The 144,179-nt window shown below is 39.1% G+C and overlaps 1 protein-coding gene across 1 annotated transcript; it reads left to right on the top strand.

Annotated features, from left to right (window-relative positions):
- The first annotated feature begins 60,631 nt into the window (after window positions 1-60,631).
- SYT11 (synaptotagmin 11) lies at window positions 60,632-136,597 on the top strand. The gene is made up of 4 exons (XM_053695404.1): window positions 60,632-60,838; window positions 81,113-81,936; window positions 123,740-123,863; window positions 134,164-136,597. Exons 1-4 carry the CDS (start codon window positions 60,805-60,807, stop codon window positions 134,472-134,474), a joined length of 1,293 nt encoding a protein of 430 aa, XP_053551379.1. The 5' UTR covers window positions 60,632-60,804; the 3' UTR covers window positions 134,475-136,597.
- Window positions 136,598-144,179: the final 7,582 nt, after the last annotated feature.

Genomic DNA, 144,179 nt, shown 5'->3' with positions numbered 1-144,179 from the left:
CAGAGCCGCCATTTTCTTCAGTGTGTTTGGATGGTTCGTTGAGCTACAGCACACTACCGTGGAGTGGAGCATTAGTCAGAGTAGAGAGAGAGGCGCAAACAGAGAAGTTAGTTAGGTCGCATTGTTGTTTGATTAAGCTTGTACACTTACACATATTTTTACATATTGCACACATTTTGCATACATACATATACAAATACACCACACTTTTTTTTCTAACACCTCACACATTTTATTTCAATTTTACAGTGTGATAGGCTGAGTGTTTGGTTGTGATTGTGTGTGATTGAACTGGGAGTGAGTGTGAGTGTGTGAGTGTGTGTAGTGTGAGCATGGCAGGGAGAGGTAGGGCGGAGGGGAGAGGAGTGGCAGGGAGTATTGTAGAGGACAGGAGGAGCAGTGGGGTCCCCTTCAGGGAGTAAGTGGAGTGGGGAGAGGGAGAGCTAGAAGGGATGATGGGAGGGGAGATGCCCGAGAGCCCCAGAGACCGGGCACATCTAGGAGAGGGACAGAGGGTGCACATGGGGACAGAAGGGGGGAGGAGGGAGAGGATAGGGAGGAACCCACACCAGGGACATCACAGGGAGCAAGCCAGGTGTCCATGGAGGATGAGAGGCTGAGATGTCCCAACTTCTCCTTTGTTGAAAATGTTGCCCTAGTCCAGGCCATCATGGACAATTACAGTGCCCTCTTTGGGCAGGAGAAGGGCAAAGGCAGTGCCAAAAGGCAAAAAAACAGCATGGTTGGCGGTAGAGGATGCCGTCAACAGTGTGGCCCCGCAGAGGAGGACTGTTGAGGGCCTTAAAAAGCGGTGGAATGACTGCAAGAGGCGGGTGAAAGAAAAGATGGGGCAGGAAGCTATGCACCAGAGGGGAACAGGCGGTGGTCCATCCCTGGACATAGAATATAACACCTGGCAGGAGATGATACGCAGGTCCCTGAGTATCACAGCAGTCCGTGGACTTCCAGGGGCTCGTGACTCAGGGGCTGCAACCACAGCACATCATGCTGGTGAGTAACATCCCACACACCAGTATTATATGTATTTGAGATATAACATCCTTTAATATCACACATTCATGTACACAATGAGGAGCATGGTATTTGGCCTACTAACAAAAACATCTACAATTATATTTGACATTAATGCTACTTAAGAAATGGATAATGTATAAAGTGCCTAAAAGGCTGGGTAAAAAATAAGTCACTGATCAGGCCAAATATAGCAAATTCTGCAAAATTTAAAAATATATATAGAATACAGTAGTTTAAAAACAATGATATAATGAAAACAGTGGTACAATATAGATGGGAATTCCCAGGCCAAAAAATGAAAATGAAAATGAAATTCAAAGATCCAATAAATATCCAAATGATGTCCAACAAAGTGAAAGTGTCCAAAAACCAAGTGTCCAAATTCTGTATCAAAAGTCACTAGTTGTAATCTTTAAATCCAAAAGTGTTGATGATAAAGCTGATATGGTGAGGTGAAAAAATTTGAAAAAAATGTGAAAAAAATTAAAAATGAAAAAATAAAAGATGAAAAAACTTGGATAAACTTATAAAAATTCAGCAGCACTGATGGTAAATACAAAATATTAGTGAAAACAAAAAATCTTCCAAGTGTGATCCTAGTCACATTTTCAATAATTCCATTTTAATTTGTATGGTTTACACTATGTTGTTTTAATTTTTTATAGGACGCTTCAACACTAAATTTCAAAAAGACACAGAATACTACTAGGATCACACTTGGAAGATTTTTTGTTTTCACTAATATTTTGTATTTACCATCAGTGCTGCTGAATTTTTATAAGTTTATCCAAGTTTTTTCATCTTTTATTTTTTCATTTTTAATTTTTTTCACATTTTTTTCACATTTTTTCACCTCACCATATCAGCTTTATCATCACCACTTTTGGATTTAAAGATTACAACTAGTGACTTTTGATACAGAATTTGGACACTTGGTTTTTGGACACTTTCACTTTGTTGGACATCATTTGGAAATTTATTGGATCTTTGAATTTCATTTTAATTTTAATTTTCATTTTGTGGCCTGGGAATTCCCATCTATATTGTACCACTGTTTTCATTATATCATTGTTTTTAAACGACTGTATTCTATATATGTTTTTAAATGTTGCTGAATTTGCTAAATTTGCTGTATTAAACTTAAATTTATACTTAATTTATGCATTTGAGTGTCTTAAGGACCAAAAATTATATATTTGGCCTGATCAGTGACTTATTTTTTACCCAGCCTTTTAGGCGCTTTATACATTATCCATTTCTTATCAGTCTATTTTTGAGGCTAGCTAGGAGGCCTCGCGTATAAAGCTAGAGGGTATACTCCCGTTGGCGCTTAGTCTAACTTTTGTTATTATTAATGCTACTTAACACAATGCAATTCATGATATGAGGTGGAATAGTGCAATACTAACATGTCTCAGAGTAACACAGGCCACAAGCCACATGTAGAGTTTTCAGTAAATGGACACTATAGCCATCACAATTTAGCTCAAGAAAGCAGGTTCTGTGCCTACATCAGGCTAAAGTAAATTGTGTGACCATAGTGTCAATTAAAGAACACATTTTTTCCATTATTGACATGTACACATAACTATTGTATGAAACACATACCTGTATACTGCGCATATTAAAATCCCTCATATCACAAATCACAATGTGCACATGCATGTTATAGAGTTTCACATGAGAATCAGTATAGGCCCAAGCATTTGGTATGAGACTAAGTACCACAGCTTATGGTTCCACCAAGACCATATAGAGTAAAGCATTTTCAAAATCCATAAGTACAGCTGACAGATGGGAAGATTTGTACACCATATTTAAAGTGGTGCTCTTGGTTGGGGAAAATGGGGAAAAACAAACAAACATATGTCAACCTTTCAAAAGTACTTTTCTTCATCTAGCCATCTACCCAGATCATTAATGTACAATTTTGTATTCACAGAATTATTTTTGTTTGCACATTTACAAATATGATTCTTTAAAAAGTGATCTCTTAATTTCTGCAATTTTTTTTATCATGCATGTCACACACTGTGGGTGTCTGTGTTTATGTCTTTGTGCTTTTGTTTTTGTCTCTATGAGTATGTATGTATTTTTTTTCTGTGGGTCTCTCTGTGAGGGTGAGTGTTTATGTCTTTGTGCCTTTTTTGTGGATGTCTGTGAGGGTGTGTGCGTATGTCTTTGTGTATTTTCTCTGGATGCCTCTGTGAGGGTGGGTGTGTATGTCTTTGTGTGTTTTCTGTGGATGTCTCTGTGAGGGTGGGTGTGTGTGTATGTATGGCTGTGTTTTCTGTGAATGTCTCTGTGAGAGTGTGTGCGTATGTCTGTGTGTTTTCTGTGGGTGTCTCTGTGAGGTTGTGTGTATGTCTGTGCATTTTCTGTGGGTGTCTCTGTGAGAGTGTGTGTGTATGTATGTCTATGTGAGTTTTATGTGAACTGCGACTTCATATAAAAATGCGACACGTAATTACGCTATTCAAAATTCATATATAAACCCATGCGGAGCCGCCATTTTCTTCAGCGTGTTTGGATGGTTCGTTGAGCTACAGCACACTACCGTGGAGTGGAGCATTAGTCAGAGTAGAGAGAGAGGCGCAAACAGAGAAGTTAGTTAGGTCGCATTGTTGTTTGATTAAGCTTGTACACTTACACATATTTTTACATATTGCACACATTTTGCATACATACATATACAAATACACCACACTTTTTTTTCTAACACCTCACACATTTTATTTCAATTTTACAGTGTGATAGGCTGAGTGTTTGGTTGTGATTGTGTGTGATTGAACTGGGAGTGAGTGTGAGTGTGTGAGTGTGTGTAGTGTGAGCATGGCAGGGAGAGGTAGGGCGGAGGGGAGAGGAGTGGCAGGGAGAGGAGTATTGTAGAGGACAGGAGGAGCAGTGGGGTCCCCTTCAGGGAGTAAGTGGAGTGGGGAGAGGGAGAGCTAGAAGGGATGATGGGAGGGGAGATGCCCGAGAGCCCCAGAGACCGGGCACATCTAGGAGAGGGACAGAGGGTGCACATGGGGACAGAAGGGGGGAGGAGGGAGAGGATAGGGAGGAACCCACACCAGGGACATCACAGGGAGCAAGCCAGGTGTCCATGGAGGATGAGAGGCTGAGATGTCCCAACTTCTCCTTTGTTGAAAATGTTGCCCTAGTCCAGGCCATCATGGACAATTACAGTGCCCTCTTTGGGCAGGAGAAGGGCAAAGGCAGTGCCAAAAGGCAAAAAAACAGCATGGTTGGCGGTAGAGGATGCCGTCAACAGTGTGGCCCCGCAGAGGAGGACTGTTGAGGGCCTTAAAAAGCGGTGGAATGACTGCAAGAGGCGGGTGAAAGAAAAGATGGGGCAGGAAGCTATGCACCAGAGGGGAACAGGCGGTGGTCCATCCCTGGACATAGAATATAACACCTGGCAGGAGATGATACGCAGGTCCCTGAGTATCACAGCAGTCCGTGGACTTCCAGGGGCTTGTGACTCAGGGGCTGCAACCACAGCACATCATGCTGGTGAGTAACATCCCACACACCAGTATTATATGTATTTGAGATATAACATCCTTTAATATCACACATTCATGTACACAATAAGGAGCATGGTATTTGGCCTACTAACAAAAACATCTACAATTATATTTGACATTAATGCTACTTAAGAAATGGATAATGTATAAAGTGCCTAAAAGGCTGGGTAAAAAATAAGTCACTGATCAGGCCAAATATAGCAAATTCTGCAAAATTTAAAAATATATATAGAATACAGTAGTTTAAAAACAATGATATAATGAAAACAGTGGTACAATATAGATGGGAATTCCCAGGCCAAAAAATGAAAATGAAAATGAAATTCAAAGATCCAATAAATATCCAAATGATGTCCAACAAAGTGAAAGTGTCCAAAAACCAAGTGTCCAAATTCTGTATCAAAAGTCACTAGTTGTAATCTTTAAATCCAAAAATGGTGATGATAAAGCTGATATGGTGAGGTGAAAAAATTTGAAAAAAATGTGAAAAAAATTAAAAATGAAAAAATAAAAGATGAAAAAACTTGGATAAACTTATAAAAATTCAGCAGCACTGATGGTAAATACAAAATATTAGTGAAAAAAAAAAAATCTTCCAAGTGTGATCCTAGTCACATTTTCAATAATTCCATTTTAATTTGTATGGTCTACACTATGTTGTTTTAATTTTTTATAGGACGCTTCAACACTAAATTTCAAAAAGACACAGAATACTACTAGGATCACACTTGGAAGATTTTTTGTTTTCACTAATATTTTGTATTTACCATCAGTGCTGCTGAATTTTTATAAGTTTATCCAAGTTTTTTCATCTTTTATTTTTTCATTTTTAATTTTTTTCACATTTTTTTCACATTTTTTCACCTCACCATATCAGCTTTATCATCACCACTTTTGGATTTAAAGATTACAACTAGTGACTTTTGATACAGAATTTGGACACTTGGTTTTTGGACACTTTCACTTTGTTGGACATCATTTGGAAATTTATTGGATCTTTGAATTTCATTTTCATTTTAATTTTCATTTTTTGGCCTGGGAATTCCCATCTATATTGTACCACTGTTTTCATTATATCATTGTTTTTAAACGACTGTATTCTATATATATTTTTAAATGTTGCTGAATTTGCTAAATTTGCTGTATTAAACTTAAATTTATACTTAATTTATGCATTTGAGTGTCTTAAGGACCAAAAATTATATATTTGGCCTGATCAGTGACTTATTTTTTACCCAGCCTTTTAGGCGCTTTATACATTATCCATTTCTTATCAGTCTATTTTTGAGGCTAGCTAGGAGGCCTCGCGTATAAAGCTAGAGGGTATACTCCCGTTGGTGCTTAGTCTAACTTTTGTTATTATTAATGCTACTTAACACAATGCAATTCATGATAAGAGGTGGAATAGTGCAATACTAACATGTCTCAGAGTAGCACAGGCCACAAGCCACATGTAGAGTTTTCAGTAAATGGACACTATAGCCATCACAATTTAGCTCAAGAAAGCAGGTTCTGTGCCTACATCAGGCTAAAGTAAATTGTGTGACCATAGTGCCAATTAAAGAAAACATTTTTTCCATTATTGACATGTACACATAACTATTGTATGAAACACATACCTGTATACTGCGCATATTAAAATCCCTCATATCACAAATCACAATGTGCACATGCATGTTATAGAGTTTCACATGAGAATCAGTATAGGCCCAAGCATTTATCAATGTACATTGTATGCCCAAATGGACATATATATGACTGTACTAATCCCTCTCATCATTTGACTCCTCCACAGAACCTCCTGTCACGAGGATACAAACAGGCATGCCACCACCACCAGTCACAGGCATGCAGCCACCACCACCACCACCAGTCACAGGCATGCAGCCATCACCACCACCACCAGTCTTCAGGCAACCATATGAACAGTTTGCTCCCAGGCATGAGCAGGGTTGGATGGCTTCAGTTGAGGACCCGGGAGTGATGCCACCACCATTGCCATATGACCCCTGGCAAGATTCCTGGCCAGAGGAATATTCTTCTTTTGGCTTTGAGGGGAAGCCAAGACAGCCACAAAGGGTCCATGTATTTACCCCCCCCCCCAACACAATCTCAGGGTAGTCATGGCTTTTACCCACAGACTCACAAGAAGTGCCAACTGGACAGGCTGAGTGGTTACACACTGGTCATCAGTGGGACTATCAATCCACCCTGAGAGCTCATCACTTGGGAGAGCTCCACCATCCTCATCACTTGGGAGAGCTCTACCATCCTCATCACTTGGGAGAGCTCCACCATCCTCATCACTTGGGAGAGCTCCACCATCTTCAGATGAAAATATAGCTGAAAGTACTTGAGCACCAGCAGATGCAGCTGAACCTGTCCCACCAGAACCAGCAGATGCAGCTGAACCTGTCCAATCAGAACCAGCAGATGCAGCTGAACCTGTCCAACCAGAACCAGCAGATGTAGCTTAACCTGTCCAACCAGAACCAGCAGATGCAGCTGAACCTGCACCTCAAACAACTAGAAGCCCTGCTGCTCAAGAGCCTGTGGATGCATTGTATTCTCCCCTGGGTGAGGAATACATTGCACTCCAGAGGAGGCTCATAACAAGCTCCGAGAGCAGACAAAGAAGCCAAGAGAGGTTCCACAGGAGCCAAGAGAGGTTCTTCAGGAGCCAAGAGAGGTTCTTCAGGAGCCAAGAGAGGTTACACAAACATAGCATAGAGCTGCAGAGGGACATGGCAGCATCATTAAGTGGAAGTGTTCAAAACCAATCACAGATTATGCGAATTCTGTCTGATATGCAGATGCAGATGGACAATAGATGGCGAGAACAAAATCAACTCTTGGGTGTGTTGGTTGAGCACTTTACACACCAGCAGGACACTGCCTCCAGCATATCATCTGTGGCCAGCACACCAGCAGAAACAGAAGAATCTTCTCAAACCAGGAGAACAAGAAAATCCACTACAGTCACCTCAGCTCCCTCATCCAAGAAGCCTAAAAAGAAATAAATATTCTTATAGTTCACCATAAATCTTGTCCTCTGTTATTTACCATATAATTGTCATCCACATCCATGTGAGGTGTGTTTTAGTACAGTAATATTGTTAAAACATATAATAAGACCTGTGTGGAAATGGCCCAAAAAAGGTAATATGATCATATTTTTATGACATATTCATGTTCTATAAACCACATCACATAGTTGTGTATGAAGGGTACATATAGTAATATTCACTTATAAGATGTAAATCAAGGTTTCTCACATCCAATATAAATTGAAACATGGGTATATATATATATAAATAATAATGTATTTACAGAAGGTGTGAACATAAGGTATAAACATCCATTTTCATTCTTCTTAATGCTAGTCAATAAATCATAGTGACTTAAACATGAATTAAACTAATGAGATATTTTCAGTAATTAGGGTGGTTAAGGGAAGGGGGGTGGGATGTAGTAGTTTCACTTACATGCAGTGGAAATACGCAGTATGTAATTCTATGACCAGCTGCAGCAACAACAGCAGCAGGGGCAGCACCAGGAACAGGGAGAGCAGCGTGAGGAGCAGGGATTGCAGCATCAGGAGCAGGGACGGCTACAGCACCATGACCAGGGACCTCAGCAGCAACTAGAGCATCAGCGGGTATATCATGAACAACAGGGGCTTGTAGGGCTTCCAGCACCCCTTGTGCCCCACGATGCTGTCTCTCTATGTAAAGCAGGGGAAACATGGTGGCTAATGAGGGTGTGCATTGGCAGGTGTTTTAAGGCTTCCAGTTGAGAGGTTGTGCTGTTTGTGACTGGTTTGACACACTTGCAGGGGCAGGAATAATAAATGCTTAGAAGAGGTTTAACTGCTTGAGATTTGCGGCTGATATGTATGTGATTACGCATGCGTTTGTTAGGCCTTCAGGGAGTTACGTTGCTTTTCTAGTCAGTGCAAGGGTTGCTGCGCCTGCAATATGTGGCGAGATGAGAATGGAGTAGATTTTCTGAATTCTGCGTGCGTAAGTCCTTACGCTGTATATTGGATACCAAATTGTGCTTCTGTTCTATGTTAGTCTATGGGTAAAAAAAATACGTTCGAAGGGTGAAATATACGCGCGTAACTTGTATACTACGCCGTATATGTAAAACCAAAATCACGTAAAAACTGGCGGCGGAGGATTTTGCGGGCGACGCTGCATATGTAATGGAGGCCCATATTTTGTTTTGTAAATCTCCTTTTTTGAGAAAACTGTAGTCTACCTCATTACTTGTCAGGTGAATGTAAACAAGTGCTCAGTGTCTGTTTGGGTGTCTGTGTCTGAGTGTGTTTGTGTGTTTCTTTGCGTGTCTGCTAGAGTGTCTATATGTGAATCCTTATGTGTGAGTGTGTGTTTCATTGTATGAGTGTGTCTGTGTGTTTCTGTGATTGTGTGTTACTACCTTTACAACATTTCCAAGTTAAATATAGAAACATAGAAACATACGGCTAGATTACGAGTTTTGCGTTAGGGTTAAAAAGCAGCGTTGAGAGGTCCCAACGCTGCTTTTTTCCTAACGCGGGTATTACAAGTCTTGCAGGTACAGGCTCACCGCTCACTTTTTTTCCGCGACTCGAACATACCGCAAATCCACTTACGTAAATTGCGTATCCCATATTTTCAATGGGACTTGCATAACGCCAGTATTACGAGTCTTGGAAAAAGTGAGCGGTAGACCCTCTCCTCTCAAGACTCGTACCGCATTTAAAAGTCAGTAGTTAAGAGTTTTATGGGCTAACGCCGTAACATAAAACTCTTAACTAAAGTGATAAAAAGTACACTAACACCCATAAACTTCCTATTAACCCCTAAACCGAGCCCCCCCCACATCGCAAACACTTAAATAAAATTTTTAACCCCTAATCTGCAGACCAGACATCGCCGCCACTTTAATAAATATATTAACCCCTAAACCGCCGCACTCCCGCCTCGCAAACATTAGTTACATTTTATTAACCCCTAATCTGCCGTCCCTAACATCGCCGACACCTACCTACATTTATTAACCCCTAATCTGCCGCCCCCAACGTCGCCGCCACTATATTAAATGCATTAACCCCTAAACCTAACCCTAACCCTAACACCCCCCTAACTTAAATCTAATTTAAAATAATCTAAATAAAATAACTTTAATTAACTAAATTATTCCTATTTAAAACTAAATACTAATAGTTACATTGTAGCTAGTTTAGAGTTTATTTTTAATTCACAGGCAACTTTGTATTTATTTTAACTAGGTACAATAGTTATTAAATAGTTATTAACTATTTAACAGCTACCTAGCTAAAATAAAATGTAACTTAGGTTAATTTTTATTTTACAGGTCAATTTGTATTTATTTTAGCTAGGTAGCTATTAAATAGTTAATAACTATTTAATAACTATTGTACCTAGTTAAAATAAATACAAAATAAAAATAAACCCTAAGCTAGCTACAATGTAACTATTAGTTATATTGTAGCTAGCTTAGGATTTATTTTATAGGTAAGTATTTAGTTTTAAATAGGAATAATTTAGTTAATTAAAGTTTTTTATTTAGATTATTTTAAATTATATTTAAGTTAGGGGGTGTTAGGGTTAGACTTAGGTTTAGGGGTTAATATATTTATTATAGTAGCAGCGACATTGGCGGTGGCAGATTAGGGGTTAATAAGTGTAGTTAGGTGGCGGCAACATTGGGGGCGCAAGAGTAGGGGTTAATAAATAAAATGTAGGGTTCGGCGATGTTGGGGACAGCAGATTAGGGGTTCATACGTATAATGTAGGTGGCGGCGGTGTCTGGACTGGCAGATTAGGAGTTAATAATATAAAGTAGGTGTCGGTGATGTTGGGGACGGCAGATTAGGGGTTAATAAGTGTAAGATTAGGGGTGTTTAGGCTCGGGTTCATGTTAGGGTGTTAGGTGTAGACATAAAAAGTGTTTCCCCATAAGAATCAATGGGGCTGCGTTAGGAGCTGAACGCTGCTTTTTTGCAGGTGTTTTTTTTTTTAGCCGAATCTGCCACATTGATTCCTATGGGGAAACCATGCACGAGAACGTTTAGCCAGCTCACCGCTACCGTAAGCAGCGCTGGTATTGAGGTGAGATGTGGAGCTAAATTTTTCTCTTCGCTCACTATTCTGCGGCTAACGCCGGGTTTGTAAAAAAACGTAATACCAGCGCTGTTTGTAAGTGAGTGGTGAGCTGAAACTGCTCGTTAGCCCCGCAAGCCTTACCGACAAAAATTCGTAATCTAGCCGATAGAATTTGACAATAGATAAGAACCAAAAAGGCCCATCAAGTCTACCCATATTACATGTTACTTTTTTCCTTAGGATAGCCTTATGCATGTACCAGGCATTTTTAAATTCCTTTACAGTCTTTGTGTTTACCACCTAAAATGGAAGTTTATTCCATGAATCCACCACCCTTTCTGTAAAAAAATGCTTTCTCAAATTTCTCCTGAATCTGCTACCCTCTAACTTTAGATTGTGACCCCTTGTTTTGGCATTTATTTTTTTGTGAAAAATCCTTTCAGCTTCTATTTTATTAACTCCCTTCATATATTTGAAGGTTTCTATCATGTCACCTCTTTCCCTTCTATCCTCTAAGCTATACATATTTAGATCATAGAGTCTTTCTTTGTACGTTTTATATTTTAGACCATGTACCATTTTAGTAGCCCTCCTTTGGACAGCTTCTAGTTTATTTATATCTTTCTGAAGATATGGTCTCCAGAACTGTACACAGTATTCCATATTTGGTCTAAATAATGATCTGTAAAGTGGCATAAGAACCTTGCTATTTCTGCTACTGAAACCTCTTCCAATGCAACCAAGCATTTGACTGGCCTTGCTGGCTGCACTGCTGCATTGTGTACCAAATTTTAAGTAATCTGAAATAATAATTCCCAAGTCCCTTTTTTTTTAAATTACAGTCAGTAATGTACCATTGAGACTATAATTGGCCTTTGGGTTTTTGGATTCTATATGCATAATTTTGCTCTTGGTAATATTACATTTCAGATCCCATTTATTTGACCAGCCCTCTAGTTTATTAATATCACAGTTCATTTGATCAACTCCTCCTGGAACATCTACCCTGTTACAAATTTTTGTATCATCAGCAAACAAGCAAACCTTCCCCTTAAGCCCACTGCCAATATCACTTATGAACATGTTAAACAAAACAGGCCCAAGAACTGACCCTTGGGGAACACCACTAGTAACTGATGCCTCATTTGAATGTACTCCGTTAATTGAAACCCTCTGTCGTCTATTTTTAAGCCAGCATTCTACCTACTTAACAATCTTAGCATCTATTCCAAGGCAATACATTTTGTGAATAAGTTTGTTGTGTGGGACGGTGTCAAATGCTTTGCTAAAGTCTAGATATGCAATATCTACGGCTCCTCCCTGGTCTATTATTTTAGTTACATGGTCAAAGAAATCAATTAGGTTAGTCTGGCATGATCTTCAGCAGTGAACCCATGCTGTCCTTTGTCTTCTAAGTTGTTTGAATGAAAGATACAAGTCTTTCCTTTAAAAGAGTTTCCATTAATTTCCCTGCAATTGAGGTCAAACTGACTGGCCTATAGTTAGCAGAATCTTCCCTACTACCCTTTGTATGAAGAGGGACTACATTGGCAATTTTACAGTCTTTTGGAACAACTACTGTTAGAAGTGACTGATTAAATAAATCAGCTAATGAAGTAGCTATTACGGATCTAAGTTCTCTTAGAACCCTTGGATGAATATTATCTGGACCCACAGACTTATTTACTTTTATTTTTGATAAAGCCCTTGAAACCTCTTCCTCTGTAAAAAGAAAAGTACTACTCACATTATTATTTACAGTAACATCCCTTAATAGAATCTCACTATCTTTACCGTCTGTTGTAAAGACTGAACAAAAGTAATCATTTAAACAGTTTGCTATTTGTTTATCTTCTTCCACTACTCTATCATCATTCTTGAGTCTAACTATACCTCTGTTAGTTTTTCTCTTTTCACTGATATATCTAAAGAAGGTTTTGTCACCGTTTTTTTACAGATTGTGCTATTTTCTCTTCTGCATCAGCTTTAGCCTTTCTGATTAACTGCTTTGTCATCTTTTGATGGGTTTTCCATTTTTCTTTAATTTTTTATAGACTGTCTTTTTTGTCTTAACTGCATGTGCTACTTCTCTTGAAAACCATATTGGTTTTCTTTTTCTTTTACTTTTACAAACAAGCCTAATACAGTGTTTAGTTGCATCTATAATAACATTTTTAAAATATTCCCACTGTTCTTGTACTCCTGTAATCTGTGCCATCTCTTTTAGTTTGACTACAGAATAAAGTGCATATATGTTTTAGTCACTTGGTCAAAAATTGCACATGTCAAAGGGGGGGGGGGCTGATCAATGGTTAAGTTAGGTTCCCCAAAATTTCTAGTGGTGGCCCTGAAGGGGAGGTCATACTAAATACTTGCCACTTTAGCCTATATAAGCAGTTTTTTTTAATACAGCATACAAATATCCTGTATTTCTCCAACATTGGTGTGTCCGGTCCACGGCGTCATCCTTACTTGTGGGAATGTCTCTTCCCCAACATGAAATGGCAAAGAGTCCCAGCAAAGCTGGCCATATAGTCCCTCCTAGGCTCCGCCCACCCCAGTCATTCTCTTTGCCGTTGCACAGGCAACATCTCCACGGAGATGGTTAAGAGTTTTTGGTGTTTAAATGAAGTTTTTTATTCTTCTATCAAGTGTTTGTTATTTTAAAATAGTGCTGGTATGTACTATTTACTCTGAAACAGAAAAGGATGAAGATTTCTGTTTGTGAGAGGAAGATGATTTTAGCAGACAGTAACTAAAATCGATTGCTGTTTCCACATAGGACTGTTGAGATGAAGTAACTTCAGTTGGGGGAAACAGTTAGCAGACTTTTCTGCTTAAGGTATGACTAGCCATATTTCTAACAAGACTGTGTAATGCTGGAAGGCTGTCATTTCCCCTCATGGGGACCGGTAAGCCATTTTCTTAGTCTCAAGCAGAATAAAAGGCTTAATATGGGCTATAAAACTGGTAGACATTTTTATGGGCTAAATCGATTGCTTTATTTGGACATTTTATACATGTTTATGCTGATAATTCACATTTATAAACTTGGGGAACGTTTTTTAACGGCAGGCACTATGTTAGACACCTTTTCCAGTCAGGGAGGGCCTTCCCATTTGTAGGCTGAGCCTCATTTTCGCGCCATTACTGCGCAGTTGTTTTTGAGAGCAAGACATGCAGATGCATGTGTGAGGATCTGAAAGTAGCTGGAAAAGTTTCTAGAAGGCGTCATTTGGTATCGTATTCCCCTCTGGGCTTGGTTAGGTCTCAGCAAAGGCTGTAGCTGGGACTGTATAGGGGTTAAATTTGTAAACGGCTCCGGTTCCGTTATTTTAAGGGTTAAAGCTCTGAAAATTGGTGTGCAATACTCTTAATGCTTTAAGACACTGTGGTGAAATTTTGGTAATTTTTGAACAATTCCTTCATACTTTTTCACATATTCAGTAATAAAGTGTTTCTGTTTAAAATTTAAAGAGACAGTAACGGTTTTGTTTTAAAACGTTTAAAGTTTACGCCTGTTTAACATGTCTGTGCCTTCGGATAAGCTATGTTCTATATGTATGAAAGCCAATGTGTCTCCCCATTTAAATTTGTGTGATAATTGTGCCATAGCGTCCAAACAAAGTAAGGACAGTACTGCCACAGATAATGAAATTGCCCAAGATGATTCCTCAGATGAGGGGAGTAGACATGATACTACATCATCTCCTACTGTGTCTACACCAGTTTTGCCCACGCAGGAGGCCCCTAGTACATCTAGCGCGCCAATGCTTATTACCATGCAACAATTGACGGCTGTAATGGATAACTCCATAGCAAATATTTTATCCAAAATACCTGCATATCAGAGAAAGCGCGATTGCTCTGTTTTAAACACTGAAGAGCAGGAGTGCGCTGATGATAATTGTTCTGTCATTCCCTCACACCAATCTGAAGTGGCCATGAGGGAGGTTTTGTCAGATGGGGAAATTTCAGATTCAGGAAAAATTTCTCAACAAGCTGAACCTGATGTTGTGACATTTAAATTTAAATTAGAGCATCTCTGCGCACTGGTTAAGGAGGTGTTATCTACTCTGGATGATTGTGACAACTTGGTCATTCCAGAGAAATTATGCAAGATGGACAAGTTTCTAGAGGTTCAGGTGCACCCCGACGCTTTTCCTATACCCAAGCGGGTGGCGGACATAGTGAATAAGGAGTGGGAGAAGCCCGGCATACCTTTTGTCCCCCCCCCCCCTATATTTAAGAAATTATTTCCTATGGTCGACCCCAGAAAGGACTTATGGCAGACAGTCCCTAAGGTCGAGGGGGCAGTTTCTACTCTAAACAAGCGCACTACTATTCCTATCAAGGATAGTTGTGCTTTCAAAGATCCTATGGATAAAAAATTGGAAGGTTTGCTTAAAAAGATTTTTGTACAGCAAGGTTACCTTCTACAACCCATTTCGTGCATTGTTCCTGTCACTACAGCAGCGTGGTTCTGGTTCGAGGAACTAGAAAAGTCGCTCAGTAGAGAGACTCCATATGAGGAGGTTATGGACAGAGTTCACGCACTTAAGTTGGCTAACTCTTTTATTTTAGATGCCGCTTTGCAATTAGCTAGATTAGCGGCAAAAAATTCAGGGTTTGCAATTGTGGCGCGCAGAGCGCTTTGGCTAAAGTCTTGGTCAGCGGATGTATCATCCAAGACAAAATTGCTTAACATCCCTTTCAAAGGTAAAACTCTATTTGGACCAGAATTGAAAGAGATTATCTCAGACATCACTGGGGGAAAGGGCCACGCCCTTCCTCAAGATAGGCCTTTCAAGGCCAAGAATAAGTCTAATTTTCGTTCCTTTCGCAATTTCAGGAACGGACCGGCCTCTAATTCTGCATCCTCTAAGCAAGAGGGTAATGCCTCACAGCCCAAACCAGCCTGGAAGCCTATGCAAGGCTGGAACAAGGGTAAGCAGGCCAAGAAGCCTGCTTCTGCTAACAAAACAGCATGAAGGAGTAGCCCCCGATCCGGGACCGGATCTAGTGGGGGGCAGACTCTCTCTCTTTGCTCAAGCTTGGGCAAGAGATGTTCAGGATCCCTGGGCACTAGAAATAGTTTCTCAGGGTTATCTTCTGGAATTCAGGGAACTACCCCCAAGGGGAAGGTTCCACATGTCTCACTTATCCTTAAACCAAATAAAGAGACAGGCGTTCTTACATTGTGTAGAAGACCTGTTAAAGATGGGAGTGATACACCCAGTTCCAATAAAGGAACAAGGAATGGGATTTTATTCAAATCTGTTCGTAGTTCCCAAAAAAGAGGGAACTTTCAGACCAATTTTGGATTTGAAGATCCTAAACAAATTTCTCAGGGTACCATCGTTCAAGATGGAAACCATTCGAACGATTCTACCCACTATCCAGGAAGGTCAATTTATGACTACCGTGGATCTAAAGGATGCGTACCTACATATTCCTATCCACAAAGAACATCATCAGTTCCTAAGGTTCGCCTTTCTGGACAAACATTACCAGTTTGTGGCCCTCCCATTCGGGTTAGCCACTGCTCCAAGGATTTTCACAAAGGCACTAGGGTCCCTTCTAGCGGTTCTAAGACCGAGGGGCATTGCAGTAGTACCATACTTGGACGACATTCTAATACAAGCGTCGTCCCTGTCAAAAGCAAAGGCTCATACAGACATCGTTCTGGCCTTTCTCAGATCACACGGATGGAAGGTGAACATAGAAAAAAGTTCTCTGTCTCCGTCAACAAGAGTTCCCTTCTTCGGAACAATAATAGATTCCTTAGAAATGAGGATTTTTCTGACAGAGGTCAGAAAGTCAAAACTTCTAAGCACTTGTCAAGTTCTTCATTCTGTTCCACGTCCTTCCATAGCGCAGTGCATGGAAGTAGTAGGGTTGATGGTTGCAGCAATGGACATAGTTCCTTTTGCACAAATTCATCTAAGACCATTACAACTGTGCATGCTCAAACAGTGGAATGGGGACTATACAGACTTGTCTCCAATGATTCAAGTAGATCAGAAGACCAGAGATTCACTCCGTTGGTGGCTGACCCTGGACCATCTATCCCAGGGAATGAGCTTCCGCAGACCGGAGTGGGTCATTGTCACGACCAACGCCAGTCTAGTGGGCTGGGGCGCGGTCTGGGAATCCCTGAAAGCTCAGGGACTATGGTCTCGGGAAGAGTCTCTTCTCCCGATAAATATTCTGGAACTGAGAGCGATCTTCAATGCTCTCAGGGCTTGGCCTCAGCTAGCAAAGGCCAGATTCATAAGATTCCAATCAGACAACATGACGACCGTTGCGTATATCAATCATCAGGGGGGAACAAGGAGTTCTCTGGCGATGAAAGAAGTGACCAAAATAATTCAATGGGCGGAGGATCACTCCTGCCACCTATCTGCGATCCACATCCCAGGTGTGGAAAACTGGGAAGCGGATTATCTGAGTCGTCAGACATTCCATCCGGGGGAGTGGGAACTCCTCCCGGAGATCTTTGCCCAACTAACTCAATTATGGGGCATTCCAGACATGGATCTGATGGCGTCTCGTCAGAACTTCAAGCTTCCTTGCTACGGGTCCAGATCCAGGGATCCCAAGGCGACTCTAGTAGATGCACTAGTAGCACCTTGGACCTTCAACCTAGCTTATGTATTTCCACCGTTTCCTCTCATTCCCAGGCTGGTAGCCAGGATCAAACAGGAGAGGGCCTTGGTGATCTTGATAGCTCCTGCGTGGCCACGCAGGACTTGGTATGCAGACCTGGTGAATATGTCATCGGTTCCACCATGGAAGCTACCTTTGAGACAGGACCTTCTTGTTCAGGGTCCATTCGAACATCCAAATCTGGTCTCCCTCCAGCTGACGGCTTGGAGATTGAACACTTGATTCTATCAAAGCGTGGGTTTTCAGATTCTGTGATAGATACTCTGGTTCAGGCCAGAAAACCGGTAACTAGAAAAATTTACCATAAAATATGGAAAAGATATATCTGTTGGTGTGAATCCAAAGGATTCCCATGGAATAAGATAAAAATTCCTAAGATTCTTTCCTTTCTACAAGAAGGTTTGGAGAAAGGATTATCTGCAAGTTCTCTTAAGGGACAGATCTCTGCTTTATCTGTCTTACTACACAAAAGACTGGCAGCTGTGCCAGATGTTCAAGCATTTGTTCAGGCTCTGGTTAGGATCAAGCCTGTTTACAGACCTTTGACTCCTCCCTGGAGTCTAAATCTAGTTCTTTCAGTTCTTCAAGGGGTTCCGTTTGAACCTTTACATTCCATAGATATTAAGTTACTATCTTGGAAAGTTTTGTTTTTGGTTGCTATTTCTTCTGCTAGAAGAGTTTCAGAGTTATCTGCTCTGCAGTGTTCTCCGCCCTATCTGGTGTTCCATGCAGATAAGGTGGTTTTGCGTACTAAGCCTGGTTTTCTTCCAAAGGTTGTTTCTAACAAGATTATTAACCAGGAGATAGTTGTACCTTCTTTATGTCCGAATCTAGTTTCAAAGAAGGAACGTTTGTTACACAATTTGGACGTAGTCCGTGCTCTAAAATTCTATTTAGAGGCTACAAAAGATTTCAGACAAACATCTTCTTTGTTTGTTGTCTATTCTGGTAAAAGGAGAGGTCAAAAAGCGACTTCTACCTCTCTTTCTTTTTGGCTTAAAAGCATCATCCGATTGGCTTATGAGACTGCCGGACGGCAGCCTCCTGAAAGAATCACAGCTCACTCCACTAGGGCTGTGGCTTCCACATGGGCCTTCAAGAACGAGGCTTCTGTTGACCAGATATGTAAGGCAGCGACTTGGTCTTCACTGCACACTTTTGCCAAATTTTACAAATTTGATACTTTTGCTTCTTCGGAGGCTATTTTTGGGAGAAAGGTTTTGCAAGCAGTGGTGCCTTCCGTTTAGGTAACCTGATTTGCTTCCTCCCTTCATCCGTGTCCTAAAGCTTTGGTATTGGTTCCCACAAGTAAGGATGACGCCGTGGACCGGACACACCAATGTTGGAGAAAACAGAATTTATGCTTACCTGATAAATTACTTTCTCCAACGGTGTGTCCGGTCCACGGCCCGCCCTGTTTTTTTAATCAGGTCTGATGAATTATTTTCTCTAACTACAGTCACCACGGTACCATATGGTTTCTCCTATATTTTTCCTCCTGTCCGTCGGTCGAATGACTGGGGTGCGCGGAGCCTAGGAGGGACTATATGGCCAGCTTTGCTGGGACTCTTTGCCATTTCCTGTTGGGGAAGAGATATTCCCACAAGTAAGGATGACGCCGTGGACCGGACACACCGTTGGAGAAAGTAATTTATCAGGTAAGCATAAATTCTGTTTTTCTGGTTGTAAGACTGATAAACAAGTATATATGGTCATTACCATTACTAAAACATCAAATCTAATGGTGGCCTAAGACTTTTGCACAGTACAGTATATAATATATATATATAATCCACAAAAGCCGTTGTCCTACAGGACTATAAGGATTATCGACAAGAGATTATGTCTCAAATTTCTGATATAGTCACCTATCGTAAGCTTCCATCTGACCCAACCAAAGAATTCAAGAAACTTTTGGCTGCTATGGAATTAGACTTTCTGTCTAGATCCTTGGGTGAATATATAATGGTGGGATTCCCCATCATTTCAGTAATCTACACACTCCCCAAGGTGCATAAGGATCCAAAATGCCCTCCTGGGTTACCTATTGTGTCCTCGAGAGGATCTTTATTACAGCCCATAGCTACCTATTTGGATGCACTTCTTCAACCGTTGGTACGGAATGTACCCTCATTCCTGTTGGATTCCTTGGAGGTTATTAAGCTGACCAAAGATATGCTGGATATGGAGGAGGGTGACATACTATTTACACTAGATGTCACCAGCCTATATACAGTAATCCCTCATGGAGAAGGTTTGACTGCTATTCGAAGACAGCTAAGAAAATATCCGTACATTGGTCCCCCCCCACTGAAGTAATATTGGAGCTGATGGAATTCTGTTTAAAATATAATTATTTCAAATTTGAGAACTGTTAATACCTCCAAACGTCAGGAACAGCGAAGGGGTCAAATGTGGCCCCATCGTATGCCAAACTATACATGGTATGTTTTGAGGAGGATGATACGATTCTGTTCCCTCATCCAAGGATAAGATTATTTAAAAGGTACATAGATGATCTGTTGATGATCTGGAGGGGATCCATTGAAGATCTTGAAGAGTGGTTCCTAGAGTTAAACCAACTAAATACAAATCTGAAATGTAAGATGACCTTTGATAAATTACAGATTGATTTCCTGGATCTAAGGATACAGAAACAGGGTAACCAACTGCAAACAACTCGATACCATAAACCTATTGATCGTAACTCCTTACTGGAGGCAACTAGCTGTCACCATCCCAGTTTAAAGAAAGCATTGCCGCGCTCTAAATTTAAGAGAGTGGTGAGGAATAACTCTGATCCAGGAGCCAAGGAATGTCAGCTGAGGGAGATGCATATGAAATTCCAACAAAAAGGATACGGCAGGGGACAACATTCATTGGATGAGACGATGATGATGACACAGGACCAGGAGTTTACTCCAGATAAGATGGCTCTACGCAACATCTTGAGACAGAACTGGAACATACTAAAAACTGATAAGAGTCTACCTTTCGTTAAATTTGATAGTCCTATGGTAGGGTACAGGAAGGGGAGGTCCCTAAAAGATCAGTTGTTACGTACTTACAACAAACTGAGCTATACTAATAGAACATGGCTGGGTACAGAAAGGAATGGCTGCTATAGGTGTAGTGCATGCGTAACCTGCAGGGGTTTAACGCAGAACAAATTTTTGTTCACCCCTGGAGAAACAAGCGTTATACTATTAATTACAGAGTAACATGCACCACTACACACTAAGTATACATGTTACATTATTCCTGTGGGAAATTTTAAATAGGAAAAACACAGGATGACCTGCGGGCAAGAATGGCCAACTACCGGTCGGCCATACGCACAGCTCTTGGGACTGGTCTGGTGCTGCCAATCAGCTGGTGGCTCGCCATTTTTTGGCCTCAGGTCATGCTGTGTCTGATCTTAGATATATCATTATTGATCATGTCCCTGCCCCCATGAGAGGGGGTGATAGGGGCAAGTTGCTCCTTCAAAGGGAGTCTAAGTGGATATGCATTTTATATACTCTAGTACCAAAAGGGCTTAACACGAATTTTGATCTGCCTTGTTTCCTATGAATTTACCTTCTGATTCCTAAGTGATTATCATGTAGTCTATAGTGAGGATAAGATTTTTTGATCTAGATATACATATTTGGTAGGTGTTAAGCTTTAAAATAATATTGTTGAAAATTTTAATTTATTGACAACTATAATTATAGTTGTGTATACTAGTCATGTTATATCATTACTAGTTAACTCCTGCCATATAATTTATATGTCTATATATATTTTTGATAATTAGACTATAATCCGTTTGCAAGTTTTGAGTATGTATTTTTAAATAGCTTTTTCTGTTGGCCCAGATTGCGCTCCGTAGACCTGCATGCGCATGCGCAGTGGCGCTAGTAGGACGCTGCAGAGTTTCCGGATGTGGCAGAGCAGCACACATGTGGGTTCAGAAGTGGGAAGCACTTATAAGGTGCTAAGTTGTTTTTCATGTTATGTCTGAAAACGGGTGTTTACCCGAAAACGTTTACATATTTGCAGTAAAAATGTGTTATAATTACCAGAGAGTGCATTCTGTGGTGAATTTACTATATATATATATATATATATATATATATATATACTCTCCAAAAAGCAGGCAGCTCACTGGTCTTTGCAGTAAAACTAGAATTTATTACATCAGTTTAAAAAATAAACGTTTCGGCACTGCATTGTGCCTTTGTCAATGTTATACAACAAAAAGTACAAGGACAGAGTGCACCCAAGCACCCCGGATCAGTTAACATACATTTAAAACAAACCCCCTTAAATAGAGAATAGAGAATATCCCCACTTAGCCTTTACCGCCATTCCTATTGCATGCTCGTCCAATCACCTAATCCCTGCGTCACGCTGACACGCTAGCCGTGCCTAGCTTGATGACGCATAGCACGGTGTTGTCATGACAACGTCCAAGGCATTACGTCGACGAATGAGCCAGATACCAGGAGAACACCAGGGACCAATCTGCGCATATTCAGAACAACAAAGTTTCTTGAAGCGCAGCGGTTGCTATGGGCAACCAACGTAAACCAGCCACCTAATCAGGCAAGAGCCGCTCTGGGTGTCCCATAGTATGTGGCTACGGCGGAGGCAATAAGGATGTGTAATCTTATCAGATTTTCATACCACACAACAAACATTATAAAAATACAAAGTCACTTCACTTAAGTCTGTTATGTAATAGGAATATAAATCTGAAAGATATATCACAGCCGCAGATGCGATGTTAAAATGGACCAAAAAACTGTGACAAAGGTATATACAGAGGAAATTCATGGTCATATGATCATTAAATCGAAACTGCCTCAAATAATTGGTGAACATCTTAGAATATGCACCAATAAATCAATGCTGCTACTCTATCTATCCATCAAACCCATAGGAGTATGGTAGTAACCAGACAGTGAAACTTCCACAGACCCAAGCTCTTATGTGGTCATTAGTGTAAGCATTAATAAAAAGGGCTAAAATCCAAAGTAGTATTGAGTCCCTTTGGGGGTCATAGTTCCCAATTTATGTATCCACCTGCTCTCACATTGGAGTAATTTTTTTCCCCTATCTCCACCTCTTGGATTTGGTGGGATATGATCAATCAGCATTGATCTGATGCTTGACACCGGGTGTTTAAACTTTGCACAGTGGCGTGCCACCGGTTGATCCGAGTCACCATCTTTCAGGGCTTCACGAATAGCGTGGCGATGATTTGCCATCCTGTCACGGAAGGAGGTTATTGTTTTTCCTATATAAATAAGTGAACATGGGCAAGACAACATGTAGATCACAAAGGTGCTGGTACAACTAAGACGATGGTTTATTTTAAACCGTTGGTTTTTGAAGGGGTGTTGAAAGTGTCCCCTTTGCACATGCTGTTACATGTTGTACAACTCCCACAGGGGAAGCAACCTTTCTTGGATGACTTGAGCCATGTTTCCTTTTTGTAGTGGTTCACAGGATCTGCTTTAACCAAGATGTCCCTCAGGTTCCTTGCTCTGCGGTAGACCACCCTTGGAGCGGTCATCTTCTGAAAGGGTAACATGGGATCTGTGCCCACCACTGGCCAGTGGCGACATGCTGCATTGGATAAACGTTCACAACCAGGTGTGTACGTGGTAATTAAATTCAGTTGTTCAGACTTATCCTTTTTAGGAACCCTGGTGTCTCGTAAAGTGTCCGTGCATAACAATTTCTCCTGTATTTCGCAGATGTCTGTCATGGGATAACCCCTTTTGTTCAATTTAATGCCCATTTCTTTTACTTGGGTAACTTGTGAATGTGTCTCACTGTTATTTCTCAGCGCCCTAGTGAGTTGGGAGGTGAGAATACCATTTTTCTGGTGTCCAGGGTGAAAACTACTGGCGTGCAACAAAGAGTTGCGATCCGTGGGCTTAGAGTACAATTTAGTACCAAAACGCCAACCACCAGAGTCATTCACCTTGAAGAAATTGAGGTCCAGAAAATTAACGTTGTCTGTACTGAATTCAAGCTTAAAACGAATAGGGCTGGCCATGAGGTTCAAATGAGACACCCACTCACGCAAAGACACTTCATCACCTCTCCATATCAGGAGAACATCATCGATGTAGCGGGTGTAAAAAGTTACCTGTGGATGTTCAAAAGGCTTCATGAGCTCCTGCTCATACCATGACATGTAAATATTTGCATAAGTGGGTGCCACATTAGACCCCATGGCTGTGCCAGCTACCTGAAGGTAGTAGCAGTCCTCAAATTTAAAATAATTCTTCTCCAGACAAATAGTCAATAATTCACACAGGAACTCAATAGGAGGACCACTATAGTAGATGTTATTTGTCACCATGGACCTGACCGCCTCCACCCCCCCAACGTGGGGGATCACCGTGTAGAGGCTATCCACGTCCATGGTGACCAGGATATCATCCTGTCTAAGATCCACAAAGTCTGCGAGTCTCCTCAACAGGCAAAGTGAATCTTGTAAGTAAGCCCTGGTGTTCTTGACAATATCCTGTAGGAAAGAGTCAACAAAGATGGCAATATTGGTTAACACCGAACCCCGGGCAGACACAATTGGTCTGCCTGGGGGATTCACTAAAGTTTTATGAACTTTGGGCAGTAAGTATAGTACAGGGACTATAGGGTGTTCAGTGGTTAGGAACAATAGTTCTTTTTCAGTGATGAAACCAGCCTCCAGGCTACATTGTAGGAAGGTATCAATTGCCTTTTTGTACATGTGTGTTGGATTCCCTCTCAATTTTACATAGGTCTCAGAGTCGGCCAATTGTCTCAAGGCTTCACTGCGAGAGTCAGTGTAATCCAGAACAACGATAGATCCACCCTTATCCGCAGGACGGACAATGACAGTTCTATCGTTGCTCAGCTCAGTAAGTGCTTTTCTTTCAGCAGTACTAAGATTAGGGTAAGAGGCGGTGTGGGACTCATCATTGATATTATGAGTGAGTAACCTGGTGTAATTCCTAATGGAAGGGTTAGTGTTTGGTGGCTCAAAAGAAGACTTTTTTTTGTGTAATTCAGGTGTATATGCCTGCTCTCTGAAATGATCCCTAAGCTTCAGTTGTCGCTGAAACCTATGGATGTCAACCAATCTCTCAAAGGGATCAGTATGGGGAGTTGGAACAAAAGATAGGCCATGATTAAGTAGAGATATCTCAGCCTCACTAAGTGGTCTGCTGCTGAGATTAAATACAATATCTATTTCTTTTTCACTTGCTTTTGCTTTACATTTGTGACCTCCCCTGCGGGTCTTAAATTTCCTTGGCCTTTTTTCGCCATATGTTGTATTGGAGGTTTCAAAGTGGACCTTGTGGCTACCCCTAAAAAAGGTTGTGATAGTTGGCTATTCTCAGTGGGCCCTTCATTGTCTTTAGTTGTTTCACTTTCAGAGGAATCCCCTCCGCTACTATCCACAATACTTAAGGTATGCTTGGATCTTGGATTTCTGCGGCGTCTAAACGGCACCTCATCTTTGCCATATAGCCACTTGTACACCCGCCTTTCCCTGTAGTCATTTTCCACACTGTTAACCTTTTTATTTTTGAAAGCAATTAAATCATTGCGGTATTTATTAACCAAGCCATCTAATTTGTTGACCCAGTCCTGACTGGTGTCATTATTCAAAATGTGGAGACTCTGCGTTTTGATGGTGTCCAATTCAGATTTAATCCTGACTTCTAGTCTAGTAACCTCCTCAATGACTAAGAGGATAAGGTCATATGAACATTTGTTCAAAATTGAACACCATCTTTTGCAGAACTCCACATTTTGTCGCCTCAGGGTTGGTATGTTTTTAACCCGGAACCCCCTGGGTATAAATTTTTTCCTAAAATAACCAGATAAGAACACTGCATGTAGGTGATAATCAACCTCCTTCCTGCGCAAATTAAGTAATTTGTGGTATATATTAATGGGTGTCTCACCTCCCAACTCACAAGTTTCATCTGAGGCCAGAATCTTGTCTGCATCGTCATCGGTAAATGCAAGGGGATCTGTGTTGAAGTCCTCCTCATTGTATACTGTGTCCATATTTGCTGCAGCCTCAGCCATCATGTAGAAAAGACAAAAGTGGGGTTCAGTATAAAAGCTTAAAAACAATGTAGAAAAAATGTAGAAAAAATTGATCCCAAGTAGATGCACAACTGTACAATACCAAGTCCACAGTTCCTGTGTAGTATCACAAAGGAGTGCTAATCCCAAATGCCAGAAGGCCAATTCACAAAGTCATAGATAGGATTGCACAATCATACTTGAATAATGCCACGGTGCTCTGCTAATATCGTAACAATACTCTCCAAAAAGCAGGCAGCTCACTGGTCTTTGCAGTAAAACTAGAATTTATTACATCAGTTTAAAAAACAAACGTTTCGGCACTGCATTGTGCCTTTGTCAATGTTATACAACAAAAAGTACAAGGACAGAGTGCACCCAAGCACCCCGGATCAGTTAACATACATTTAAAACAAACCCCCTTAAATAGAGAATAGAGAATATCCCCACTTAGCCTTTACCGCCATTCCTATTGCATGCTCGTCCAATCACCTAATCCCTGCGTCACACTGACACGCTAGCCGTGCCTAGCGTGATGACGCATAGCACGGCGTTGTCATGACAACGTCCAAGGCATTACGTTGACGAATGAGCCAGATACCAGGAGAACACCAGGGACCAATCTGCGCATATTCAGAACAACAAAGTTTCTTGAAGCGCAGCGGTTGCTATGGGCAACCAATGTAAACCAGCCACCTAATCAGGCAAGAGCCGCTCTGGGTGTCCCATAGTATGTGGCTACGGCGGAGGCAATAAGGATGTGTAATCTTATCAGATTTTCATACCACACAACAAACATAATAAAAATACAAAGTCACTTCACTAAAGTCTGTTATGTAATAGGAATATAAATCTGAAAGATATATCACAGCCGCAGATGCGATGTTAAAATGGACCAAAAAACTGTGACAAAGGTATATACAGAGGAAATTCATGGTCATATGATCATTAAATCGAAACTGCCTCAAATAATTAGTGAACATATTAGAATATGCACCAATAAATCAATGCTGCTACTCTATCTATCCATCAAACCCATAGGAGTATGGTAGTAACCAGACAGTGAAACTTCCACAGACCCAAGCTCTTATGTGGTCATTAGTGTAAGCATTAATAAAAAGGGCTAAAATCCAAAGTAGTATTGAGTCCCTTTGGGGTCATAGTTCCCAATTTATGTATCCACCTGCTCTCACATTGGAGTAATTTTTTTCCCCTATCACCACCTCTTGGATTTGGTGGGATATGATCAATCAGCATTGATCTGATGCTTGACACCGGGTGTTTAAAGTTTGCACAGTGGCGTGCCACCGGTTGATCCGAGTCACCATCTTTCAGGGCTTCACAAATAGCGTGGCGATGATTTGCCATCCTGTCAAGGAAGGAGGTTATTGTTTTTCCTATATAAATAAGTGAACATGGGCAAGACAACATGTAGATCAGAAAGGTGCTGGTACAACTAAGACAATGGTTTATTTTAAACCGTTGGTTTTTGTGGGGGTGTTGAAAAGTGTCCCCTTTGCACATGCTGTTACATGTTGTACAACTCCCACAGGGGAAGCAACCTTTCTTGGATGACTTGAGCCATGTTTCCTTTTTGTAGTGGTTCACAGGATCTGCTTTAACCAAGATGTCCCTCAGGTTCCTTGCTCTGCGGTAGACCACCCTTGGAGCGGTCATCTTCTGAAAGGGTAACATGGGATCTGTGCCCACCACTGGCCAGTGGCGACGTGCTGCATTGGATAAACATTCACAACCAGGTGTGTACGTGGTAATTAAATTCAGTTGTTCAGACTTATCCTTTTTAGGAACCCTGGTGTCTCGTAAAGTGTCCGTGCATAACAATTTCTCCTGTATTTCGCAGATGTCTGTCATGGGATAACCCCTTTTGTTCAATTTAATGCCCATTTCTTTTACTTGGGTAACTTGTGAATGTGTCTCACTGTTATTTCTCAGCGCCCTAGTGAGTTGGGAGGTGAGAATACCCTTTTTCTGGTGTCCAGGGTGAAAACTACTGGCGTGCAACAAAGAGTTGCGATCCGTGGGCTTAGAGTACAATTTAGTACCAAAACGCCAACCACCAGAGTCATTCACCTTGAAGAAATTGAGGTCCAGAAAATTAATGTTGTCTGTACTGAATTCAAGCTTAAAATGAATAGGGCTGGCCATGGGGTTCAAATGAGACACCCACTCACGCAAAGACACTTCATCACCTCTCCATATCAGGAGAACATCATCGATGTAGCGGGTGTAAAAAGTCACCTGTGGATGTTCAAAAGGCTTCATGAGCTCCTGCTTATACCATGACATGTAAATATTTGCGTAAGTGGGTGCCACATTAGACCCCATGGCTGTGCCAGCTACCTGAAGGTAGTAGCAGTCCTCAAATTTAAAATAATTCTTCTCCAGACAGTCAATAATTCACACAGGAACTCAATAGGAGGACCACTATAGTAGATGTTATTTGTCACCATGGACCTGACCGCCTCCACCCCCCCAACGTGGGGGATCACCGTGTAGAGGCTATCCACGTCCATGGTGACCAGGATATCATCCTGTCTAAGATCCACAACGTCTGCGAGTCTCCTCAACAGGCAAGGTGAATCTTGTAAGTAAGCCCTGGTGTTCTTGACAATATCCTGTAGGAAAGAGTCAACAAAGATGGCAATATTGGTTAACACCGAACCCCGGGCAGACACAATTGGTCTGCCTGGGGGATTCACTAAAGTTTTATGAACTTTGGGCAGTAAGTATAGTACAGGGACTATAGGGTGTTCAGTGGTTAGGAACAATAGTTCTTTTTCAGTGATGAAACCAGCCTCCAGGCTACATTGTAGGAAGGTATCAATTGCCTTTTTGTACATGTGTGTTGGATTCCCTCTCAATTTTACATAGGTCTCAGAGTCGGCCAATTGTCTCAAGGCTTCACTGTGAGAGTCAGTGTAATCCAGAACAACGATAGATCCACCCTTATCCGCAGGACGGACAATGACAGTTCTATCGTTGCTCAGCTCAGTAAGTGCTTTTCTTTCAGCAGTACTAAGATTAGGGTAAGAGGCGGTGTAAGACTCATCATTGATATTATGAGTGAGTAACCTGGTGTAATTCCTAATGGAAGGGTTAGTGTTTGGTGGTTCAAAAGAAGACTTTTTTTTGTGTAATTCAGGTGTATATGCCTGCTCTCTGAAATGATCCCTAAGCTTCAGTTGTCGCTGAAACCTATGGATGTCAACCAATCTCTCAAAGGGATCAGTATGGGGAGTTGGAACAAAAGATAGGCCATGATTAAGTAGAGATATCTCAGCCTCACTAAGTGGTCTGCTGCTGAGATTAAATACAATATCTATTTCTTTTTCACTTGCTTTTGCTTTACATTTGTGACCTCCCCTGCGGGTCTTAAATTTCCTTGGCCTTTTTTCGCCATATGTTGTATTGGAGGTTTCAAAGTGGACCTTGTGGCTACCCCTAAAAAAGGTTGTGATAGTTGGCTATTCTCAGTGGGCCCTTCATTGTCTTTAGTTGTTTCACTTTCAGAGGAATCCCCTCCGCTACTATCCACAATACTTAAGGTATGCTTGGATCTTGGATTTCTGCGGCGTCTAAACGGCACCTCATCTTTGCCATATAGCCACTTGTACACCCGCCTTTCCCTGTAGTCATTTTCCACACTGTTAACCTTTTTATTTTTGAAAGCAATTAAATCATTGCAGTATTTATTAACCAAGCCATCTAATTTGTTGACCCAGTCCTGACTGGTGTCATTATTCAAAATGTGGAGACTCTGCGTTTTGATGGTGTCCAATTCAGATTTAATCCTGACTTCTAGTCTAGTAACCTCCTCAATGACTAAGAGGATAAGGTCATATGAACATTTGTTCAAAATTGAACACCATCTTTTGCAGAACTCCACATTTTGTCGCCTCAGGGTTGGTATGTTTTTAACCCGGAACCCCCTGGGTATAAATTTTTTCCTAAAATAACCAGATAAGAACACTGCATGTAGGTGATAATCAACCTCCTTCCTGCGCAAATTAAGTAATTTGTGGTATATATTAATGGGTGTCTCACCTCCCAACTCACAAGTTTCATCTGAGACCAGAATCCTGTCTGCATCGTCATCGGTAAATGCAAGGGGATCTGTGTTGAAGTCCTCCTCATTGTATACTGTGTCCATATTTGCTGCAGCCTCAGCCATCAGGTAGAAAAGACAAAAGTGGGGTTCAGTATCAAAGCTTAAAAACAATGTAGAAAAAATGTAGAAAAAATTGATCCCAAGTAGATGCACAACTGTACAATACCAAGTCCACAGTTCCTGTGTAGTATCACAAAGGAGTGCTAATCCCAAATGCCAGAAGGCCAATTCACAAAGTCATAGATAGGATTGCACAATCATACTTGAATAATGCCACGGTGCTCTGCTAATATCGTAACAATACTCTCCAAAAAGCAGGCAGCTCACTGGTCTTTGCAGTAAAACTAGAATTTATTACATCAGTTTAAAAAACAAACGTTTCGGCACTGCATTGTGCCTTTGTCAATGTTATACAACAAAAAGTACAAGGACAGAGTGCACCCAAGCACCCCGGATCAGTTAACATACATTTAAAACAAACCCCCTTAAATAGAGAATAGAGAATATCCCCACTTAGCCTTTACCGCCATTCCTATTGCATGCTCGTCCAATCACCTAATCCCTGCGTCACACTGACACGCTAGCCGTGCCTAGCGTGATGACGCATAGCACGGCGTTGTCATGACAACGTCCAAGGCATTACGTCGACGAATGAGCCAGATACCAGGAGAACACCAGGGACCAATCTGCGCATATTCAGAACAACAAAGTTTCTTGAAGCGCAGCGGTTGCTATGGGCAACCAACGTAAACCAGCCACCTAATCAGGCAAGAGCCGCTCTGGGTGTCCCATAGTATGTGGCTACGGCGGAGGCAATAAGGATGTGTAATCTTATCAGATTTTCATACCACACAACAAACATAATAAAAATACAAAGTCACTTCACTAAAGTCTGTTATGTAATAGGAATATAAATCTGAAAGATATATCACAGCCGCAGATGCGATGTTAAAATGGACCAAAAAACTGTGACAAAGGTATATACAGAGGAAATTCATGGTCATATGATCATTAAATCGAAACTGCCTCAAATAATTAGTGAATATATTAGAATATGCACCAATAAATCAATGCTGCTACTCTATCTATCCATCAAACCCATAGGAGTATGGTAGTAACCAGACAGTGAAACTTCCACAGACCCAAGCTCTTATGTGGTCATTAGTGTAAGCATTAATAAAAAGGGCTAAAATCCAAAGTAGTATTGAGTCCCTTTGGGGTCATAGTTCCCAATTTATGTATCCACCTGCTCTCACATTGGAGTAATTTTTTTCCCCTATCACCACCTCTTGGATTTGGTGGGATATGATCAATCAGCATTGATCTGATGCTTGACACCGGGTGTTTAAAGTTTGCACAGTGGCGTGCCACCGGTTGATCCGAGTCACCATCTTTCAGGGCTTCACAAATAGCGTGGCGATGATTTGCCATCCTGTCAAGGAAGGAGGTTATTGTTTTTCCTATATAAATAAGTGAACATGGGCAAGACAACATGTAGATCAGAAAGGTGCTGGTACAACTAAGACGATGGTTTATTTTAAACCGTTGGTTTTTGTGGGGGTGTTGAAAAGTGTCCCCTTTGCACATGCTGTTACATGTTGTACAACTCCCACAGGGGAAGCAACCTTTCTTGGATGACTTGAGCCATGTTTCCTTTTTGTAGTGGTTCACAGGATCTGCTTTAACCAAGATGTCCCTCAGGTTCCTTGCTCTGCGGTAGACCACCCTTGGAGCGGTCATCTTCTGAAAGGGTAACATGGGATCTGTGCCCACCACTGGCCAGTGGCGACGTGCTGCATTGGATAAAGATTCACAACCAGGTGTGTACGTGGTAATTAAATTCAGTTGTTCAGACTTATCCTTTTTAGGAACCCTGGTGTCTCGTAAAGTGTCCGTGCATAACAATTTCTCCTGTATTTCGCAGATGTCTGTCATGGGATAACCCCTTTTGTTCAATTTAATGCCCATTTCTTTTACTTGGGTAACTTGTGAATGTGTCTCACTGTTATTTCTCAGCGCCCTAGTGAGTTGGGAGGTGAGAATACCCTTTTTCTGGTGTCCAGGGTGAAAACTACTGGCGTGCAACAAAGAGTTGCGATCCGTGGGCTTAGAGTACAATTTAGTACCAAAACGCCAACCACCAGAGTCATTCACCTTGAAGAAATTGAGGTCCAGAAAATTAATGTTGTCTGTACTGAATTCAAGCTTAAAATGAATAGGGCTGGCCATGGGGTTCAAATGAGACACCCACTCACGCAAAGACACTTCATCACCTCTCCATATCAGGAGAACATCATCGATGTAGCGGGTGTAAAAAGTCACCTTAGGATGTTCAAAAGGCTTCATGAGCTCCTGCTTATACCATGACATGTAAATATTTGCGTAAGTGGGTGCCACATTAGACCCCATGGCTGTGCCAGCTACCTGAAGGTAGTAGCAGTCCTCAAATTTAAAATAATTCTTCTCCAGACAGTCAATAATTCACACAGGAACTCAATAGGAGGACCACTATAGTAGATGTTATTTGTCACCATGGACCTGACCGCCTCCACCCCCCCAACGTGGGGGATCACCGTGTAGAGGCTATCCACGTCCATGGTGACCAGGATATCATCCTGTCTAAGATCCACAACATCTGCGAGTCTCCTCAACAGGCAAGGTGAATCTTGTAAGTAAGCCCTGGTGTTCTTGACAATATCCTGTAGGAAAGAGTCAACAAAGATGGCAATATTGGTTAACACCGAACCCCGGGCAGACACAATTGGTCTGCCTGGGGGATTCACTAAAGTTTTATGAACTTTGGGCAGTAAGTATAGTACAGGGACTATAGGGTGTTCAGTGGTTAGGAACAATAGTTCTTTTTCAGTGATGAAACCAGCCTCCAGGCTACATTGTAGGAAGGTATCAATTGCCTTTTTGTACATGTGTGTTGGATTCCCTCTCAATTTTACATAGGTCTCAGAGTCGGCCAATTGTCTCAAGGCTTCACTGCGATAGTCAGTGTAATCCAGAACAACGATAGATCCACCCTTATCCGCAGGACGGACAATGACAGTTCTATCGTTGCTCAGCTCAGTAAGTGCTTTTCTTTCAGCAGTACTAAGATTAGGGTAAGAGGCGGTGTGGGACTCATCATTGATATTATGAGTGAGTAACCTGGTGTAATTCCTAATGGAAGGATTAGTGTTTGGTGGTTCAAAAGAAGACTTTTTTTTGTGTAATTCAGGTGTATATGCCTGCTCTCTGAAATGATCCCTAAGCTTCAGTTGTGAGGCAGTTTCGATTTAATGATCATATGACCATGAATTTCCTCTGTATATACCTTTGTCACAGTTTTTTGGTCCATTTTAACATCGCATCTGCGGCTGTGATATATCTTTCAGATTTATATTCCTATTACATAACAGACTTAAGTGAAGTGACTTTGTATTTTTATTATGTTTGTTGTGTGGTATGAAAATCGGATAAGATTACACATCCTTATTGCCTCCGCCGTAGCCACATACTATGGGACACCCAGAGCGGCTCTTGCCTGATTAGGTGGCTGGTTTACGTTGGTTGCCCATAGCAACCGCTGCGCTTCAAGAAACTTTGTTGTTCTGAATATGCGCAGATTGGTCCCTGATGTTCTCCTGGTATCTGGCTCATTCGTCGACGTAATGCCTTGGACGTTGTCATGACAACGCCGTGCTATGCATCATCACGCTAGGCACGGCTAGCGTGTCAGCGTGACGCAGGGATTAGGTGATTGGACGAGCATGCAATAGGAATGGCGGTAAAGGCTAAGTGGGGATATTCTCTATTCTCTATTTAATGGGGTTTGTTTTAAATGTATGTTAACTGATCCGGGGTGCTTGGGTGCACTCTGTCCTTGTACTTTTTGTTGTATAACATTGACAAAGGCACAATGCAGTGCCGAAACGTTTGTTTTTTAAACTGATGTAATAAATTCTAGTTTTACTGCAAAGACCAGTGAGCTGCCTGCTTTTTGGAGAGTATTGTTATGATATTAGCAGAGCACCGTGGCATTATTCAAGTATGATTGTGCAATCCTATCTATGACTTTGTATATATATATATATATATATATATATATATATCCTTCTACTGTTTCTACTGAAGGACATTAGTTAAAAACCCATTTGTAAAGGAGTTTAATGAAGCAATTCGAAGATGAGAGTGCAGTGCTGAAAATAGCAGTTAAGCTGAAAATTTCAAAAGGGCAGTACAACACACACTGTATTTTTTATCCAATGCAAACCAATATATCAAGCTTATAATATTACCAAATATAACAGCATCTGCATACATAATCCAAGCACAGATGATTCAAGAACAACCTACCCTACGGCTAGAAAAAAACAGCCATCCAAGATGGCGTCCCTCGAATTCCGATTGGCTGATAGGATTCTATCAGCCAATCGGAATTAAGGTAGGAAAATTCTGATTGGCTGATGGAATCAGCCAATCAGAATCAAGTTCAATCCGATTGGCTGATCCGATCAGCCAATCAGATTGAGCTCGCATTCTATTGGCTGATCGGAACAGCCAATAGAATGCGAGCTCAATCTGATTGGCTGATTGAATCAGCCAATCGGATTGAACTTGATTCTGATTGGCTGATTCCATCAGCCAATCAGAATATTCCTACCTTAATTCCGATTGGCTGATAGAATCCTATCAGCCAATCGGAATTCGAGGGACGCCATCTTGGATGACGTCATTTAAAGGAACCGTCATTCGGCTAGTAGGTGTCGGGAGAAGAGGATGTTCCGCGTCGGATGGAAGATGATGGCTCCCGAAGAAAGAAGATTGAAGATGCCATTGATAGAAGACTTCATCCGGATCATGGACCTCTTCAGCTCCCGCTTGGATGAAGACTTCAGCCGGATCATGGACCTCTTCAGCTCCCGCTTGGATGATGACTTCAGCCGGATCATGGACCTCTTCAGCCCCCCGCTTGGGCTTGGATCAGGACATCAGAGGAGCTCTTCTGGATCGATCGGTGAACCTGGTATGGTGAAGATAAGGTAGGAAGATCTTCAGGGGCTTAGTGTTAGGTTTATTTAAGGGGGGTTTGGGTTAGATTAGGGGTATGTGGGTGGTGGGTTGTAATGTTGGGGGGGGTATTGTATGTTTTTTTTTACAGGCAAAAGAGCTGAACTTCTTGGGGCATGCCCCGCAAAGGGCCCTGTTCAGGGCTGGTAAGGTAAAAGAGCTTTGAACTTTAGTAATTTAGAATAGGGTAGGGCATTTTTTTATTTTGGGGGGCTTTGTTATTTTATTAGGGGGCTTAGAGTAGGTGTAATTAGTTTAAAATTGTTGTAATATTTTTCTTATGTTTGTAAATATTTTTTTATTTTTTGTAACTTAGTTCTTTTTTATTTTTTGTACTTTAGTTAGTTTATTTCATTGTAGTTATTTGTAGGAATTGTATTTAATTTATTTATTGATAGTGTAGTGTTAGGTTTAATTGTAACTTAGGTTAGGATTTATTTTACAGGTTAATTTGTAATTATTTTAACTATTTTAGCTATTAAATAGTTCTTAACTATTTAATAGCTATTGTACCTGGTTAAAATAAATACAAAGTTACCTGTAAAATAAATATAAATCCTAAAATAGCTACAATATAATTATAATTTATATTGTAGCTATATTAGGATTTATTTTACAGGTAAGTATTTAGCTTTAAATAGGAATAATTTATTTAAGAAGAGTTAATTAATTTCGTTAGATTTAAATTATATTTAACTTAGGGGGGTGTTAGTGTTAGGGTTAGACTTAGCTTTAGGGGTTAATACATTTATTAGAATAGCGGTGAGCTCCGGTCGGCAGATTAGGGGTTAATAATTGAAGTTAGGTGTCGGCGATGTTAGGGAGGGCAGATTAGGGGTTAATACTATTTATTATAGGGTTAGTGAGGCGGATTAGGGGTTAATAACTTTATAATAATAGCGGTGCGGTCCGCTTGGCAGATTAGGGGTTAATAAGTGTAGGCAGGTGGAGGCGACGTTGTGGGGGGCAGATTAGGGGTTAATAAATATAATATAGGGGTCGGCGGTGTTAGGGGCAGCAGATTAGGGGTACATAGGGATAATGTAAGTAGCGGTGGTTTACAGAGCGGCAGATTAGGGGTTAAAAATAATATACAGGGGTCAGCGATAGCGGGGGCGGCAGAATAGGGGTTAATAAGTGTAAGGTATGGGGTGTTTAGACTCGGGGTACATGTTAGGGTGTTAGGTGCAGACGTAGGAAGTGTTTCCCCATAGCAAACAATGGGGCTGCGTTAGGAGCTGAACGCGGCTTTTTTGCAGGTGTTAGGTTTTTTTTCAGCTCAAACAGCCCCATTGTTTCCTATGGGGGAATCGTGCACGAGCACGTTTTTGAGGCTGGCCGCATCCGTAAGCAACTCTGGTATCGAGAGTTGAAGTTGCGTTAAATATGCTCTACGCTCCTTTTTTGGAGCCTAACACAGCCATTCTGTGGACTCTCAATACCAGAGTTATTTTAAAGGTGCGGCCAGAAAAAAGCCAGCGTTAGCTTTTCGGGTCGTTACCGACAAAACTCCAAATCTAGCCGCTAGTAAGCAAAGACACAGTCAAAAGATGACTTGCAAAGTGTGGTCTTTATGTGAGAGTAGCAGTCTTTAAAACAGTGCAATGTGATTTGTAAAAAGTGATCAGTGTCATGTGCTCCCTGTTACATTTGCTCTCCGCATTCAGCATTCCAGGGAGCTTCTGGGCCTAGATTCATAGACACTTGTGAGGTTGCAAAGGGGACTCATTGTGAAGGTGAGATCATGTCTGAAATTCACTGCCCGTTGCTTCACCTATATTTTCTAGCATTTTGTTAGTGGCTGTTTTTGTCATTTGCTTCTATAGTTGTATGAGATACCCAACAAATGATGTCACCCATCAAACATGCCACTAGCAATAAGCTATTTATTTTTCTTTAACTGTTTTATTTTTTTCTTCTGTGTGTTTTTTGGAGAGGATTGTTTTATAGAGGATGTTTGTTTTTCATATTCATTTCTTTGTTTTGTAAGGTTATGAAGATGTTTTTCGGGTGCCTGTATCATTCACGGTAGAACGATTTAACGGTTACAAGATAGATGTGGCTATATTGGTTATAATGGAGAGTGACTCACAACTTGTGTATGTGACAAGAAGCCGCTACACATTTTTATGAATGGCACAATTTAAGAGCTGCAATATTGCAGTGTTTTTTTTCACAAGATATTAGTTTTATTGAATCTTGGAGTTTTTATATGAAGAGCTTGACTGTACAGCCTCTACTCAGCCTACAATCTGCTCCTTGCAACAAGGAAGAATTTGCTATAGAATGTAGACAATTAGCATGTGCTTTACCTCTCTATCAAAGAATGTAAAAGATCATTTGGAATAAGTAGGATTTTTGTCTTCTTTTAAAGAACTGGTCAGATTGGTTATTCAGTCTAACCCAGTTTTTCTATTCATATTACTGCTTCCACTATAGATCCATAAGAGACAATGAAACTAGCTTAAAGGGCCATTATAGTTGGAAAATTACATTCTGCAATTTTCTGACTATCAATCCTGCTCTGTGGTGACATAGCTCATAGATTTTCTCCCTGGAGGGTTCACATAGCTGGTTTTAGAGTTGAGTGTTCAAGGGGTTTGTTCTTGGACTATACTGTGATCATGCAGACGTATGTAAAGCTATAGACTAGGCTTTGGCCTAGTCTCTGTCTATGAAGGACACTCCCAATAGCCTTTGAATGGCATTTGATAAAACACCCCCTAACACTATATAAACCCCCACCCCCCAAACTACAAAGGGTCCTTAAAAGGGCCTTTTGGGGGGCCCTTAAAAGGGCCTTTTGTAGGGCATTGCCCTAAGTTAAACAGCTCTTTTGCTAAAAAAAAAAGAAAAAAACCCTAAAAATTTACATTACACAAAATAACAAACAAATTAACAAAAATAAAAAAATATTCCTATTCTAATACCCATAAAAAACCACCCCAAAATAAAAAACCTAATCTAGAATAAACTACCAATGGCAATTAAAAGGGCCTTTTGTAGGGCATTGCCCTAAAGATAACATCTCTTTTAGTGAAAAAAAATTACAAAGACCCACTAACATTACAAACCCCCCCCCCCAACCCAGAAAATAAAAAAAAATATATCTAAAAAACCTTAGCTACCCATTGCCCTGAAAAGGGCATTTGTATGGGCATTGCCCTTAAAAGGGCATTTAGCTCTTTTACTGCCCAGACCCTAAACTAAAAAATAAAACCCACCCAATAAACCCTTAAAAAAGCCTAACACTAACCCCCGACGATCCACTTACAGTTTTTGAAGTCCCGCTTGAACGATCTTCATTCCGGTGTTGAAGTCCTCATCCAGGCGACGAGATGTTTTCATCCAGGCGGACTCTTCAATCTTCATCCCGGCGGCGAAGTCTTCATCCAAACAGCAAGAAGTCTTCATCCAGGTGGCCTCTTCTATCTTGATCCCGGAGGCACAGAGCGGGTCCATCCTGAAGACATCCGGCATGGAGCATCCTCTTCATACAGTCGCCGCAATACACTGAATCTTCAATCCAAGGGACGCGATTCAAGATGGCGTCCTTTGCATACCTATTGGCTGAAAAATTTGAATCAGCCAATAGGAATTAGGGCTGCTAAAATCCTATTGGCTATTCAAATCAGCCAATAGGATTTAAGCAGCTCTGATTCTATTGGCTAATTCGAATTAGCCAATAGAATCAGTTTAAAATGATTGACTTCTGCTCCTTTATAAATATAACAGTGTAACATATGCCTGTCTGCTATCACTGTCCCTTCAAGACTGCCTTCCCTGCTTCTGACAATCAGGGTAGCCTATAGTTTAATTTGAATTGTATACAAGGGAGTGATATATCTTATGTGGCTGTGTTAAACTCTTGCTTCCTTCAGTTTGTTTTTAATCTAGGCCCTTTGGGACACATTTAAAAAAGGCAACATAGGGTTAAAATTGTTGAAGCAGCTCTTCATGTGAGATTGTTTATAACCCCGCCCATCATGTGTGTTCCCATTGGTCCTTATTTTAAGCAGTATTGCTATATATTGTCTGTATGTGCATTACATTTTTAGCTTCACAAAGGGGCAGGTGCCCCGAAACATTGCTGTTCACCTAATAAAGTTTTTTCACATCCACACCTGAGAGTGCAACATTTTCTTTTGGATAATCATGCTGTTTGTGGAGTGTCTGCATTCATTCTACTGCTGCAACTTACCTGCCTAATTAATCATTCATGCACCTGATTCTCTCTGCCTCTTTTTAAGTCTCGTCAGGCCTATTGTGCATTGCATTAGCTTTGAAGTTTGTTCCAGAGTCCTGGGGCCCCATCCGATATGTAGCTATTTTAGGATTTATTTTTATTTTACAGGCAACTTTTTATTTATTTTAACTAGGTACAATAGTTATTAAATAGTTAATAACTATTTAATAGCTACCTAGTTAAAATAATTACAAAATTACCTGTAAAATAAATCCTAACCTAAGTTACAAATACACCACACTATCAATAAATAAATTAAATTAATTAACTACAATTAGCTAAAATAAAATACAATTAAATTAAATTAAATAAACTATATTACAAAAAACAAACAAAAAACAAACAAACACTAAATTACAGAAAATAAAAAAAAATTACAAGAATTTTAAACTAATTACACCTAATCTAAGCCCCCTAATAAAATAAAAAAGCCCCCCAAAATAATAAAATGCCCTACCCTATACTATATTACAAATAGCCCTTAAAAAGGCTTTTTGCAGGGCATTGCCCCAAAGTAATCAGCTCTTTTACCTGTAAAAAAAAGAACAATCCCCCCCAACATTACAACCCACCACCCACACACCCCTACTCTAAAACCCACCCGATCCCCCCTTAAAAAAACCTAACACTACCCCATTGAAGATCACCCTACCTTGAGCCGTCTTCACCCAGCCGGGCCGAAGTCTTCATACGATGGGGCAAAAGAGGACATCCGGACCGGCAGACATCTTCATCCAAGCGGCATTTTCTATCTTCATCCATCCGACGAGGAGCGGCATTCTATTGGCTGATCCAATCAGCCAATCGGATTGAACTTCAATCCGATTGGCTGATTAAATCAACCAATCGGATTTTTCCTACCTTAATTCCGATTGGCTGATAGAATCCTATCAGACAATCGGAATTCGAGGGACGCCATCTTGGATGACGTCATTTAAAGGAACCGTCATTCGTCGTTAGTCCATCGGCCAGGAAGGATGCTCCGCGCCGGAGGTCTTGAAGATGGAGCCGCTCCTCGTCAGATGGATGAAGATAGAAGATGCCGCTTGGATGAAGATGTCTGCCGGTCCAGATGTCCTCTTCTGCCCGGATAGGATGAAGACTTCTGCCGGTCTGGATGTCCTCTTCTGCCCCATCGGATGAAGACTTCGGCTCGGCTGGGTGAAGACGGCTCAAGGTAGGGTGATCTTCAATGGGGTAGTGTTAGTTTTTTTTTAAGGGGGGATCGGGTGGGTTTTAGAGTAGGGGTGTGTGGGTGGTGGGTTGTAATGTTGGGGGGGATTGTTCTTTTTTTTACAGGTAAAAGAGCTGATTACTTTGGGGCAATGCCCCGCAAAAGGCCCTTTTAAGGGCTATTTGTAATTTAGTATAGGGTAGGGCATTTTATTATTTTGGGGGGCTTTTTTATTTTATTAGGGGGCTTAGATTAGGTGTAATTAGTTTAAACTTCTTGTAATTTTTTTATTTTTTGTAATTTAGTGTTTGTTTGGTTTTGTACTATAGTTTATTTTATTTAATTGTATTTTATTTTAGCTAATTGTAGTTAATTAATTTAATTTATTTATTGATAGTTTAGTGTTAGGTGTATTTGTAACTTAGGTTAGGTTTTATTTTACAGGTAATTTTGTAATTATTTTAACTAGGTAGCTATTAAATAGTTATTAACTATTTAATAGCTATTGTACCTAGTTAAAATAAATACAAAGTTGCCTGTAAAATAAAAATAAATCCTAAAATAGCTACAATGTAATTATTAATTATATTGTAGCTATCTTAGGGTTTATTTTATAGGTAAGTATTTAGTTTTAAATAGGAATAATTTAGTTAATAATAGTTATATTATTTAGATTTATTTAAATAATAATAAAGTTGTTTTTTTTACTTTTCTTAGGCGCCGGCAGTTTCTAAAGTGCCGTAAGTTACTAGCGACTCCAGAAATTTGTAGTTACGCTTATTTATGGACATCGCTAGTTTATCCGACTTACGGCACTTTTGGAACTGCCGGCGGGGTATATGTAATACCCTGATGTGCGAGGTGAAACTACGGGCGGCGCGGGTTCCCTCGCTTGCGCTGAAAACTACGCCGTATATCGGATCGCGCCCCTGAAGTTTTGTTCCCGCATGGACTTATTTAGACATATTCAAATTACAGCCTTCTTCTAATTGCAAGTATCCATATAGTTCATGTATAGTTTCCTGGACAATTCTATTAAACTAATTCTGAACTAGATCTAAATTACAAGTTTTTATATTTGCTCTGATTGCTACAACTGAATCTTACGCTGAACCTCACATTTATTAACTTCTACAACTTGCCATTGCTCAAAAAACCTCCTGCAAATATATTTACTCAGCCAATCGGAATTAAGGTAGGAAAAATCTGATTGGCTGATCGGAACAGCCAATAGAATGCAAGCTCAATCTGATTGGCTGATTGGATCAGCCAATCGGATTGAACTTCAATCTGATTTTTCCTACCTTAATTCCGATTGGCTGAGTAAATATATTTGCAGGAGGTTATTTGAGCAATGGCAAGTTGTAGAAATCCTATCAGCCAATCGGAATTGAAGGGACGCCATCTTGGATGACGTCCCTTAAAGGAGCCTTCATTCGTCGGTAGTCCGTCGGGAAAGAAGGATGTTCTGTGTCGGCGGGATGAAGATGGATCCTGAAGAAAGAAGATTGAAGACCCCGCTTGGAAGATGACATCGCCCGGATAGAAGACTTCTTCAGCGCCGCTTGGAAGATGACATCGCCCGGATGGAAGATTTCTTCAGCGCCACCTGGAGTATCACTTCATCGGATGGAAGACTTCTTCAGCGCCCCTTGGAGGATCACTTCTGCCGCTCCGGATCTCCTCTTCAGTTCCATCGGTGGCTCGGCTGAGTGAAGACGACTCAAGTTAGGATGATCTTCAGGGGGGTAGTGTTAGGTTTATTTAAGGGGGGTTTGGGTTAGATTAGGGGTATGTGGGTGGTGGGTTTTAATGTTGGGGGGGTTGTATTTTTCTTTTACAGGCAAAAGAGCAGTTTTCTTTGGGGCATGCCCCACAAAAGGCCCTTTTAAGGGCTGGTAAGGTAAAAGAGCTTGGAACTTTTTTAATGTAGAATAGGGTAGGGAATTTTTTTTATTTTGGGGGGCTTTGTTATTTTATTAGGGGGCTTAGATTAGGTGTAATTAGCTTAAAATTGTTGTAATATTTTTTAAATGTTTGTAACCTATTTTTGTATTTTTTGTAACTTAGCTTTTTTTATTTTTGTACTTTAGTTAGTTTATGTAATCGTATTTAATTGTAGTTATTTGTATTTAATTTATTTAATTTATTTAATGATAGTGTAGTGTTAGGTTTAATTGTAACTTAGGTTAGGATTTATTTTACAGGTAATTTTGTATTTCTTTTAGCTAGGTAGTTATTAAATAGTTAATAACTATTTAATAACTATTCTAACTAGCTAAAATAAATACAAAGTTACCTGTAAAATAAATATAAATCCTAAAATAGCTACAATGTAATTATTAATTACATTGTAGCTATCTTAGGGTTTATTTTACAGGTAAGTATTTAGTTTTAAATAGGAATAATTTATTTAATGATAGTGTAGTGTTAGGTGTAATTGTAACTTAGGTTAGTTTTTATTTTACAGGTAAATTTCTCTTTATTTTAGCTAGGTAGCTATTAAATAGTTAATAACTATTTAATAGCTATTGTACCTAGTTAAAATAAATTGAAAGTTACCTATAAAATAAAAATAAATCCTAAGATAGCTACAATATAATTATTATTTATATTGTAGCTATATTAGGGTTTATTTTAAAGGTAAGTATTTAGTTTTAAATAGGATTAATTTAGTTAATAATAGAAATATTATTTAGATTTTTTTAATTAATATTTAAGTTAGGGGGGGTGTTAGGGTTAGTGTTAGACTTAGGTTTAGGGGTTAATAAATTTATTACAGTGGCGGCGGTGTAGTGGGGGGCAGGATAGGGGTTAATAAATGTATTATAGGTGGCGACGGTGTAGGGGGGGCAGATTAGGGGTTAATAAGTTTAATATAGGTTGCGGCAGGGTCCGGGAGCGGCGGTTTAGGGGTTAAACTATTTATTAAGTTGCGGCGAGGTGCGGGATCGGCAGGATAGGGGTTAATAACTTTATTATAGAGGGCGGCGGTATAGAGGGGCAGGATAGGGGTTATAATGTAGGTTGCGGTAGTGTCCGGGAGCGGCGGTTTAGGGGTTAATACATTTATTATAGTTGCGGCGGGTCAGGGAGTGGCGGTTTAGGGGTTAATATGTATAGAGTAGCTTGCGGTGGGCTCCGGGAGCGGCAGTTTAGGGGTTAATATGTACAGAGTAGCTTGCGGTGGGCTCCGGGAGCGGCGGTTTAGGGGTCAATATGTATAGAGTAGCTTGCGGTGGGCTCCGGGAGCGGCGGTTTAGGGGTTAATATGTATAGAGTAGCTTGCGGTGGGCTCCGGGAGCGGCGGTTTAGGGGTTAACATATTTATTATAGTGGCAGTGGGCTCTGGGAGCGGCGGTTTAGGGGGTAATAACTTTATTTAGTTGCGGCGGTGTAGGGGGACAGATTAGGGGTGTTTAGACTCGGGGTACATGTTAGAGTGTTAGGTGTAGACAGCTCCCATAGAAATCAATGGGATGTCTGGCAGCAGCGAACTTGTACTTTCGCTATGGTCAGACTCCCATTGATTCCTAAGGGATCCGCTGCCTCCAGAACATCTGGAGTGACGTAAGAATCGATCTGTGTTGGACTGAGTCCGGCGGATCGAAGCTTACGTCACAAAATTCTACTTTTGCCGGTGTCTAGCCTTTGATAACTAAGGCGAATCAGCCTCGCCACAAATACGCTGCGGAATTCCAGCGTATTTGAGGTTGACGGCTTGATAACTACCCCCTATTCACTCATGATTCCTACAGCTACTCCTAGAAACTATAAGTCACAATATCTATTATGTTTCCATTGAAGCCAGAATATATTGTATACATATATTTTACTCTCCATGTATTCTACAATAACTTCTTCCAACTATGAATCACAGAATATCATCTATCCACTTCCAGGATACTCTTCCCCGGGTCACAGGTCGTGTCTTCAATTCCCTACCACTGCCCAGGAGGTCTGTCTCCTGAGTAATTACCGGTATACACTGGATCATGACAGAAAGCTAATGCCTAAAAAAGCCCCCGCAGTGGTAGTGGATGCACCCGCCCGGGAAGAAGAAAAAATTACAAGCTATCTCAGACCCAAGCTATCCATAAAGGAAAAACAGAAGAATTTCAGACTTTTAAATATTTAAAGACATAGTACTCCCATTCTAGAGTTTCATCTACTCCTCGTGTTCGTGATTTCCATTTTGGTGAAACTGATTCTGAGTTTGACTATTTAAATGAAGAGAATGTATTCATATTTTCTGCAGAAGAAATTCAGACCTTTAAAGATTTGAAGAGACAGGACTACTGTTCCAGAATACCATCTACTCCTCCTATCTGTGATTCCCATCCTGGGGATAATGACTCTGAGTGTGAATATGTCAATGAGAAGGATGACTTCGTAGATCCAGACTTAACTGGCACTAGACTGGTATGAGCGCAACTTTAATTCCCCACAAATTCAGACAAAACCTCAACCTATTGGCTATATGACATCTTGGGATGCTATATTTACAATATAGATGCTGCAGACAGCTCCCATCATGAAACCTCTCCTGGAAATGCTGATCTTCCTATTTCTGATATTCCAAGGGATTCTGTAGATTGGACAGATTCAGAGCTGGAAGAAGAGACATCTGGTTTACAGACTGCTGTTTGCAGAAACAGTCCCCTTCAAGAACTATGCTGAATTTTTATCTCAGAATTATGCATCCAGTGATGAAGAGGATTTCTATTCTCAAACTGATATAAGGTACTCCAGGCTACTTTGGCACCACCCTAAGAAGCCACATATTGGGAAGAAATCTCAGTTATCTAAGCTCTCTGCTAAAAAAGAAAAAGAAAATCTTTCTGCCTACAGAAAATCGGAAGTGTAAAGAGGAAACTCAGCCTGAATCTCCTGTTTCAGTTTTTGCTGTGCCAGATCCTCTCTTGCCCCGTGATACTCTCCACACCAAGCTGTATGTTATGTCTAGTCGCCTTCAGACTGTTTTTGAAGCACTTAATGTTTTCTCTTCTCAAACTCTACAATTACAGTCACTGCTTTCAACTGCTGATTCCTTTCCTCCATCTGATACTGCCTCAATGTCTATGAACCCTGTTCTAAAAGAAAAGGATCACTTTGTTTTAGATATACATCCTTTCAGCTTTCCCATATGTAATGTTGAAGAGGTAGTCCCTGGAGAATTCAGCGCTGAAATTCAAACCCAAATGATAAGTATGCCTGCTGAACCCAAGAAAACTTCTCAGTCAGAATCTGGTGTCACAATTCCTCTTCATCTACCTGAGAGTGGCATTCTTCAGTACACTCCACCTTCACAAAGTTCTTCTGTTACTGCATCTAAGAAAATGTTTTCCTTGGGAGATACTTCACATAAACCTATATTTTCTACTACATCTGTTCCCTGTACAGGAATTTCTGATGCTGAACCCTATGAGGATATCATTGAACATAGTCACCAAGTGGACATTCTTGACCCTGAAACATGTACTAAAGTTATTGAATCTAGTCACCAAGTGGACATTCTTGACCCTGAATCATATGCTAAAGTTTTTCAACAATATTCCTCAGTGACCATTTCTCTCCCTGATTTCCATGATGATACTACTAAACCTGGCATCAAGGTGGTCTCTCCTGTTTTTGACCCTGGTATGGGTACTCCTTTTGTTTAACCTGGAAATGGGTGTAATAATACTTTGATCCTGAAGGTAGCCATGCCCTCTGCTCAGAAGCAAGTATGGTTCTTGGCTCAAAAATGGTTCTCGTAAATTCTTCATTTGTGAACCAAGAAGAAGCCTTGTCCTCTGCTCAGAAGAGAGTATGGTTCCTGGCTCTAAAGTGGGTTCTTTCTCTTTTCTATGGTTGAACCTGATCCTAGTACAAGTATCTCAGCAGCTGTCCCAAATTTGGACGTTCATGTTTCTAATCCTAATATGGACACTCTTGTCCTTAAGCCTAACCCAGATGTGGGCATACCAGCCTTCAAGCCCAGGCCCGGACTGACCATAGGGGATACCGGGCATTTGCCCAGTGGGCCGCCGGTCTTCTTAGCCCCGCCCACATACCGAGTGCCCAAATTTTTTTATTATAATGTTTTGTGTTCTTGTACTGTTAGTAAAATGGCCGGTAGGACAGAGCATGGCTGTGAGTGAGCAGGCAGGGACCAACACAGACTTGCATATACAGCGGTGGTGAGACTTAGCATCTACTTACTTGCAAACAACATGCTGCTGGCTGCTACTGTCTGATGTGGCTGAGGGTGGGAGGAGCAACTGGGGGCCTGGGCCTCCGACATCTGTGCTTGGTGGGCTGGCCTGGCTGGGAGGAACCTTAAAAGGGAGAACATGTCACTTCCCGGCTCCTGCGCCCCCATCACTTCCTCCCAGTGTAGCAGCATGCAGGAGGTAAGAGAAAGGGTGAGGGAGGTAGCCTGCAGCCAGTGACTAGCAGTAGCAGGGGCATAACTACCAGCTGCTGGAGGGGCAACAAACTTCTGACAGGCTGTGTACAGTTTTGATTTTATTTTATTTGGGGGGAGGCACCCGCGGGGGGCAGGGGGCAGCCGTAGCAGCGGCTCTGGAGTGGAGAGATGCTCACTGTTCTGCTCAATGCACATGCTGTGAGTGTGATCCCTAGCGCTAGCTGGAATACATTAGTATAAAAAATCCTAAAAATGAGGGTCTAGTGGGGGCATCATTAATTGCAGGGGAGCTTCATATTTTTGTTGGGGGGCATCATTTATTGCATGAAGGCTGGAGGCATAATTTTATTGCTGGGGGCATAATTTTATTGCAGGGGGCTGGGGTCATCATTTATTGCAGGAGGCTGGGAGGCATCATTTTATTGCAGTGGGGCTGGGGGCTTTATTTTATTTGTGGGGACATAATTTATTGCAGATGGGCTGGGAACATTATTTATTGCAGAGGGGCTCAGGGCACCATTTTATTGCAGGGAGGTTCAGGGCTTCATTTAATTGCTGGGAGCATCATTTTATTGCAGGGGTGCTGGGGGCATCATTTTATTGCAGCAGGGCTGGGGCATCATTTTATTGCAGGGGGGCTGGGGCATCATTTATGGCTGGGGGAATCATTTATTGCAGGGGGGCTGAGGGCATCATTTATGGCTGGGGGCATTATTTTATTTCAGGGGGTCTGGGGGAATCATTTATTGCTGGGGGCATCATTTATGGCTGGGGCATCATTTTATTGCAGGGGAGGCTGAGGGAATCATTTATGGCTGGGGCATAATTTATTACAGGTGGGCTGGGGGCATCATTTATGGAACGGGGCATCATTTAATTGCAGGAGGCTGGGGGCATCATTTTTTTGCAGGGGAGCTGGGGGCATCATTTTATTGCAGGGGGCTGTGGGCATCATTTTATTGCAGGGGGGCTGGGGGCATAATTTATTGCAGGGGGCTGGGGGCATCATTTATTGCAGGGGGCAGGGGCTTCATTTTATTGCTGGGGGCATCATTTATTGCAGGGGGCTGGGGGCATAATTTATTGCAGGGGGCTCAGGGCATTATTTTATTGCAGGGGGCTGGGAGCATCATTTTATTGCTGGGAGCATCATTTTATTGCAGGGGTGCTTGAGCATCATTTTATTGCAGGGGGGCTGCGGGCATAATTTATGGCTGGGGGCATCATTTTATTGTAGGGGGCTGGAGGAATCATTTATTGCTGGGGGGCTGGGGCATGATTTATTACAGGGAGGCTGGGGGCATAATTTATTGCAGGGGGGCTGGGGACATATACTTTGCATATATAAACATGTATTGTGTGTGCAGATCTTATGTAATGAGGTGCTTAAGTGGCATGCTGATATATACTGTGCATATATAAACATGTATTGCTTGTGCCCTTCTTGAATTTTCTCACCTGGGCCTTGTGGTTTCTAGTTACGCCTCTGGTTACTAGTCTTTCATATAGCGGCAGGTGAGCCTGGTTAAGTCAGAGTGGAGGGCTTTTCTGGTAGCACTGCAGGCCGGACCAATGTTACTTCTCTCTATGGGGATAACACGTTGCACAATCTCTTGGTGGGGTGGGGAGTGGCGGGAAAACTAAGTTGGGTCAGGTAGGCCGGTCGATAAAACTCACTGGATCATGAGGCTGCAGCATCAGCAGAGAAAGGGAGTCAGACGTCAGGGAGATGATGGTAAAACTGAAATTGGTGACGCAGCAGCCAGCAGGTGAGGTTGTGCACTGTTACTGTTTGTGGTTAAAAAAATATTGCAATGCAGGCTCAGTAATCCATAATCAGATTATCAGAAATGTATAATTTGAGTGAGTCAGACTCACATTTTCTGATATATTCTGAATCATTCATGTGAGTGACTCAAGTCATACATTTCTGATACTCTGATTAGGGATTACTGAGCGAGCATTGCAATATTTTTTACCAAACAGTAACAATGCACAACCTCACTATAAGTCACTCACATGATTCAGAATATATCACATATCAGTGTATGTGAGTCATTTATAGTGAGGTTGTGCACTGTTACTGTTTGGTTAAATTATTATTGCAAAGTTGCTGGGTCAGTAATACCTAATCAAATTATCAGAAATGTATGACTTGAGTCACTCACATGATTCAGAATATATCAGTGTATGTGGCTGACTTATTGTGGAGGGGGTTGGGCCTCTTTGCCCTAAAATGCCCGGGCCTCTTTTTGGTCCCAGTCCAGCCCTGTTCAAGCCTCCTGTCCATGAAAGAAGCCTTGACATTAGCAAACCTGTCCTCAGTTCTTCTGCCCTCAAACCTTGCCCTGGTGTGGGCATTCCTGAACCTTGCCCTGGTGTGGGCATTCCTGACCCTTGCCCTTGTGTTGGCATTACTGAACCTTGCCCTGGAGTGGGCATTCCTGAATCTGATCCTAGTAAGGATATTCTTGATCCTTGCCCTGATGTGGGCATACTTGAACCTATCCCTGGCATGGGCATTCCTGTACCTGATCCTAGTCAGGGCATTCCTGAACCTGGCCCCATCGCAGGCATTCCTATACCTGATCCTAGTGAGGACACTCTTAAATCCAGTAAGGACACATTTTATATTGAACCAGAAGATGGCAAGAACTGGTCAAATCTTGCACTCTACACTCCTGTCTCCTACTCTGAAGAAAGCCCTGCTGTTTGCTTAGAAGTGGCTATAGCTTTTTCTTTTGGAGTATATCTAATACTCAGCCAAGATGTTAAAGGGACACTGAACCCAAATTATTTATTTTGTGATTCAGATAGAGCATGCAATTTTAAGCAACATTCTGATTTACTCCTATTATCAAATTTTCTTCGTTCTCTTGCTATATTTATTTGAAAAAGAAAGTCCAGGACCTTGGACAGCACTTGTTTATTGGTGGATTAATTTATCCACCAATTATCAAGAACAACCCAGGTTGTTCACCAAAATGGGCCGTCATCTAAACTTACATTCTTGCTTTTCAAATAAAGATACCAAGAGAATGAAGAACATTTGCTAATAGGAGTAAATTACAAAATTGCTTAAAATTGAATTCTCTATCTGAATCACAAAAGAAAAAATTTGGGTTCAGTGTCCCTTTAATTCTGAGGATACTCAAATCTCTGATTCAAAAGTAGATAATCTGTTTAACAGTCCAGAATGCTGCATCTCTATTTCCGAAGTTAAGGAAAGTCTATTCATATGTCTAGGATTGGGCTTGACCTTTTGATTGGGTGTGTACATGGTCATCTGTCATGAAGTACAATCGCCTATCAACCCTGAAGATGATTCCGTTGTTGGAAGCTCATCGTATGTTATGCTCAAGTTTCCTCATGATTACTACAAGAAAGATGACTTCAAGTTTTGCTCTCATCATTTTCAAGCTCTTTTGATACCTAAAAATCCGTGCCTACGCATTGTCATTTTGCTTTTTTAAGAGATCTCCAACCCTCCTTTTTTGTTTTCGGATTGGATTTACCACCTCCATGAAGCTACTACCAGCTTTCCATGTCATTGTCGTTCTCTCTCTTTTTGCATTGCATCGAGCGCCCAGAGGTCACTTTAAGGGGGTGGGGCTCTGTAACATATACCTGCCTGCTATCACTGACCCTTTAAGACTGCCTTCCCTGCGTCTGACAATCATGTGGTTTGTGGAGTGTCTGCATTCATTCTACTGCTGCAACTTACCTGCCTAATTAATCATTCATGCACCTGATTCTCTCAGCCTCTTTTTAAGTCTTGTCAGGCCTAGTGTGCATTGCATTAGCTTTGAAGTTTGTTCCAGAATCCTAAAGTTTTGTTCCAGCATGGATTTATTCAGACATATTCAAATTACAGCCTTCTTCTAATCGCAAGTATCCACATATTGCATGCCTAGTTTCCTGGACACTTCTATTAAACTAATTCTGAAATCAATCTAAATTACAAGTTTATATTTGCTCTGATTGCTACAACTGAATCTTATTCGGAACCATACAATTATTCACTGCTACAACTTTCCATTGCTCAAATAACCTCCTGAAAATATATTTACTCAGAACTCTGCATTTATGTGTTTAGTTAAGCAAACTGTTTCCCTGTGATTCTCCAATTTTGCCACAACAGTATTTAATGCTTAACTTGGAAGTTGCCTTTCACCTGTGTTACTGTCCTTTACTCTGGCATACAGCTCTAACTAATATTATGTACTGTGAACCTGCAACAACGCTTGCATAATCACAATCTCCAATCTGTTTGATCTGAAGCCTGAATATCTTACATTGTTATATTTTTCACTCATGAATCCTTCAGCTACTCCTAGAATTTATAAGTCACAGTATCTATTATGTTTCCATTGAAGCCAGAATATATTGTATACATATGTTTTACTCTCCATGTGTTCTACAATAACTTCTTGCAACTATGAATCACAGAATATCATCTATCCACGTCCAGAATACTCTTCCCCGGGTCAGGGGTCGGTGTCTCCAATTCCCTACCACTGTCCCGAGGGTCTGTCTCCTGAGCGATTATACCCTGGATCATGACAAACTGACACATTTTGAATATAATGTCCATTTTATAAAGATTGTAATTTTCTTGTGCAATTTTTTTTTTAAAGTATTGTCTGATTTCTGTAGCTTGCCCTATACATATGCTAATGTGAATTCATTCCTGTTGGAGGAAGGTGCAGGAAGGTAGTTTGGCAAGGTATAGTGTGTGTGTGACACTATTTAGATCCTATTCTCCAGATTGCATTTACATGTAATACAGTTTAGAGCAATATTTTACACAAAGGCCTCTAGTTATCAAGCTGTCTACTTACCTACATTCGCTGGCCCCAATACGCTCACCTAACATCGCCGCCGCGGACCTGAATACGTTCGCCAAATTTATCAAGAAAGCTGTCAAAAAGCTGCTCACCAAGTACGGTGCGATGAGCAGCGGACTGTTGTTAACTGACAGTCATCGATCTCGCTGCTCATCGGCTTCTTCGCAGCTTTCTTGCTAGCCTGTCACTAAGCACCCACACTATACTATACTGTTTACCCCCTATACCGCCGATCCCGGAGCCCCCCGCACCTAAATAAACTTATTAACCCCTAAACCACAGCTCCTGGACCCCGCCGCAACTATAATAAATATATTAACCCCTAAACCGCCGCTCCCGGACCCCGCCGCAACTATAATAAATATATGAACCCCTAAACCGCCGCTCCTGGACCCCTCCGCAACTATAATAAATATATTAACCCCTAAACCGCCGCTCCCGGAGCCCCCCGCAACTATAATAAACTTATTAACCCCTAAACCACCGCTCCTGGACCCCGCCGCAACTATAATAAATATATGAACCCCTAAACCGCCGCTCCCGGACCCCGCCTCTACTATAATAAATATATGAACCCCTAAACCACCGCTCCCGGACCCCGCCGCCAGCTACATTATACCTATTAACCCCTAATCTTCCGCCCCCTATACCGCCGCCACCTACATAAAGTTATTAACCCCTATCCTGCCAATCCCGGACCCCGCCGCAACTAAATAAAATGTTTAACCCCTAAACTATCGCTCCCGGAGCCCACCGCCACCTACATTACATTTATTAACCCCTAATCTGCCCCCCCCCCTACACCGCCGCCACCTAAATTATATCTATTAACCCCTAAACCTAAGTCTAACCCTAACAGCCCCCTAACTTAAATATTATTTAAATTAATCTAAATAAATATTACTATAATTAAATAAATTATTCCTATTTAAAACTAAATACCTATAAAATAAACCCTAAGATAGCTACAATATAACTAATAGTTACATTGTAGCTATTTTAGGGTTTATTTTTATTTTACAGGCAAGTTTGTATTTATTTTTAACTAGGTACAATAGCTATTAAATAGTTATCTATTTAATAGCTACCTAGCTAAAATAAATACAAATATACCTGTAAAATAAAACCTAACCTAAGTTACAATTACACCTAACACTATACTACCATTAAATAAATTAAATTAATTAAATACAATTACCTACAATTAAATAAAAATAACTAAAATTAACTAAAGTACAAAAAAACCCCCAAAATAATAAAATTCCCTACCCTAAACTAAATTACAAATAGCCCTTAAAAGGGCTTTTTGCGGGGCATTGCCCCAAAGTAATCAGCTCTTTTACCTGTAAAAAAAGAAATACACTCCCCCCCAACATTAAAACCCACCACCCACACCCAACCTTACTCTAAAACCCACCCAAACCCCCCTTAAAAAAAACGAACACTACCCCATTGAAGATCACCCTACCTTGAGCCGTCTTCACCCAGCCGGGCCTAAGTCCTCAACGAATCCGGGCGAAGTGGTCCTCCAGATGGGCAGAAGTCTTCATCCAATCCGGCCAGAAGAGGTCCTCCAGATGGGCAGAAGTCTTCATCCAAGCGGCATCTTCTATCTTCTTCCATCCGGCGAGGAGCGGCACCATCTTGAAGACATCCGACGCAGAGCATCCATTGATCCCGACGACTAAACGAAGAATGATGGTTCCTTTAAATGACATCATCCAAGATGGCGTCCCTTGAATTCCGATTGGCTGATAGGATTCTATCAGCCAATCGGAATTAAGGTAGGAAAACCAATCGGATTGACCTCGCATTCTATTGGCTGATTGGAACAGCCTATAGAATGTGAGGTCAATCCTATTGGCTGATTGGATCCAACCTTAATTCCGATTGGCTGGTAGAATCCTATCAGCCAATCGGAATTCAAGGGACGCCATCTTGGATGACGTCATTTAAAGGAACCGTCATTCTTCGTTTAGTCGTCGGGATCGATGGATGCTCTGCGTCGGATGTCTTCAAGATGGTGCTGCTCCTCCCCGGATGGAAGAAGATAGAAGATGCCGCTTGGATGAAGACTTCTGCCCATCTGGAGGACCTCTTCGCCCAGATTCATTGAGGACTTAGGCCCGGCTGGGTGAAGACGGCTCAAGGTAGGGTGATCTTCAATGGGGTAGTGTTCGGTTTTTTTAAGGGGGGTTTGGGTGGGTTTTAGAGTAAGGTTGGGTGTGGGTGGTGGGTTTTAATGTTGGGGGGGTGTATTTCTTTTTTTTACAGGTAAAAGAGCTGATTACTTTGGGGCAATGCCCCGCAAAAGGCCCTTTCAAGGGTTATTTGTAATTTAGTTTAGGGTAGGGAATTTTATTATTTTGGGGGGCTTTTTTATTTTATTAGGTGTAATTAGTTTAAACTTCTTGTAACTTTTTTTATTTTCTGTAATTTAGAGGGTTTTTTTGTACTTTAGTTAATTTGAGTTATTTTAATTTAATTGTAGGTAATTGTATTTAATTAATTTATTTAATGATAGTGTAGTGTTAGGTGTAATTGTAACTTAGGTTAGGATTTATTTTACAGGTAATTTTGTATTTATTTTAGCTAGGTAGCTATTAAATAGTTAATAACTATTTAATAGCTATTGTACCTAGTTAAAATAAATACAAACTTGCCTGTAAAATAAAATTCAACCCTAAGCTAGCTACAATGTAACTATTAGTTATATTGTAGCTAGCTTAGGGTTTATTTTATAGGTAAGTATTTAGTTTTAAATAGGATTAATTTATTTAATTATGGGAATATTTATTTAGATTAATTTAAATAATATTTAAGTTAGGGGGGTGTTAGGGTTAGACTTAGGTTTAGGGGTTAATTCATTTAATATAGTGGCGGCGGTGTAGGGGGGGCAGGATAGGGGTTAATATATGTAATGTAGGTGGCGGCGGGCTCCGGGAGCGGCGGTTTAGGGGTTAAACAATTATTTTATTTGCGGCGGGGTCCGGGATCGTCAGGATAGGGGTTAATAACTTGATGTAGGTGGCGGCGGTATAGGGGACGGCAGATTAGGGGTTAATAGGTATAATGGGGGTGGCGGCGGGGTCGGGGTAGGTGGCGGTTTAGGGGTTAATACATTTATTATAGTTGCGGCGGGGTCCAGGAGCAGCAGTTTAGGGGTTAATACGTATGTATGTATGTAGGTGTCGGCGGTGTCGGGGGGGCAGATTAGGGGTGTTTAGACTCGGGGTACATGTTAGGGTGTTAGGTGCAGATCGTATGTTACGTCACTAGATTCTACTTTTGCTGGTCTGTAGGGCTTGATAACTATGGCGAATCAGCCTCGCCACAAATACGCTGCGGAATTCCAGCGTATTTGCGGTTGACGGCTTGATAAATAGAGGCCAAAGTCTAAATTGCTCTCTGTCTATGCATAAAATTACAATTTAAATGACATCCTGTAATGTGCCATTTTCTAACAAAAATGAGACTTTAATTCCCTTTTCCAGGTAAACCAAATAATTTTTATTTACCTTCCATTTTCGTCTGGTGTTTCATTGAGATATATATATATACATACATACACACACACACACACACCTTTTTTTGTAAAAGAAAAGATGCCGGTACTTATTGATTTTTAATTTTATATATTTTGCTCAGTAACTTTGATAAAAGCAAAGGGACAACATTATTTACAACTTTTGATGTATTTTGCAGCCCCTCTTGTGAAAACTAGAGTATTTACATGATAATTACAAATATTACCTCTTATGAGTTGGCAGAGGTGGGGTACCCCCACAACAAAGCCTTATACAGTATATATATATATATATATATATATATATATATATATATATATATATATATTGATTTGGCTGCACTATGAATTACACTAAAGTGGGTGGTATCGACCCCCCTTTGTTCTGAAACACAGATTTCAAGAACAAAGAAATAGACATTTGGAAATCTCAGGATGTCCTGATCTCTCTTCTATGTAATAAGTTACCAGGTAATGACCCCATGTGAAGATAACAGACATAGCCCCAGATTACGAGTTTTGCGTTAGAGGCTGTGCGGTGCTAACGAGCAGTTTTCCCTCACCGCTCACTTACCTACAGCGCTGGTGTTACGAGTTTTCAGAAACCTGTCGTTAAAAGGCAAGAAGTGCACTCCAATACCAGCACTGCTTAAGTCAGCGGTGAGCTGGTGTAACATTCTCGTGCACGATTTCCCCATAGGAATCAACGAGGAGAGCCAGCTGAAAAAAAGTCTAACACCTGCAAAAAAGCAGCGAAAAGCTCCTTAACGCAGCCCCATTGATTCCTATGGGGAAATATATTTTATGTCTACACCTAACACGAACCCTGAGTCTAAATACCCCTAATCTTACACTTATTAACCTCTAATCTGCCGCCCCCGACATCGCCGACACCTAAATTATAATTATTAACCCCTAATCTGCCGCTCCGGACACCGCCGCCACCTACATTATACTTATGAACCCCTAATCTGCTGCCCCCAACATCGCCAAACCCTACATTATATTTATTAACCCCTACTCTGCTGCCCCCAATGTCGCCGCCACCTACCTACACTTATTAACCCCTAATCTGCTGCCCCCAACGTCGCCGCCACTATGTTAAAGTTAATCATCCCTAAACCTAACGCCCCCTAACTTAAATATAATTTAAATAAATTGAAATAAATATTCCTATCATTAACTAAATTATTCCTATTTAAAACTAAATATTTACCTGTAAAATAAACCCTATAAATAAAGTTAAATTTTACAGGTAAGTATTTAGTTTTAAATAGGAATAATTTAGTTAATGATAGGAATTTGTATTTAGATTTCTTTTAATTATATTTAAGTTAGGGGGTGTTAGGGTTAGGGTTAGACTTAGATTTAGGGGTTAACAACTTTAATATAGTGGCGGCGACGTTGGGGGCAGCAGATTAGGGGTTAATAAATGTAGGTAGGTTGCGGCGATGTTAGGGACCGAGTGCAGCGGTTTAGGGTTTAATATATTTATTATAGTGGCGGCGATGTCCGGTTTGGCAGATTAGGGGTTAAAATTTTTCTTTTAGTGTTTGCAATGTGGGAGGGCCTCGGTTTAGGGGTTAATAGGTAGTTTATGGGTGTTAGTGTACTTTTTAGCAGTTTAGTTATGAGTTTTATGCTACGGCGTTGTAGTGTAAAACTACTGACTTTAAAATGCTAATACCAGTCTTGACAGGAGAGGGTGTACCGCTCACTTTTTAGCAGACTCGTAATACCGGCGCTATGCAAGTTCCATTGAAAAAAGAGGATACGCAATTTGCCTAAGTGGATTTGCGGTATTTCCAAGTCTGTGTCTAAGTGAGCGGTACACCTGTACCTGCAAGACTCGTAATTCCAGTGGTCGTTAAAAAGCAGCGTTAGGACCGGCTAACGCTGCTTTTTAAGCCTAACGCAAAACTCGTAATCTAGCCAATAGTCTCTGTAATGGCTTTTTGAAGCTAGCTGAAGCCCAGGAAGTATAGTAATTAGCAAATGTATGATATATACATACATATCCAATGCTAGACTACAATATACATAGGCGTTTGGACTCATGTTACAGCTAACATATGGGAAGTTTAATGTACATAGGAAAAAAAGTCATTTGAAATGAATGGTTATAATTTTCAAATCTATTCCAAGTGCTCAAAAATATTATATATATATATATATATATATATATATATATATATATATATACCTAGAAGATTGTCTATGCATGTGTAGTTGGTGCTGTAAATCAAATCACACAGGTTTATGAAATAAATAAACAATTGTAATAATCCCATTTAAAATATATAACATTTTTTTCTATCTTCCAGACATCTGAGTAACAGATTGGGCTCCAAATGGGGCTAATAAATGCTGTTACAGGAGTGCCTACCCTGAGTCCTATCATATAGTTATACACTAAATATTTATAATAACTGGAAAAGATGACAATTGTAAAATATTAATTAGATCAATGCTAAAAGTATGAATATCCTTTTAAAGTGCCATAATGAAGTGGAATATAATCATGTTTAGTATGAAAATACTCAGGTTAAATAGTATTATATGGTACCACACATATTGGACATATCATTTATTAATACTGGAATTTATCAGTGTTTAATGAACACTTTAAATCAAATACTAAACTGACTGTGTATGCTGCCCTCTGGTGGTTTATGCAAGAATTGCGACCAAATGAGATTGTAGGATCAAATAACCACACATTCCCGGTAAGCCAATGAAGGAACAAGCTTTGAAAAGGGCGTATCCGAATATTCACCAATGATTACAAAATAGATGCGGGCTTATCACTTGATAAAAGCTCATGCAAGAGAAAAGAATTTTGACTGACTGACAACTGCTGCCTTTGGAACACAGTCTATCTAAAACAAAACTGGGCCTACATTTTTCTTTTACTATAAGTGCAAAACCTCTTATGACGGTGAACGGATTTATCTGAAAAAGTTGAAACCTCAAATTGGTTAAGTGGTAATGTATGGCAGTGGTTATAATTTAATATTTTAAAGCAAATACATTCATTGTTGCTACAGTTTAATTGAAGCTGGTGATTTAAAGGGATATTTGGTATTTTAAATTTATATTCATAGTCCTGTGTAGTTTTAAATAATTTTATTTGCTAGAAAAGACATGGTACTTTTATAGTCTTACTTATTGTGAAATCTCTTAGATATTGCATATAAATTGGTTATTGTGTTAAATAATATACAATTTCTCTGACGGTTATAAGTTCAGCATTAGAGTTATTAGCTAATTATAGACTGTTCTGGGATTCTCATTTGTGGTATTTATTGTGAGTAAAGGTTAATTTTAGAGATATATTTTGGTTTGCTTTGTAAAGAATATTGTAATAGACATAATTGGTTCATAATCTAGTTTCTACATAAATATAATTCAAGGTGGCTATAATTAAGAAATAAATATTGATTTAAATAAATATATTGTTACATATATACAGTGTATTGGTTGGCAACTGCTACGATAAGTTCTCCAACATTTTACTGGAGATTACTGCTGATATAATAATAAATGATATTGTAAACCTAGTATATACCCACAAAATAGTTCTCACTAGAGCTGAGAAATGGTGGAATTATCACCCATACACCATTAAGCCAATTTCAGCAGTAAAACAGTCAATGGAGAACAATCTGAAAATTCACAGGCAGGAATCAGAGAGGGGCAACAGGAGAAATGTTTGGGGGTATCAGAATAGTAGAGGATCAAATACAGGAAACTGGAGAGACAGGAAGTTAAATGGTGATATAAACAGAAAAGAAAATAAGTATAACAATTAGAGGTTGAGGACAGATGAGAGAAGCAAAAAGGCCAACTTAAGTTATTGGGAATTCAAACAACAAAACAAAAGAATGAAAGAACAAATTGAGTTTCTAAGGAAACAGCTGACAGAGCTGGAGTGCTCAAAATAAAACCATTATTTTTTTGTTTATAAGCATATTTATTTGCAGTGTATTTGTATCATGAGATGTGTACTTTTAGTTTGAAGTTCAATTAATAATTTTAAGTGTTTTCATAATTAAGTTTCAAATATGCCAATATTTAGAATGCATAGTTAATTGATGCATTCTCTTTCTAAAAAGAAATAGCAGATACCTCCCATTATGATTACTTTTGGGAGGTCACATGCAAGAAAAATTTCATGTAAACTGTCTCAAGTCTTATCTTGCAGGAAGAAAACCAATAAAGACAGAAGGTTTCTCACCAGCTTTCTCAGATAACACATATTAGAGTTTGTTGTTTTTCAGGTGTCATCAGGGCTGATCTAACCAAGAATCTATGATGGTGGAGCTGGACAAATTAAATAAGTATAAAATGTATCACTATGGAGATGTAAAATGGGGCATTAGGCCAAAACAATATATGGCTAAAGGGGTACATAATCATATAGGACAAGCAACATAAGTTTAAGTAAGGGGGCGAGTGGGATGATTCAATGATAGAGGCACATCCCAACTTGAAGTTAATAACTCAGAATGTGGTTTCTATTGCAGATGGAGTGTTGTAGTGTGAAGTAAATATATGCCTGGTTTTAATCTATTTTCATTCCTTTGAGGGTCCTGAAAAAACTAAGTGGTTTAAAGAGAGGTGATTGGTAAAGCAAGGACCAGATGCCAAAAGCAAGGACCAGATGCTAAAAAGATAACAACAAAGAACTTCAGTGAACCATTATAACTTGTGTGCAATATTTTTTATGTTTTTAGACAATGTTATGGGTGTAATTTATTTTTGATGTGTCAGTGCAACTTTCCCCCCCCCCCCCCCGCAAAACAGTTAACCACAGCTCTGGGATCGCATTAATGATTCTAGCATAAATCGCGATTGCACTTAACTTGTAATATGACCGTAATTTAACCTGGGTGCAAACTATTTTGAAAACCGTTGCGCAAATGTTTGTGCGCCACTTGTAATCTAGCCCTTTATTCTGGATAACATTTTTAGTTTGCTGTCTTATATACTACATTAGCAAAAACTGATTCACTAAATGAAATGGCAAATTTTCTTCACAACTGTGAAAAATAAATATAATTTTAAAAGCAAAAATAAGTGGAGCAAATCATCATATTTGGTAGATATGGATAACTATATACTTAAAATATATACTTGCAATAAGACATATTTAATATATATATTAATACGAGTATATCTCAAGTAGGGATACAGTATGCACTCCAACAGTGATATACCCCATATTGGCAACAAGGACTCCAGCTACTAGACCCCAACTATAATGTAATATGGTACCAATAGCAAAGTAACCAGGACTTTATATTATATACCACTGTACCCTACTAACTGCAACTGAACCACCCATATTTCTCAACCACTATAATCTACCCACGCAAAATACTTATTGTCATATGCTCATTTATATTTTCAGTCTACCAATGACACATTGATAGCGAGCTACTAATTTTGATAATGAAATATCCTACAGCATCTATTAGATCATTAGCCTTTTCACAGATTGGGCGTTCTGTCTCTAAGCTAAAGTTAGCATGAGATGAGGGAGTGGCCGGATTGTCTCCACTCCCTATTGTCCCTGCATTAGAAGCACTAATTGTATGGTTTGCCATCTTGATACACCCATCACAATGACGTCTCATATGTCGCACGATAAACAGACGATTTACTTTAACAAATGAGCAGTGCATTTCAGAAATGCCCAATGCAGTGGAAACCATGTATTTAATATGGGTGTACCATAATGGCAGGAGAGAGGGTGTAGCAATATGTATGCAGCAAGGGACCGCCCTTCTGACTCGGCTGTTTCCGTAATGTGGGCTGGGACAGAGCTGCATCAGGACCAGTAACAGCATCATCACTGTCAGCATCAACAGCGGTAGTCAAACAACAGCTCCATCACCGGGGGCACCATCACTAGCTAGAATCCTTATCAATATCTGAAACATCACTATCAACACTCGTAACCATTGTAAACATCAGTATGGCGGAGATCACCAACCTAGCTCCAAGCTTTGGTGAGTAGGCTATAAATAGGTCATTATGTCATGGGCCCTTTGAGGGTGTTTTAGCGATGCACTCCGGACACATACAGGGTGTGTTTATCTGCCTGGCTACTTGGCCAGTGTTCTTGGCTTAAAGCACACGCATGATGTGTATATTGGGTTGTGTGATTGGGATTGTACAACCTCCATATATATACAAACATGCAATTCTTTTTTTTGTACACATATTACTGTATATCTGATTTTGTATACTCCCCTTGATACTATGATTCTTCTGTGTTTGAGATTGTATAACTCTAATTGCATATCATCTGTCTATCTATCTATCTATCTATCTATCTATCTATCTATCTATCTATTAACCTATCTTCTGTCTGTCTATTCTATCTATCTATCTCTATCTATATATCTAAATCTGCTCATGCACACATACAAACATACATTACAGTTCCACTATTTGTATATTATTCAGTTCCACTATATGTATATTATTCTTAGGGTGTGTCAGTCATGCTTGCGTTTGTGTATACACACACACACACACACATATATATATATATATATATAATCTCTCTCTCTTTATATATATATATATATATATATATATATATATATATATATATATATATATATATGTGTGTGTGTGTGTGTAAATATGTGGGTTGGCTCTTGGGTTTTGTGCAGCATATTGTTTGGATTTGAATCTCTTGCACTTATGTGCTTTTCTGCTGAGCTTTAATTGGAATGTTGAAGGATGCCCTATATTTAGAGTTCTTAAGCTGAGCTTCTAGGTGCTCAGCTGGTTTTGTTTTCTTCAGATCTAAACTTCACTCTCTCTGTACCCCTTCTTTGTAGTGTACAAGGCGTTGTCTGGACAAGATGTGCAGCATTTAACCTCTAGGTATTCTGCCATGTAATACTTGGCCTCATTATTTTGCCTGCTCTCTACTCCATGGCATGACATCATGTCTGTTTCTAGTTTAAAGCTTTCTGTATTCCCATGTGAATATGAGCTTTACAGGCACACTGATGAAGATCTAGCATGGTCTAGCATGGTTTGAGGGCTAAAGAGACCCCAATTTTGAGACTTTTTAAATACTTACCTTTTGAACTGCAAGATTAAATTATTCTTCCTCTGACCCAGAAGAACTGAATTCTAAATTTTGAATATTTTGAGGTACTAAACCTTTGATGTGCATGAGATATAGTGTTCCTGATTTAAGGCTATGAGATATCAACATCTTGAGAGACTGTGGTTTGAAATACCAAACCACTGATCTAAGAGACTATATATTACAGGACATCAGATCCAGGAGAGTGACAAATACAAAGCTTCTGTTCTCTGGGTTAGTGGGTAATAATTAACCTCTGATCTGTGGTAGTGCGTAATATTTAGTTTCAAACCTGAGAGAAGGATCAAGGATTGTGTATGACAGTGAACATCTGATCTATTAAATTGCTTATACTGAGCCTCTGATCAAGGATAGCATGTGTAATGCAGATTTTCTAATGTAGAACACTGTGATACTAACCCTCTGATGTAGGAAAGTGTATGATGCCGAGCCTCTCATATAGGAAAGTCTGCAATATTTAGTCTATAATTTAAGTGAGTGTGTGGACTAAGCATCCAATTTAAAGGGAAATTATATTTTAAAAAAAATCTCTCATTCATATGAAAGAGCAGTATTTACAGGTCAAAACTATTTGCTGGCCTGCAAAATGTTAATAAAGAAAAACTAATATTGCAGTATTGTTTTAGTACTTCCTAATTGTCTACTCTGGCTCATAAAGACAGTTGTCACTGTTTTACTGGTGGAGAGGGACACGCCTCTGCAAGTATGACAAGAAAATGGTTTATTCAGGACACAGTTATGTTTTTTTTTTTTAATTTAAATATATTTTGAAGTCCCTTTTTAGATGAAATAATGAAAGGATTAACTGCATTTTTCTTTAAAAACAGTGTGTGAGAAATATTTAGGTTTAGTGCTGTACTAGGCACTGAGAAATCTACTGCCCCCCCCCCCCCAACAACAAAAAACTTCCACATTCAGAAATATTAACTTATATTTTCCTCATTAATGTTTCTCACAAATATACTGAGCAGTTAATTATTTATTTATTCCTGCCAGATACACAGAAAAACATGCAAGATTGATTAGCCCATTCTGTTAACCACCTTTAGACCAGTTCTAAAACATTTATATCTCTTTGGTCCGAGTACTGGAGCTGCAGGGCATCATGAAACCAAGCCTAGACCAGATTACACCCCTGAATAGTGTGCAATACTACTTCTGTTATTGGTGAGGGTGGTAGTGAACCTTTTATCTAATATAGGGCTAGATTACAAGTGGAACTCTAATATATTGCGTGCCCGCAAACTGCAAATTTTTCGTGGTACCAATAAGCGCTCAGAAAATTAACCCAAGATTAGATCTCTGGTTAATTTTCTAAAAGTGCCCCAAATGTCCTCAAAATAGAGGGTGTTATATTTTTTAATAAAAAACAACTGTAGTAGGCAGTTTTAAGGGGCTAAAAGCAGCGTGTGTGGGATGTTAGAAAAAAATACACCATTGAAAAGTGCCTTTACATTGTTGTCTATGGGAACTGTGTGTTCCCTGTAAATATATATGTACATGCTTTTATATATATATATATATATATATATATATATATATATATGTGTGTGTGTGTTAATATGTGTATATACACATATAAACACATAAATAATCATATACATATTTATTTAACATTTGCTTTCATCGCTGTGCTACTTACTCCCTTCACTGCGCTCCAATGGGAGCCTCGTTCTCATGTGACAAACAGCATGAGAACGCGGCTCTCATTCGAGCCTATGGAAGCACGTTCTCGTGAGCGCAATGCTTCCTAGTAATGTAAACGCAAGCTGGCATTTGCATTGCTGTCAACTTGTAATACCAGCGCGCATTAGTGTGCGCTGGTATTACTCAGTAGAAAGTGCAAAAGGGATATTTTACTGCTACTCTTGTAATCTGGCCCATAGTGTGTGAGCCTGAGTCTGTGATTGTGTTATAATTAGTCTTAGGGAATGTGCTATACTGACACTCTGAGGCCCATTTATCAAGCTCCGTATGGAGATTGTGGGCCCATGTTTCTGGCGAGTCTGAAGACTCGCCAGAAACAGCAGTTATGAAGCAGCGGTCTAAAGACCACTGCCCCATAACCCTGTCCGCCTGCTCTGAGCAGGCGGACAGGAATTGCCACAATTCAACCCGATTGAGTACGATCGGGTTGATTGACACCCCCGGCTGGTGGCCGATTGGCCATGGGTTTGCAGGGGGCGGCGTTGCACCAGCAACTCTTGTGAGCTGCTGGTGCACTGCTGAATACGGAGAGCGTATTGCTCTCCGCATTCAGCAAGGTCTTGCGGACCTGATCCGCACTGTCGGATCAGGTCCGCAAGACCTTTAATAAATAGGCCTCTCTGTATTAGAAAATTGTATTACAGTGAACTTGTTATCAGAAATGCATTGGGAAAATTATATATGGGAAATATGGGACTCTGGGCTATATTCTATAAGCTTATTAAATAGAGATTTCACAAAAAGGATTGTAAATTGGATAATTGGTATTGCAAGACTATAGAGCCAAAAATTATTTGTCCCTTAAAGGAACATGAATCCCAAAATTTTTCTTTCATGATTCAGATAGAACATGCAATTTTAAAAAAAACGTTCTAATTCACTTCTATTGTCAAATATTCTTTGTTCCCTTTGTATCTTTTTTGTTGTGTATTTTAATTACTCTTTATATTTGTCTCGTCTCATTCAGTTGTTTTTTTTATTTTTGACAAATTGAATAGAAGGCAGTTAGGAACAGTGTTTTTGTGCCTTCTTTACAGCCAAGAAAGCGTAATATGTTCAGTCTGGCTTATTGAACCAAATGGCTGGAGGAGCATAGGAACAAAATAACTAAAGATAAAATGAATAAACCTGTTTCATTTAAATATTATTATGGGCTTTACTTTGCAGTGTATGCAGATCAAGTCAGTGGTTGCACAAGGTTTTAGTATTTTCCTATTAATAGTTAGCAATATGTACGTAGTACCATTCACCTACTGCAATGCCGATCGAAAATGTTGAAATTTCGAGTGTTAGGGACTATTTTGTTGCATTATCAGTGTTTGGTGATGTAGATTATTGCAGATAAAGTGATTTGGTTCACTTTTAGGCCTCTATTCAAAACGACGTGCAGCGTATTTTCAAGCAGGTTTGCTTACGTTTGTGTCATATTTTGATGCCTATTCAAAAAAAGAAATGCAGGGAAAATACAGTCAATATTGACACGAGCAAAAACTGTTTTTTTATTTTCTGGTTGTTTCTTTCACAGGTTTTTTTATTTTAACTTTTCTTTTTTAATAATTTCCAGTATTTTTTTTTATGTAAGTCACCTTAAGGGGTCCCTTGTGTGCCCAGAGATATAAAAAAAGATGATTTATTTAATTGATCCAAAAATACTGCTGTCTGGCTCTATTTCCTCTGCTTACAATGGTGCTAGCCAGCAAGTAGGTGGTGAAGATTTGCATAGAGAATACAAGCGTGTTGTATCCTTGCTTGCTTTTTAAACAGCATTCTAAGCCATGATATTATGTGACAATCTTGAGCAGTAGTAGAGAAGCTCCCTTTACTATTAAATATATACTGTCCTCTCCTTTTTACGCATCAGTAACTATGGGCCATTGGTATACTCCCATACTCCTTTATGAGGGTATTGCCTGCTATTGTTAGTTGCCCAAACCTTTGGTACCATGATGTTGATGTCCCTTGAAATAATTGTCCCTATCGTACCCACCTTTGACTGTTACTGTATAGTCACTGAGTTAGATAAAGGGGATAGGCTGATAGAGGACGAGTGAGGGAAGCACCCATCGATATACTGCCAGTAGTTTACTCATGTGAATCTTAGCTAACCCATGTCTAACGTATAGGAATATTTGTTTGACATATTTAAGTCTAAGTTAGGTCTGTCTAAATGAGTTGTATACTCTGGGTTACATATATACAGGGAGTGCAGAATTATTAGGCAAATGAGTATTTTGACCACATCATCCTCTTTATGCATGTTGTCTTACTCCAAGCTGTATAGGCTCGAAAGCCTACTACCAATTAAGCATATTAGGTGATGTGCATCTCTGTAATGAGAAGGGGTGTGGTCTAATGACATCAACACCCTATATCAGGTGTGCATAATTATTAGGCAACTTCCTTTCCTTTGGCAAAATGGGTCAAAAGAAGGACTTGACAGGCTCAGAAAAGTCAAAAATAGTGAGATATCTTGCAGAGGGATGCAGCACTCTTAAAATTGCAAAGCTTCTGAAGCGTGATCATCGAACAATCAAGCGTTTCATTCAAAATAGTCAACAGGGTCGCAAGAAGCGTGTGGAAAAACCAAGGCACAAAATAACTGCCCATGAACTGAGAAAAGTCAAGCGTGCAGCTGCCAAGATGCCACTTGCCACCAGTTTGGCCATATTTCAGAGCTGCAACATCACTGGAGTGCCCAAAAGCACAAGGTGTGCAATACTCAGAGACATGGCCAAGGTAAGAAAGGCTGAAAGACGACCACCACTGAACAAGACACACAAGCTGAAACGTCAAGACTGGGCCAAGAAATATCTCAAGACTGATTTTTCTAAGGTTTTATGGACTGATGAAATGAGAGTGAGTCTTGATGGGCCAGATGGATGGGCCCGTGGCTGGATTGGTAAAGGGCAGAGAGCTCCAGTCCGACTCAGACGCCAGCAAGGTGAAGGTGGAGTACTGGTTTGGGCTGGTATCATCAAAGATGAGCTTGTGGGGCCTTTTCGGGTTGAGGATGGATTCAAGCTCAACTCCCAGTCCTACTGCCAGTTTCTGGAAGACACCTTCTTCAAGCAGTGGTACAGGAAGAAGTCTGCATCCTTCAAGAAAAACATGATTTTCATGCAGGACAATGCTCCATCACACGCGTCCAAGTACTCCACAGCGTGGCTGGCAAGAAAGGGTATAAAAGAAGAAAATCTAATGACATGGCCTCCTTGTTCACCTGATCTGAACCCCATTGAGAACCTGTGATCCATCATCAAATGTGAGATTTACAAGGAGGGAAAACAGTACGCCTCTCTGAACAGTGTCTGGGAGGCTGTGGTTACTGCTGCACGCCATGTTGATGGTGAACAGATCAAAACACTGACAGAATCCATGGATGGCAGGCTTTTGAGTGTCCTTGCAAAGAAAGGTGGCTATATTGGTCACTGATTTGTTTTGTTTTTGAATGTCAGAAATGTATATTTGTGAATGTTAAGATGTTATATTGGTTTCACTGGTAAAAATAAATAATTGAAATGGGTATATATTTGTTTTTTGTTAAGTTGCCTAATAATTATGCACAGTAATAGTCACCTGCACACACAGATATCCCCCTAAAATAGCTATAACTAAAAACAAACTAAAAACTACTTCCAAAACTATTCAGCTTTGATATTAATGAGTTTTTTGGGTTCATTGAGAACATGGTGGTTGTTCAATAATAAAATTAATCCTCAAAAATACAACTTGCCTAATAATTCTGCACTCCCTGTACACATATCTGATTTTAACTTACTAATATATATCTATAATTATGTTTAGCAATAGGGTTAAGTACAGTGTCACTAAGTTTTTTGAACACAATGTGTGTGGTCTACCTTTCAAATTCTCTCTCGTATATTCAGTGTTCTAATATTGTGATCATATTTCTTTAAGACCGCAGCATCAAACTCATTTCACCTGGGTGAAAGGGTGTATTTAAGTCAGACAAATATCAACACTGCCGAAATGCGTAGGACTCCTTATTTCTATGCTGTGTGCATAGTAATTGTGCTGCTGCTGTTTTTATTTTGGATTTTATCTCTCCTAATAAAGCTATTTTCCACACTTTGAGAATCGTCGGTGCCTTTTGTTTAGTGCCAGTAGTAGAGAAGGGCTGAACAAATCCTGAGAGCCAGGTAGAGATGGCCCCTAAACATTTTCTTTTGGCTACTAACATTTTAGACTATTCTATATATATTTGTATATAAATTCACTTCCTAACTCTTCAAATATATCTGTGTACTCAATATTATGTGATAAAACAAAAGCAAGAGGGCGCCACAATAGTGTTTTGCCACAGATAGAACACTTGGCAAGCGATCAGTAAAACTTGCAAAGAGAGTAAACCAAGGATATGCATTTGCTGATTTTAAATGAATGGATTAATGGTGGTTTATACGGAACGGCCATTAATAACTTACATGTGCAGCTGGGGATTAGTTGCCTTGCCCAGCTGCTGCTGGAAGAGATGGGCTGTTTTTACCGGGACACTGCAAACGGTCCTGGCCTGCTCTTTTAGTGTGTGTTTGGGGTTAAAGGGACATAAAAGGGCAAAAAAAGTGTTCAAATGCATTTTACTATTACACTATAGGCAATCTCTTTGCTGATGAGCCATATTGCACACCTGTGCCCTACTATAAGTACATTTTTTAATAAACAAGTAATTTTAACACTATCGACCCTGTATTACTGTGTGTTTAACCCAGGGCTCGACAAACCCAGGAGCCAGGGAGACACTGCGTCCTAGACTGTTATCCCTGGCTTCTAAGTTTTAGGGTTATTCTCCATATATCTATATACGAATACCACTGTCTGGCTCCTAAAAGTATGTCTACAAAGAGGTTAAATGCACAGTAGAATTACTGCTTGGTCCTAAGCAGAAACTGCAGCTGATCTAATCAGCAGTGTTAGTTGCACGATACAGCTGTGTAGGATTTTACTTAGGACTAGCAGTACTCTGCAAATCCCTGTGTGTTTAACCCCTTTGCGGGAGTTAAACACAAAGTAGTGCAGGGTTGATAGTTTTAAAATTGCATGTGCTAACAAATTAGAGCATGTCATTGTTTGACTATAATGGCCCTTAAAGAAATCTTTCAAAAGTAAGCAGAGCTGGAGAATAATTCAATGTGTTTTCTATAGAAATCAAATGAAAAACAATCATATTTTCTTACATTTCAGCACAATGGATTTTTTGCATAAATGAGTAGCTATAAAAGAGATATGGGGGCCGATTTACTAATGTGCGGGCGGACATAATCTGCTGTTGCGGATCATGTCTGTCGCACATAAATAAATGCTGACAACATACGCTGTCAGCATTTATCATTGCACAAGCATTTCTAGTGAAATGCTTGTGCAATACCACCCCCTGCACATTCGCGGCCAATAGGCCTCTAGCAGGGGGTGTCAATCAACCCGATCGTATGCGATCAGGCTGATTGATGTCCGCCGTCTCAGAGGTGGCGGACGAGTTAAGGAGCAGCGGTCTTATGACCGCTGCTTCTTAACTTCCGCTTCAGGTGGACCTGAAGTGATGAGAGTCGAAAGCAGCATGCGCTGCTTCATAAATCTGCTTCATAAATCGACCCCAAAGAGGCATCCTACAGCCATCCTAATCCAGACAAGGGCTTTTGGATGCCTCTTGCACTTTTGATTTTTATGATAGAGGCTCACCCTGTACACTTGGTTAATCAGCTCTAAAAATGTGATCAGCTCTGAAAGCACCGCCCCCCTCCCCAGGAGGATGACACATAGTCATCAGCTGCACTCCAGGCAATGTGTGTCATTTAAGAGGTTAAGAGGTTAACGTCAGCTCCTGAGCAGCTGTCCACATGCTGTGAACCAATGACAAGAGAGATATATGTGGAGCCAACTATCACCAGCTAGCTCCCAGTAGTGCATTACTGCTTCTGTGCCCTACCTTTATATGCTTTTTAGCAATGGATACCAAGAGAAAATTAATAAAAGTAAATGAATAAGTCTATTAAAGAGACACTAAACGCTAAATACATTTCATGTACCTCTCTTTAAGAGCTGCCATTATAAAACCTAGGTTACACTGCAGGTATCTAGAGGAGAGTTTCTACACATGTGGAAATATGTTAGCACTGGACTAGAGAAATACTGATTTCAACTTGGGGGAACCCATAACTAAAGGAAGGCAAGGAATAACCTCAATGCTATCCTTATAAAATGTATTATGTGCTTAATGTCCCTTTAAAATGGCATTCTCTTTCTGGACCATGAAAGTTTATTTTGACTTTCATGCCCCTTTAGACACATTGACCTCAACCACAATATATCGGCTGAGGCCTTTTCAGCTTTTTCTCCGAAAAGGCTACTTTTCGATTGGACACAATCAACATAAAACCCGGGCATGAAGACGTTGCAAGGCAGAAGGTTTATGCTTTAAAGTTCGTTATGTTTATATCCAGCAATTGAAACCCATAGTTGCCATCTTGTTTTAAAGACACACCAAGATGATGGTGGTGGGGGTGAGGGAGGGAAGTGAGCTGTTTAGGAAAGATCAGGTAGGGATCCGGGGGTGGGAGATATCAGGTGGGAGGGTAATCTCTACACTACAGGTAAACTTAACATTACAAGCTACCTGATTAACCCCATCACTGCCGGGAATTTCAGAAGTGTGGTGCGCAGCTGCAATTAGCAGCCTTCTAAGTACCAAAAAGCAATGGCAAAGCCATATATGTCTGTTTTTTTCTTTACAAAGGGGATCCCAGAGAAGCTTTAACAAACATTTGTGTTATGACTGGATACGCGGTATGTAAATAATTTCAAACAAAGTTTGTGAAAAGTTAACAATTTTTTTAATATGACCGCATTTGGGAGTGAAATGGTGGCATGAAATATACCATAAGGGGCCTAGATCAATATTTTGGGTTGTCTACTAAAAATAATATATATAGTTTTGATAGGTAAATAAATAAAACAAGGCTTTATTTCTGTTTAAATGGAGTGATGGCAAAAATGCTAAAAATTCTGGTCTTTTGGGCAAGTTTTTGTCTGAAATGCCTGTTCCATAATGGGGTTTAATATATTTATGTTGCAACTTTATGGTGCAACATTTATTTTAGTCCTAACCCTTTATGCAAGGTATTCAGTCGTGCAAACCCGACATTTGTTAAATGAACTTGTGCAAACTAACATATTTGCTTTCAGCTTTTAATACGTGCGCAAATTAACACGCCCAATATATTCTTATATTGTGTGTACTCTAATGTTAGCGTGCCACTTGTAATCTAGCCCATAAATTTTTCAAGCAAAATTGTATTTTAACATTTTTAATAGGTGTACTTTCATATGCATACTAGAAAAAGCTTGAATTTAATGTTCCTTAAAGAGGCATAATTACAAAAGTGTATTGCCATGTAAATAAAATCTCAATGATCTTTATAAGCTAATAAATTTTTTAAAAACATTTTTGGCTTTTTCTTGCTTTTAAAAAAAAAAAGATTTGATATTATCAATATTGTGTCCCTTTAAGAGAAGAAATAATGCTAAGTAGGCTCTCAAAGCAGAGTAAGTCCATAAATGAAAGTCACGATTTTGTATTACTGATTCAGTAGTTTCTCCAGGCTGTGTAAAGTTAGCTCGAAGCATGCAAAACTCTTGCAGATGAGTAATGTTAGGATTGTGTATTAATGATATAACACATAATATCACAGCCAGAAGAGTGGGTTTTTAGATTTTGTATTTTAATGCAACATAAACATTTCTCAAGATAAAATTTGTGTTTCTAAATTTTTTATAAGGGCCTCGCCGTACTGTTGAGACTTCTTAGAATATCTCACCGGTGCAGGACGGTTTTGAATATCAGGTTTTAGCCTGGTGAAGCTCAGTTTGCATATTTTTTAAGGTTTTTGAGATCTTCTCCGTCTTCCATTGATACACTGTACACATTAAAAAGGCATAATAGTTATAAAATGTAATTTTTTTTTTTTTAAATACAGGTGGCCCTCGTTTTACAACGGTTTAATTTACACCGTTTCAGAATAACAACCTTTTTTCCAGTCACGTGACTGCTATTGAAAAGCATTGAGAAGCAGTGCATTTATTAAAATAGCCAGTAGGTGGAGCTGTCCACTTGTGTTGCAGCAAAGCCAAGCAAGCTGAAATTAATCAGTGTAACCAGACCTGAGCTATCGAGCAGATCTCAAAGGAACAAGATCTTCCTGTCTATAAATCAGTCCAGATTGAAATGCATAGAAAGAACAGTTTGCAGAAAAATGCAAGTGAAGTTTGTGTTGTGTGATTATTTTATTAGGTTTATAATGCTGTTTAGCAAATGTTTTTGTTCATTTATCTTAGTTTAATTATATATTCTGTGTTGTATGATTATTTTATTAGGTTTATAATGCTGTTTAGCATTTAAAGTCTTCATTTCAAAGCTTTAAAAATAATGTATTAGGTGTTACTTATGACAATTTTGAGAGGGGCCTGGAACCTATCTCCCTCACTTCCCATTGACTTACATTATAAACTTGGTTTCAATTTACAATGGTTTCGATTTACAACCATTCCTTCTGGAACCTAACCCTGGCGTAAACTGAGGGCTACCTGTATTCTTTTATTGAGGTTGTGTGCAAATAACAATAAGCAAACGAAAGTCACGTTTCAAAGGTTAAAAGTAAAATATAACAGTAGAATACGTACATTGAGTTAAAGATAATCTAACTTGTGATACAACAAGCTTCTGGAACCTCTTTTATGTAAATAACATTTTCATATGGGTGGTTACTGATCTGACCACATATGGGCCATTTGGTTTGTGTGTGACAATACTCACTTGGTAACCACTAGCTGATCCCAATGGGGCCTAGGTTTAAGAATATACCATATAGTGAATGATATAGAATCCTATCTGAAAAGCAACCAGTACCAAATAGGCAGCTTGAGAGTTATGTAGTATAATGTAAGGTCTTTCTGGGATCTAATGATATTTAATTTAGTTTTTCAGTGGGTAAATACCGCTTAAGGTAATATAAATTTAAGGAGTACTGCTAATACTTGGCTAATCAAAATTGATAAAAGTTAGTTCTCCTTCGACCCACTTAAGTATCACAGTGTAAACCTAACTATGCCTAAAAGGGTGAATCAGGGGACTATGAACGAGATGATATTACTTTTGTCAGTGAGTTGAGCCTTAAAGTGAAAGTAAATCCTAGCATTTTACAAACGCTAGGATTGACTATTGAAACAAATAAAGGGGACTTTCATTCATGAAGTATAAGATACTTCATGTATAAAGCTCCTTTATTTGTTTTAACTGATTGCTGTTCTTAGCTGCTACAGCCCATGGCTAAAAAAAATTTCCAGTGCGGTAAATCCAGCTCCCATGGGCGCCAAGCCGCATTTACCGCACGGCTATTGGCTAAGAGTTGAAAACTTCACCGCTTAGAAAAACATTTTTTTAGCCGTGGGCTGCTGTAGCAGCTAAAAACGGCGATCTTATACTTCATGAATGAAAGTCCCTTTATTTGTTTCAAAAGTCAATCCTATCGTTTTTAAAACGCTAGGATTTACTTTCACTTTAATATTCATGACATCCAATAGAACAGGGTTCTTCAAACTTTTTCCCCCAAGACCCAGTGCCATGATACCACATACCTTTGGGACCCAATTTTTATACTTGGTCTGAAAATTTCTTAAGAAATAAACGATAGCTGCAATTTTTGGCAAAGAGACTAAAATATGTGCATGCTTTATTCCTGATTGTAGTCAAATTTGAAAGCGTTGTAAAACGTAATAACACATACAACACACTCATACAACACACACGCAATCATGCAAAACAAACAAACACAATCGCAGACAACACACGTTTTCATGTAACACACATAACACACACGCACTCTCATACAACACACACACTTTCATATAACACACACTCACCTCATACACTCTCTTACAACACACACATACACACACACTTTCATATAACACACACTCTCTCATGCAACTCACACACACACACACACACACTCTCATACAACACCTCCCCCACACACTCTCATAAACAACACACACACAATCTCATACAATACATCACACACACACAAGTTGCGACCCAATACACATGGTGTTGTGACCCAGTAATGGGTCCCGACCAGTGGTTTGAAGAACCCTGCCATAGAAGGTCTAAGTGTATGTCTCTCTGAGAAGTGCCCTGTAAGTTTAACTAAATTGTGGACCATCCTGATCAAGTGTTTCTATTTTTTGAGATTCATTTACATGTTAATGTAGCTAAAGTGGTGTTTTGAATACTATATCAGAGATATATTTAGGCTTGTGTTATGTATGATCAAATTTGGGAAATAAGTCAAAGTTTGATGAGTAGGCTATAGTAGCTTGTGTCTAACTTTTCTGTTCCAAAGTGCAAACAAGAGAGAGAGAGAGCCTAATAGCGTAATAACGTCTGGGTATTAAGGTCAAAACAATAACGGCATCATAGGATGGGTACTCACAAACAAGTTGGCACTCACAGGTAGTGCATACGAGCGGGCTGACCTTTATACAGCAGTCAGTGCGCTGGGGTTTTTTATCCTGGATATCGGGCCCCTCTGACAGGTATGCGGCTGATCGTGGATATTAAGAATGCAGGCCTTCTACCCGACACACAACGTGTGTGCGCTGATTAGGTATCTGTGATGCAGCTGTTTAGCTCAGCAAATCGAGTGGCTCCCAGTGTTCACCATATATGAAGCTTCAGTAACATACAGTTCATATGCTTTTTTGAAATACTGCCAGTATGAAGGATTCCTCTACATACAACGACTGTAGTCTGGTAATACAGTTCGGCAAGAGAAACGACTCTCTAAACACACAGCGTGTGCGGGTCGTCTCCCCGTTAGTAGAAAACCAATATAACGCTTGGTCACAATAATAAAACGATGATGGTTAAAAACAATGACAGCAGGTAAAGATGTATGTGAATAAAAAAAGGGGGTTTATTATGAGCTGATACAACGCTTTTCTCGGCCGTAATGCTCACTAGCCGTTTCCTCAGGTAATAATAAAGGTATAGTCACGAACAGGACTTTAAAAATACCCAGAAGGGTCATGATTGGGTGGAACATCCACCAATAAAAACACACATTACATCTTTTACAAATATAGACACAATGTTACGCTGTCATGTATATAAATGGCAAAAAAGTTAAAACAGGTTAATACACACTTTTTAGCAAATGAAGAGCATTAAAAAAAAATAATTTTTTTTAATAATGTGTAAAGAAGAAAAATAATACTAAAAGCAAAAAATAAAAATGGGACTATTGAACTTTGCAATATATGATATGCAGTGTGCATATTGATACATTTAATATAAAATTAATTAGTTCTAGTTACGACTGAGAGCCACTACTAGTAGTAATGAGGAGGAAAAACTGGATTAAATCTACTATTAATTATTGTGTTGGGGATATAATACATGATATGTAAAAGACACTCGATGATTGTGCTAGCAGTGTAGAGATAAGACAGTTACTTCAATAGCGTCTACAATAAACTTTAATGATATGGAATTGAGAAATATAAAAGTGTATATGAAATATATAAAAAAAGATATATTTAGTAACAGAATGCATGGAACGATTGTCAATGCAACATTTCTTAAAGTTTCTATAGATGGTAAAAAATTTTTTTTTATACATGTATAAAAGGTTGAGTTTGTCATGCTCCAAAAAATGCAAATGTATATATAATTTGCGGATAATATTGGTGGAGTAAGCACTAAAAAATTCTACTGAGTGCCTAATATGAATTTGAGGAATATCTGAAACTAATTCTCTGTCCAATAGATTAGACTGGGACTAATATCTGATGTGTTAACAACATAAATTTCCTTGACATAGTGTGGAAATATAATTACATAATACATATGTGTGTTATAATCCGTAGGCCTAAATGTGTAATATAAAAACACAAAAAATAGGGTGGGGACTGAAATGTTTAGCCAATAGTCAAGCTGGTCCCGGGACTAAATAGAAAATATAGATGGTATATGTAAAAGTGTAGGAGCAGAGCTTTGATCAGAATGGTATTGGGGTTAAAAGTAAACTGTTGTTCTAGAGAAAGACTAATTGAATCTACCGATTAGTTAAAAGCTGCCAGATCCAAATTAGAATTCAGTCCAGATGGCCATAAAGTATTGAGTTTGTGAATCCAATAGGTTTCACATTGTCTCAACTTAATAATTCTATTGTAATCAGTAGATGGAGGGATGTAATCGATTGGATAGAATTGAAAAATTTCTGGATTGCCCTGATGTTTGTTAAGTAATGGGTCCCGACCAGTGGTTTGAAGAAAGCTGCCATAGAAGGTATAAGTGTATGTCTCTCTAAGAAGTGCCCTGTAAGTTTAACTAAATTGTGGACCATCCTAATCAAGTGTTTCTATTTTTTGAGATTCATTTACATGTTAATGTAGCTAAAGTGGTGCTTTGAATACTATATCAGAGATATATTTAGGCTTGTGTTATGTATGATCAAATTTGGGAAATAAGTCAGTTAAAGTTTGATGAGTAGGCTATAGTAGCTTGTGTGAAACTTTTCTGTTCCAAACCTGCATTAAAATATACATAACATATAGTACACACATTACAGTTGAGAGGTCATATGCAGCTAATAGATAGAATAAATACTTAACTTGGTAAAAAAAAAATTCACCTGATATCCGGGTAATATGCAAAGTAATCCACACTTGTGAGAGTATACTATCTTATAGGACATATGAGTCATAGGATATACAGAATAGGTGTTATTTGTTAAAGCTATATTCCACGGAACATCTCCTAACATTACACATCTTAATATATAGTAGTACTGTAACTACCTTCTGTTAGGGGGCTAGTGATTGGAGCGTAAAATGCACAAACTGCCTTAATAACATAGCTGAACAAAACAAGTTAGGAGCGTTATAACACATATGAAACACTAGACTACCTCCATGGAGCCATATTGATTAGCTATAGTAAAAAACTTACACATAGAAGGAACAAAACATTATGTGCAATGTAAATAGGATAACATTACAAATAAATCAACTAAATGTCACATGTTTGAGGTGGGACATGATCCGGTTAACCCTGTAGCATGTCTCATCGCAAAGTTCCCCAGCCAGGTAAATTGCCTGCAGTATGTCCCAAAGATCGATATTCGACCCTCTCATGGAAATATTCTAATTAAATGAGTCCACTCCTGTTCTCAAAGGGGCTCTTACCGGGCCAAGCTGAAAGAGCTTTAAGGGTTGTTTGATGTTTTGAGAAGCTGTGAGAGCCATGGTATCGTGAAGAGTGGTAGAACCTCTGTCTCTAAGAAACTGTGAATGGCCGAAGAAAAAGTAAGTCAGATATATTTCCCAACAATCGGATAGCCATGTGTGCACATCCATTATCAGGTCTCTCTGCCAAGTGTAATCTTTCTTTACACTGATTCCAGCATAGTGTTCCTCTCTGTTGTTTAAAGATAATGTTATCGCTTGTTGTTGTTGGGTGCCTGTGTCCCGCATTGAAGGATCGGCTGCCTCCCTCTCAGCCGGGACAGATAGTAAGAGTCGGTGTTTCTTTGCCATCTGATGAAAGGCTCCATTGCTAGGGTGGATTACCTCAGAGTGGTTGCGTCTCTTAGTTAGATGTGGGGGAGAGCTATGCATTTGATTGCTCCTTTCTCCTACTGCCGCATATCCGCTGTAAGTATTCTCTTTATGCAAGGCTCTCAGCAGTGCGTGTAGGCCTTCATATCCTCTGGTCATCTTCTGAACCAGCTCAGCTAATAAGCATCGTATCTGCTGGTACTGCAGTATAGTTAGGACTATTTTATCCGGCAAGCCGGGGGGTGGTGGTGGTGACAAAGTTCAAAGAAGACCACGGTCTGGTCTTCCTTATGTCCGACTCTAAAGTAAGTATTTTTGCCAGAAGAGAGTCACCATCTAGTCAGGTACAGTGTATTAAACATCCCCCATAGTTTGGTGGCTAGAGTAATTAGTCTGCTTGGTTAAAAACTGGCATATTACTTTTCTCGAACGGAGAGCCTCTAGGATGTGCGACCTTCCATGGACGCAGCTTGTACACGCCCCCAAATGTATTTTTTTGGGGGGAGGGGTGTTTATAATCTTAATAAAGCTACTTCTTCCTTTCATACTTTTGAAAGCTTGTCTGTCAATCAATGTAGCTGTGTTCATTGCCCCAATAATTGAATATGTTAGGATTAGCTGTGCACAAACATGAATTGTAACCCAATTTTTTCTTACTTGATTTAAAATGTACTTCTATTATCTAATTTGTTTTGTTTCCTTAGTATTCTTTGTTAAAAAAATATACCTAGGTAGGCTCAGGAGCTGCTGATTGGTAGCTGCACATATATGCCTTATGTTATTGGCTCTCGCAGTGTGTTCAGCTAGCTCCAAGTAGTGGATTGTTGCTGCTTCAACAAAGGATACCAAAAGAAATAAGCAAATTAGATAATAGAAGTAAAATACAAAGTTGTTTAAAATTGTATTCTCTATCTAAATCATGAGAGAAACAATTGGAGTTTTATGTCCCTTTAAAGGGATATCCAGAATAGACAAATTCAGGCCAGCACTCTTCAGTGTAGCCAGGAACCACCATGAGCTACTGCCCAGCTCACAACCAATATAAAAAACGGCAAAAGGTAGTTCCTTAGCTCATAAAAGACTACATTTTCTGTTCATTAAAGGGATATAAAAACCCCCAAAAATTGTGTGATTCAGACAGAGCATAACATTTAAAAATAGTTTTCAATTTACTTTTATTATCAGAATTTGGTTAGTTTCCATGATATTCTGCATTGAAGAGATACCTAGGTAGGTGTCTGGAGCACTACATGGCAGGAAATAGTGCTGCCATCTAGTGCTCCTGCAAATGGATACAATTCTTGCAAAATGGCTGCCATATAGTGCTCCAGAAATGGGCACTATACATCTCTGCTTTTCAACAAAACATACCAGGAGAACAAAGAAAAATTAATAATAAACGTAAAGTAGAAAGTTGTTTACTATCACATGCTCTATCTGAATCATGAAAGATAAATTTTGGGTTTCATATCCCTTTAACCTTTTTCTTTTGTAACTGTTTGTATCAGATTTAATAGCTGTTTTTTTTTTCTTTCAAATTGTTGCTAGAAAATATTTGCATACAATAGTTGCTTAGAATAATTTAAGCCTTTGGATGCCAGAGAGGGATAAAGCTGATCACCAATGCACCAGGTTGACTTTCTTCTTTCTGTTTATATTGGGTGTGTCCAAATTATGGTCTAGGTTGTCTCCAATGCTGCCTTCTAGTTTTCAAAATGAAATACTTATTGTGTGTGACCCATTAAGGGCCAGATTATAAGTGGATCACTAATATTAACGCTCGAGCATTAACTGCCCTAGAAGTAAGCTTTTTGCGCGTGTCAGGTTGTGCTCGTAATAAGAGTTTAAAGTAAACTGCTTTCACTCTCACGCTAGCCCGATGAGTGCAAAAAGCCAAACTTAGAATGTCATGTGCACGTTCACGTATCCCCCCCCCATAGAAGTCAATAGAGAAAAAAAGTCTACTTGCGCACAAACATAGAAACATAGAAACATAGATATTGACGGCAGATAAGAGCCATAGGCCCAGCAAGTCTGCCCGACCTTACCTAACAGTATAAACTTATCTAGTTCGTAGGATAGCCCTATGCTTGTCCCATGCATTTTTAAAGTCCCTCACAGTGTTTGTTGCTACTACCTCTTGAGGAAGTTTATTCCATAAATCTAACACTCTTTCTGTAAAGAAGTGCTTCCTCAAATTACTCCTGAATCTACTACCCTTTAGCTTGAGCTCATGACCCCTTGTTCTTGAATTTTCCATTTTATGTAAAATACCCACAGCCTCAGTTTTACTAAACCCTTTAATGTACTTGAAAGTTGCTATCATATCACCTCTTTCCCTTCTCTCCTCTAAGCTATACATATTTAGGTCATTGAGCCTATCCTGGTAAGTTTTATTTTTTAGACCATGTACCATTTTGGTAGCCCTCCTTTGCACAGATTCAAGTTTGTTAATATCCTTCTGAAGATATGGCCTCCAGAACTGCACACAATACTCAAGATGAGGCCTAACTAATGATCTATAAAGTGGCATAAGAACCTTACTATTTCTGCTGCAAATACCTCTACCAATACATCCAAGCATTCTGCTAGCCTTACTTGCTGCATTACTACATTGTTTACTAAGTTTTAAATCATCTGAAATAATAATTCCCAAGTCCTGTTCCTCGTCTGTAACAGTCAGTAAAGTGTCATTGAGTCTGTAATTAACATTTGGATTTTTCTTCCCTAAATGCATTATTTTACACTGTGTTAAACTTTAGATCCCAGTCGTTTGTCCAATCCTCCAATTGTTGTATATCACTTCTCATTTTGTCTACCCCCCCTGGAACATCCACTCTGTTGCAAATTTTTGTATCATCTACAAAGAGACATACTTTCCCCTGTAGTCCTTTGCTGATATCGCAGATAAATATGTTAAACAAAACAGGCCCCAGAACTGACCCCTGAGGAACACCACTAGTAACAGCCCCCTCTGCTGAATGAACTCCATTTACTAAGACACTTTGTTTTCTGTCCTTAAGCCAGCATTCCACCCAGTTCACAATTTTTGAATCTAGACCAAGGAGATATAGTTTGTGAATAAGTTTAGTTTATTGTGTGGGACGGTGTCAAATGCTTTGCTGAAATCTAGATATGCTACATCAACTGCTCCTCCCTTGTCTAATACTTTTGTTACATAATCAAAGAAGTCAATTAGATTAGTCTGACATGATCTCCCTGAAGTAAAACCATGCAACCCGATTGCATATTCTCATGTGCGCCAACAATAAAATCTTTGGTGGTGTGGCTCTTTGATTTGTCATAGTTTAGCTGTGGTCTTTCCAATGTGACTCCGCATTGCATCTAATACAGTTCCATGTATAGACTTGCATCTTCCTTACTGTTCACATTACTTCCTTACTTGCTCAGCTTTAACTCTCATCAAATAACTCATAGTTCATTGCCCTTTGTGTATAATGAAAGTAATGTCAATAGAGTATAACTATTTATATAATTTCCAATCGTATGTGTTCTTTGTGCTAGTTGCAATTTTTGGTACAGCTGTCAAGTTTTATTATTTTTGTAAAATCATTTCAGACCTTAAGTGATTTAAAACAATCTTGATTCATATAACAGGGTACTAAAACTCACGTTATCAGGATCTTGGTTTGATACACTTCCTTCACTATTAACACAATAAAGAATTGTCTGCAATGTTTCTTGACTTACTCATCTGATACATTTTAATACAGAAATACGTAGTTGATGTCATGTTTCTGAGTTTCCTATTATCACGATTAAGTAATTTGATAAGTTTCCATTTCTCTTTCAGATATGTCTCCAATAGCAGCAGGATTTATTGGAGCCACTGTACTGGTAGTTTTAGTTTCAGTGACTGTCTTCATCTGGACTTGCTGCCATCAACGGGCAGAGAAGAAACATAAAAATCCCCCATACAAATTCATACACATGCTCAAGGGGATAAGTATCTATCCAGAGACCTTGAGCAACAAAAAGAAAAATTTCCACATACGTAAAGATAAGCGTCAAAACAACAATCTTGCTGATCCGGGGAACTTGTTGGTAAATAAAGCTGAGGCTGGTTTGATGAATTTGGAAAAGGGTCCAAATGGTCTGGCCACAGCCACATGTATGGATCAACTACCAATCAAAGTGGACTATGGAGAAGAAATAAGTCCAGGTCAGAGCCTGACATCTAGTGGCAGCAAAACCTCATCCCCCTCTTCTCCTGATGAAGATGTCATGCTTGGTGCATTGACTCTTTCAGTAGATTATAACTTCCCCAAAAAGGCCTTAGTGGTTACCATTCAAGAGGCTCATGGTCTCCCTGTGATGGATGAACATTCTCAAGGCTCTGACCCCTATATTAAGATGACTATCCTACCAGACAAAAAGCATCGGGTGAAAACTCGGGTTCTGCGTAAAACTCTTGACCCTGTATTTGATGAGACCTTTACATTTTATGGAATTCCTTACAGCCAGCTGCAAGACTTGGTACTGCACTTCCTGGTACTGAGCTTTGATCGCTTTTCCAGAGATGATGTAATTGGAGAAGTCATGGTGCCACTTGCAGGGGTGGACCCCAGTACTGGAAAGGTACAGTTAACCAGAGACATCATAAAGAGGAATATTCAGGTGAGTTTATTTCTGTACATGTTGGCATTCAATATTTCTACTAAATTCTAATGAAGTGTGAAAATTTCTTAGTATTTAATTGTAGAAATATATTTAGTTTGATTTTACAAGTAGGCAGTCATTGTCCCAAGGATCCTTCATTGTATTTGGTCAATATATTCAGCTTTCCGACCCCCTCAAACAAAACCTGCTATTAAACAGCTTTATCCTTCATCTTTGTGTGCAGAGAAGGCTTTGAATATTAACCTTTGTACGCTAATTACAGACTCTTATCTGTTCAGCTCACACTTGCAATTCAGCTTTTTTTCCTGCCATCTTCTTGGAGGAAGAGACTTTGCTGATATATTTAGCCACATAGATAGATAGATAGATAGATACATAGATAGATACATAGATAGATACATAGATAGATAGATAATTGTTTTAATACAAATATTAGTATATGATGGTATAGGACTTCTAAGGCTGAATGTTAATTTTTAAACATAGTCCCATATAGCTGGCAACACTGTAACTAATTATGTAGGTATAGTGCACATCAAAGCCTGATGCCATCTGTTTATTTTGTAGCCTTTCTATTTCATTCACCAACATAGTGATTGTAAAATAGTTTTAAATAATGCAGCATTTTATAATAAATAAAGGTAGTTGAGGAGATAATAAAGATTATCCAGCCTCATATAAAACAACCAAACAAAAAAAAATATGACAAATATTAAGAGTAGCATGTGAACAATGAGGCACTTAATTAGATGCACAAATTTAAGGAGCCATATAAATCTGTTCATCTGATTTCGGTGCCTTGTGGGATTAATCAATACCGCCTTGTGTTCTTTTCTTGCCCAATTCTCTCTCTGTTAGACCTTATGATTTGTCTTTTTATCATGGGTTCTTCTATTTTATCTTTATCTCTCTAGGCTGTGACTTATCTGGGTCTCCTTGGGTTTTTATATGCTTTTCTTTACCATAAATCTAGTAGTTTCTTGCTGTCATCCTGGGCTCTTGTGATTTAATAGTATATCATTAGATTCTAGTGATTTATCTATGTGTCTATGTGTTCGTATTATTTGTACTTACCTTTCTGGCTTTTTGTGATTTGACAGACCATAGGATACTGGTCATTTTTCGCTGTCATTTGATTTTTGCACCTTGTCTGTCACTCAGTAAGCTGTGGTGATTTAGCCCTATTTCTTATAATATATGTTACAGTTTTATTTCTATTTTTCTGTTTTTTTAGATTGTTATTATCGGTTCATATTTTTTAGTATTCTTTAAATTTAGTGCCATTTTGATTTTATATGAACCAAACTTGTTAAGATATTCTAAAATTACTGTAAATTCCTGCTTTGTCCCTGTTTTTTTTTTTTTTAATCTCTCAACACCTCTGTGTTTTTGTTTTTTTTCAGTTTGTCAAACTATATTCTTGTTATTTGTCTTTGTCTAAATGTGTCTAAGTGTTATGTTTATTTCTCTCAGGGCTTTGTGTTTTGTTCCTGCTCACTGACTTCATGCATTGTGTTTGTCTCTTATGTTTTGTTCATGTGTTACTGATCTTTTGTGGTTTGCTTGTCTCATGAGATAATACTGCATCTTTAGATTCTTATTCTATATTCATATCTTATGGCTCTTGTCATTTTTTGTTTCTTCCATGTTCTCAGATTTCTTAAAATGTGTTTTGTCTTGTCACATTTGTGTTATTTGCCTAGAATACAAGTCATCTGAGTCTCAGTGTTCTCTAAGGATTTATTACTGTCTCTTGGGAGTCTTGTAATTTGCAAAGGTGTCTCTGTATACGTTATTTATTTGTGTCTTGCTGGACAGATACAACTGCATATGAGACTCACTAGGATTCTAGGAGACAGGTGAGGAAATAATTCTGCAAGAGTTCTAAATGACACCGCCCACCCCTTATTTACTATTTGTCAGTTTATTTATCATTTCAAATCCCCAAGCAGATAGTTAGTTGGATATTTAAACTAGGGTTTTCTGAGAGTTTCTCCTGGTAGTCTCCCTGGGTTTGCTAAGACCATACCTGCTGGAGACCTTATCTTACTCCTGGTTATAAGGGGTGAGACCCTTAGCAAAATAAACCTATTTAATGGCCCTAGGTTCCTTCAGGAAAAAAATATCCCACCATCAATGTTCTGAAGTGAATTGATAAAATAAAGGCACCATCTTTAGGAAGGGGATGAGACCTCAAATAAATAAAATAAATGAAGGAACCCACAAAACAACAAGGCATTGATCAGAGCAACAAGAGGGTGAGGCCTGCAATTAACAATAAAAGCCATTAGTCACCCTATGTGTGTTAGTGTTGTTTAGGGCTTTTTGTATATTTATCATTACTCTCCTCTGTACCTTTGTCAGTATTTCTGCGTTCTTGTGACTGTGTATATTGCTGGTTTCTTTTGGATTTGTAGTTTACAAGCCTATTTTACATTTATACATAGAGGTAATCACTTCTGTTATTATAGAAAGCGAATATGGACAGCTTCATATTGCTTTTTTTTCTAAAAATCTTTCTTTGTATTTACATTTAATTCCTGTGTTTTCTTTTATCTGTAGCAAACTGTATAATTGTCATTTGCTTCTGACTTACAAATCCTTTATTTTTCTTCTATTTGCTAGATTCTTCTTATTGTTTTTATTAGTTTCAGCTCCATGTCTTCTGCCAGGAAAGCCTTTCTGTTATTGTACTTGGTCTTCTCATATCTGCAGGTAGCACAATGTTCCCTTTTATGAAGCAATCTCCATGGAGATGGTGGGCATAGGCTCAGTGTGTGACAGGAGAGGCCAGGCATACTGAGGAAAAAGCACGGCTCTAAACCCACCCTCACCCTTCTGTAAATGTGGAAATATACTAAACAAACGGTATAAGAACAATTTGATAAATCGTCTGGACTAGATTGCAATTGAAATAGCTCATTGTTAGCATGAATGTTATCGGATTTTAAAGGGACACTAAACCCACATTTTTTCTTTAATGATTTAGATAGAGCATGACATTTTAAGCAACTTTCTTATTTACTCCTACTATCAATTTTTCTTCGTTCTCTTGCTATCTTTATTTAAAAAGTAGGAATTTAAATCTTAGGAGCCAGCCCATTTTAGGTTCAGCACCCTGGATAGCAAACATAGCCCAAACTAAAAATGGTCCGACTCTTAAGCTTTACATTCCTGCTTTTTAAATAAAGATAGCAAGAGAACGAAGAAAAATTGAGTAATATAAAAATGTATAAAAAATTGAGTAATATAAAAATAGGAGTAAATTAGAAAGTTGCTTAAAATTGCATGCTCTATCTAAATCAAAAAAATTGGGTTTAGTGTCCCTTTAAAAGGAGCATAAATAACTATCTTGCAATACATTAACATGCCATCTGGCTGTGGAAACTCTCTGAATACATTAACAATGTGTTTGCTGCAGTTGCAATTGTTAACTTAACGTGCACATACAGCTCTCAAAATGGGAAAACACAACATTTGTAGCGTTACATTACAGGAAAATGGGGCAAAATGAAATAAGACAAATTGCATTTTATTTTTTTACTTACTATAATTAAACAATTTATTTTGCACTCTCAGTGTTCCAAGCCTTTTTAGCCAGAGCTCATGATAAATAAGTGAATAAACATTAGCCAAAGACATGTCAAGGCAAAAACAGCAACAGATAAAATTACTATAGTAGCTATCAAGATCCATATAATACTTATGGACCTAGGTAGAGTTGAATTATATTGATCTTTGTGGCTTTATTATAGTATTTTGTATTATTATATTTAAATTTACTTGAAATATAATGTTTAACCCCTTAATGACCGCAGCACTTTTCCATTTTCTGTCCGTTTGGGACCAAGGCTATTTTTACATTTTTGCGGTGTTTGTGTTTAGCTGTAATTTTCTTCTTACTCATTTACTGTACCCACACATATTATATACCGTTTTTCTCGCCATTAAATGGACTTTCTAAAGATACCATTATTTTCATCATATCTTATAATTTACTATAAAAAAATTATAAAATATGAGGAAAAAATGAAAAAAAAACACACTTTTTCTAACTTTGACCCCCAAAATCTGTTACATATCTAAAACCACCAAAAAACACCCATGCTAAATAGTTTCTAAATTTTGTCCTGAGTTTAGAAATACCCAATGTTTACATGTTCTTTGCTTTTTTTGCAAGTTATAGGGCCATAAATACAAGTAGCACTTTGCTATTTCCAAACCACTTTTTTCCAAAATTAGCGCTAGTTACATTAGAACACTGATATCTTTCAGGAATCCCTGAATATCCCTTGACATGTATATATTTTTTTTTAGTAGACATCCCAAAGTATTGATCTAGGACAATTTTGGTATATTTCATACCACCATTTCACCGCCAAATGCGATCAAATACAAAAAATCGTTCACTTTTTCACAAATTTTTTCACAAACTTTTGGTTTCTCACTGAAATTATTTACAAACAACTTGTGCAATTATGGCATAAATGGTTGTAAATTCTTCTCTGGGATCCCCTTTGTTCAGAAATAGCAGACATATATGGCTTTGGCGTTGCTTTTTGGTAATTAGAAGGCCGCTAAATGCCACTGCGCACCACAAGTGTATTATGCCCAGCAGTTAAGGGGTTAATTAGGGAGCTTTTAGGGAGCTTGTAGGGTTAATTTTAGCTTTAGTGTAGTATAGTAGACAACCCCAAGTATTGATCTAGGCACATTTTGGTATATTTCATGCCACCATTTCACCGCCAAATGCGATCAAATTGAAAAAAAAGTTAAATTTTTCACAATTTTAGGTTTCTCACTGAAATAATTTACAAACAGCTTGTGCAATTATGGCACAAATGGTTGTAAATACTTGTCTGGGATCCCCTTTGTCAGAAATAGCAGACATATATGACTTTGGCGTTGCTTTCTGGTAATTAGAAGGCCGCTAAATCCTGCTGCGCCTCACACGTGTATTATGGCTAGCAGTGAAGGGGTTAATTAGGGAGTTTGTAGGGAGCTTGCAGGGTTAATTTTAGCTTTAGTGTAGAGATCAGCCTCCCACCTGACACATCCCACCCCCTGATCCCTCCCAAACAGCTCCCTTCCCTCCCCCACCCCACAATTGTCCCCGCCATCTTAAGTACTGGCAGAAAGTCTGCCAGTACTAAAATAAAAGGGTTTTTAAAAAAAAATTTTTTTTTTTTTAGCATATTTACATATGCTAGGGTGTAGGATCCCCCCCTTAGCCCCCAACCTCCCTGATCCCCCCCAAAACCGCTCTCTGACCATCCCCTCTGCCTCATTGGGGGCCATCTTGGGTACTGGCAGCTGTCTGCCAGTACCCAGTTTGCAAAAAAAAGTGTTTTTTTTATATTTATTTGGATTTTTTCTGTAGTGTAGCTTCCCCTCCCACACAGACAAACACCCACCACCTTGCTGATCTTTTTTTTTTTTTTAATAATAAGGCATTTACAAATTGTTTTTAAGATATTTTCTGTAGTGTAGCGGTTCCCACCCGCTCCCTCCCCGTGCACGCGCCCGCCCCCGCCCTCCCGTGCACGCGCGCGCGTCCGTGCGCGCCCCCGCTCATCCCCGCCCACGATCCCGCCCCCCCTGCAGATAACCAGGGCCATCGATGGCCGCCACCCGCCTCCCGGTCCGGCTCCCACCCACCAACGCAGGGAGCCACCGATCTCCGGTGCAGAGAGGGCCACAGAGTGGCTCTCTCTGCACCGGATGGCTTAAAAAAGTTATTGCAGGATGCCTCCATATCGAGGCATCACTGCAATAACCGGAAAGCAGCTGGAAGCGAGCAGGATCGCTTCCAGCTGCTTTCCAAACCGAGGACGTGCAGGGTACGTTCTCAGGCATTAACTGCCTTTTTTTTTGAGGACGTACCCTGCACGTCCTCGGTCGTTAAGGGGTTAAGGGACACTGAACCCAAATTTTATTCTTTAGTGATTCAGATAGAGCATGCAATTTTAAGCAACTTTCTAATTTACTCCAATTATCAATATTTCTTCGTTCTTTTGGTATCATTATTTGAAAAAGCAGGAATGTAAATATAGGAGCTGGCCCATTTTTGGTTCAGAACCCTGGATACTGCTTGCTCATTGGTGGATACATTTAGCCACCAATCAGCAAGCTTTACCCATGTGCTGAACCAAAGATGGGCCGGCTTGTAAGCTTTACATTTCTGCTTAAAAAAAAAAAAAAAAAGATACCAAGAGAACGAAGAATTAATAATAGGAGTAAATTAGAAAGTTGCATAAAATTGCATGTTCTATCTGAATCATGAAATTAATTTGGGTTCAGTGTCCCTTTAAGCTCTTCTATAATACTTGCCAGAGCTAAAGAGATTACAAACACTTACCAGAAGCCTTCTGCAAATACATTGTAGTCTGCTTAATCACCAAGCAAGGTCTAAATGAGATATTTGCCAGTACTCAGCTTTTTTTCCCCCATGTATGTGGATGAAGGCAGCTTGTATGAATGTACAGATTTTTTTAGAGTGCATTGATGGGCTCTGCTTTCAAACAATGGGAGTTGTTTTTGTGAAATCAGCAAGTTCTAACTTACATAACAGCCATAAACTAGAGGCATTTGACACACATGAATAAATGCCAAAGCACAAACTTGTAAATTCATTCAATATTACCTCTGATTGGCTGAGGACATGACTAGCCAGTCTAGAACCATAATGGAGGAATTTATTTTGTTAAATTCAACATATTTCTGTAGACTTTAGCCTCCCTGATTCCTACAGATTTATTTTACATTTTTAATGTTAATGTAGACAGGGAACAATAAAGCCAATGAGAGACAGAGACATCTCCACTAACCACAGAAACCATTTATGTCACAGTAGATGGGGCACAAACACTACAGACCACTGTATATAGTATAGTGTGTGTATATATATATATATATTAGTATGAGGGATATGCATTTGCTTTATAATTTACTTTAACAAATGCAGAAAATAACCACGGTTTGCAGCATTTGACTGATTTTAGCACCGGAGTATTGGAGTAAAAGTGCAAAACATCAATATCTGTATATTTTATTTACATACGTATCTAGGGTTAAAGTGATAGATTTACTATATGTCGAGTGGAAGAATTATGTCTGCTCAACATCGCTAAATGCTGATAGCATATGCTGTTGGCATTTATTATTGCACAAGCATTTCTAATGAAATGCTTGTTCAATGCCGGCCCCTGCTCACTGGTGGTCAATCGGCTGCTAGCAGGTGCTGTCAATTATCCAGATCGTATGGGATCAGGATGATTTCAATCCGCCTCCTAAAAGATGGAGGACAGGTTAAGGAGCAACAATCTTCTTAAACTCCATTTCAGGCAAACCAGAAATGATGTGAATCCGAAGCTGCATTCACTGCTTACTTAAAGGGAGCCCAAACAGTGCTTGTTGCCACAGTGTGGAGAGAATGAAGCCCTGTTATAATAATACACTTTTTACCTCTGTGATTACCTTGTATCTAAGCCTTTGCAGGCTGCCCCCTTATTTCAGTTCTTTTGTCAGACTTGCAATTTAGCCAATCAGTGCCCTTCTCATAAGTAACTATATGGCACACATGAACTAACGCCCTCTAGCTGTGAAAAACTGTCAAATGCATTGAGATAAGAAGCAGCCTTCAAGGGTTTAGATATTACCATTTAACCCTACCTAGGTTTAGTTTTCAGCTAAGAATACCAAGAGAAGAAAGCAAATTTGAAGATAAAAGTAAATTGCAAAGTTGTTTAAAATTGCATATCTGAATCATGAAAGTTTAATTTTAACTAGACTGTCCCTTTCCAGTTTACTTTTATCATCAAATTTGCTTTGTTCTCTTGGTATTCTTTGTTGAAAGCTAAACCTAGGTAGGCTCATATGCTAATTTCTAAGTCCTTGAATACCACCTCTTATCTCAGTGCATTTTGAAAGTTTTTCACAGCTATATAATGCTAGTTCATGTGTGCCATATAGATATCGTGCTCACTCTGTGGAGTTATTTATGAATCAGCACTAATTGGCTTAAATGCAAGTTTGTCAAAAGAACTGAAATAAGGGGCAGTCTACAGAGGCTTAGATACAAGGTAATCACAGGGGTAAAAAGAATATTAATATTACCGTGTTGGTTATGCAAAAATAGGGAAAGGGTAATAAAGGGATTATCTATTTTTTTAAACAATACTAATTCTGGAGTAGACTAAACACTAGTAAATTGACTAAATTGATGTATTTAAAGCAAACATTAACCTGAGAATAAAGTATATATTGTTTTTAAAATTTAATTAGTTTAAATATTAAAGAAATATTATGTCTAAAGTTTTACGGCTAGATTACGAGTCTTGCGTTAGGCTTAAAAAGCAGAGTTGGCCAGTCCCAACGCTGCTTTTTAGCGCCCGCTGGTATTACGAGTCTTGCAGGTACAGGTGTACCGCTCAATTTTTGGGACAGACTCGGAAATACCGCAAATCCACTTACGTCAATTGCGTATCTTCTTTTTTCAATGGGACTTGCATAGCGCCGGTATTACGAGTCTGCCAAAAAGTGAGCGGTAGACCCTCTCCTGTCAAGCCTGGTACCGCATTTAAAAGTCAGAAGTTAAGAGTTTTACACTACAACGCTGTAGCATAAAACTCTTAACTAAAGTGCTAAAAAGTACACTAACACCCATAAACTATCTATTAACCCCTAAACCGAGGCCCCCCCCCACATCACAAACACTTAAAAAAATGTTTTAACCCCTAATCTGCCGAACCGTCTTCATCCAGACGGCATCTTCTATCTTCATCCATCCGGAGCGGAGCAGGTCCATCTTCAAGACATCCGACGCAGAGCATCCTCTTCTTTCCACGGCTACGACTGAATGAAGGTTCCTTTAAATGACGTCATCCAAGATGGCGTCCCTTCAATTCTATCAGCCAATCGGATAGAATTCTATCAGCCAATCAGAATTAAGGTAGAAAAAATCCTATTGGCTGATGCAATCAGCCAATAGGATTGAGCTGGCATTCTATTGGCTGATTGGGACAGCCAATAGAATGCCAGCTCAATCCTATTGGCTGATTGGATCAGCCAATACGATTGAAGTTCAATCCTTTTTGAAGGGACACCATCCCGGAATTGAAGGGACACCATCTTGGATGAAGTCATTTAAAGGAACCTTCATTCAGTCGTAGCCGTGGAAAGAAGAGGATGCTCCACGTCGGATGTCTTGAAGATGGACCCGCTCCGCGCTGGATGGATGAAGATTTCTGCCCGTCTGGAGGACACTTCTGCCCGGCTTGGATGAAGACTTCTGCCCGTCTGGAGGACCACTTCTGCCCGGTTGGATGAAGACATCTCCCGGTAGGGTGATCTTCAGGGGGTTAGTGTTAGGTTTTTTTAAGGGGGGATTGGGTGGGTTTTAGAGTAGGGTTGGTTGTGTGGGTGGTGGGTTTTAATGTTGGGGGGATTTGTAATTTTTTTTACAGGTAAAAGAGCTGATTACTTTGGGGCAATGCCCTGCAAAAGGCCCTTTTAAGGGCTATTTGTAATTTAGTGTAGGGTAGGGCTTTTTTTTATTTTGGGGTGTCTTTTTTATTTTGTTAGGGGGATTAGATTAGGTGTAATTAGTTTAAAAATCTTGTAATTTGTTTATTATTTTCTTTAATTTAGTGGGGTTTTTTTGTACTTTAGATAATTTAATTTAATTTAGGGAATTAATTTAATTATAGTGTAGTGTTAGGTGTAATTGTAACTTAGGTTAGGTTTTATTTTACAGGTACTTTTGTCTTTATTTTAGCTAGGTAGTTATTAAATAGTTAATAACTATTTAATAACTATTCTACCTAGTTAAAATAAATACAAACTTGCCGGTGAAATAAAAATAAACCCTAAGCTAGATACAATGTAACTATAAGTTATATTGTAGCTAGCTTAGGGTTTATTTTATAGGTATTTAGTTTTAAATATGAATAATTTAGTTAATGATAGTAATTTTATTTAGATTTATTTAAATTATATTTAAGTTAGGTGTGTTAGGGTTAGACTTAGGTTTAGGAGTTAATAACTTTAATATAGTGGCGGCGATGTTGGGGGCGGCAGATTAGGGGTTAATAAGTGTAGGTAGGTGTTGACGATGTTGGGGGCAGCAGATTAGGGGTTCATAAGTATAATGTTGATGGCGGCGGTGTCCGGAGCGGCAGATTAGGGGTTAATAATATAATGTAGGTGTCGGCGATGTTGGGGGTGGCAGATTAGGGGTTAATAATTGTAAGATTAGGGGTGTTTAGACTCGGGGTTCATGTTAGGGTGTTAGGTGTAGACATAAATGTATTTTCCCCATAGGAATCAATGGGGCTGCTTTTTTGCAGGTGTTAGGTTTTTTTTCAGCCGGCTCTACCCTATTGATTCCTATGAGGAAATCGTGCACGAGCACGTTCAGCCAGCTCACCGCTAACGTAAGCAGCGCTGGTATTCAGGTGAGATGTGGAGCAAAATTTTGCTCTACGATCACTTTTTTGCGGTTAACGCCTGGTTTGTAAAAACCCGTAATACCAGCGCTGTCTGTAAGTGAGTGGTGAGAATAAACTGCTCGTTAGCACCGCACAGCTTCTAACACAAAACTCGTAATCTAGCCGTTAGTGTCTATAATATATTCCGCCATGTTGCAACCTAGGTTTCAAAATCTGTTATCTGGTAAGGAAACTTCAGGACGTATATAAATCAGCTACTAGAGTAACCAAACAATTGGATAGATTAAGAGTTTTGCGTTACGAGGGGTGCGGTACTAACTTGCACGTTATTGTCACCGCTCACTTCCCTACAGCGCTGGTATTACAGGTTTTCATAAACCCGGCGTTAAAAGAAGTGAGCGTAGAGCAAAATTGTGCTCCATATCGAACTCCAATACCAGCGCTGCTTAAGTCAGCTGTGAGCTGGTTGTACGTGCTTGTGCACAATTTCCCCATAGACATCAATGGGGAGAGCCAGCTGAAAAAAAGCCTAACACCTGCAAAAAAGCAGCATAAAGCTCCGTAACGCAGCCCCATTGATTCCTATGGGGAAAGAAAATTTATGTCTACACCTAACACCCTAACATGAATACCGAGTCTAAACACCCCTAATCTTACACTTATTAACCCCTAATCTGCCACCCCCAACATCGCTGACACCTATATTATACTTATTAACCCCTAATCTGCTGCCCCCAACATCGCCAACACCTACATTATATTTTTTAACCCCTAATCTGCCGCCCACAATGTCACCGCAACCTACCTACACTTATTAACCCCTAATCTGCCGCCCCCAACGTCGCCACCACTATATTAAATTTATTAACCTAAGTCTAACCCTAACACCCCCTAACTTAAATATAATTAAAATAAATCTAACAAAAAATTCCTATCATTACTTAAATTATTCCTATTTAAAACTAAATACTTACCTATAAAATAAACCCTAGGCTAGCTACAATATAACTAATAGTTACATTGTAGCTACCTTAGGGTTTATTTTTATTTTGCAGGCAATTTTGTATTTATTTTAACTAGGTAGAATAGTTACTAAATAATTATTAACTATTTACTAACTACCTAGCTAAAATAAAAACAAAAGTACCTGTAAAATAAAACCTAACCTAAGTTACAATTACACCTAACACTACACTATAATTAAATTAATTCCCTAAATTAAATACAATTAAATACAATTAAATAAAATTAGCTAAAGTACCAAAAAAACAAACACTAAATTACAGAAAATAATAAACAAATTACAAGATTTTTAAACTAATTACACCTAATCTAATCTCCCTAACAAAATAAAAAAGCCCCCTCAAATTAAAAAAGCCCTACCCTATACTAAATTACAAATAGCCCTTAAAAGGGCCTTTTACGGGACATTGCCCCAAAGTAATCAGCTCTTTTAGCTGTAAAAAAAATTACAAATCCCCCCCAACGTTAAAACCCACCACCCACACAACCAACCCTACTGTCTTCATCCAACCGGACCGAAGTCCTTACACTATAATTAAATAAATTACCTAAATTAAATACAATTACCTAAATTACAAAAACAAACAAACACTAAATTACACAAAATAAAAAACAAATTACAAGATATTTAAACTAATTACACCTAATCTAATAGCCCTATCAAAAAAAAAAAAACAAATAAAAAAAAACCCTAGCCTAAACTAAACTACCTATAGCCCTTAAAAAGTGCCTTTTGCGGGGCATTGCCCCAAAGAAATCGGCTCTTTTACCTGAAAAAACAAACAAACAACCCCCCAACAGTAAAACCCACCACCCACACAACCAACCCCCCAAATAAAACCCTAACTAAAAAAACCTACGCTCCCCATTGCCCTGAAAAGGGCATTTGTATGGGCATTGCAATTATAGTGTAAGGTTAGGTGTTAGTGTAAGACAGGTTAGGTTTTATTTTACAGGTAAACTTGTATTTATTTTAGCTAGGTAGTTAGTAAATAGTTAATAACTATTTAGTAACTGTTCTACCTAGTTAAAATAAATACAAACTTGCCTGTAAAATAAAAATAAACCCTAAGGTAGCTACAATGTAACTATTAGTTATATTGTAGCTAGCTTAGGGTTTATTTTATAGGTAAGTATTTAGTTTTAAATTGGGATTATTTAGTTAATGATAGGAATTTTTAGTTAGATTTATTTTCATTATATTTAAGTTAGGGGGTGTTAGGGTTAGACTTAGGTTTAGGGGTTAATAAATTTAATATAGTGGTGGCGACGTTGGGGGCTGCAGATTAGGGGTTAATAAATGTAGGTAGGTGGCATCAGATTAGGGATTAATAATATTTAAATAGTGTTTGCGAGGCGAGAGTGCGGCGGTTTAGGGGTTAATATGTTTATTATAGTGGCGGCGATGTCGGGAGCGGCAGATTAGGGGTTAATAATTTTATTTTAGTGTTTGCGATGCGGGAGGGCCTCGGTTTAGGGGTTAATAGGTAGTTTATGGGTGTTAGTGTACTTTTTAGCACTTTAGTTATGAGTTTTATGCTACAGCTTTGTAGTGTAAAACTCATAACTACTGACTTTAGAATGCGTTACGAATCTTGCGGGATAGGCTGTACCGCTCACTTTTTGGCCTAAAAAAAAAAAACTTGTAATACAGGCGCAGTGGAAGTCCCATTGAAAAAAAACTTTACGGAAATTGCGTGTTAATTTGCGGTACGGCCAAAAAAGTGTGCGGGACAGCTGTACCTAAAAGACTCGTAATAGCAGCGGTAGTAAAAAAGCAGCGTTATTAGGCTTAACGCTGCTTTTTTACTCATAACGCAAAACTCGTAATCTAGCCGTATGTCTGTGTGAAAAACAGCACAGGCTTGTGACATTTAGAGACTGCACTTCCACTTCTCGTGAAAGATCACAATTTGCAGAGTTAAATGACAGGAAAAGGTTTTTTTTTACTACACATAATTAAACATTTTATATAACAATTTCAAAGTACTAGATTACAAGTGGAGCGCTATTGATAGTGAAGGGTCTTTAATATATCGTGGGACAGCGCTAAGATCAAAGCACAATCTGAGATGTAAGTGTGTTTTTGTTATTTGAAACAAAGAAATATTAAAAAAGGAAGTACACTTGATCCATAAACGAAAAGATATGGGGGTAGATTTATTAACTGTCGGATGGACATGATCAGCTGTAGCATACGCTGTTGGCATTTAACATTGCACAAGCATTTCTTGTGAAATGCTTGTGCAATGCCGCCCCCTGCACATTTGCAGCCAATTGGCCGCTAGCAGGGGGTGTCAATCATCCCGATCGTATCTGATCGGGATGATTGCAGTCTGCCATCTCAGAGTTGTTGGACGAGTTAAGGAGCAGCAGTCTTTTTGACCGCTGCTTCTTAACTTATGTTTCCAGAGAGCCTGAAGGCTTGCGCGGAAACAGCTGCACTCGCATTTAATCATTCACCTGAGTATATGCCTATAAAATCACTGACTTGGAATAAATGTACCTAGAATAACTGATGCTGTTTTGAAGGCAAAGGGTGGTCACATCAAATATTGATTTGATTTAGATTTTTCTTCTGTTCACTCACTTTGAATTTTGTTAATTGATAAACTATTAAAATTTGTATTTATTAAAGCATTTTTTCACATGTGCCTAAAAATGATAACGCTGACGTATAAGCACTTTGTAATGTTGCTATGGTCACAGGTCGCATGTTTATTATTATTATGCAGAATAAAGTTAAAAATGTATGCTTTGAGTTACCTAAGAGCTTCTTCTGTCATTTGAATTGAATAGTGTCTGGGAAGGAAAGTTTAAAGGGACAGTCTACACCAGAATTTTTATTGTTTTAAAAGATAGATAATCCCTTTATTACCCATTTCCCAGTTTTGCATAACCAACACAGTTATAATAAAATACTTTTAACCTCTGTGATTACCTTGTATCTAAGCCTCTGCAAACTGCCCCTTTTTTCAGTTCTTTTGACAGACTTGCAGTCTAGCCAATCAGTGCCTGCTCCCAGATAACTTCCCGTGCACGAGCACAGTTTTATCTATATGAAATACGTGAACTAACACCCTCTAGTGGTGAAAAACTGTTAAAATTAAATCTGAAAGAGGTGGGCTTCAAGGTCTAAGAAATTAGCATATGAACCTCCTAGGTTAAGCTTTCAACTAAGAATACCAAGAGAACAAAGAAAAATTGGTGATAAAAGTAAATTGGAAAATTGTTTAAAATTACATGCTCTATCTGAATCATGAAAGTTTATTTTGGCCTAGACTGTCCCTTTAAGTGAGGGCAGCAGTCCCACAACAGCACTAGTAAGGCTTGTTCAGCAGTGGGAGTGGGCAGCAGCTGACAGGCGGGGCAGGAGTAACACAGGCCGAGGAGAGAAGTACACTTTGTTGTAGTGGATCTGTCTCAGGACATCTCTGAAGCACCTAGAATTGGGCACAGATGTAGAGATACCCATCTTCCCCCATTTGCAAACCCCTCTGGACCTACTCCTTATTTTTTACCGTTTTGCACCGATTGCCAGAATGCTGCTCACGACAGCTCATTATCAGTAGTCAGAGTGCACAGATAGCAGGTAGGAAGACAGATGGAGAGCAAATGTAATTAATAATGGAGCATGTCATTTTAAACACCTTTCTAATTTACTTCTATTATCTAATCTGCTTTGATCTCTTGGTATCCTTTGTTGAAAGCATATCTAGGTAGGCTCAGAAGCATCAATGTACTACTGAGAGCCAGTTGGTAATTGGTAGATGCACAAATATGCTTCTTGTGATTGGCTCACCATATATGTTCAGCTAGCTCCCAGTAGTCTACTGCTGCTCCTTCAACAAAGGATACCAAGAGAATGAAGCACATTTGATAATAGATGTAAATTAGGAAGTTGTTTATAATTGTATACTTTATTTGAGTCATGAAAGAAACATGTTTGGTTTAATGTCCTTTTATGAAGTAAAAGAAAGAGTGCTGAGTCTGGCTATGAAGTACAGCTAGAAGGAGTAATGTGTTTCTGTACTAATAATGCCCATTACAAACATTAGAGGAGCAGCCATCAGCCCTGCACCTGTCCTGTTTCGGAGCGCAGGGTTAGGACATTTTGGGGCCATTCATAGGTGCAGCTGGTGCCCAGGAGCCTTGACAAATAGAACCCTGAATTAAATAGCTTGTTATATATATTTTATTAAATATATTGGAGTTTATTTTGAGGCTGATTGGAACACATGTGCAACAAGTCTTTTATGCCATCTGGTTAGAGTTGCTAAGCAACATACTCTGAGATTCTAATTTTCCTCTAAAAAGTACAGAATTGCTGAATGTTAAATGAAAATGGGGGAAGGGTTATGTTTAACCCCCGATTAAATGTTCATGCACTTGAGAAATGCAAAAAGGAAGTTTATAAAAACCTTAAGCTAAACAGAAGACTTCACATCAGCTACCAGACGACCTGGTATACTTAGGAAATTCCAGAAAATACTTAAAGGGGAAACCCAAAATTATTCTTTGATGATTCAGATAGAGAATTACTTTTTTAAAAAGTCCTCTATTGGCAAATTTGCTTGGTTCTGTTATTCTTTGTTGAAGAGATATCTAGATAGGTAGCGTGCACATGTCTGGAGCACTACATGACAGGACATAGTGCTGCCATCTAGTGCTCTTGCTAATGTATAACATTGTTGCAAAACTGCTTTCCCATATTACTGTAGACTCCTTAAAGGGACATTCCAGTCAAAATTTAAATGCACATAGATAAATTCATCTTTTAAAAGAAACATATTTGCAATATACATGTATTAGCAAAAATGCTTCTAGTAAAAGTTATCACTGTTTTAGTGTTAACATCTTTTTCTGCATGTGCATGTGAAGCATAGCTAGATATTCTCAGTGCATCATCATTTTAAATACTGCAGCAGCTTAGAACACCAGTGGGGCTTGTATCATGTCAGCAATTAACAAATTGAGCCATTACCAGATGGTACAAGCACCTTAGGCTCTCTGAGCAAGTGCTGTGTTTAAAATGTGTTTAAATGCATACTTAAAGGGACACTAAACACACTTTGTTTTTTCATGATTCAGACAGAGCAGTTATTTTTAAGCAACTTTCTAATTTACTTCTATTATCAAATTTTCTTTGTTCTCTTGCTATCTTTATTTAAAAAGCAGGAATGTGATGCATAGGAAACAATGGGGCAGTTTGAGCTGAAAAAAAAACCTAACACCTGCAAAAAAGCAGCGTTCAGCTCCTAACGCAGCCCCATTGTTTCCTATGGGAAAACACTTCCTATGTCTGCACCTAACACCCTAACATGCACCCCGAGTCTAAACACCCCTAACCTTACACTTATTAACCCCTAATCTGCCGCCCCCGCTATCGCTGACACCTGCATTTTTTTTAACCCCTAATCTGCCGCTCCGTACACCGCCGCAACCTATGTTATCCCTATGTACCCCTAATCTGCTGCCCCTAACACCGCCGACCCCTATAATATATTTATTAACCCCTAATCTGCCCCCCACAACGTCGCCCCCAGCTACCTACAATAATTAACCCCTAATCTGCCGACCAGACCTCACCGCTACTATGTATTAACCCCTAAAGCCAACTCTAACCCGAACCCTAACACCCCCCTAAGTTAAATATAATTTAAATCTAACGAAATAAATTAACTCTTATTAAATAAATTATTCCTATTTAAAGCTAAATACTTACCTGTAAAATAAACCCTAATATAGCTACAATATAAATAATAATTATATTGTAGCTATTTTAGGATTAATATTTATTTTACAGGCAACTTTGTATTTATTTTAATCAGGTACAATAGCTATTAAATAGTTAATAACTATTTAATAGCTACCTAGTTAAACTAAATCCTAACCTAAGTTACAATTAAACCTAACACTACACTATCAATAAATTAATTAAATAAAATACCTACAATTATCTACAATTAAACCTAACACTACACTATCAATAAACTAATTAGATAAAATACCTACAAATAAATACAATTAAATAAACTAACTAAAGTACAAAAAATAAAAAAAGCTAAGTTACAAAAAATAAAATAATAATTTACAAACATAATAAAAATATTACAACAATTTTAAACTAATTACACCTACTCTAAGCCCCCTAATAAAATAACAAAGCCCCCCAAAATAAAAATTTGGGGGGTGGTATTGTGTTTTTTTTTTACTGGCAAAAGAGCTGATTCCTTTTAAGGGCTGGTAAGGTAAAAGAGCTTTTCAATTTTAATTTTAGAATAGGGTAGGGCATTTTTTTATTTTGGGGGGCTTTGTTATTTTATTAGGGGGCTTAGAGTAGGTGTAATTAGTTTAAAATTGTTGTAATATTTTTATTATGTTTGTAAATTATTTTTTTATTTTTTGTAACTTAGCTTTTTTATTTTTTGTACTTTAGTTAGTTTATTTAATTGTATTTATTTGTATGTATTTGTAGGTAATTTATTTAATTAATTTAATGATAGTGTAGTGTTAGGTTTAATTGTAGATAATTGTAGGTAATTTTTAAAATTAATTTATTGATAGTGTAGTGTTAGGTTTAATTGTAACTTAGGTTAGGATTTATTTTACAGGTAATTTGGTAATTATTTTAACTAGGTAGCTATTAAATAGTTATTAACTATTTAAAGGGACACTCAGGTTAAATTACATTTTCATGATTCAGATACAGCATGTAATTTTAAACAACTTTCCAATTTACTTCCATTAAAAAAAATGTGCACAGTCTTTTATATTTACAATTTCTGAGACACCAGATCCTACTGAGCATGTGCAAGAATTCACAGACTATACGTATATGCATTTGTGATTGGCTGATTGCTATCACATGGTACAAGGGGAGTGGAATTATACATAACTTTGAAATTCGTTATAAAAAAATCTACTACTCATTTGAAGTTCAGACTAAGTGCTATTGCATTGTCTTGTTATCTTGCATTTGTTGATTATGCAAATCTAATGTGTTGACTGGTCCTTTAATAGCTATTGTACCTGGTTAAAATAAATACAAATTTGCCTGTAAAATAAATATAAATCCTAAAATAGCTACAATATAATTATAATTTATATTGTAGCTATATTAGGGTTTATTTTACAGGTAAGTATTTAGCTTTAAATATGAATAATTTATTTAATAAGATTTATTTTATTTCGTTAGATTTAAATTATATTTAATTTAGGGGGTGTTAGGGTTAGGGTTAGACTTAGCTTTAGGGGTTAATAAATTTAATAGAGTAGCGGTGAGGTCCGGTCGGCAGATTAGGGGTTAATACTTGAAGTTAGGTGTCGGTGATGTTAGGGAGGGCAGATTAGGGGTTAATACTATTTATTATAGGGTTATTGAGGCGGGAGTGAGGCGGATTAGGGGTTAATAACTTTATTATAGTAGCAGTGAGGTCTGGTCGGCAGATTAGGGGTTACTAATTGTAGGTAGGTAGCGGCGACATTGGGGGGGGGGGGGCAGATTAGGGGTTAATAAATATAATATAGGGGTCGGCGATGTTAGGGGCAGCAGATTAGGGGTACATAGGGATAACGTAGGTTGCGGCGGTGTGCGGTCGGCAGATTAGGGGTTAAAAATTTTTATTAGAGTGGCGGCGGTGTGGGGGGGCCTCGGTTTAGGGGTACATAGGTAGTTTATGGGTGTTAGTGTACTTTAGAGCACAGTAGTTAAGAGCTTTATGAACCGGTGTTAGCCCAGAAAGCTCTTAACTCCTGGCTTTTTGCTGCGGCTGGAGTTTTGTCGTTAGATTTCTAACGCTCACTTCAGTTAAGACTCTAAATACCGGCATTAGAAAGATCCAATTGAAAAGATAGGATACGCAAATGACTCTAAATACCAGCGGTAACCCAAAACCAGCGTTAGGAGCCCCTAACGATGGTTTTGACGGCTAACGCCAAACTCTAAATCTAGGCAATAGTCACAAAAGGACAGAACAACAAATATTCTGAGAATTAACAACCACTTGAGAAAAAGGAACAATGTTTATCTTGATAACAAAAAAAATAGAAAAATCTAAATACAAATCAAACCTCCCAGCTCTGAGACCTTTCCAGCGGTAATGAAAACCACTAATTAATGCATTTGTTCAAAAGGATTTTATAGCAAAACCTTCACAAATTCAATTCCAAGTAAGGACTGGGATTCCTAAAGACACTCCCAGAACCGTCTAAACACAAAAACCAAACTGCGAAAGCAGGAACCTGAACTCTCAGAAAGTTAATGGTTAAAACACATAATGCTGGAGAAACGCCAAGATCTACAGACAGATAGGAAAGCCCAGTGCAAATTCTTCCCTTTTTGACATTTAGCACAAATGGTTGAAGCCTCATAATAAACCTTGACTAATAATAGCTTCCATGTCGTTAGAAGCAAATACTCAGTAACCAAACCTTCAGTGCAAGCTTTATTATATTTACCCATGTTAGAAGCTGTATTGCCCACCCCATTAAGACTAAGCAGAGCACATACCAGCTTCACCCTGCTCAGTATTGTTAGATGTATTTTAAATGGAGCACCAATGTCTGTCTGAAATAAAAAATAAATTGTGGCTGAAGTGTTATTGTGATTCATTGTTTATTTTAGACAGACAATGGTGCTCAATTTAACCCCTTAACAACATCTATGTACCCTGTACATCTCCTGTTGCAAGGAACTTCTAGGACTGCAACAGCGCAGATCTCTAAGGCATGACGAAATGATTGTGTCTTGCCACTGTTGGCAAGATCTGTGCTCTTAGACTCATAGAAGCACAACAGACAGCCAAAGTACAGGATACGTTGACTGTCATTAAGCGATTAAAGTGATGGTAAACAATCTGTATCCGCTATGCAGCATGTGAAAAATGGTTATAAAACAATGCCACTTTCATTTGTCAGTTTGTTTAAATATTATTATAATGAAATCTAATAATAAAGAATCATCTTTATTACTGCAGCTGATCCTCCGCCCGTCTATTTTCAAGCATTTTTTTTTGTGGTCACATTCTTTTAACATCCAATCATTTGCAGGCCCAGCTGGCATCCTTTGATGTTATTGATATGCCCCTCAGGTGTATAGCACATGCACTAACTATTTTCTTCCGCTACAGAATATACAGTCATATTAGCAGCACAAAGTCACAAAGTTTTGCAGACTTGAGCTGATACACAGTGTCAGAGAGGCAGAATCATTTAGCAGCAGGGCCGCCATCAGGGGGTGACAGGGATGACTCCTGTCAGGGGCCCAATGGGCCAGGGGGCCCCATGAGGCAAGAACAACTAAACAAAGAGTGCTAATTGAGCATGGGAAATGTTATTACAAGGAGTAAAGTATTAGCATTTGAGAGGATTTCTGAGCGTGTACTAAACCACTATGCACAGTGTGAGACAGACTTGACACTTTGTTTATACAGTGTGTGCCTGAGTCAGACAGCATTGCAGAGGAGGTAGGACTTACTTAGTAAATGTTTTTTATTCCTTTGTGCAATTTCGGATTGTAACTTCAGTGTGGTAGTAGTTCTATGGTGGGGCCAGGGGTCCATAAAAACACACTTTTTTAGCAGCAGTGTATTTATGATTTTTTGACAATGCTGTAGAAATTCTATATTTAAAGCCATGCAGAAATGTTTCCTCCTCTACACAAATGGCAGGTGCCCTTTTGGCAGATATGCATTTTTTTTAATTAATATATATATATATATATATATATATATATATATATATATTACATTCCAGTTTACTGTCCCTTTATACAAGGACTTTCCAGATGCAAGGAGGCATTTTATCTAAGATTTTTACATCTGCATAAATGTTATACCCTCAGACTAAGATTGCTCAGTGTTTGAAATGAGACAGGTTAACTTAAAACTGTTCAGTTTACACTACTGCTGACTTAATTTTGAAACCAGATCTAATGGTATGAGTACCACAGCTTATGGTTCCACCAAGACCATATAGAGTACAGAATTTTCAAAATCCATAAGTACAGCTGACAGATGGGAACATTTGTACACTATATTTGAAGTGGTGCTCTTGGTTGAGGAAATTGGGGGAAAAGAAAAAAACATATGTCAACCTTTTAAAAGTACTTTTCTTCATCTAGCCATCTACCCAGATCATTAATGTACAATTTTGAATTCACAGAATTTTTTTTGTTTGCACATTTACAAATATGATTCTTTAAAAAGTGATCTCTTAATTTCTGCATTTTTTTTTTATCATGCATGTCACACACTGTTGATTTAGGGGATGCAATGTGCATAAATAAAGCCAATCGGATTGAACTTGATTCTGATTGGCTGATTCCATCAGCCAATCAGAATATTCCTACCTTAATTCCGATTGGCTGATAGAATCCTATCAGCCAATCGGAATTCGAGGGACGCCATCTTGGATGACGTCCCTTAAAGGAACCGTCATTCGTCGGGAGACGCAGAAAAAAGAGGATGGATCCGCGTCGGCTGCTTCAACATGGACCCGCTCCGCACCGGATGGAAGAAGATCGAAGATGCCGCTTGGATGAAGATGTTTGCCGGTCCGGATGTCCTCTTCTTGCCGGATAGGAGGAAGACTTTGGAGCCTCTTCTGGACCTCTTCAGCACCGGATGCCAGGACGGATCGGTGATACCTGGTGAGGTGAAGACAAGGTAGGAAGATCTTCAGGGGCTTAGTGTTAGGTTTATTTAAGGGGGGTTTGGGTTAGATTAGGGGTATGTGGGTGGTGGGTTGTAATGTTGGGGGGGGGTATTGTATGTTTTTTTTTACAGGCAAAAGAGCTGATTTTCTTGGGGCATGCCCCGCAAAGGGCCCTGTTCAGGGCTGGTAAGGTAAAAGAGCTTTTAACTCTATTAATTTAGAATAGGGTAGGGCATTTTTTTATTTTGGGGGTCTTTGTTATTTTATTAGGGGGCTTAGAGTAGGTGTAATTAGTTTAAAATTGTTGTAATATTTTTCTTATGTTTGTAAATATTTTTTTATTTTTTGTAACTTAGTTCTTTTTTATTTTTTGTACTTTAGTTAGTTTATGTAATTGTAGTTATTTGTAGGAATTGTATTTAATTTATTTATTGATAGTGTAGTGTTAGGTTTTATTGTAGGTAATTGTAGGTATTTTATTTAATTAATTTATTGATAGGGTAGTGTTAGGTTTAATTATAACTTAGGTTAGGATTTATTTTACAGGTAATTTTGTTATTATTTTAACTAGGTAACTATTAAATAGTTCTTAACTATTTAATAGCTATTGTACCTGGTTAAAATAATTACAAAGTTGCCTGTAAAATAAATATTAATCCTAAAATAGCTACAATGTAATTATAATTTATATTGTAGCTATATTAGGATGTATTTTACAGGTAAGTATTTAGCTTTAAATAGGAATAATTTATTTAATAAGAGTTAATTTATTTCGTTAGATTTAAATTATATTTAAGTTAGGGGGGTGTTAGTGTTAGGGTTAGACTTAGCTTTAGGGGTTAATCCATTTATTAGAGTAGCGGTGAGCTCCGGTCGTCAGATTAGGGGTTAATAATTGAAGTTAGGTGTCGGCGATGTTAGGGAGGGCAGATTAGGGGTTAATACTATTTATGATAGGGTTAGTGAGGTGGATTAGGGGTTAATAACTTTATTATAGTAGCGCTCAGGTCCGCTCGGCAGATTAGGGGTTAATAAGTGTAGGCAGGTGTCGGCGACGTTGAGGGGGGCAGATTAGGGGTTAATAAATATAATATAGGGGTCGGCGGTGTTAGGGGCAGCAGATTAGGGGTACATAAGGATAACGTAGGTGGCGGCGCTTTGCGGTCGGCAGATTAGGGGTTAATTATTGTAAGTAGCTGGCGGCGACGTTGTGGGGGGCAGGTTAGGGGTTAATAAATATAATACAGGGGTCGGCGGGGTTAGGGGCAGCAGATTAGGGGTACATAAGTATAACGTAGGTGGCGGTCGGCAGATTAGGGGTTAAAAAAATATAATCGAGTGGCGGCGATGTGGGGGGGCCTCGGTTTAGGGGTACATAGGTAGTTTATGGGTGTTAGTGTACTTTAGAGTACAGTAGTTAAGAGCTTTATGAACCGGCGTTAGCCCAGAAAGCTCTTAACTCCTGCTTTTTTTCTGCGGCTGGAGTTTTGTCGTTAGAGCTCTAACGCTCACTTCAGAAACGACTCTAAATACCGGAGTTAGGAAGATCCCATTGAAAAGATAGGATACGCAATTGACGTAAGGGGATCTGCGGTATGGAAAAGTCGCGGCTGAAAAGTGAGCGTTAGACCCTATTTTGAGTGACTCCAAATACCGGCGGTAGCCTAAAACCAGCGTTAGGAGCCTCTAACGCTGGTTTTCACGGCTACCGCCAAACTCTAAATCTAGGCCTTAGTTCTAAAAAGGCTGAATCAGAGACACAGGAAGGTGTTCTTAGTTTAGGAAGAGGAAGGAGTAGCGTTTCTGATCATCTGCATGGCCGCTGGCAGTTTGAGGAAAAAAGTCTTGGCTAATTTCTACCAAGGTTGACATTGATAAAACCTTTTTTTTTTAATATAAACATGCTCTATTTGTTGCATTGATTTAATTCCAATAAATAAATATTTTACATTTAGAGTCAGAGTACAAGTGGAGCATTATTTAACGCTCCCGCTCGAGCGTCGACTACGCTAGAAGTAAGCTTTTTGTGTGTGTCGGGTTGCGCTCATATTATAATTTGAAAGTAAACTGTTTTCGCTTGCGCGCTAACCTTACGAGCGCAAAAAGCCGAACTTTGAATATCGCGCGCAAGATAACATATTCCCCCATAGATGTAAATGGAGCAAAAGTGTCCAGTATTTTTGTAAACATTTTTCTGGACAGCTTGCTAAAATACTGAACTGTCCAGTTGAATACTGGACACCTGGTAACCCTGTGTGTCTTTGGCATTTTTCTAAGTACACTCATTTTTGCTCCCTCATCTCCAACACAGCTAAACTTTGATATGTAGATGCTTTTGGCTTTTTTATGTTACACACACCCAGTTTTACCATTCTGATTTCTGCTGTCTGATTGCTGTTAATAGCAATATGTTCACTCACTGGTCTGTGTTAGTGTAGGTTAGTTTTAGCTGGCATGGTCTATATAAAGTGATTTGATGTTATATGGGAAACCCATATTCACACTCAAGACTAGATGTTACCACCGCCAAAAGATACCAAGCAAACAACATAACCCAACTGACCGAACCATAAAAGTAGCCTGAGAATCCGTGGTCATCTTTATCCAACTGCTTCTCCAACAACCTCCCCCCCCCATTCTTTTCCTTCCACTTATTTATTTTTCTTTTATATACTTAGTACTTAATGAATATAAAAATAAAACCCCCCAGATGTTGACAGGTTACAACACCTGCATGTATCAGTGACTGTAATAACTTAGATGCAGCCTATGTTATGTATTTTCTTATCAGTGACTGTGACAATACTGTTTCTATCAATGTCATCATCTAATAAAAAATAAATAAATACAAATAAAAAAATAAAGTGATTTGATGAATGCCTTTGCCTAAAATAACTTAGGATAAGTGTCTTTGTATCCTGGAAAACTAAGCCTTTATCTGCCAGCTCAGATATTAACAAATATTTGGTGACAAAATTACTATGATGAACATAATACTGGCAACCAGTAAATTCAATTGTCCCATTCGCCTGCCTCTGTCTGCTACCCCACAACTGAGAGTGAGTTCCTGAACCCCCTTGGGTGCTGCTTCATTTCTCCTCCGTTCTTTGCATTGTGACATGAACTGACACTGCTTGCTAGGTTACTACCTGTCTATTGCATGTCCGTCTGGCCATTATCTAAATTATGTGTGTCCTCTGGGCCACTACCTGCACACTGTTGGTCCTGCTATTCATTTAGGGTTAGATTATGAGTGGAGAGCAATTTATCGCTCCCGCTCGTGCGTTTATTGCACTAGAAGTAAACTATTTGCGTGTGTCGGGTAGCAGTCGTATTACAAGTTGAAAGTAAAAACTTTTCACACAAGCACTAACCCGACGCACACAACAAGCCGAAGTTAGAATATTGAGACTGCATTAAAACATTACCACATAGAAGCAATGGAGCAAGAAAAGTAAAAATAAAATAAAAATAACACCCTGCTCCCATGCAAACTTGATTGAATTTTCTTGTTCGCTAACCCAATATGAAAATATGAATATTTTCACATTCAAATGTTCTTCACATAGCAGAATATGTTCTATTTATTCATATATATATATATATACATACACACACACACACAGAGAAAGCCCTGCACTCACTAGCAAGCTCTCAGCTAAGATTAAAAGCAAAAATGGAAAGGTTAGTTACCGCATCTGGCCAAATGGGACAAGCCCAGGTACCACGTCAAGGTACCAGTGAGCACCCAGGGCTGAGCATGTTGCAGGGTCATGGGATGTGTACCCGGTCCAGTCTAGGAGTGCAGTCCCCTTGCGTGTTTTGTATATGACTGGGGTGATTACATAAGCCTGTGCACCCTTCACTTGTTTCCAGTTTGTTTGGATTGAGAGCTTGCATTGTGTGGCTGTTTTAGGGTCCCAGGTTTTTGGAAAGGACCTTGACTTGGTACCTGGGCTTGTCCCATTTGGCCAGATGCGGTAGCTAACCTTTCCATTTTTGCTTTTAATCTTAGCTGAGAGCTTGCTCGTGAGTGCTGGACATCCTGTGTGTGTTGTATTAATTTGTTTTGTAATTTTCCCTTATGGTTCTTGCACCCAGACCTGTCTGGGGTTAACTGCCTGTGACTCTGGGGACAGCACAGATTCTTGTGAGTGCCAGTGAGCACCCAGGGCTGAGCATGTTGCAGGGTCATGGGATGTGTACACGGTCCGGTCTAGGAGTGCAGTCCCCTTCCGTGTTTTGTATATGACTGGGGTGATTACATAAGCCTGTGCATCCTTCGCTTGTTCCCAGTTTGTTTGGATTGAGAGCTTGCATTGTGTGGCTGTTTTAGGGTCCCAGGTTTTTGGAAAGGACCTTGACTTGGTACGTGGGCTTGTCCCATTTGGCCAGATGCGGTAGCTAACCTTTAAATTTTTGCTTTTAATCTTAGCTGAGAGCTTGCTAGTGAGTGCAGGGCTTTATCTGTGTGTTGTATTAATTTGTTTTGTAATTTCCCCTATGGTTCTTGCACCCAGACCTGTCTGGGGTTAACTGCCTGTGACTCTGGGGACAGCACAGTTTCCTGTGAGTGCCGGTGAGCACCTAGGGCTGAGTATGTTGCAGGGTCATTGGATGTGTACCCGGTCCGGTCTAGGAGTGCAGTCCCCTTCTGTGTTATAAATAAATATATATATATATATAGAACAAGAGAATCTTATTTGCGCTATAACACTAGAATAAAATGTATATCACTTTAAGAATATATACATATATGTACCATCAATAAAATCTACATAAATAAAGGTAGCTGTATGACATGTAAAAAAAAATATAGTTATTTTACAGGAAAGGGATGTATGAAAAGTCCACATATAAATACAGATCCAAGCAATGCAATACAATGTGATGGTAAAAACAAATTCATATAAATAAAACTGTTCATTGTTCCAGAGGTTTGGGCAGCTGAAACCAATATTTGTGAAGCTTCCCAGATGCTTCACCAAAGATAGATAGGGGAACAAGGACTGGGTAACTGCGCCACAAACAAATGGAAGAGAATGCAAGTATGGGGTATTAGCCCCTATAGCAAGTCACTTACTTTAAAATACCTCAATCAGTATGAGGTAAGTAGTCGCTGTAGAGAAAGTGGAGCACAGTTCCCTCTGGTACAAAAACTTCTCTCTAAATATGGGAACAGGGAATCCAGGGGTTCAGATCTGCTGTGCTTCTCCTGAAGTATGGTAGTATCCTTTGCTCACTGTACGTCTGCACTTTGGCTACTTACCTCATACTGATTGAGGTATTTTAAAGTAAGTGACTTTCTATAGGGGCTAATACCCCATACTTGCATTCTCTTCTATTTGTTTGTGGCACAGTTACCCAATCCTTGTTCTAATATATATATATATATATATATATATATATATATATATATATATATATATATACTTCAAAGATATAGATCCGCACTCTCTGGACTTGTAGCAAGTAAAATGTATTTTGTGCAGTGACGTTTCGGGGAGCCAACCGTCCCCTTCATCCAACCAAACAATGAAGGGTACGGTTGGCTCCCCGAAATGTCACTGCACAAAATAAATTATTGCTTGCTTCAAGTCCAGAGAGTGTGATTCTATACTTTGAAGTGAATATCTTTGTTCCTGACACCCTTTAATGGAACGTTTTCGGGTATATACTACCCTTCATCAGCATAACAATAGTGAAGAAAATCACACAATATATAGTGAAAAAAATCAATCAAATTCCAAACCTGTCTCACAAAGTTGTGGTGCCAAACAACAAGTGCTGGAACGCATGCTTGCGTTCCACTGTCTTGTGTACCCGGAAGTACGCTTACGTCACTTCCGGTCCTATAACACACTACGGCTCAAATTATTTTTTTTTTTTTTTTTTTTTTAAGTTTTACATTTTTTCTTTATTAAGAACAAAAAGCACATACAGTTAGATAACCAAAGAAAGAAATTACTTTTCACAAGTGCATCAAAAAAATTACATAGCATTAACATATAACAATTAGGCGTATTGCAGAGTTATATACATCTATATATATTGTAAGCAATATTTGTGCTTCTATTCAGTCAATGCGGGGAGTCTACAATGTACCTAGAAGTCACGGATAGCGGAGTATAACTCCAGAGTCGTAGTGATAGGGTTGAAGTGACCGTTGTAATGACGTTTCTCAATTACTTTGTCGGTCTGTATTTTAACATGGTCATTCAGTGGCATTGGGAGTAAGGGGTAGGTTATAGGGTTAGTAGGGAGGGAGTCATCACATGGGAGGGGGAGGGGAAGTTCAGGTGAGAAGAGGTGAGGAGAGGGGAAGGGGTTAGGGTAAAGAACGCGGTAGTGGAGATGGAGACATGAAGAGAGTGAGTGGGGGAGAAAGGGGAGAGGGAAAAAAAACAAAAAAAAAAAACCAAAGGGGGGTAAAACTACTTGTGCGCGGTATCTCCTGTCCCAACTGCCTAGGGAGAGGGAAAGCGGTACGGGAGTCCGTATGGGTCTACTGGATCTGAATCCAGTCACCCCAAATTGCCCAGTAAACTTCCATTCGCTCTAACGAGCTATATGCAAATTTTTCCATGTTGGCTAAGTATTGTATTACCTCACATACTTCCAAAATCGTGGGTGAGGTAACCTGTTTCCAGGCTCTAGCAATGCAAAGTTTGGTGGCTGCCATCACATAGATCACCAGTTGCTTGCTACATTTGGGGAGAGTATTATCCATGATGTGGAAGAGTGCCACCCTTGGCGTTAGCTGTATAGTCAGATTCATAGAATGCAAGAGTGTCTCAACATCTTTCCATAGGTCCTTTATTTTAGGACATGACCACCATATATGGGAATTGGAGCCTACCCTTCCGCACGATCTCCAGCAATCGGGAGATACATTAGGAAACATTCTCGACAGTTTGGTGGGCACTCTGTACCATTGTAGCATTAGTTTCATATAACTTTCGAAGATCGTTATACAATGGATCGTTTTTTTTGTCAGTTCAATCGCTGCTTTCAGCTCTATATCTGATATGATTAAAGCCAACTCCTTGCACCACATTTTGATTTGGCTTGGGAGGCCTTCTGAGTGATCTTGTAGCATGGCTTTGTAGTGGAATGTGAGGGGTTTCCACGTCCCCATCTCAAGCAGCCATCTTTCTTCCCATTTAGAATGGGGTCTGAGAGTCTGAGTGCCAAATTTCCAGGAACGAAGTAAGCTGAGTACCCTGCAGCACTCAAAGTAGAGCCATAAAGGAGAACCGCTTAGTAAGTTGAGTACTTGATGGACTGTCATAAGTTTACCGTTTGAAAACAGATGTTCCACCATGTCTATGTTGTGTTGTATCCAAAACTCAAGATGGATATTCGGTAGGTCCCAGAGAAGACCCCTTATCTGGTGAATCGGTGAGGGATGTGGGGCAATCTCCTTATGATGTCTAAGTTCATGCCACATTTTGATATTTTGTTGTACTATGGGGTTAGGAACTCTATCTACCAGCTGCTTGTGTTCATGAACCCAGAGAATACTTGGTAAGTCTAGGCCTTCAGGTAGGTGTAGTTCCTCTATTTTGAACCATTTCGGTTCCTCTCTAGTCGGGCCCCAAGCCGTGATCTGTGATAGTCTAGCGGCTTCATAGTAAAGGAATATATTTGGAAAAGCTACTCCACCTTTGGAGAACTCTCTCTGCATGGTTTTGTAGCCAATCCTAGGCATCTTTTTCCCCCATACATACTTAGAGAAAATTCGGTGAATTTGTTGTAATGTGCCATGCGGGATGTTCAATGGGAGACATCGGAATAGGTACAGCGCTTTAGGAAGCAGTGACATTTTCACCGTGGCGATACGGCCCATCCAAGAGATTTCTCTGAAATCCCATCTGTGTGTTAAGGATCGTAACTCAATGATGAGGGCGTCAAAGTTTAAAGAGAGGATGACGTCTAAGTCTGCACTTAAGTGAACACCTAGATGTTTGAGGGACGTTGTAGACCAGTGAAAGTCATACGTTTCACGTAGGCTCAGGAGTTGGTCTTCGGGCAAGTTAATACTGTATGCCTCTGTTTTTGAGACGTTTATCTTGTAATAGCTCAGAAGGCTAAACTGTTCTAGGGCAGTGAAAACTGCCGGGACTGAACTTTGGGGGTTTGTGAGAAAGAGAGTAACGTCGTCCGCATACAGAGCAATCTTTTCCTGACTAGTGCTTACTGGTAATCCCTCAATGACAGGCGACATCCGAATCAGTTCTGCCAATGGTTCCATGACCAGGGCAAATAGCAAGGGGGATAATGGACAGCCTTGCCTGGTACCATTAGAAATATTGAAGGGAGGAGAGCAGAAGCCCAACCCTCTTACTCTGGCACTTGGATTAGAGTACAAGACTTTGATCATGGTTATGGCTTCGGGTGGGAAGTCAAACGTGTCCAAGACTCTCCACATATACTCCCATCTGACCCTGTCAAACGCTTTTTCAGCGTCTAGTGACAGGGCCAGAAGGGGGACAGCTCGTCTCTTCGCCTCGGAAAAGACGGAAATCAGTCGTCTTGTATTGTCCGGGCCCTGCCGGCCGTTCACGAATCCGACCTGGTCTGTGTTGATTAATCCCGGCAGCAAGGGAGACAGCCTTTCCGCGAGAATTTTAGAATATAATTTTGTGTCTACATTAATAAGTGAAATGGGACGGAAATTGCCACAAAGGGTCGGGTCTTTACCCGGCTTTGGGATCGCAACTATAGTTGCTTCAAGATATTCTTGTAGTATCTGTCCTTCAGTTCTGATTTCGTTGTACGCTTGACAGAGTACAGGTTTGAGTTGCGTTTGTAATTTTTTGTACAATTGCCCCGGAAACCCATCCGGGCCCGGGGCTTTATCAGTCTTCAACTGTTTAATTGCTATTCCGAGTTCCATTTCAGTAATAGGTTCAGTTAGCTTAACCTTGTCTTCCTCTGAGAGTTTGGGTAGGCCTAGTCTCTGTAAGAAGGAGGAGATATCCGGAGGAGACATCACTCTGGGTGTCTCATGAGAGTTGATGTTGTACAGGCGTTCATAAAAGTCGGCAAAAGCCTTTCCTATGTCTTCAGGAGCATGTACTTTTTGACCTTCAAGGACGAGGTATGGTATTCGGGAGCTAGCTAGTTTCTGCTTCAGTTTATTTGCAAGCATCGAGCCTGCTTTGTTGCTTTTTGAGTACATAATCATTTTGAATCTCGAAAGGGCTCGCTTAAATTTTTCCACTTCCAGGTTTTTAATCTGTGATTTCAAATTCAAAATCTCAGTGGATAGGCTAGCTGTAGGCATTAGTTTGTTTTGCCTTTCTTTCGCCCGTAGGTCGCAAGTGAGCTTGCCTAGCGGGGCCCCCCATTTTTTTTTGATATTCGATGCCTTTGCAATACAGAATCCCCTGATGTACGCCTTTAATGCTGCCCACCTGATTTGGTGAGAAGTCTGATTGGGTCTGTTAGTGTCTAAGAATTCCTCGACCTTGTCGACCAATTCTGTGACAAAAGAGATGTCCTCCCAGAGAAACCTCGGGAGCCTCCATGACGGTCTAGCCAGTACGGATCTCTCAATGTCAATAGACATTGTAACAGCGTCATGATCTGACCATGGACAGCTGCATATGCTAGAGTTTGTGATGTTGTTCATAGACCAGGAGTCGACAAAGAAGTAGTCCAATCTCGAGTATGACCGGTGAGGGGGAGAAAAATACGTGTAATCTCGTGAGTCAGGGTGACATGCCCTCCACACATCATAGAGCTCAGACTGGTATATCAGGTTTTGAAATTTAGGAGCTGTAGACCTAGAGTAGTTGTCTAAAACTCTATCTTTCGGGAGTTTTTTGTCCGTATGGGGGTCCCAGACTAGATTAAAATCTCCTCCTAAAATTAATGTGCCTTGCTTCAGGCCATCGATAAGATGCAGCATTGTGCGGAGGAAGGTTATCTGACCTTGGTTAGGGGCATACAAATTTACTAGAGTGAAGAGGTGTGAATTCAGTCTGCAAACCACCAAAAGAAACCTCCCCTCCGGATCCATTTCTATATGTTGTGGTTGAAATGCAACTCTTGCACTGATGCAAATTGAGACACCTCTGGTTTTTTCATGGTAGGTCGAATTAAGGACCACCGGAAAGTGTCTAGATTTCAATATTGGAGTATTAGTTGAAGACCAATGCGTCTCCTGAAGGAAGGAAACATCACACTGGAGCTTCCTTAAGTAAGTTTGTACCATGCTTCGCTTCTCTGGCGAGTTAAGTCCCTTCGTGTTGAGGGAGACAAATTTAAGACCAGGGTTCATCGCGAAAGAAAAGAAAAAAAAAAAAAAAAAAAAAAAAAAGGGGGGGGATCTAAAGGGTGAGGAAGGAGGAAGAAGGGAAGTTAAATAGCCGTTGTTAGTAGTCTGAGAGCAGTAACGAGTGTGTGCTGGTGGTTATCGTCTGTTTATAAGTTATGAAAATATGAAAAGTAGGTCACTTAGTGAGTGCGATTGAATCTGTGTTCTTGTGCTTACTTTCGGTAAGCTATGGTGTTACCCTTGGGGGGGGGGTGGAGAGATACAGTCCTACGACTGCATTAACCAATGTCCAAAAGAGTAAGAAAAAAGAGAATGAAAAACTGAAAATCGGGGAGAGGAGCGAGGAGATGGGGTTCGGGCCGAGGCAAAGTCTGTAAGCAGGGGGGGGGGGGGGGGGGGGGGGGAGGGGGAAGGAGAAACAGTAATGTGCATCGCTTCCCTGATGAGCAGGGTCAATTCTATGTATATTTATCGAGGTGTAACTGTATAAATTAGTATCATTCTATAGGTCATGAGGAAAGAAGAAAAAGGTGGTCCTGTATAGGATTTAACCGTAAATGATTAAAAGTGCAGATGTCAAGGAGAGAAAAGTGAGATATTAATGGTTCAGTGTGCTGTCCTGATGGTCATGTAAAAACTTTATCTGATCAAAACAATATCTTTCAATCATAAATGCGAGAGAAATTGGTGAAAGATCACAGTAATCATAATAGCTTCAGTCTGTGTAATTAGAACCTACCAACTATATTTTAGCACATAATGGTATCTTTATTGCCTAGGTTAGGTGTTTCTGTTCTGATCTAACATCTGGTATGGGTCATAGTAGCTTCACTCTGTATAACCAAAACCTGCCAACTACATTTAAGTGCATAGTGGCATCCTAATTGCCAAGGTCAGGTGTTTCTGTTCTGGTCTCGCATCTCTTATGTGGGTTATCTATTGATATTTAGGCTAATCTATACTCACCGGTGCAAAACTAATATATCTTAATTAATAATTAACTCATATAAACAATAGAGAACTAGAGGGGATCTAGTAAAGCCTTTTTGTCAGATATGCTTAGGACTTGTCTTATAGCATTTACTTTAGGACTCAATAAGTTATGCCTTATCAAGCGAGACTCTCCGACTGAGGCTAACAGGCTCTAGTCATGTGGTGAAACAAATCCTTCCTATCACATCCATCTTAACATACCCATTCGCATGTTCAACGGCTTATGTGTCTCTATTAGTACCTAGTGGGTGTATGCTAGGTTTGAATGTAATTGTAGGGTACTATGGGCTGAGAGCTATTAAAGCAAGTATGAGTGTCTAGGGAATAGGGTGCGGCAGTTAAGGTCCTGGGAAATGATACGTACTTTGGAACAGAGATAGTAATGTTTTATCTCTTGTAGAGACTGTTAGGTTGGTTAGGAATTACCTGTCTCAAATCTCTAGACAAATGTAACATATAATAAACATAGGGCTTGTGAGTTATGATAAACAGTGCATATAATCAGTGTCAAGAGTAGCACATAATAACTGTAAACATTGCAAGAGAAAGAAAAAATTCAAGCATTTTCGTTATCAGCAATGGGGCAAAATGGGATAGTCTCTTATTGCGTGTCCATATCTTTGCAGCGTATCCCCATATATATCTTCCATATAGGATTCATTGAAGTTTGCAACAAGTAACAGAGATGATAAGAAATAAACCTAAGCATTGCTAGAAAGGTATGTATTACTCTGACATTTTCACAGTCGAAGCCAAACCAGGAGGATGAATCCTGAGGCAGATGGTCTCTTATGACAGTACATGTAATCAATATCAAGAGTAACACATGAAAACTGTAAACACAGATAAAGAATAAACCTAAGCATTGCAAGAAAGGTATGTATTACTCTGACATTTTCACAGTCAATGCCAAAGCAGGAGGATGAGTCCTGAGGCAGAAAGTCTCTTATGACAGTACATGCAATCAATATCAAGAGTAACACATAAGGACTGTAAACACTGCAAACAATAAAAAGAATTCTAGCATTTACATTATCAGCAATAGGAAATCTAAGCATTACAAGAAAGGTATGTAGTACTCAGATATTTTCACAGTTAAAGCCGAGTCAGGAGCATGGTTCCTGAGGTAGGAAGTCTCTTATAATATATATGTGCCCATGAAACTTATCTTCAATCAGGATCCAATGTCTCTAGTCCTGTAGTTTAACATTCCCCCTTTCATAACAGTTGCATAACTAGGGAGCAAATAAAACATCCCCCCTGCAAAACGATATAACAAAAAACATTTAGTAGCAAAGGATATACTTATCAGTCTTCATCTCCTGAGGATTCTTCTACCCTATCTGATGATAGTTGCTGAGGTGCTAAGTTCTGTCTTTTAGAAGGGGTACTTCTCTGAGCAAGGGGCCTCCATTCAAATGCAGATGGTCTTAGGATAGAGGAGGGGGTAGTGTTGAGTTCCATATCCTGAGGGATAAGGGAGCTATTTTCTCCAAATTGGTTGGGGAACTTGGTCCATCCCTTGAGAAGGAAGAGGCCTTTGTCTGGGGTATCCGCTGTGTAGAATCGTCCATCTTTTTGAATCAGAAGTTTAGTAGGGTATCCCCACCTATATTTAATTCCCATCTGTCTCAATGTCTTTGTCACTTCACGGAATGTGCCTCTCTTTTGCATCGTAAATTGAGACAGATCTGGAAATATTTGTATAGAGGCAAATTTGGCTGGTAGAGTGGGGCGAAGAAACATGGCTCTAAGAATTTGTTCTTTGTATGTGAAGTAGTGGAATCTGGCAATCACATCCCTTGGTTTCTCTGCTGAGACATTCCTCCCCCTGGGGAGTCTGTGCGCTCTGTCTATCAGGGTCTCGTTGGGGAAACCTGGAGGGTGGAGTATTTCACACAGTTCAAGAAGGTATTTGCCAAGATCAGTTGGGGTAATCTCTTCAGGTACCCCTCTAAATCTTAAGTTGTTCCTGCGGGAGCGATCTTCCATATCCGCCATCTTGGCTTCAACCGTGTCTAGCATGTCCACTAGAACTTGAGAGTGGTTAGCCAAGTTTCCCTGTTCAACTGTTAAGTCCTCTTGTTTTTTTTCCAGGACATCAATGCGTTCACTAATAACGCCAATATCTCGCCTGAGGTCTGCCGTGGAGCTCTTAATAGCTTTTGTAAGGGAATCTTGGAGAGAATTCATCCTCTGAGTAAGGGTAGTGACAATATCTGAGGCTACAGAGTCAGGGATACTGCTCTCAATGTTAGCAGCTTCGGCCATATCACAGCCGTTTCCTAGCAATTGCTGTGGAGTGTCAGGGTCGGTTGCAGGTTTTCCCAGAGTAGGTTTGACTTTAAAGTGGTCTACCACCGATTTCCTATACTCTGAGGGATTAGCGGTTTTTCTTCTAGACCCTTGTGGCATGATAAAGGAAGTGGGGGTTCAGTAGAAGTACTCCAATATGAAATGATATGATTGGGTAGAGATCTCTTAGTTTCTTAGATCATATTCCTTTATGTTCCATTTTATGCCTCGGCCCTAAGGACCCCTGTCTCCTAGTGCATGTTGTGAGCCATGTGGATCGACTAGTTTAAGATTAGAACCGGCATATGGTTGTACTTCACCCAGTGGCGGCTTATAGTGAGAGCCTCCTTTGTTTCAAGCAGTTTCAGGATGAGGAAAAAGCAATTAACAGAGTTAAGCCTTCTGCAACCACTGTCTCCCCCCCGGGGATATGCCTCCTATCAGCGAAGTCGGTAAAAGGTTGGGGGGTATGACCTACAGGTACCCCGCTCCTGCAGGAAAGGGTGGGGGGGGGACTAGTGAAGAGCAGTTATAATAAGGATAGTAAGTAGTGCCGGGCCCTTATTGTGGTCAGTAGGTACTGAGAATTCTGGTAGTGCGGGCTTCTGAGGGGCTGCAAGTAAGCATGAGGGAGAAGTGAGCTGCAGCGAACTTCAGAGGTGTCCAGGGTATATAGGGCCGTGACAGTGTTAAAAAGCCGCTGTGAAAAAGTCTGTGTGAGCAACGGCCTGTGGACTGTATCTTAGAGGGGGGTAATATACATAGCGATTTGGATACAATAGTCACAGTCTATGTGTTTCTTATAGGAGCCGCAAGGAACTCACTACTTACAGGTCGCCACGTGGGATGCTGCGGGGGTCACTATATCTGCCAAAGTGGAAAAAAGTAGAATCCAGTCGGTGCTTCCCCTCTCTCCTAGGGTTATTGTAGGTCCGGTAAGTCTACAAGGTGTATTGTTGCCACCAGGTACACTTCCATTTCTTCAGGCCTGGTATCGAGTGCCGGTGTAGGCCGCAGCCGCGGTCTTTCCTGGGAAGCGGTCCGGTTCTCCTGGGCAGTCTAATTTTGCGGCCAAAATTGACTGAAAAATCGGACAGGGATCTGCTCCGGGTAGTGTCACTAGTTGCCCCAGGTGGTTTGTGAGCAAATTCGCTAGGTGTATCTAGCTAAAAAAGGCTAAAACACCGCTTTTGCAAGGAGAGCTCAGTCACTACACGTCTTGCTAGTTATGCTGCTGGCTCCGCCCCCCCACGGCTCAAATTATTTATCAACTTAAAGAAAAAAGTTACATTTGGACTCAAACAGAAAACTCAACAAACTGATTATACTTGCCCTGTGTGCTATAACAAATATATGTGTAGTCAATTATGACGGCTTGTTTGTAAAGAGCGTTGGAAACCATGGCAAATATATATATGTATATATATAATTATATATAGGAATTGTATGACTTGTTTTACCTCAATAAAAAAAATATATATAAAAAAAAATTATTTATATATAGGAATAGATACCGATATATATAAGAATATCTATTTATAAATATTTAGAACATATTCCCTTATGTGAAGAATATTGGAATGTGAAATATTTACAATACATACATATTTAAACACTTTATTAAAAATGAATATAGCATAAATATGATTTTACATGTTTTCATCTAGTTGACTGCAAGAGGCTCCAATGCACATACACACACACATATATATATATATATATATATATATATATATATATATATATATATATATATGACTATATATGTGTACATATGTATTCATGTGCTTATATGTGTATATAAGTCTGTACATACATACACATATAAATACATAAATACATATGTACACACATATGCATGCGCATATATATATATATATATATATATATATATATATATATATATATACACTCACACATACATATTTAGACATGTGTATTTATGAATCTCTATGTTAAAGCCCTATGCAGTCCTTTTTCTTTTACCTGAGACCTCATATCTTTGAACCTTTATAACTTTTTTGTGCAATATGTTTTATTAATAATTTTATCAGACAGTTATTATGATTGTAACTGTACATTAGATGTATTTTTTACACTTTTTTGTCTCGCGTAACAGTTAACCTGAGCTCTGAAGAAGCGTTAACCTTGCAAGCGTAAATCGCTCTTGCGCAAAATAGTTAGTGCACCACTCATTATCTAGCCCTTAGTGTATCATGCTAGCCAAAATCATAGGGTTTCATACTATTACATAAACTTGAGACACCTTTGTTGATTAAAGCCCTGTGTCCTCTCTGTATCTGTAGCCTACATTCCGTGGAGCCCTAACAGGGGCCACTTTGTTTGTTGTTTGGTCAGATTATAATTTGGGATAAATAACAGCAGGATTCTTTAGTATCAAGATTTTAAAACTGTTTCTATATTTCCATCTAGTTTGAACCCCTAGAGGCCAGCCAACCACTTTTTGATTTGTTTCCAATGTATTCTTTTTTTTTAAAGTGAAGCTTATACCTCAGTCAGACCTAAGCTTACTAGAGTTGCCAAAAATCTTCTAATTAGAGAATAAAAAAATAATAAGCTCCTCGTATGGAATGGGGGCAGAAACATCTCAGGTATATCTGATTAGCTGCCTCCTGCACATATAAAAAGGAACCTTAGGGTGCTGTTTCTTTGATTTGTTCTTCTCAAACACACTATTGGCTATCTAGACAATTTTGTTAGGCAGTAAAGTCATAACCACAGACATAGCTGAGTACGTCACAAGTGTCTCAGTTTCAACTGTAGAACAAATTGCAATGCTATTTGTGTATCTGTAGCACGCTGTACCATTTGTCCAAAGCAAGTGCGCCAATGCTGCGAGCAAAACACAAGCTGGAATCCCAGCTTTCACCCAATTTTAATTACTCATGTCAAGCACACTCTGTAGGAACACAACCTTCTTTGTTAATTGTAAAATGTGTTCTGAAAGTCGGCATATCTCTTGTGTTAAATGGACATGAAAAATGAATTATCTGAGGCTTGCAAAATAATAAAAAGATAACGAAAATCTAGTTAGAGACTATTGTTGTACCCCTGGAACCCACTAGATAATGGGAGCGAGCTCTAGAGGATACAAAATGACACATTATGACTTGCTTTATTACTATCCTTTGGTGTAACAATAAAGCAAGATACATTGTGTGCCCACAAACAATATACAATGTGACAATGTGAGTCCTGTATTTCCTTATGAATGTTTTCATTTATCTTGAATTTTGTACAATTTGAAACATCCTCTATTAAATTAACGTTATAGTCAAAGTGTAAAGGCTTATATTACAAATGGAGCACAATCGTTACTGCCAGAAGTGCAAATGTGATTGCAAGGTTGCAATATTTTTACAGCTGGAACCGATATAACAAGTCAATAGTGAAAAAAAAATACAGTGATATTGCTTGCACAAGCTTGCGGTGACTAATTCTTCCCATACTTTCCATGACAAGCGGAAAGTGGAAACTCACGCTCCTTTTACAAATCCATGGTTAATCCTTGTACATGAGGGATAATAACACCAATGTGCAAATATTAACCAAAGTGAAAAGTAATTGTGACTGTTCATAGAGGACATCATAAACCACAAAACCGACCTCATAGGTTTCACACTTTTGTAAGACATTTTACAATGAACTTTGCTTTTGTGCATAAACATCACACACTGATGCCATTTTTAGATTTACTTAAAGGGACAGTGTACTATAAAATTGTTTTCCCATTGATGTGTTTAAAATGACTTGTAATACCAGATGTAGAGTTTAAAACGTATGGTAAATTGCTTCTTTAGCTGTATTGTAAACAAATGAGCTGTCTATGCTAATTGACACCACAACCCAATTGCAGGAACACTGTTACAGGGAGAAATTACAGTTTTGAAAGAATAAAGTGTCTCATTGATTTAAGTGGTAAAAATAGAAATGGCACCTTTTTTAAAAAAACAGAGAAATGTTTCAAAGCTCACTATTGTAAAAGGGAAAAGCAACAGCAAGTTTTTAATGCAATATATTAATATCCTGTTTCAAAAGTTATAAAATGAAACAGTTTTTTTTTTATAATATTAGAAAAAATGTATAATGATCAATTTTACAGTATAATGTATATACATTCCACATCATACACATATATACTGTATAATCATAATGTCCCAATTCAAATGTCTAAATAATTCATCTACAAGTTTTGCTATTCTTTTGGAAAAGAAAAGTTTAATTTCACACATGTAAATATCATTTGTAATTTCACGCTGTACATCAACGCCCCAGTGAGACTGGGTTGCATTCATTGAAATTCTGAACCCTGACACTGCCGTACTGCACATTTAGGGCTAGATTACAAGTGGAGTGCTAATTTATTGCACGCCTGCAAATGTGCAAAGTTTGCGGGCACACAATAAATAACCAGCCATTACAAGGGGCTGGTTATTGCTACAGCGAGCTTGCGGTAGCAATTAGCGCTTATAAATTAACCAGAGATCAGATATCTGGTTAATTTTATAAATGTGCCCCAAATGCCCCCAGAATACAGTGTAGTGTATTTTATTAAAAATTAAAAAGTGTAGCATTTTAATTTTTTAATAAAATAACTGCACTAGGCAGTATTTTGGGGGTTAAGTTGGCAGGAGTGGGTTGTTAGCAATTAAAACGGCACTGCGTGTTCCCAGTAAATACACACATACAGGTACAGCGGGTTAGAGACCAGAGCCCCGCTGTAAAGTGAAAACCGCTTTAAAGTGAAACAAGGCAGTTTTAGCTTTCTTTTCACTTTTCACTTGCCAGTGTGTTTAAAGACTTGAAAACATGTTTGAACTAATATATATTAGGGGTGCAATAGTGCTATGTTTAACACTAGCACAGCACAGTATTCAATTAGTATTCAATAAAAACTATACCTGTAAAATAGTGACAATTACTATAGTAAAATTTGCTATACTATAACACTGACACAGATTGCACTGTAATGCTGTAAACAGAATGAACTGTGCATAACAAAATGGTGCCAGTCACTTTTCTCACAATCTCACGATGATCACAGCACTGTTTCAAATTCCTTGGAGGTTGAACTTCAGCTCCACAAAGTGCTGTATTAGCGAAGCGTTGTAAAGTGAGGTATACCTGTAATGCTTATATACATATATATTTATGTGTTAATATGTGTATATACACATATTAACACATAAATATATATGCATATAATCATATATATATTTACAATTTGCTGCCATCTCTGCGAGACTTACCACCTTTGCTGTGCCAGTTCTCATGCCGTGTCTCACAGCATGAGAACGAGGCTCCCATTGGAGCCTATGGAAGCGCCCTCTCGTGAGTGCAATGCTTCCCATCAATGCGAACATGAGCTTGCGTTCGCATTGTTGTGAACTAGTAATACCAGCGCACATTAGCGTGCGCTGGTATTGATCGCTTTCACAAGAGCTATATTTTGCGCTTCATTTGTAATCTGGCCCTTATTGCTTAATATGTGAAGAAGCTCATATATGTCCCTAATGCGTCGTATAGAAGATAAACTAAACTCAAGACGTTTTTCAAGGTGTTTGTCTGTACTTAAATGTTTTTTAAAACACGCATTTTGTTTGCAGAACTTTGCAAAACAATGCGTCATTTTTACTGCATATATAGAAAATGGCTTTAATGTCCCTTAGACCGCATAATAAAAAAATGCTTCACTTAGAAGTCAAAGCCTTTCAGCAATAATTTATAATGAAGTATTATAAAAAATGTGTAAGCTTTACAGATTTCTCCTTCCACTGCTCTTTGTTAACGTTTTTAAGTGACTATAACAGGCTGTTCGATTACTGCTTCTCATTAATAAAGGCATATACACAACATATTACTTACGTTAAACTGATAGATAATAACCCTCTTAATAGAGTACTAACTGCTAATAAATATGAAATAAAATGCCCTCATTATGGTTTAAAATGTTTCACTGTGTTCCTAAAAGAATATGGGGACATGAATCTTATTCCTTGCTGGGTTATTATATTTATCTTGCTTTGTATAAGCCAGGAATCACACTATATTACTAATGTTATCTGTCGCTTTCCTACAGAAATGCATCAGTCGCGGGGAACTGCAAGTCTCACTGTCTTACCAACCTGTGGCACAGAGAATGACAGTCGTGGTTCAGAAAGCCAAACACCTGCCGAGGATGGATATCAGTGGCCTCTCAGGTAGCAGCTATTTATCCATCTCCCTCCCCCAAGGAAACTGTTTGCTGCAGTATGACTGTAATGACCTATAAGCTTATAGAACATTTTATGTAATAAGACCCAAGACTGGTTTATTATTTTTTAAGGCCTAGATTACAAGTGGAGTGCAAAAATATTAGTGCTGTTGTGCGTTAACATTGCTTGAGCACAGTCAGTAGCGAATCTATTTCTTTCATGTAATTAACAAGAGTCCATGAGCTAGTGACGTATGGGATATACATTCCTACCAGGAGGGGCAAAGTTTCCCAAACCTTAAAATGCCTATAAATACACCCCTCACCACACCCACAAATCAGTTTTACAAACTTTGCCTCCAAGGGAGGTGGTGAAGTAAGTTTGTGCTAGATTCTACGTTGATATGCGCTCCGCAGCAAGTTGGAGCCCGGTTTTCCTCTCAGCGTACAGTGAATGTCAGAGGGATGTGAGGAGAGTATTGCCTATTGAATGCAGTGATCTCCTTCTACGGGGTCTATTTCATAAGGTTCTCTGTTATCGGTCGTAGAGATTCATCTCTTACCTCAATTTTCAGATCGACGATATACTCTTATATTTACCATTTCCTCTACTGATTCTCGTTTCAGTACTGGTTTGGCTTTCTACAAACATGTAGATGAGTGTCCTGGGGTAAGTAAGTCTTATTTTCTGTGACACTCTAAGCTATGGTTGGGCACTTTATTTATAAAGTTCTAAATATATGTATTCAAACATTTATTTGCCTTGACTCAGAATGTTCAACTTTCCTTATTTCCAGACAGTCAGTTTCATATTTGGGATTATGCTTTAAATTATCATATTTTTTCTTACCTCAAAAATTTGACTTTTTTCCCTGTGGGCTGTTAGGCTCGCGGGGGCTGAAAATGCTTCATTTTATTGTGTCATTCTTGGCGCGGACTTTTTTGGCGCAAAAATTCTTTTCCGTTTCCGGCGTCATACGTGTCGCCGGAAGTTGCGTCATTTTTGACGTTATTTTGCGCCAAAAATGTCGGCGTTCCGGATGTGGCGTCATTTTTGGCGCCAAAAGCATTTAGGCGCCAAATAATGTGGGCGTCTTATTTGGCGCCAAAAAATATGGGCGTCGCTTTTGTCTCCACATTATTTCAGTCTCATTTTTCATTTGCTTCTGGTTGCTAGAAGCTTGATGTTTGGCATTTTTTTCCCATTCCTGAAACTGTCTTATAAGGAATTTGATCTATTTTGCTTTATATGTTGTTTTTTCTCTTACATATTGCAAGATGTCTCACGTTGCATCTGAGCCAGAAGATACTACAGGAAAACCACTGCCTGCTGGATCTACCAAAGCTAAGTGTATCTGCTGTAAACTTTTGGTAGCTATTCCTCCAGCTGTTGTTTGTAATAATTGTCATGACAAACTTGTTAAAGCAGATAATATTTCCTTTAGTGATGTACCATTGCCTGTTGCAGTTCCCTCAACATCTAAGGTGCAGAATGTTCCTGATAACATAAGAGATTTTGTTTCTGAATCCATAAAGAAGGCTTTGTCTGTTATTTCTCCTTCTAGTAAACGTAAAAAGTTTTTTAAATCTTCTCTCTCTACAGATGAATTTTTAAATGAACACCATCATTCTGATTCTTTGGACTCTTCTGGTTCAGAGGATTCTGTCTCAGAGATTGATGCTGATAAATCTTCATATTTATTTAAGATGGAATTTATTCGCTCTTTACTTAAAGAAGTACTAATTGCTTTAGAAATAGAGGATTCTAGTCCTCTTGATACTAATTCTATACGTTTGGATAAGGTTTTTAAAGCTCCTGCGGTTATTCCAGAAGTCTTTCCTGTTCCTAATGCTATTTCTGCAGTAATTGCTAAGGAATGGGATAAATTGGGTAATTCATTTACTCCTTCTAAACGTTTTAAGCAATTATATCCTGTTCCGCCTGACAGGTTAGAATTTTGGGACAAAATCCCTAAAGTTGATGGGGCTATTTCTACCCTTGCTAAACGTACTACCATTCCTACGTCAGATGGTACCTCGTTTAAAGATCCTTTAGATAGAAAAATTGAATCTTTTCTAAGAAAAGCTTATCTATGTTCAGGTAATCTTCTTAGACCTGCTATATCATTGGCTGATGTTGCTGCAGCTTCAACTTTTTGGTTGGAAACTCTAGCGCAACAAGTAACAAATCGTGATTCTCATGATATTATTATTCTTCTCCAGCATACTAATAATTTCATCTGTGATGCCATTTTTGATATTATTAGAGTTGATGTTAGATTTATGTCTCTGGCTATCTTAGCCAGAAGAGCTTTATGGCTTAAGACTTGGAATGCTGATATGGCTTCTAAATCAACTCTACTTTCCATTTCTTTCCAGGGAAACAAATTATTTGGTTCTCAGTTGGATTCTATTATTTCAACTGTTACTGGTGGGAAAGGAACTTTTTTACCACAGGATAAAAAGTCTAAAGGTAAAAACAGGGCTAACAATCGTTTTCGTTCCTTTCGTTTCAACAAAGAACAAAAGCCTGATCCTTCGTCCTCAGGAGCAGTTTCAGTTTGGAAACCATCTCCAGTCTGGAATAAATCCAAGCCTGCTAGAAAGGCAAAGCCTGCTTCTAAGTTCACATGAAGGTACGGCCCTCATTCCAGTTCAGCTGGTAGGGGGCAGGTTACGTTTTTTCAAAGAAATTTGGATCAATTCTGTTCACAATCTTTGGATTCAGAACATTGTTTCAGAAGGGTACAGAATTGGTTTCAAGATGAGACCTCCTGCAAAGAGATTTTTTCTTTCCCATGTCCCAGTAAATCCAGTGAAAGCTCAAGCATTTCTGAATTGTGTTTCAGATCTAGAGTTGGCTGGAGTAATTATGCCAGTTCCAGTTCCGGAACAGGGGATGGGGTTTTATTCAAATCTCTTCATTGTACCAAAGAAGGAGAATTCCTTCAGACCAGTTCTGGATCTAAAATTATTGAATCGTTATGTAAGGATACCAACGTTCAAGATGGTAACTGTAAGGACTATATTGCCTTTTGTTCAGCAAGGGAATTATATGTCCACAATAGATTTTCAGGATGCATATCTGCATATTCCAATTCATCCAGATCATTATCAGTTCCTGAGATTCTCTTTTCTAGACAAGCATTACCAATTTGTGGCTCTACCGTTTGGCCTTGCTACAGCTCCAAGAATTTTCACAAAGATTCTCGGTGCCCTTCTGTCTGTAATCAGAGAACAGGGTATTGTGGTATTTCCTTATTTGGACGATATCTTGGTACTTGCTCCGTCTTTACATTTAGCAGAGTCTCATACGAATCGACTTGTGTTGTTTCTTCAAGATCATGGTTGGAGGATCAATTTACCAAAAAGTTCTTTGATTCCTCAAACAAGGGTAACCTTTCTGGGTTTCCAGATAGATTCAGTGTCCATGACTTTGTCTTTAACAGACAAGAGACGTCTAAAATTGATTACAGCCTGTCGAAACCTTCAGTCTCAATCATTCCCTTCGGTAGCCTTATGCATGGAAATTCTAGGTCTTATGACTGCTGCATCGGACGCGATCCCCTTTGCTCGTTTTCACATGCGACCTCTTCAGCTCTGTATGCTGAACCAATGGTGCAGGGATTACACGAAGATATATCAATTAATATCTTTAAAACCGATTGTTCGGCACTCTCTAACGTGGTGGACAGATCACCATCGTTTAATTCAGGGGGCTTCTTTTGTTCTTCCGACCTGGACTGTAATTTCAACAGATGCAAGTCTCACAGGTTGGGGAGCTGTGTGGGGATCTCTGACGGCACAAGGAGTTTGGGAATCTCAGGAGGTGAGATTACCGATCAATATCTTGGAACTCCGTGCAGTTTTCAGAGCTCTTCAGTTTTGGCCTCTTCTGAAGAGAGAATCGTTCATTTGTTTTCAGACAGACAATGTCACAACTGTGGCATACATCAATCATCAAGGAGGGACTCACAGTCCTCTGGCTATGAAAGAAGTATCTCGAATTTTGGTTTGGGCGGAATCCAGCTCCTGTCTAATCTCTGCGGTTCATATCCCAGGTGTAGACAATTGGGAAGCGGATTATCTCAGTCGCCAAACGTTGCATCCGGGCGAATGGTCTCTTCACCCAGAGGTATTTCTTCAGATTGTTCAATTGTGGGGGCTTCCAGAGATAGATCTGATGGCCTCTCATCTAAACAAGAAACTTCCCAGGTATCTGTCCAGATCCCGGGATCCTCAGGCGGAGGCAGTGGATGCATTATCACTTCCTTGGAAGTATCATCCTGCCTATATCTTTCCGCCTCTAGTTCTTCTTCCAAGAGTAATCTCCAAGATTCTGAGGGAATGCTCGTTTGTTCTGCTAATAGCTCCGGCATGGCCTCACAGGTTTTGGTATGCGGATCTTGTCCGGCTGGCATCTTGCCAGCCATGGACTCTTCCGTTAAGACCAGACCTTCTGTCACAAGGTCCTTTTTTCCATCCGGATCTGAAATCCTTAAATTTAAAGGTATGGAGATTGAACGCTTGATTCTTGGTCATAGAGGTTTCTCTGACTCCGTGATTAATACTATGTTACAGGCTCGTAAATCTGTATCTCGAGAGATATATTATAGAGTCTGGAAGACTTATATTTCTTGGTGTCTTTCTCATCATTTTTCTTGGCATTCTTTTAGAATACCGAGAATTTTACAGTTTCTTCAGGATGGTTTAGATAAGGGTTTGTCCGCAAGTTCTTTGAAAGGACAAATCTCCGCTCTTTCTGTTCTTTTTCACAGAAAGATTGCTATTCTTCCTGATATTCATTGTTTTGTACAAGCTTTGGTTCGTATAAAACCTGTCATTAAGTCAATTTCTCCTCCTTGGAGTTTGAATTTGGTTCTGGGAGCTCTTCAAGCTCCTCCGTTTGAACCTATGCATTCATTGGACATTAAATTACTTTCTTGGAAAGTTTTGTTCCTTTTGGCCATCTCTTCTGCTAGAAGAGTTTCTGAATTATCTGCTCTTTCGTGTGAGTCTCCTTTTCTGATTTTTCATCAGGATAAGGCGGTGTTGCGAACTTCTTTTGAATTTTTACCTAAAGTTGTGAATTCCAACAACATTAGTAGAGAAATTGTGGTTCCTTCATTATGTCCTAATCCTAAGAATTCTAAGGAGAAATCATTGCATTCTTTGGATGTTGTTAGAGCTTTGAAATATTATGTTGAAGCTACGAAATCTTTCCGTAAGACTTCTAGTCTATTTGTTATCTTTTCCGGTTCTAGGAAAGGCCAGAAAGCTTCTGCCATTTCTTTGGCATCTTGGTTGAAATCTTTAATTCATTTTGCCTATGTTGAGTCGGGTAAAATTCCGCCTCAAAGAATTACAGCTCATTCTACTAGGTCAGTATCTACTTCCTGGGCGTTTAGGAATGAAGCTTCGGTTGACCAGATCTGCAAAGCAGCAACTTGGTCCTCTTTGCATACTTTTACTAAATTCTACCATTTTGATGTATTTTCTTCTTCTGAAGCAGTTTTTGGTAGAAAAGTTCTTCAGGCAGCGGTTTCAGTTTGAATCTTCTGCTTATGTTTTTTGTTAAACTTTATTTTGGGTGTGGATTATTTTCAGCAGGAATTGGCTGTCTTTATTTTATCCCTCCCTCTCTAGTGACTCTTGTGTGGAAAGATCCACATCTTGGGTAGTCATTATCCCATACGTCACTAGCTCATGGACTCTTGTTAATTACATGAAAGAAAACATAATTTATGTAAGAACTTACCTGATAAATTCATTTCTTTCATATTAACAAGAGTCCATGAGGCCCACCCTTTTTTGTGGTGGTTATGATTTTTTTGTATAAAGCACAATTATTCCAATTCCTTATTTTATATGCTTCGCACTTTTTTTCTTATCACCCCACTTCTTGGCTATTCGTTAAACTGATTTGTGGGTGTGGTGAGGGGTGTATTTATAGGCATTTTAAGGTTTGGGAAACTTTGCCCCTCCTGGTAGGAATGTATATCCCATACGTCACTAGCTCATGGACTCTTGTTAATATGAAAGAAATGAATTTATCAGGTAAGTTCTTACATAAATTATGTTTTTTTGGCTCTTTTTACATGTTCAAAGTTTTTTTGTTTTTTATCCGTCAAGCGAATAGAGATTGCTAACATCTGCATGTTGGATGGTGCAAGTGCACTAAATACCTCACATAACAGACCTCTCTGCGGGGGCACAGTAAAAATCATGTTGGATATTGCTTGATCGATAAGCAAGTGGTACGTTAAGCTGATGGTGCGCAAGTAGTGGCGTTCTTCATGTGCTATACTATTAATAATAATAATGGTTTACTTCAGGTTTTAAAAAGCGCAAAACTGCCCTTCACTTGTTAACTTAGCCCTTACAGTTTACATTTTTAAAAACTCTTTACAGATTTATTCAGAGTTGGAAAATTAGTATAAAAAAGTATAATCTAATTAAGGAACACTGTACTGTACAGTAAAATGCTTTATCCTATTTTAACAGCCCATTTGAAAGGTATTCCTGTAGTGTCTTTACATACAGTGAATTAACCCCTTAATGACCACAATGTACCCTGTATGTCACTGGTTGTTAAGAGGTTTTTCAGGACATAATAGCACAAGTCTAGCAAGAACACGCTATTAATGCCCTCCCTCCAGCAGGCTTTATGGAATAGAGCAGTCTCAATGCTGGTGGCAAGACCGCGCTATAAAACAATCAAGTCCCAAAAAAAGGCCAGCGACATACAGGGTACGTCGCTGGTCCTTAAGGGGTTAATATCAGCTGCTTGCCAGAATGCATTCTCCCTTTAAAGATGACATCTCCTGTTTATCATCAATGACATATATACAGGTGGCCCTCGTTTTACAACGGTTCAATTTAACCGTTTCAGAATAACAACCATTTTTCCAGTCATGTGACTGCTATTGAAAAGCATTGGGAAGCAGTGCATTTATTAAAATAGCCAGTAGGTGGAGCTGTCCGCTTGTGTTGCAGCAAAGCCAAGCAAGCTAAAATTAATCAGTTTAACCAGACCTGAGCTATCGAGCAGATTTCAAAGGAACAAGATCTTCCTGTCTATAAATCAGTCCAAATTGGAATGCATAGAAAGAACTGTTTGCAGAAAAATGCAAGTGAAGTCTGTGTTGTGTGATTATTTTATTAGGTTTATAATGCTGTTTAGCATTTAAAGTCTTCATTTCAAAGCTTTAAAAATAATGTATTAGGTGTTACTTATGACAATTTTGAGAGGGGCCTGGAACCTAACTCCCTCACTTCCCATTGACTTACATTATAAACTGGGTTTCAATTTACAACGGTTTCGATTTACAACCATTCCTTCTGGAACCTAACCCCGGCGTAAACTGAGGGCTACCTGTGTGTATATATATATATATATATATATATATATATATATATATATATATATATATATATATATATATATATGTATGTATATATATATATATATATATATATATATATATATATATATATATATAAATAAATTTAGAAATACATAAAGTATTTTTTTTAAAAAGTACTCTAATAATTAGGGAGTAATGCTTCTAATAACCTATAAATTATTTAATGTAAATAGGTACAGTACAATTAATAAATAATTCAGAAAATGATTTATCATAAATATATTGCTGGTCCACTTTTGTCTCAAGTAGTACTAATCAAGTATGGGACATATAACTCACACCAGTATTCATGCCTTAGCTATATTAGCTGCCCATAGAACTTCCAAAAACGACTAATTCATGGACTCACCAAAGTGTAGCCAAGCTGGTCCTTTCTTCTTTGACCTCATCCTGCAAGTGTAGGAGATTGAATGAAAATGGGTTTCTGAAGTAGATTTTTGGTATGCCATTCCCATACTCACCTTGGGCTAGATTACAAGTTTGCACTCTAAAAAAATAAAAAAAAATAAAGTGCTAACTGTACTCAAAGTAAAAAATTATTGCGACCGCAGTAGCACGCATATTAAAAGTTGAAAGAACACTCTATCTTCAGGACTTTGGAAATGACGCATTCTCTTTATAGATTCCTATGGGGCGTGCCAAAAAAAATTGCTTGCGTGCTTACCCTACATTGCCCTAGACCAACTGCGCTTAAACCAAGGTGTTAGGAATACTATACATTCCCATGTACTTCACACAAAAGAAAATTATATTTTTATTTTAAATATAAACTTCTATATCTGATTATGTTTTTGTAATATATATATATATATATATATATATATATATATATATATATATATATATATATATTTAAAAAAAAAATTCTAAGTGAAGAACATAATAATTTCACGTATTTCCATTAAAAACACATTAAAACATATTAAAAATTATATTGCATGTTTTAAGGTATTTGACTAGAAAGGGCTCAAAAATGTATATATATGTCTATATATGTGTATACAAATGTATTTATGTGTTACTGTTTATGTGTATATATGTACGTATGTGTGCACATACATATTTACACATATAAATACACGTTTACACGTACATACACATATTTTGACATATTCGTGTTTATATATATATATATTTATATATATACTGTATATATATATTACATACATACATTGGAGCCCTTTCCAGTCAAACAAAATGCCATGTACCATATCCCTTTTTACATTTTGAAAACATTTTTATTTATATTTCAATTATATATTTTTACTAAAAAGCATATATGTGTTATAGTTTATTTTAATGTGTTTTTAATGTGTTTTGTGAACTTTTTTTTTAAACACCTTACTTCAGGTCTCAAGTTGCGCTAAATATTCTAGCACAGTTTAGGCTTTTGCTCAAGAGCAAATTATAACTTTCAACTTATAATATGAGCACACGTTAGCACATTCATAATATCTTTTGAAACTATAGGTTGTGCTAGAGCGATGTCAGCTGTGCCAACCCTTTTCTGGAAAATGCGTTTTACCATGGACTTGTTATATCAAGTTGTGCGCTAAGGTTAGAGTGGTCCATCAATATTGCGTATTGTGAGCAGTGCTATCATTAGTACACCACTTGTAATCTGGCCCCTTGTGTTTTAGCTTACAGCATTATATGATGAAAGTGAATATTTTAAAATATACATCATCTAAAATAACGCATTATCAGTGCTACATAGATACTTAATGAAAGCATCATACAATTTCCAAGCTTTGGTGGACTGTGTATACCAGAGCACTGACTGAGACAGCAAGTGCATGATAACACCATACGCAATGCCATTCACTAGCGTTTACAGATTCCCATAACTAAGGCTGGGCATTTCCACTAATCAATCAGTCCCAAACTATTTAAAATGTGGCTTTTACCTGTCATTAACTGTAGGTTAACCAGCATCTTTTTCTCTCCTAGCTAGTAATTTTTTCCATGACTGACAAACTATGGTGATCTTTTTCCAGTCCTTCTCAGCTTTGTGGTCTCTCACTGTGGATGATTCTATAATTATGGCTAGATTTAACAATTTGCGAATAGACAGAGTTCCTATGTTGTGAAGCTATCCGCATTTCATCATAAATTGTAGGGCGCAAAATGTCATCCCTAATGCCCTTGCGCAACCAATTGCATGAGAGTAGGGCTTGTCAACCCCCCCGATAGCATGAATCCAGGGTGATTTTCCTCCACCAACTCTTAAGTTGGTGGAGTGGGTTTATGAAGCAGAAGTTTAAACTGTTGCTTTCGTAAATATCAGTTGCCAGATCAAATGAGCGAACCTACAACCAATCAGAACTTTTGGACGAAGATAAATCAAGCCTTTAATATCTGTCTCAATATAAAAGCAGCATCATGCTGCAAAAACAGAGCTAATATAGACTATATATATATATATATATATATATATATATATATAGATAGATAGATAGATAGATAGATAGATAGATAGATAGAAATATATATATTTATATTGTCAATTAAGGCCTTATTGATCTTCCAGGCCTCTTTAAAGGTAATGTACAGCACGCCTTACAGCAGAAGGGATAGAAATTTTCTATTAGACTAGTGACTATCATGACAATATCCATTCTTCACAACACTCCATTTTATTTATCAATAACCAAGGTAGGCTAATTTGATTTTGTGCTGTCCTGTGAAATGTATCATTAATTAGATAATCCATCCTTACCGTTAGATAGGTTTTTTGCATATCACAGGAGGTTGACTTATTGATCCTATATTGAATTAATTATAGAAACGTGTTAATTACACTCATGGGCCTGTGACATAGCAGAAATGTAACAGCACATCTTGAATAGTTTTATTTTGGAGTTTCTGTTTTTCCCCTGACAGATCCATATGTGAAAGTGAATGTGTATTATGGCAGGAAGCGTATTGCCAAGAAGAAGACTCACGTCAAGAAGTGCACACTGAACCCTGTCTTCAATGAATCCTTCATCTATGACATCCCTACAGATCTGCTACCGGACATCAGCATTGAGTTCCTTGTCATCGACTTTGACCGTACCACCAAGAACCAGGTGGTGGGAAGGCTAATTTTAGGGGCGCACAGCATAACTGCCAACGGTGTTGAACACTGGCGGGAGGTCTGTGAGAATCCTAGGAAGTTGATTGCCAAATGGCACAGTTTGAGCGAGTACTAAAGGCTGCATCTCGCAGTTTGGAGGGGTGGCAGAGATGAACTTAGACCATGAAGGTGCAAAAAAGGGTTAAAGAGCCAAAGAGGCAAGAATTTCCATTTTGTGTAACCTTGTATAACCCCTCCAGTGACCAAGGCAACTTTAAACTATTGCAGTGAAGGTTTGCCCAATACTGAAGGTGTTAACCTCGTTTTAGTGGTAGATCAAATCTTTCTTAGCCAGTCGGTTCTTACAATGTTTTGCAAAACATTATGATTCTAAACATTTACTAACTAAATCATAAGATAACAGCTCTAAAAAATATGTATTCATATACAGGACTATAATCACTTTATTGCATGTTTTAAGACAGGCTGGAATAGTTGTTTGAACGTTTGGTCGGTCTCCCTGAAACTCCCTGTGCATGTCAGGCACATATAACTGATCCCCTACACCTGTGAAGGCATTTTGCCATGGGTCCCTTGAGAGCTTTCATAGCACCAATTTATAGAGGAAGAGGCTATGTAAGTTACTTGTATAAACACTGCTTCCTGTTTGTATGCTTCTTCCTAATGAACACTCATGCACACGTTGCCACAATTCAAACGGGAAAGTTCAGAGAAGCAAGGATGAGACTTAATGATCTCTGACATCCTGCTGAATTTACATATTTTGTGTTTTTTCCATTTAAGAATTCAGTACTATTAAAACAGTCCTAATGAGCTTCTTTTCCACCTGTGATAGCTGCTATTTTGTTGATTATAGACTCCAGCATGTGCTTCAAGGCCCCCTGGTGTGGTACTGTGGAAATGTTGCAGTTTTTGAGTTTCTCCACCTCATCTCAGTGATCTCCACATTGTATCATCTTTTATTATTTAGGAATTGTTTTTTTTCTGTATTGTGTATATGTGAATATGCTCAAATATTGTAATCTAGGGGTTCTTATAGAGGCTTGCAGTCACCATAATCAGAGATGACAAGGGATGTAGCTAGACATGTGTTGGCAAGCAGGGAATCTAAAAAGGGAGAAGATGTCTACGCTAACAAAGATGAATTGGGAAAACCCATGTGGGGTATAAATTGAAAGAGATAAGCAGTGTATTTAGGAACCCAGGTGAGTGGCCATAAATAATGCAAACATAGTTGTTTAGAAGGAGGCAATATGCAGGGTCAGTGAGGCAAGTAGAATTAAGGGGCACAATTTAGGGAGAACCAGGAAGTCAGGGCAAAGCATGGACAGCAGACAGAAATATAGGGAAAAAAACAGACAGCAGTTAGAGTCTGGGGGCAGGCAGACTACAAATGGATTTCAGTAGGGTATATTTTGATTCAGAAACACTGAAACAAGGTATAATTGTGTTCACATATTTTCCCTAATAAGTGACTCATACCAAAAAAATAGTATTTCTGAAACCAATATTTTTGCTGAAGTTTCATAAATGAATGAACCAATTTGTAGAGAACTACTGCCCAGTTTAGAAACATAAGCCACTTTAGATTTTTTTGTATCATTTTTTAAGTATCACGTATGTTATCTGCTGCCAAAAGGACATCATGCCATTGTAGTTCTGTCCCCTTTTGATTTCAGACATTTTGTCAGCTATTTATTGTCACATAAAACGTTTCTATGCTTTTGTGCAGAAATAATTCTGCAATATCACAATAGGTTTTTGTTTTGTACAGTGGAAGCTCCTCCCTAGTATTTTGTATGGAGTTCCCTCTTTCAATTATGTAACAGAGTTTACTCTTGTCTGTTTAGTTACTTATAGACACCACCAAAGTAGTTGCTTTCCATACAAGTGTGTCCTTAATATGGGTACCAGCATGTTTTAAAATGATGTATAGAAAAGAATGCCTAGGCTAGTTTCTCTAATAGCGTATTCATTTCCTATGCATTTCACTAAAGGCTCCTCATCTGTCGTTAGTCTTTAGTGTTCTTTAATGAATAGGCTTTAAAGAATAATATAGGAACTAGTGAGGCTGGTGAACCTGGGGAGGCTTTACTGAGTATAACCCACTGATTATTTGCATACAGTTCTCTAGACAAATAACAGAGTAGTAGAAAGCAAGATAGTCACTGGAAACCATACTGGATTAACTGTAGCTAAATCATAAAATATCTATCTCACAATTTTATAACAAATGTATTTATCAGTCAATTGCATGCAGTTTTTGAGTTTCTCCACCTCATCTCAGTGATCTCCACATTGTATCATCTTTTATTATTTAGGAATTGTTTTTTTTCTGTATTGTGTATATGTGAATATGCTCAAATATTGTAATCTAGGGGTTCTTATAGAGGCTTGCAGTCACCATAATCAGAGATGACAAGGGATGTAGCTAGACATGTGTTGGCAAGCAGGGAATCTAAAAAGGGAGAAGATGTCTACGCTAACAAAGATGAATTGGGAAAACCCATGTGGGGTATAAATTGAAAGAGATAAGCAGTGTATTTAGGAACCCAGGTGAGTGGCCATAAATAATGCAAACATAGTTGTTTAGAAGGAGGCAATATGCAGGGTCAGTGAGGCAAGTAGAATTAAGGGGCACAATTTAGGGAGAACCAGGAAGTCAGGGCAAAGCATGGACAGCAGACAGAAATATAGGGAAAAAAACAGACAGCAGTTAGAGTCTGGGGGCAGGCAGACTACAAATGGATTTCAGTAGGGTATATTTTGATTCAGAAACACTGAAACAAGGTATAATTGTGTTCACATATTTTCCCTAATAAGTGACTCATACCAAAAAAATAGTATTTCTGAAACCAATATTTTTGCTGAAGTTTCATAAATGAATGAACCAATTTGTAGAGAACTACTGCCCAGTTTAGAAACATAAGCCACTTTAGATTTTTTTGTATCATTTTTTAAGTATCACGTATGTTATCTGCTGCCAAAAGGACATCATGCCATTGTAGTTCTGTCCCCTTTTGATTTCAGACATTTTGTCAGCTATTTATTGTCACATAAAACGTTTCTATGCTTTTGTGCAGAAATAATTCTGCAATATCACAATAGGTTTTTGTTTTGTACAGTGGAAGCTCCTCCCTAGTATTTTGTATGGAGTTCCCTCTTTCAATTATGTAACAGAGTTTACTCTTGTCTGTTTAGTTACTTATAGACACCACCAAAGTAGTTGCTTTCCATACAAGTGTGTCCTTAATATGGGTACCAGCATGTTTTAAAATGATGTATAGAAAAGAATGCCTAGGCTAGTTTCTCTAATAGCGTATTCATTTCCTATGCATTTCACTAAAGGCTCCTCATCTGTCGTTAGTCTTTAGTGTTCTTTAATGAATAGGCTTTAAAGAATAATATAGGAACTAGTGAGGCTGGTGAACCTGGGGAGGCTTTACTGAGTATAACCCACTGATTATTTGCATACAGTTCTCTAGACAAATAACAGAGTAGTAGAAAGCAAGATAGTCACTGGAAACCATACTGGATTAACTGTAGCTAAATCATAAAATATCTATCTCACAATTTTATAACAAATGTATTTATCAGTCAATTGCATGTCTAAGAACTTGGCCTGCACCTCTTTTTCAGGCTTTTACCCTACAAATATCTCAAGAGCTTGACTTACTTGCCCTGCCTCTACTCCCTAACCATTTGGTGTTGCTCTTGCTCACAGACATTCATAGGCTAACCTTTACTTTCTCAGAATGTTCTTATGCTATCTTCAGTCCCAAACACCTTACGCTGTCTCTCCAATCCCCAGGCTGTAATGGCCTTCCTTTTTTCTCTCAGGCCTCATTTTGTCTTCCCCACTGAATCTTCTCAAACACATGCTCAGTCCTATCTCACTCTTCATTCTTTATGAACACCATTATGCCAGACCTTCTCAGGTCTCCACATTCTCCACATTCACAAGACATGGTTCACTCTGACTGCCATTTTAATACCCTCTCAACTAATCCATACTCACTCTATCAGGCTTCTCTTATTTTCTCTGACCTTCATCCTCCCAGACTGACCCTAGTCCCTCAGGCCTTGCATACTCTTTCAGACCTCCCCAGGATTGCCACATAGACAGTTATTTTTACCTGCAATACTTTGAAGGTTTAAACTAATGTAGATAATTCAGATTACACATGGAGGTAAAGGCCTATTTACAAGTGTGGCATCTCTTAGTTTTCAGTAATTAATTTTAAGAAATATGGAATTGAAAATTCAAGCTTTAGTTTCTGGATCATATTGCACAATTATGTCTTGTATTTTTTCCCAACAAATATGACAAAACTAGATCTCCCTCACTTTCCTAGTTCTTTATTCTCCATTCCCATAAATATAATTAATTATTCCATCTTTCATTACTCTACTAGTTACTTAGGCCTCTCTCTAGTTTTCTTCTCTGTCTGGCATTCCAATTCTCACTATTCTTCACTCAAAGCTTTTGCTCTGATCTTGCACTTGTGTTTTAAGTCAATGGAGTAATGTCTTCCCTGGTGTGTAATATGTGCTGTCAGTGCAGCCTCCCCCACAGGCCCCTTCTGCACTAGAGGAAAAAAGCTTTTTAGTTATGGAGGGGAGGAGGTCTCTCAGGAGGGAGACAGGGCTTGGATTATCATGTTGACATCAGGTTATTCCAGTCTAAAGAATTCTCCTGAGGAATAATGAGGAAAAGATTTTTCCATATAATGGGTACATGTAAAATCTGTTCCAGGGTGATGCACAAACTGCTCTTGTGAGCATTATGTCAGAGATATATTATTCTGTTGAGGTTGCAGATATGTCTCAAAAGTGTAAATGTGAGAATGTGAAAATACTGTATGTCTTTAATAGCTAACTGCACTTTTTGCCCCCTGCCTATCTATGAGGCCTGGTAAACTGTATACCTGGCAGTGCCTGCTAATCCTCACACAAAGGGAGGGGCCCCTAGGATTAGAGTGCAAGCTGCCGTTCGCAAACCTTTACCCTGTAACGCTATCCTGTATGTTGTTAACACACATTGGGCGTGCAAATAAAGATTGATTCACTTGAAGTCAGTGCAGAGTCTGAGTCTCTTTGTGTTGGAATAATAAATCGGACAAAAAGCAACTTAATGAGCTGATGTCATTAATGTCCTGGGGCTGGATGAGATCATCGCTGGATTAACTGCTGCTTTGCCAACACATAAACCTATTCTTCAATGAACAGCTTTGAGGCATTACTGTGAAGATACCACAACAAAATGCTGACAAAAACATACACATGTATAAAATGACATATAACTTTTTTTTTTACACAGCAAATAAAAACATACAACAAGACAGACATACACTCATCAACATGATACACAAATATTCATATAACAAACAAACATGTATATACAACATAGAAGCCAAACAGATATGAAGGCTTTTATATAGATATGGCATTCGCTCAACATAAACACAACAAACACGAACACACATCATGTATACCATAATTACCAACAGGCGACAAAGGCAAGCAACACATGTAGGAAACATCAATAGTTCACTTTACATGCTGCGGTGTATTAAATTGTTTACAAATCAATTATTTAAAGGGACAGTCAATTCTAAAAAAATTTTATTGTTTAAAAAGATAGATAATCCCTTTATTACCCATTCCCCAGTTTTACATAACCAACATGGTTATATTAATACACTTTTTACCTCTGTGATTACCTTGTATCTAAGCCTCTGCAGACTGCCCCCTGATCACATGACTTTTTATTTATTATCTATTGACTTGCATTTTAGCCAATTAGTGCTGTGTTATTCCCAACTCTACGGGCGTGTGCACAATTTTATCTATATGTCATACATGAACTAACACTCCCCTATTGTGAAAATCTAATAAAAAAAAGCATGTGAGGATGTGCAGAGTTTGGCCGCAGCTAAGATGGCTGCATAATCCCATAGCTCCGGAGCACCAGATCCCTATAAACCGCCACAAAACAAACTAAAATGGTCTAAAACCATTAATAAAACTAAGGAATCACCAACTGAACTGATGAAGAACAGCTAGAGAACTTTACCCGATAATAACATATCAGGTAGGCCGCAAAATGGCAACTGTACAATTTATATGCAAAACAAAAAATTAAAAAAAAAAAAAAGAGAAATAAAGAGAATTCACAACAAAACGCATAGAACTGGGTGTATAGAAAATAGATAAACACCTATATTTGTACAAAGACAACAGCAGTACTGTTAAAAATCCTATAATATAAAAGGCCAAGTGTGTTTGTCCGAAGCTGTCATGCACAGTAGAGACAGCGCAAGGACAAACACACCTGGCCTTAGAGTCTACCAGATCTGCTGTCCGCGGCGTGAAAACAATGGGCGGGCGTGGCAGGGCGTGGTGTTGCCGAGACTGGGAGTAGTGTGGGCGGGACCAGACGTGACGGGGCTGGGCGCGGTCAAGCGCGTGCGAGAGAGACAGATCAAAAGAGAGGGGGAGAGAGAGAAAGAGAGGGGGAGAGAGCAAAAGAGAGGGGAAAGAGCAAAAGAGAGGGGAGAGAGAGCAAAACAGGGGAAAGAGCAAAATAGAGGGGGAGTGAGAGAGAGCAAAAGAGATGGGGAGAGAGCAAAATAGAGGGGCAAAGAGAGAGAGCAAAAGAGAGGGGGAGAGAGAGAGCAAAAGAAAGGGGGAGAAAGAAAAAGAGAGGGGGATAGAGCGCAAAAGAAAGGTGCAAGAGAGAGCAAAAGAGAGGGGAGACAGAGAGGGGGGAGAGAGAGCAAAAGAGAGGGGGATAGAGAGAGAGCAAAAGGGGGAGAGTGAGCAAAAGAGTGAGGGGAGAGAGAGAGGGGGGGGGGGAGAGAGCAAAAGAGAGGGGGGCAGAGAGATAGCAAAAGAGAGGGGGAGAGAGAGCTAAAGAGATTGGTAGAGAGAGAGCAAAACAGAGGGGGGAGAGAGCGTAAAAGAGAGGGGGAGAGAGAGCAAAAGAGATGGGTAGAGAGAGAGCAAAACAGAGGGGGGAGGGAGAGAGCGTAAAAGAGAGGGGGGAGAGACAGCCCAAAAGAGAGGGGGGGAGGGAGAGCGCAAAAGAGAGGGGGAGAGAGAGAGAGCACAAAAGAGAGGGGGAAAGAGAGACAGCAAAAGAGAGGGGAGAGAGAAAGCAAAAAAGAAGGGGGAGAGGGAGCAAAAGAGAGGGGAAAGAACAAAAGAAAGGGGAGAGAGAGAAGAAGAGAGGGGGGAGAGAGAGAGCAAAAGAGAGGGGGAGAGAGCAAAAGAGAGGGGGGAGAAAGAGAGCAATATAGAGGGGGGAGCGAGAGCAAAAGAGAGGGGGGAAGAGCGCAAAAGAGGGTGGGAGAGAGCGAAAAAGAGAGGGGGAGAGAGAGCAAAAGAGAGGGGGAGAGAGAAAGCAAAAGAGAGGGGGGGAGAGAGAGCAAGGGTTGGGACCGTTGTACTGCAAAAAATGGCCCGTGTGAACGGGCTTTAGGACTAGTATATAATAAAAGGAGCAACACCAGTGGGACAATATTAAGTGGTATAAACAGCTAATACAAACTCAATATATTGGTATAGCCTCATACATCATGAAAAATACAGGACTACATCACTATGGCTGAAAAAAAAGCAATCAAGCCACAGAAACTGCTAAAAATGCAGGCAAAAGAACACCATGTGAGCTCTTTTTTTCAATAGCAGAGCACAGTAGATCCTCCCCTCTGAAAGACAACAGAGGAGTTTGCACCCCTATAAACACTATGAAGGAAGAATCCTCTTAAGATATTGAACCATCCACTCAAGTACCATTTTAACCCTGCTATCTTCCTTGGCATCAAAGCAAGACATTGGAGACATAGTTAGGACATGTATGAGGGAAGAGATGGTGGAAATCAAGCAAAACATTCATACTTTAGGCTTTTGGGTGGAAGCCCTGGAAGAACAGACGGACACAGTCAGAGAAGAAATGACTGACATACAAGACCAAATTACTACACAACAATCCAACAATAGGGGCCGCCGTAAGAACATACGTATTAGAGGTATCCCTGAATCGGTCCTCCCTAAAGATTTTTATAGCTATTTGTCTGTATTGTTTACTCATTTGAAAGGGGCACCACAACCAGTTGATATCCCATGGGATAGAGCCCATAGAGCATTGAGATTGAAACCCCTGAAACAGGGATCCTTGCATTATCCAGAAAAAACAACCAATACGTTTTAGAGGGACAGTGCTGCAGTTTTTGCTGATCTCTCACCCAGGACCCTACAAGAAGAGAACTGGCACCCCTAACTACACTATTACGGGACAAAAACCTATTGTACAGATGGGGTTTCCCATTTCATCTATATGTCCTGCATGACAACAAACGGCTGGTATGCAAAAAACCTGAAGATGTACCAGGGTTTTGTAGCTCTCCACATCTGGATCCACTGGAATTAACATCAGCGGACATTCAACAACCTTTACCTGCATGACGTGAGAAAAGAACACAGCCAGAAAAATGACATAAAACTCCTGGAGGAACATCCAAGAAAGTCTCAACACAGACAACACCACCTGAAAAAAGAAAAATGTCTAATCTACTGCCTAAAACAGGGACTTGAATAAAAAACTGGACAGTCCATCTAGCTCTGTGAAGAAGAGTGATAATATGACAAAATGACTATTAGTTATAATCTCTCTTGTAGGTTAAATAACTTTTATAAAGTGCCTAGCTGTTTGTGTTTTACAACTGTTTATTGACTGATTCCTAGTTAAATTAAAATATATAAAAGATGAAGGAAAGTTAAAATTCCTTAAAGTTATGGTAAATTCACCTCACTAACTTTTAAAATATTGGAACCTCTAGTAATGTTAAGCATATCGATGTGCTTATTTTATTTCCACACTAATTCAACTTCGATAAAACACAGGTTTCTTATTCTGTGATTTGACTGACAGTTCTTTCAGCCAATCGGAGCCTCACTATGCGCCCTATGTAATTTACTGAGAGCACAATCCCGTGCTTGTAACTACAATCAGACTGAGCATTTAAGTGCAACTGTGCACGCGCAGCTCGCTACGTAATTTGCCCAGCTGAAAACAGCTCTCTTTAAATTACATAGGGCGCATGGTGAGGCTCCGATTGGCTGAAAGAGCTGTCAGTCAAATCACAGAATAAGAAAATCTGTGACAGAGGCTGAATTGAAGCAGTCAACAGAGCCTCACAAAACCTGTGTTTTATCCATTTGTCCATGAAATAAAAACACCTAAAAACATATTCTCCACCAAACATATCCTAACCCAATTTTAAAGATATTATGCTCAATTATATCATATTTCACAAATGGGGACAGATACCCCAACTACCATAGAAATGCAAAATTATTTAAACAGGATCCCTCTTCCTACACTTGAAAAATAACAAATAACGGATCTAGAAGCCCCAATCACTCCTGAAAAGAATAAATTAGCAAAAGCCCTGGTCCTGATGGCTTTTCCACCCAGTATTATAAAAAAATTGCCTCAACTTTGATCCCAAACCTTCTCCAAATATTTAACAAAGTAGACAAAAATAACCAGTTTCCTCTGAATATGTTAGAAGCACATATTTCGGTGCTTCCAAAACCAGGCAAAACCCCAGATTTCCTTCTTAATATGAGGAGAATCTACTGCCTCATTCCATACTTGTGGGAAATACAGAACCTGGCCACCAGGAGGAGGCAAAGACACCCCAGCCAAAGGCTTAAATACCTCCCCCACTTCCCCCATTCCCCAGTCATTCTTTGCCTTTCATCATAGGAGGTTGGCAGAGAAGTGTCAGAAGATACGGAGGTTCCTTATGGA

This window comes from Bombina bombina, chromosome 1 (assembly GCF_027579735.1).
Source record: "Bombina bombina isolate aBomBom1 chromosome 1, aBomBom1.pri, whole genome shotgun sequence".
NCBI classification, from domain to species: domain Eukaryota; kingdom Metazoa; phylum Chordata; class Amphibia; order Anura; family Bombinatoridae; genus Bombina; species Bombina bombina.
This window is presented reverse-complemented; position numbering and strand designations above follow the sequence as displayed.

What these genes read in the sequence shown, in the direction of transcription:
- SYT11 (XM_053695404.1), top strand. Translation starts at nt 60,805, where the DNA reads ATGGCGGAGATCACCAACCTAGCTCCAAGCTTTG. An exon ending in CAACCTAGCTCCAAGCTTTG is followed by an intron (nt 60,839 to 81,112) that starts GTGAGTAGGCTA and finishes TTTCTCTTTCAG; the next exon opens with ATATGTCTCCAATAGCAGCA. An exon ending in TATCAGTGGCCTCTCAGGTA is followed by an intron (nt 123,864 to 134,163) that starts GCAGCTATTTAT and finishes TTCCCCTGACAG; the next exon opens with ATCCATATGTGAAAGTGAAT.